We start from the raw sequence: 137,113 nt of genomic DNA, 5'->3' as shown, positions 1-137,113 counted from the left end.
TTTGCTCTCAGTTCTGTTGCTTTGTATGTTCGTACTAACTTTTTAAGGGCTATCTTTTTTATGCGACTCACAACTTGTTTATAACTGCGATCACACAGGGCTTGGATGCACTTGGATTAGCGACCTTGGACTCACTTAGGGGAAACCTACCCTTCAGGCCAAGTTCGACCTCCATGACTGATGAAGATATCAACAATCTGCAAACACTGAGACGCCTTACACTATTAATTTCAGAGCTTCAACAAACTGAAACTTCTGCAGTGGTTTGTCTCAAAGACTCCTTTTGCTTTCTCGGTCCAAGGATACTAGTTGTGGTTTAACTATGAATATAAAAAATACATAACTGGCAATAAATAAACTCTATGAATTGCTGAATTCTCATGGCAGGGAGTCAACATCCAGAAACAACCCTCAGATGGAGTCGCACTGCTCCCTTATGGATCGAAATCTGCTCAGGAAATGCTGCCAGTTCTTTTCTCTGCAATTTCTGAGGTAGGACTCATGCATCAAATATATTCTCAACTAGGTTTTAGCTAGGGGCCTTTCATATTTTTTTCTCACACAGATGATACTTTTTAACAGCAGATTAGAGAATTGGTGCTTTTGCATCTAGGCTGGATGGTTCTCCAATGTTTACTTTTTAACAGCATTCGAGTATTCTTTCTTGCTAATTTCGTCTCACTCTTCTTTATAAACTCTCCCACAAGATTCACAACAGCAATTGCTAAGACTGCCAGCAGATCTTGCTGGAAAACTAGTCTCGCGCATTGCTGCCAGGACGTTAAAACGTGCATTCCTATAAACTGAATGTCAAAGTTGTGGTGGGTTTTGTGTGTGTTTCACATCAGCTACTACCTGCCTTGTGATGAGATGGAGAGAAGCACACAACTCAACTGGAAAAACACACAATAGCAATTGGTCTTGATTCCCTTGTCTTGTGTGTAATTAATTGGCCACTTGTTATTCACTCAAATCTTTTTCTTTAATGGATTCATCCTGCTATGGTGCAAATGATATTTTGGGGAAGCGTAGATTTTCATAGTTCAAACAATTTAATGCAGAATTATTGATGTAAAGTGGGATATCTGTGGTGGTCTAAATATTTGTGTTAAGGTAGCATGCAAAAGTAGAAATTTGCAGTGTTCCAATCAAAATATCATATTACTAAAATTGTACTAACAATCATATTACTAACTATTTTCGTTTCCGAAGAATCCGGACCACGAATACAGTTGTTCCTCACGAAGAAAACAAAAGCATAAAAGGAATTGAAGAAGTAAAGTCTAAATTTGATGATTGATTTTTAAATTGCGAAATACCAAATTTCATTTGAATCTTCAAGAGACGTGTAGTGTATATGAAATATTTATTGTCCATGATCATATATCGAAGGAAAACAAACCATATACGTACTACATCAAAATTCATTTTGCTTCGTAGCTCTTGCCTCAGCGTTTATGTTTTCAGCCAATTCTATTAAAACACCTGACTCAACGTGCTCCTAAACTTATTAAAAAACACTTGACTTAATGAAGCTAAACCCTAACAAGTTATATTTTATTATAACGTAAAAATTATTACTCATACAAACTAAATTAGTAAAATGTGAAACCTATCAATGACTAGAGATATTAATCAAACTAGTCCATTAACTTTTTAGTCAACACTACTTCAACCGGGGCTAATTGAATTTAAATTTTATCAGCTCAGAAATTTTAAAACACCTTAACTTTCAAGTTTCGACCTAGCTCAATGAACTAATCTTGCTAACTATCAATGTATATACTTAATTTTTAATCTTAAGGATCTTATATTTTTCATATACAAATATATCCTGAAGTTAAAACATATAGTAAATGATATGACCAGCATAAACTTCAAACTAGACATTTAAAAAAAATCAAGATTACATAACATAAAACTAATAATGAATCATTCAACAATAAATTGGTCTTGAATCAAATTATCTCATACTGAATTTAATCACTTGAATAACATTTTTCTTCTACATCGACAATATTTGGAACTTCAACTTGATGCTTGTAGCTCGTATTCTTCAATAACATTCTTCTTCTACATCGATAACATTTGGAACGTCAACTTGATGCTTGTAGCTTGTATCCTTTAGATTCTTTACCATCTACAAAAATAGAATTAAACTTTAATATACTCATTTTGTCTCATTCTAATTAACACTATATATGTTTTAGTTCAAAACGTGTGCAACAATATTAAACGAAGATTCTAATATAGGAATGCTAAGCAGATCACACTCCTACCAAATTCTCCAAAATAATATGCATGATATCTCCAATGCTTGATAAAAAAAAAACTTACTTATATTTATAGAATGTCAAATATTTAATTGAAGAAATTTTAAAATATACATATTAAAAAACGATTAACTACTACTAGTATAATTGATATCAGATCAAAATAACACTTGACAAATTTGGAGTTGTTGTTGAATGATTTAGTTGATCTAGACATATTAAAAACCCTAATTTAAGTTTTATATAATTAAAACAAAATATAAACTCATTTTAATAAATTTAAAAGATATTATGAAATTCAAAATATTTCTTACAGTAAACTTAAATTTTCCAATTCATTTATCTATTATATTAGTAAAAAATTTAATACGTGCACATTACATATAAATTGAAGGATTCCAACCAATTGTCAAAAAATCAAAAGAATAGAATATAGATACGCCTCGGGGCAGCTCACCAGGTTTTTGGATCATCCCACGTTGGAATTCAAGTTAATCGAACTAAAATTTTATTGGGTTGGAAATTTTCTAAGTCTAACCCTTTTAATTTAGCGTATGCAAATTTTGAACCTAACTAATTCCCTATCAATAACTACTCACACTCATCCTCACAATAAGAGTTACATTTTATCATTTCAATCCGTCCCACCATAAGAATCACATTTCACTTTTACCATAAATGATAAGTAGGTCTCGCATTCCACTCACTCACTCCACTCACATTCTATTATAAACCAATGTAAAAAAAATAGACTCAACATTCCATCAACTTTTTCAACCAACTATTTTTTACATTTTTTAAAACACATGTCCACATTAAATGCGACTCCTATTGTGGGACATAGTGAGTACTGTAATTAAAATAATTAAAAAAAGAATTTAACTTATACAAAATTTCATACCAACGTAACAAAATAACCAATCTTGACTGAATACCATTATTATTAATTAAAAGGGAAATGGCAGGAAATTAACTCAAAATCTATGCGAGATGTGCAATATATCATTTAAATGTCTGTAAATGAACAAAAGATGCCAAAGATGAAATAACTACATTTATGTGTGCAACTTGAAAACTATCTCAAACTCTAAATGAAGTGCATTATATCATTAAAGATGCTCGATATCCAACTAAGCATTCCCATACACGAATATGAATGAAACTATAAATGTTTTGAGATCATAATTACTATGCGACACCAAATTTATAAAATGAAATCTGCCTGCCTCTCCCTCTATATGTTGATTTTAGATAGAGTAATTGCAAAGAATGCTATATTGGAACTCAAAACTGCCTTCATATTTCCAATGATGATCCGGCAAGGCACCGGACTAAAAACTCCCTATTAGTAACATATACACATAATAGTGTTATCCATCAATCAGTTAGGTTATAATCACCATCCATAGGATAGCACACATCAATCCTAACAAAGACAGAAAGACAGGACCAGTTCTAGATTTGCCAGATTTTGCCATGGCATTACCTGCAGCTACATTTAAGTTCCTGCCATTCATTCTTACTTTACTGAAGCTAGACATGCGTTCGAAGGCCTTATTTACCAAAGCACATTCAGAAGCTGAAGCAGGACTTGTTGGTATAGACTCCACAAAGGACCAGAGAGCAGAGGAGAACAATGAGTCTGTACCACCATCATCCTGTTTGCCTCTTCCATTTTGATCTGCTCCCGCAGAATGATTTACGGAACCATAATTTGGATTTTGATGTAAAACACCTAAACATGCCAAAATCCTTTACTATTAGTATACAATCTAAACACAAAAAGAGCTCTTGAAACTGGCTCAAACTCCCCCACTTTCCACTTGGGCATAATTTGGAGTTTTCACCATCTTGAAGATGACATGGTCTTCCCATACCATCCATCTGACCAAGAGCTCATTTTTAGATTAAGTAGAATAAAAGAGTGAACAATAGGAAGTAGTGACAAAATACACAAAGCCATAGATGTTTTTCAAGCAGCTTAATGAACATATAATTCCTCTGTAGCAGCACATAATGAATAGTAATAGATGCATTTAGAGAAGATAAAAATGTAGATGCATTTAGAGAAGATAAAAATGTATAGTCATAGACATTTCTGTAGCAGATCAAAATGTATAAAGCCATCGATGCTTCTGTAGCTGCTCAAAAATTGCTTCAGTAGGGATTCCACGAATATCATTACCTGAAGTCGACGGAGGAGCGAATCCCTGATTTGTGTGCGCCTCGGTTACAACACTGCAACTTTGGTCGTCAGCGCTCATCTGATAGCTGATTCCATCGTGATTGTTAAATTGTTGCTGCAGCATGCAGCTTGTAGTGTTCTCGACGTTGTTCACACAAGAGCTTGAGATTGGATCAATTGCTCCATTTCCAAAGTTATTATTCATGTCTGGTTGAGATGTCTGTCCCAACTCAACAGACCCCTCATAACAAAGGAACAGGGGTACATCTTGCAACAGTTCGAGCTCGAGCAGACAGTCAAAATCATCAATTGAAAGATTATCCGAATCATTAACAAGTTCACTAGGGTTATGTGCAGTTGTATCTGGGCCCAAATCATTCAATTCAAGAAAATCTCCGAGAAAGGACTCATCAATGAATTGAGAATTTGGCACATTAGCAACTGGGGCAGAAGAGGCCTCCGGTGCATCGGTAGTCAGGAACTGAGATGCACCCGACTGTGTGAGGTGAAAACTATTATCTACAATAGGTTGCTGAACAAATGGCTGGGGAGCTGCGAAAGAAATGTCCTCACTGGCAAACTGCTCCAGATTATACTGATGATCAACGACTGGTGGCTGAACAGGGAGGGGCTCATCTACAATTTGGTTCATGACTTCCTCGAGATAATCAAATGAGGATAGGCCTTGAAAATCAACTACTTTACTACTATTGATAGGTGTGATCTCGTTCACTGGCTTTTGTAGAATTTCCTTCTCAATTGCAGATGGTACTTCAACTTTGTCATCAGCCCAGTCCTCCTCCCTAAACGGTGCGCCATATTGCTCGCCATTTTTGGGACCAAGCCCACTTTTTTTGTAGACCTTGTACAGCACATAGTACTCCATAGCAGCCTGGCATCTTTTCAGCTCTTCTTCAGTCATGGTGTATTCATGCATCACCCAGTCGGTGCGCTCTCCTTTAGGCGCATGGCCTCTATAGAATACCAGAGTCCTCTTTAAACCAACAGCATGATCCCCACGTGAGATGACACGGACCTTCCCTGTTGCTTTCCAAAACCCATGCATTGTTGCCCTATTGGACCTTGCTCCATTTGGGTATTTCCTATCTCTTGGACTGAAGAAGAACCATTGCCGATCACCTGTTTTCAATTTTGAAAGCCCTGCATTACAGACATGTCAGAAGTCAGTAGGAAGCACAATAACGAATTTTCCGAAACAGAACTAAAAATCAGAAATTTACTACACCCTCCGTCCAAAAAAAATAGTCTCATGTTTCCATTTACTACTGCCCTAATTTACCAGCATTTTATCTTTTTCTCTTACTTTACCAATTTCACAATAAAACACACGTCATCCACTGGTGGGTGGGGGGAGATTATCTTTGGTGGGTGGGGGAGTATCACAGATTACAATCACACATAAAACATATATAGATTCCAATTCACAACCTTTTAGTAGTGATTACAACTTCCTACATACACAAAATGACCTTCACAAAATGCAATACGAAAACAAACTAATCCACATAGACCGTTGACTTGTCTCCAATCATAATAACAAGAAATCTAAACCCGCAACAAACAGAACATTCAAGAACAATTGATATAAATATCTGAGAAAATCAAACATAACAAGCCATGGTCAAAAGAAATGATAATCGAACGGTGAACGATGAAACATACCAGGCAACTCCTCGGGCTCCCACTTGTATACATCGGTCTCAGCGATGACGTCGAGAAGATGGCGCTGGCCGCAGATCTTCCGCTTGAGATAGTAAAGCACGAGCTCCTCATCAGTGGGGTGGAATCGGAATCCCGGTGGGAAAACATTCCCCTCGCCCGAAATATCCGAATTCACGATCATATTTCCACCGATTAATCCGGATTTTTCACTGTGTGTCGGAGATTGAGAAAGAGGAGTGGTGGAGAAGGAAACGAGATTAATCTACAGAGGGGAGAGAATTTTCTTGGAAACTTGTGCTAACGAATATTTGATATGCTGCGAGCGAAGTACACTGTCACTACTGTGGGGATTCAGTTGACAAGAGATTTCCTTTGGCACATTTCGTATTTGAATAGGATATTCCTCTGGTCAAATTGGACTGCTACGTTCTTAATTTAGACCCAACAAATATTTTTTATAAGAATACAATATTTAAAGTTATTTAATTAAAATTTAAAATTTAAAAATGGATCAACTTTTATTTATGAGTGAACTGCACCAAAGGGTCCTGACTTTTCGCCTTGTAACATAAGAGGCCCCTAACTTTTAAAAATACCACCACAGGGATCTGACAAAACATATAATCACAGATCGTGTTTTTTCGGACCATTAGACCCTCAGGGCCTGTAAGGGAAAAATCGGGCTTTTGCATGGCCGTCAGTGCTGTGTCAGCTGCAGCACTGTTGACGGGACATCGAATTGCAATTGGTGTGACAGGTTGCATTGCTTGTTGTCCCCTATTATTTTCACACGCATGAATTGCAATCGGACCTGCATTGAAATTTCACAAATTTTTGCCATTCCAAAACATTTCGCCAGACTTCTCTATATTTTTTCCCTCCAATTCCACCTTCACTTCATCAATTTGTCATTTCGCCAAAATAATTAGCCTCTGTCTATCGCCTCTGCCTTTCACGCCATTTTAATCCTTTTCATCAATGGCTCCAAAACGGAGACGAAGTGCTGCTGGAGCGTCCTCCGCTCGTAGTTCTTCTAGGCGAAAAAAGAAGCCGGCGACGCCATCGTCTTCGTCACAATCACCTCCGGCATCACCTAGACACAGTAGAAGGGGTGGGGACCGGAGATAATCGACGTAGACCCAGAAACGTGGAGCATTCGCGATCCTCTGCTTGATTTCTTCTATCCGGAAGAAGAATATAGTAAGTTCAAATTTAAAATTGGTTTCAAGGTTTTTGATTGTGATTTAGGGCTCCGAAAATTGGTTGATTTGTGAAACTGTTTTGATGTCCTCGTTTGGGAAATTGTTTGGACTGTGATTTAGGACTTTATATGTGAAAAAAGTTGGTTTAAATTTGGACGTTTGCTAACTCTGTACAAACCATAACAGGGGACCATCCCGGGATGTTTTCCGTCGGTTTTCATCACGGAGGGTCAATCTTCGAAATCAATGGAAAGAAGAAGTATGTTGGGGGGGCAATTGACATTCTTTGACTATTGCTGGATTCGTCAGTTCGATTTCGTAGATCTGGCAGGCATGGTAGTGCGGTTGGGTTACAATAGGAACCTCATATGTGAGTTCTATTACGTTCATCCAACGTACAGTGCTGGTTGTAGTGGCGTGGAAATAGGAGGCCCATTGCTGCCCATAATTGACGATGCACATCTGGGTCCTTTTCTCAAAGTCGCGGCTACTAGCACAAAGCTAGTTCACATATATGTTGTCGAGATAACACAGGAGGCCGCCTTGCTGAAGAAGCGAAAAGAAGAAACGGAGGAGTTGCTAAAATTTGTGAATGCTAGTAAAAAACCCACTGTGGTCATTGAAGAACTTGACGAACCGAACCCAATTGTGCCGAAGAGTAAACCGAAAAGGAAGAAACAACACCAGGAGGAGCAGAGGAAACCATCGGCACCATTACTGTTGCTTGAGTGGTACCCTAGGGATCTTGAGTTTGAAGAGTATTTGACCACGAGTTTAGAAGACAAACATCGCGAATGGAAGAGGCAAGAGGAGGCTGCCCGTAAGAATTTGATGGATGCATTTGCATCACGTAGTGCAGAGCAAGCAGAAGCTGTTGTGTTTGATGTTGAAGGGAATGAACCAGTGGTTGGTGTTGTTGGACAAGGCGAAGTCCATGAATGCGAATGTGGAGTTGAGGTTGAGATAGAAGACGTTAATGAACAAGTTAGCCATGGTGAACACGGTGTACAACATGAGGTTGAGGTTGAGGTTGAGGTTGAAGGCGTTAATGAACAGGTTAGCCATGGTGAACACGGTGTACAACATGAGGTTGAGGTTGAGGTTGAGGTTGAAGACGTTAATGAACAGGTTAGCCATGGTGAACACGGTATACAACCTGAGGCTGAGGTTGAAGACACTTGTGAACAGGTTAGCCATGCAGAGGTTAGTACACGACGGTGGTACATGTTTGTGATTTGTTGTTTATATTTGGTATTCATATGTGATTTCATAATTTGTTCAGATTGGGCATCATGAAACCGATGCAATTGTAGACCCTGTTGATAGAGTGGCTGAGGTTAGTGCATACCTAACCTATTGTAATTGAGTTGTGATTTATGATTGTATGCATGATGTTAATTTGTGAATTTATGTTAAAGCAGATGAGACAATCTTCTCATAGTGAAGATGTTCAACATGTTGACGATAATGTGTACAAACCGACCCTGGATTTTTCAGCCGAAGCTCAACATCAAGTGCAGTCGGAAGCACCCATTATCGAGGAGATTCCGAATGAATTGATAATGTCCGGACTTGAACCTCCATCCATGGAACACGATGGACAGGAAGTGCATGATGGTCCCGAAGTGCATGTTGTGCCTGAAGTGCATGGTGGACCGGAAGTACATGATGGTCTTGGAGTAGAACCTCAGGAGCCGCTGTTTGAGTACATTCCGGATGGCTGCCATCTACATAATGAGGGACCGCCGACTGATAATGAAGATGATGAGTTGGACCATTTTATCTCGTTGGCAAACATGTGCCGAGATGAGCAGCTTTTTACCTCATATTACGAATCAATTTTCCAACAACAAGAAGCGAGACAGAACCCAGAGAATGTACAGCAGTCGGGTGATGGCAAAGTCTATCCTGAAGGCGAAACCCAGCCGGGTGAGCATGGGTCAGGGGGGTCAGCGGGGTCAGGGAAAAAATGACGGAGGAAGTTTTCGCCTTATGTGGACAAGAGGACCATGACAAACAACCCACGTTTCGAGGAAGAACTTGCGGACGAGCTACAAGATGTTGATGACCTTCAGGATTTGGAGGGTTTGGAGGCATTGAAGAAGAATGGCATAAAGTTTACCCCGTTCAAGTTCGTCAGAAATGAGCTTCCCGTGTGGAAGCCTGGTGTTGTTTTTAAGCACAGAGATTTCTTTTATGACGTGTTGAGGCAGTACGCAATAATGTCAAGAAGGCGGGTGCACGTGAAAATAAGCGACGGCGACAAAATTCGTGCGATTTGTAAAGGGCAAGGATGTGATTGGTATGTGTACTTGAGGAAGCACGAAATACACAATGGTCATGATTATGTAGTGTTGAATATGCAACGCGATCACGCGCATACATGCTCTCAAGTATTGGATTCGAAGTGGCTGACGGCCAAGTGGCTAGGGGAGCGTTATATGGAGAAGATCAAAGCTAACCCTCATATTCCGCTTGCAGCTATACGGCAATGCGTCGATGAAGATTTTGGCCTGAAGATAGGTAGGATGAAGGCATATCGGGCCAGAGAGCACGCAGTGGACGGCATTTTCGGCTCTGCGGCGTCCCAATACAGACACTTGTTCTACTATAAAGCCAAATTGGAGCGGACGCACCCTGAATCCAGCATTCATATACATTATGAGAATATGAGGGAATCTGGTGCCGTTGGACCGAGATTCATGAGGTTTTACTGCTGTCTAGGGCAACTGAAAAAAGGATGGAAGGAGTTATGTCACCCGATTATCTTCTTCGACGCTTGTTTCTTGCGAGGGATGTACTAAGGCCAGCTAATGACAGCAATGGAGATTGATCCCAACAATGGCTGGTGGCCGATTGCTTGGGCGGTGACTGAGGCCGAGAGTTATGTCCAGTGGAAGTGGTTCGTGGAGTACTTGGCCGATGACCTAAACTTGCATGCAAATGGGCCACGTTATGTGTTTATGTCTGACCAACAAAAGGTAGGCCATCCGTTATTCCAATATTTTATCATGTACGTGATATGTGATTTACTTTTATTTGTAATTTGTTTAATAAATTATGTACTGAACTGTGATTTTGTGGTAATGTATTGTTGTGTTGCATCAGGGCTTTGCAAAGTTGCTTGCTGAGGAATTCCCACAAAGCGAGGATCGCTTTTGTGTTCAGCACATATACAACAATTTTAAGAAGAGATTTGTTGGTGAAGATTTCAAAGACCGGTTGTGGGAGATTGCCTCGAGTACCACCCTCGAACAGTATGTGGCTTTGATGGATGCTTTGCAAACCGAATATCCCAGTGCACACCAGTGGCTTTCTGGAGTAGCTCCTAAAGAAAAGTGGGTCAAAGCCTTTTTCTCTCCACACACCTGTTGTGATGTGATCCTGAACAACATCTGTGAGACATTCAATTCGAAGATTGCATTGGCTCGCGAGAAAGCAATTATCAGCATGTTGGAGGACATTCGAACAAGTCAAATGGAAAGAATTCAGATCAGAGGCCAATGGATCAAAAGCTACGATCACGCAGTCCTGCCTGTTATCAAGGAGCTTGTTGATAAGTGGTTCGCGAGGGCTTCATCGTGGAGGGCTACATGGAACGGACAGTCTTCGTACCAAGTGTCTGGGCCGTCTGGCCAATATGTTGTCAACATGCGCGATTTTACTTGTTCTTGCAGATTGTGGCAGCTAACCGGAATCCCGTGCACGCATGCTATCGCAACTATCAACAAGAATGGCGACGACGCGACGCGATTCGTTTCCCGATACTATTTGAAGTCAACAATGATCATGCTGTACGAGAATGTCCTCTACCCCATCAATGGGGTAGCCAGTTGGCCGAAGAGTACTGCGGATGGTTCAGTGGAAATGGCGCCCCCGAGGTCAAAGCGACAGATTGGTAGGCCGAAGAAACTAAGACGTGAGGAGCCCCAGATTCGTCTTCATGCAGATGGAGGTGAGTCATTGCGTCGCACCTTCGTGATGAAATGTCGTCGGTGCGGTCTAGAAGGTCATAATAGGAGGACATGCAGCAATGATCCTCGGACAGATGCCCGTTCTCAGGTTAGGGAGACTTCGCGTGAACATGGTGACAGTACTTTACCTGAATCGTCAAACAATCCCCAACGCCAAGAGGTACTATGCAGTAAGCATATGCAACTATATTATGTAATTGTACACAGTGCTTAAGCATGTATACTTACTACACTATTAATTGTTGCAGCCTAATGTTTCGAATCCGAGACCAAGCAGTCGGACAATGACTCATCCTCAGAGATGCGGCCGCCGCGGTGATCAAGATTGATGGCCTTTACTTATTAACGTTGGTTTGTTTCGGATGGGTTGAACAATTTGTGTCAGTGATGATATGAATAGTATGATTTGTATGGTACAGACTATTTTGTAACAGACTAGTATTTTGGTGGAAGTAAAGTTCTGTGGAAAAATTTTGGTGGTGGTATTTTTGTGGATAGCGTACGTCGCTTTGTGATTTCAATCATATTTGAGTAACTTCATTTGTGATTTCAGTGATAGTTTGGTAGTATTCATTTGTGTACATGGTTTGTGATTTCAATCATATTTGAGTAACTTCATTTGTGATTTCAGTTTGGTAGTATTCATTTGTGTACATGGTTTGTGATTTCAATCATATTTGAGTAACTTCATTTGTGATTTCAGTTTGGTAGTATTCATTTGTGTACATGGTTTGTGATTTCAGTCATAGTTGTGTAACCTCATTCGTGCTTTCAGACATAAATGAATAGCAACAAAGCAAAGCGTAGTCGATCATGATTTCAGTTTGTGATTTCAGAAATGAACCACGGAGTGAACACGACATAGCATTGTTATAACAGTAGAAAAATTACAATACATAAGAACAAGATTGTGATTTTTAAGCGTCGGAGAGTTGTTTCCATCTGACCAATTTTCACCGCCAATGCGTCACACTCTTCAGTTTTCATACCCAGTTGTAGCTTCAAGTCTTCAAACTCCACGGTTTTCAAGCGCAATTTCTCGTGCAGCACACCTTCGAGTAGAGATTTGCTTCGAAGTTCAGCTTCGAATTGGTCTCGCTCAAGTTTCACTCTCTGAAAATAACTGTCTTGACTTGGGGATAGACTCGCATCAAACCATCGAAAAAACTTGCAGTCATCGTCCTGCATAATAATTTCTCATTAATCTTCATGCCAACAAAATTAATGGACAACACGATCAAAATACATGGTTTTAACCTTCCATATAGGGCAGCGATAGTAACGTCTACCCGGGTTAGCAGCCGTCCTAGATGTAACGAGCTCGGCCTCAAGATCGTGATTACACTTCACAATTTCTGGACGATGCCAATTCCAATTGAAGCTTGAGCCGAACGATTGAGAAGAAGAAGAAGACATTGCGTAACGACCTGAATTCAGTTCGACAATACAAAAATCAAATCGACCAAGAATTGCAAAAATAATTTTCAAATGCCCGACAGTAACCATACAACCAAAAAAAATCAACCAATAATTGCAAAATAAAATTCCAACGGAAATCGCCTAAAACCCTCTTTGATACCCTAAATTCAGCAAAATCCAGATGAAATCCACTAAATTCGAGATCCCGAACGGCTGGCGAAGATATGAAATCCCCTAAATTGCCCGATGCCGAAGAAGGTAAAATCGCGTATACTGTTTTGAGAGGGAAATCAGAATTTGAGTAGAACTTGAAAGGGGTAGATGAAACGAAAATGGAGGGAAGAAATAATGAAACAGAATTGAAAAATATAAATGAAATTATGATTACACAGGTGCTTGACAAGACCGCACCTGCAAATGCAGTCATAGGGGTGTAGCCTAATTCAATCAAAAGGTCTAAACTGCCCTTCACCCCATTTGGGCATTTTCGTCCGAAAAATGGCAAACTATACACGATTTGTGATTATATGTTTTGTCAGATCCCTGTGGTAGTATTTTTAAAAGTTAGGGGCCTCTGATGTTACAAGGCGAAAAGTCAGGCCTTTTGGTGCAGTTCACTCTTTATTTATTTGATTTATTTGATCTTTCCCGGCCACATTTTTTCACACATTTGGTCTGCAGCTCTCACGCCAACGCAAATGGAGGGAAATCCCAACAACATCGAACTCGTCAATCCGCTTCAAGCTGAAATGGAGTCTCTCCGAGAAAGGATTAATGTAGTCAATTCAGTCGCAGCATTTCTCTCTTATCCAATTCGTAGCCTACTGAATTTCAATGTTACAAACAAATCCTCTAACTCATATTTTTCTTTGTTGATTTCTGGAATTACAGCAACTAGAGACCGAGAAGGCTAAGCTCTCTCAGCAGCTCTCGGTTTGCGTCTGCCAGAAGGTAACTTGCGTATGCTTACAGTCGTTTATCATTATCAATTTTTTATGTAATCGCGCATCACAGTGTAGAACGCAGTTGTTTGGAGTTTAGGTGTATTCCATAGGAATGGAAACATTGGTGCTGAATTTTTAGAGTTGTATATGTTTACTCTATTTGCGTTCGAAATAATCACTCAAACGATACTGAGATTTATAGCAGCGTTCAATAAATAAGAAAGTTTTGAAAATTATACACTCTCACTCCCTATTCACATGACTCTGGATTATTGAAGAATGGCTCAGGACATTTAGTTTCTAAGCCTGGAGGTCTTTTTTGGGCCAACAGCTAGAATGTGCCTCAACACGTAGTTTCCGGGTGCAGAATGCAGGGAGTGATAGAACTACGTCCGTAGAATGCACTAGCTCGATTGGGGAAATGGACATACTGAAATTGAATGAAATCGGTTTGCTGAACAGATCAAAATATAAAGAATCAGGTCATACTCTGATGTCTGGAGATAGGAACCGTATGCAACTTTATTTTAGTGTAGTCAAGTTGATTTGATTTTTTTATTCTATTGTGTCAACTACATGTGACCATACAATGGCCTTCCATCATTTACCGAAGCGACATGTTGCTTTAAAGGTTATGTATTTTGGCCAAAGGTACACATTTAGAAATGCTTTTTGATTCATTTATTTAGTTGTCTTTGATTTTCATTATGAGGTTCTTCTTCTTCCTCCAGTCTGGTGACCTATAGCAAATCTTTTGTCAGAAAGGTTAATCCATCATAAGTGTTACCTGAGTGAATAATCGCTTTTGTATGGTGATAAACTGTTGCATTATGCGTTACAGATTTTACGGTTTTGCTTCACAGGCACAGATGGATCCAACAGTAGAAGTGAGCTTTGCCCCTTCTTTCTCTTTTTTTTTCTTTCTGTTTGACATATATGCAAAAGTTGCCTTCCTTTTATCTACGATCTGTAATTGGCACTTGCAAGCTGAGATTGACTAATTTATCTAGGATTATCATTGGGAGCATATACCTTAGCTTGCTGCTTTACTGTTCAGTTAATAACTTGTCCAGTTAGTTACTTGATCACGTGTGCTTACTTAAAACCCGAACTATATATTGCTCTCATGTGTGACACCTGGCAGTCAGTTCCACATTTAGATTTCAAGGTACCTGAGTTCCTGATGATGCAACATCGTTGTAGTGCATTGACGATCTCGAATGCCATTTTTCTTATCAAGTATTCATTATTGAATGCCTGCTTAATGGCATGTAATCCGTGTGTTGTATTAATCACGCTAGCAGAAGTGCAGGACAACACAGATATTGGCTGTTATCTCTGATTAAGATCTTTGCTGAGAACCTATATCTAACTGTTATGGTGGAGAAGATATGAAATCTGCTTTCTTATAATAATGCAGTCGGAAATTTTTAAGGCCCTTTACAAGACAATGTTAGTGTCTGGTGATAAGAAGGAATTGCAATACTCAAGATGTGGCAGAACAGACAAGGGAGTCTCTTCTGTTGGCCAAGTAAGTCCATTCATCTGACATTAAAGAAGAGGTTCTTAACCTTCAATTTTTTACTGTTTTATCTGCTTGCAATTTCGACTTAGAGTATCTCGGTTCCACAAGCAATAATTGAGATGGAAAGCGACCTAATTTTTTTCATTCTTACTAAGAGGAGAGCATATTATAAATGGATACTAAAACCAGTTCTGGCAATAGTTTCATAATTAGCATTTGTTAATCTATTTTGTGCTATTCATTTACAGATATGGAGACCTATACTAATCATTACAACCTCATGATGCTTTACCAACCCCCCCCCCCTCTCTTTCTCCTCTCTCACACACACACACTTATGTTACTTCCTTCCTCTTGCATGTGTGTCTGCTAAAATTACCCTGTGTCCCTATGTGTTATAATTCGGTGCAAACCTGAACTGGTTGATGCAGGTAATCTCTCTAAATCTACGATCAAATCTTAAAGAAACATCAGCAAGCAACGGATATTCTGCGGAAATCTCTGCTGAGGAATCATGTGGTATGCCTAACAGTTTTTATATCATATTCCTTGGTGAACATCTTCAGGTGTAATAAGAACAAAAAAACTTTTTTTTTAAAACCAAAGGTTACCTGGGATCACAATGATGGATTAATGATATTCATTTGTCACATATGACATACCTTAATTAGGCTACTGAGTTCATCTCATGCATTAGCAAATTTGTCTTGTGTATATTTTAAAATTGTTGACTTGTCAGATAGCATCTTTTTGCTAGTAAACTTGATGATATATATTCTTTATTCTTGACAGATGGTGAACTAGATTATGTAAAGATACTAAATAGAGCTCTTCCTAATGATATTAGAATTATTGGATGGTCACCTGCTCCAACTGATTTCAGTGCAAAGTATTTGATTTCTTGCATAAGAACTTTGCTGATGGGATCCTTATAGTTTTTCTTGATTAAGAGGAAAATATGTTCCAGTTGGGATAATAATATGCTGTAAATGCAGGTTCAATTGTTTGAGCAGGGAATATAAGTACTTCTTTTGGAGAGAAAATTTAAATATCATGGTATGCATCTACTTGTATATGATTTAGCCCAGTTGTGCTTTTTTAACTGTTTCACTTCTTAAATACTTGCTGAGTCTGGAGATATTTCTTAAATGTGTCTATCAGGCAATGGAAAGTGCAGGAAAGAGATTCATCGGGGAACATGATTTCAGAAATTTTTGTAAGATGGATGCAGCTAATGTCCACAACTATAGGTGGTACATCGCATCATTTGAGATTTTCTCATGCAATGAAAGGTTTAAAAGTAATCCTGAACCTTCTAGTAAGTTCCATTCCAATTTATCGTGTTATATATCAGGCACCAATTTAGAGAAAATTTAGATTCTCTGTCCACAACCCAGAAGAAAATATGAACAGCTTAAAAAATGATAAATTAGGAGTAGTATGTTGTGACATAATAGAGTAATTGTGTAATCGAGGTAAACAGAAACGTAAAGAAGAAACAGATTTACGTGGTTCACCAACGTTGTTGGCTACGTCCACGGGCAGAGGAAACGGAGAACAAATTTTATTCAGAGTGTTTTCGGATTATGGCTACAGATTTCAGATTGGATCTCAAATCACAAAATTATGTGCCCTACTCCCATATAAATAGGCACACATGAGATCCTATCCTAATTCGGAAACATAATCCTATCCCAATTAGGAAACATAATCTATACAGATTCAAGACATACTAACATAATATATATTTAGTTGGTGTATTCTTTAAGATTATGGTATGGGGAGGATTCATCATGGTTATATATATGACTGTCAGCTTAGGTTCTACATTCTCTCTCATCTTTTTCAGGTATGGAGATGATGAGCTCTGGGCAATGAAAATCAAAGGTAGTGCTTTCCTGTGGCACCAGATCCGATGCATGGTTGTTGTGCTGTTTATGATTGGCCAAGGTCTTGAATCTTCTAATGTGCGTGGCCATTTTCAAGTCGTACTCATTTGGTGAAGCTACTTAAATATTTTGCAGTCCATTCTATGATAAGTTACATTATCGGGTTTCCTATTTAAATCCATGAAATTCTAGATTGTAATATGAGAGAGTGACACTATGCTACCAAAAGAATTTTTGAATCATACATGTGGGTTGTCAGTGATGGAGACAAAAAATTTTGATGTCCAAGATCCAATAGTTGAGCTTTTTGGCAGTTGGAAGTTTGGTCAATTTGGGTTTTCAGTTTGTTGCTCTTTTACTCAAAAGTTGTGCTCTAGGGTATTAAAGGAGCTGGGTCGGTTTAGGGTTTAGCCACATTTGGCTACTGATTTGGAAACTTCATTAGGAAAAGGGCTTAAGTTTTATTCAGGATTCCTTATTCCCTGGGCAATGGCATTATCTATATCCCCCCCCCCCCCCCCCCCGAAAAAATAGAGTTGAAACTGTTCCAAACTGGGTAATTATTTATAGGTCATAGAGGCAGGATAGTTTTCGAGCATTTGATTAGAGGGTAAGTGAAGTGAGCTGCTGAACTAAACCTCAGCAGCTAATGAAGTACACTTTATGTTTGTTTGGTTGTGTTGTGTGAACAATGACATTTTCCATTAATAATAAGCAGTATGCATGCCTGCTTTCTTAGCTATTTCAATGGTTTGTGCTTAAGAATTGTGGGAAGTTTCTCTTGTTTTAAGAGGTTATTGTTTTCAAAATTTAGGTGATAGACAAGTTACTGGATATTGAAAAAACAGCAAGGAAACCTCAATACAAAATGGCTCCAGAGATTCCCCTCGTTCTTCAGTCTTGTGAATTCGATGGTCTCAAATTTAAGTGTTCATCAGGTGCGTTACTACTTACCTAGACATCAGCTTCACTTGATGCATAAGTTTTTTATGTGGCCACTTAAATCTATCAGAAGAAAATTGTCTTCTCATCTTTCAGTACAAGATCAACCATGATGCCTTCCATTCTCATTCCATGATCTTGGCTTCTCCCTAGTGCAAACACCATAAAAATGTTATATATCTGCTCGTGAAATTTATACTTGAGTGTTGATGTGAGTCTGCTGCTTTATGGAGCGTTATAAGCGAATATGAAATTTGATGGAGTTAAGGAAACAGAAACAAAATGGATACAGACTTCAGTTGTTGTTTCCTCTTGAACTTCACCTGAAGTTGTTGTCTGACATCTCATGGGCTTGGCTGGTTACAGATGCTAAGCAAACTCTACGTGCTCACTTGGAGAAGGAATGTTGAAGTTATAAACTTGAAGCAGCAATCTTTCATGAGGCCTTGCTCAGCTGTTCAAGCACCTTCTCGAGTATGAAAGCCACTTCTTACATACTTCTTGAAATTCTCTTACAAAACTTGTTGGTTGCAGATTCCAGTCAGCTAAACAGTAGAACAAAGAAGAAGGGACCGACTCACATTCCACTGATGTCGCGACCAGCTGAGCGTAAGTTCCACCTATAATTTAATTTAGCTTTTACACTTCCAATTTTAAGGTTACTCTTATGAATCATTCAGCCTCTTATGAAGAACGACGCGCTAAACTGGCTGCTGGCCGATCAAACAAGTAGAACTTCGTGTCATTGACGCAACACTAAAGCCACAACAAAAGTTTCAAGTTACATATACTTTTAAGTTATTATAGTAGTACCTTCATTGTTTGCTTTGCGTGTTGTATACTCACTCCGTCCCATGATAATCGAGTTTCTTTTAAGCGTCCCAAGGTAGTTGAGTCATTTTATTTTTTGGCAAAAACTTTAATCTATCTCTATTTTTATTTTATTTTTCTTTGTCCTACTTTATTATCTCTTCACTTAACCTCTAGACACACATTTTTTAATCTTCGTGTGCAAAAGAATACTTCAACTAAGGTGGGACGGAGGGAGTATTTTTTTATTCATATTAAGCGATATTTTGAATAATTGTGCTCACAGAAGTAAGATTTATACTACTAGTAGTAGAATTCTATTCCCACAACCCCAAAAAAAAAACTCTAATTTATTTCTTAGAGGTGGCAGTGGCATGTATAATGTGTTTGAAGTTTTGTATAATGTGTTTGAAGTTTTAACATCTTTAATCAACCACGGTAAATGATTTGATTTCGCGTGACTCATTTATTTTACCAATGGGAGTGTAAATTGGCTTTCGATTACGCTAATACGGTCAATTTATGATATAGTCATAATCACTGATAATCTCTCCTTAAAAAACACTGATAATATAATTAAAAAAAACATCGGTCTGCCAAAAACATCCAATCTGAGTAACCGATTTTCCCGGGCTTTTGCCATCAGACAACAACCCTATTCCAATGGAATCGCCTTCCATCTAACAACCTTTTCCCATCCATGATTAACTGAAATTCTTAAAAAAATAAAGTAGTTAATCATTGATCATCAGACCTTCCTGTCGTTTTCTGGCTTCAACTAATTTTCACTGCGCTGAATCTACAGGTCGCCCCTTGGATTTTGCGGCGAACTGGGATTTCTTGTTTTCGCTTTTTGTGGTGAGACTGAATCACTATTCTTTCTAAGTTTTATTAATTCTTAAATGTGTTTGACCATAGAGAGAGGACAGTTTGTGTGTTTTATTATATGATTTTCCATATATTTTAAGATGTTTGTTCCACAAATGTGCTTGGTGCGCGTATGCAGTTCAATCGATGATGATAAATTCATATAATTACCTTTCCATTTACAAACGTGTATCCATCCTCTGCATTTTGTTCCACCACCATTTACTATTGATTTATGAAACCTAGTTTTTAACAAAGGATGGAGCAAGTACTGCTCGAGAAAATGAATTAGTTATTACTAAGCATGATATGATTGAGTTTGAAATCCCATCAACAATGGACTACACAGATAAGTTTATGTCAAGCAAGCATCAGGAACAATTTCGATCAGCTTTAGAGAGTGCAGATCCATCCTCTGCCTCCCCTTTGCTTATCTCAACATCACCTAAATCTCCGCGATCACCAAGACCTAGTAAGCACACCGGGAGTCCCCTCAAGATTCAAAAGCCCCATCCTGGGAAAGTTGGTGATCCCAAAAAAGGTGAATCATTTATCTAGAAAATGGAATGATTTAGATTCTTATGCAATGTTTAAGTTGCCTGGAATGATGTTAGTTTATTTGAATTTGGAGGATGATGAATTTGTAAAATGCATGCGTTATGTGAGTTATGTGATGACATGTTATGCTCTTTCTTGTTAAAACTGCGCAGGCGGTTCTGGTGGGAAAGGAACCTGGGGAGGACTGCTTGATATGGAAGGTGGCCACGTGGATGATCCAAACGATCCGAATTACATCAGTGATAAGGTGATCATCATCATTTGTAGTTGTTTATACATGGGCTGTATTTTGTCTGACTAATGAAATGTTGCAATTTCAGGATGACGCGAAGCTCTCCACCAGAACGGATGAGCAGTTTGAGGAGTTCAGGAAGAAGGCCACAATCATGGTGGAGGAATATTTTGACAATGATGATGTTACCTCGACTGCTAATGAACTGAGAGAAATCGATAGGCCAGGTTACTACTTCTATTTCGTGAAGAAGTTGGTCTCCATTGCCATGGATAGACGGGACAAAGAGAAAGAGATGGCTTCGATTCTGCTATCCTCTCTCTACGGTGATGTGATTGATCCCAAACAAGTCTACAAAGGCTTTCAGAAGCTGGTGCAGTCTGCAGACGACTTAGTGGTGGACATTCCTGACGCAGTTGATGTTCTTGCAATGTTCATTGCTAGAGCCATTGTTGATGACATACTCCCCCCCTCGTTCTTGACAAAGACGATGGCCTATTTGAGCAAGGACTCGAAGGGCGTGGATGTGATCAAACGAGCTGAGAAAGGGTATTTGTCAGCCCCTTTGCACGCAGAGATCATTGAGAGGTGTTGGGGAGGCAGCAAGAACAAGACGGTGGAGGATTTCAAGGCAAAGATAAATGACTTGTTGGTAGAGTATGTGGTGAGTGGGGATGTGAGGGAGGCACGCAGATGCATAAAGGATCTGCACGTCCCTCACTTCCATCACGAGATAGTGAAGAGGGCTATCTTGATGGCTATGGAGAAGAGGCAGGCAGAAGGGCGTCTGCTCGAATTGCTGAAGAGGACTTGTGAGGAAGGGTTGATCAATTCAAGCCAGATATCGAAAGGGTTCTCCAGAATCATCGACTCTGTAGACGATCTGTCTCTGGATATCCCAAATGCAAAGGTGCTACTGCAGTCATTGATCTCAAAGGCAGCATCGGAGGGGTGGTTGAGTGCTTCGTCTCTGAGGTCGTTGTCGCTCATCCCTGGGAGGCAGGTGGTCGAGGAAAGCATGCTCAAGGCATTCAAGAAGAAGGCTGAGTCGATAATCAGGGAGTATTTCCTAGCGGGTGACGTATCAGAGGTGATCTGCTGCTTGGAGTTTGAGAATGGTTCGGGCGTGGCTGAGCTGAACGCAGCGTTTGTGAAGAAACTGATCACTCTAGCCATGGAGAGAAAGAACAGAGAGAAGGAGATGGCTTCTGTGCTGCTATCATCTCTGTGTTTTCCATCTGATGATGTGGTGAGTGGTTTCATCATGCTGATAGAGTCAGCAGACGACATGGCCCTCGACATCCCCATCGTGGTGGAGGATCTAGCCATGTTCCTGGCACGGGCAGAGGTGGACGAGGTGCTTACACCACACGAGATGGAGGAGATAGGCCGACATTTCCCGGGACCAACCTCAGTAGGAAACAAGGTGACACAAATGTCAATGTCTCTATTAAAGGCCCGTCTATCCGGGGAGCGGATCCTGAGGTGCTGGGGAGGAGGGGGCAGCTGCAACAACGGGTGGACGGTGGAGGACGTGAAGGACAAGGTGGGGAAGCTGCTGGAGGAGTATGCAGCAGGCGGGGACACGAGGGAGGCGTGCCGGTGCATAAAGGAGCTAGGGATGCCATTCTTCCACCATGAGGTGGTGAAGAGGTGCTTGGTGATATTGATGGAGATGAAGAATGAGAGGATGTGGAGTTTGCTAAGTCATTGCTTTGATATGCAACTAATCACCATGACTCAAATGAGTAAAGGGTTTGTGAGAGTGTCTGATGGCCTTGATGATCTGGCTTTGGATGTGCCTGATGCTAAGAAACAGTTTGACAATCTGCTGCACAAAGCAGCCAACCAAGGATGGCTAGACACTTCTTTGCTACCTCTCAATGGCTTTACTTGAATTTAATCATGTCTTTTCCATTCTACTTATTTTTTTATTGCAAACTTGTTCGATATACTCTTATATTTCTCCTTGTTTGCTTCCACAATTTGCTTTGTGTTTCTGTCTATTTGATCTTAGTTTGCCCCTTGGTCACAACCACATATATCAATCACATAAAAACAATGCTACTTCACATTGAGTTTAGTTAGTATAGCACATGATGAAAACTAGATACAATATTTTTTCAAGCATGATAATAATGAGAATGATAGTCTCACTATTTGACCATTTTTAAAACTATGTGGTGACATTCGATAATCATTTATATTGATAATGCTTCATTTCAATGAAGTTCAAAAGTTCAGAGACAGATGATCACATTTTAAATTTAATCGAATTTATTTTTTCTAGGAAGAAAAATGTAACTTTTTGAATGAAAGAGGAAATATAATTCTCTTTAAATTTTATATTTGTAACATATAGATACATCCATATATGAGTGTTCTTGCACCTTGGCAGGTACATTCCAAAAAACATAAAAGCACATATTTTATGTCAAATAATGAGCATAATTTTCGAATATGAAATCTATCTACATTTTTACATGTGTTTAAGAAATAAAAATTTATTGTAGATAATTTTCAAAATTTTGATAACATAAAGTAATGATAATTGGAAATATTAATGAAAAGTGACATTTTCGTGTAAATCATATGAAGCTGATATTACTTAGGATTACGTACTATTCAATCAATATATACTAATTTAAAATGAGATTTTTCAAATCATAAGATCAAATTACCATAAATATTATTATGAAGTTTGGGTAACTTAAGATGAATTTCACAACTTTCAAAATAGACAATTATATCATAATTTTAATAATTTTCTTAATTGTTTTGTTGATTTAGATTTGAGAGAAATTATGCATAATTTGAAAGCCAAAATAATTTAGCATAATCTTAAATTCTATATTTTGAGTACTAAAATCATTGACTTTTGTAAGTAATACAATAAATTAGCAAAAAAATCGTTCGGTAAATTTCCTCGAAATACATATTAGTGGATTGGATCAATTAAAAAAATTAAAATTATAATACAATAATTGGCTATTTTTTATAACTGTTAAATTAACCAAAATTTAATCAAACTTAATGATTTTTTTTGGCAATATACCAAATCAAAAATCAACTCTAAAATTTATGATTAGGCAATCCATATTCTAAAATTTATGATTAATTGCCTAATCTAAATTGGGCCATTAGAGCATCCGCAATGGAGGCGAGCGCACCGGCTCGCCGATTTTTGGCGCTCGCCGGTCCGCTCGCCGAACTATTGCAGCCGGCGAGAATTTCGGCGAGCGCTCGCCGATCAGCTCGCCGCTATTGCAGCCTCCGATCGGCGAGCGACCGGCGAGCGCAATTTTTTTTTTAATTTTCGAAACTCTATATATACGCGATTTGAACTTTATTTTCATTCGCACCACTTGTTTTAACGAGTACTCTCTCTATCTTAATTTCTATACAAGATCAACAACGCGAAATGAGTAACGCGGGTGGTAGTAGTAGTGGTAGTGGTGGGGATGCTGAGGAGTACGAACGGCGTTTGAACGAACATTTGGATGCCTGTACGTCCCGAGAGATAGACCGGCTGCTACAACGGGCCTTGCAGCCGGCGGTACCTCGACCTCGACCCGTTGTCCACCGCCAATCATTGATTGAGCGGGATCACGTAGTTGCACATCAGCGGCTATATGCCGACTATTTCGCACCGGAGCCGCGGTTTAACGCCAACCTTTTCAGGCGGCGTTTTAGGATGAGCAGGGCCTTGTTTATGCGTATTGGTAACGATGCGTCTGGTAGACCCGACCACACACCTATTCAAAAGTGCACTGCGGCAATCAGGCGGCTGGCCTACGGAGGCACGGCAGACATGTGGGACGAGTACCTCCACATCGACGAGTCGACTGCCCTTGAATGTATGAAGTATTTTTGTCAGGGCGTGATTGAAATATTCGGTGAGCAGTACCTTCGAAGCCCTACCCCCAAGACTGTCAGGAGCTGATGCAGATGCACGGGGCGAAGCATGGGTTCCTAGGTATGTTAGGCAGCATAGATTGTATGCATTGGGAGTGGAAGAACTGCCCCGCTGCCTGGAAAGGGTTCTACACGACCCGCTACAAGGGAAAGAATCCCACGATGATCCTCGAGGCCATAGCTGATTACCGGTTGTGGATTTGGCATACATATTTTGGGGTAGCCGGGTCGAACAACTACCTCAACGTCCTCAACTCGCCGCCCCTTTTCAACGAGCAGTCCGGCCATCAGTTTTGTCGCCAACAGGAACCAGCATGATATGGGCTACTACTTGGCGGATGAGATATACCCTAGGTGGCCCGTCTTTGTGAAGACGATCAGATGCGCATCGGATGAGAGGAAGGCCTACTTTGCGGAATGCCAGGAGTCGGCGCGCAAGGACGTGGAGCGCGCATTTGGTGTGCTCCAGGCTCGATGGGCGGCAATTAGGGGTCCATCGCGTTTGTGGCATATCGACTGCATTGTTGATATAATGTACGCCTGTATTATCATGCATAACATGATTGTCGAAGATGAAGGTGTACAGCTGACTAGTTGGGCCAACGACGATAACGAAGCCGGTCCAAGGCACGGCGTGGCCACCCCAAACGTACGAAGTGGGGTACCTTACGATGAAGCCGGCCGCATCCAAGCACATGCCGACATGCGCCAAGTGGAAGCTCATATTCGACTCCAAAATGATTTAATTGAAGAGTTATGGACGCGGAGGACTGCATGACGTTAAGGTTTTTTTTTAATTATGTAATTTTTTTTAATGTACCTTTTTAATTTAAATGAAATTAATGCATTTTCCCGTATATGTGTCGTAAGTTGAATTCCGTATTTTGTGTGATTGTTAATTATTTGTTTTTAGTGCTGATGATGTGGCTAGACTATGGCTGAGCTATTGATTGTCCAGTTGCTTGTCCTGATGATGTGGCAGGAGGGATTTTAGTATTGATGATGTGACAGGGAAATTTGTGGCTGGACTATTGCTTGTCCAGCTGTTATGGTGGATGCTCTTATAAAGCCCGACCCGATAATGAGTCCAATCTCACTGTATCTGAATACCGAACCCTAGTTTAGTTTGCCTTCATTTCGGTGCTGAAGCAATCAATTTCTTTAAGAAACCTCTCTCTCTCCATCTCTAACTTATTCCCTCTATTCCAATTACGGACATACATAGACATTCATCACTCGTTTCTGGTTTCATCTCCTTCTCGCTCGTTAGCCGTGGTGAGTCTTCTTGAATTGGTGCCGCTTCTACGAATGAATCGATACGTGATTATTCATGATTGTTTGTGAAGTGTGTTTATGTCTTGATTTTTCAATCTGTTTTTTTGGATTCGGTTTCAAATGACGGCTGAATGTTGATGCTGATGATAGCTTTTTGGTTAGGGGTTTCAATTAAGGAAAAATTCGTTGTCTTTAGCTCGCGCGTTTCAGTGAGGAGTGATCACTGATCCTTTCTAGATGGGTTTTTGCAGGGAGTTGTGTTGATTTGGGGCGGACTTGATTTGTCGAAACTACAATTGAAGTAATCTGATGGGGAGGAAGAAACCTACAGCTCGCGATGAGGAGAGCCCTGCTGGGGCTGGTGGGGCTGGTAAATCAAAGAAGAAGGGATTTGTGATTGCTGACGATGAGTACTTTATGGGAATTGAATCTGAGGAAACTGTTGTTCCGGAAGAGAAGGTTGCTGCCCCTCTGGGCAACAAAAAGAAGGGCAAGAAAGGGGGTTCGAAGAATGCGGTGTTGAATGATGATGATGAAGAAGAGGGGGATGCTGTCATTGCAGATGAGGAAGAGGATGATGCTCCTGCAATCAAATTTGGTGGAAAAAAGAAGGCAAAGGCAAAAAAGAGTGGAAATAGCAGCAGTTTTAGTGCTTTTGGGTTGCTAGGAGAAGATCACGATGAAAATGATTTTGAAAGCAAGGAAAAAGATGATGACGATGATGATGAAATGCCTGAAATTTCTTTTTCTGGGAAGAAGAAAGCCTCCAAGAGTAAGAAGAGTGGTGGCAATGTCTCTTCTGCCTTTGAATTGCTTGACGAAGAGGAGGAGGGCGGAGATAAAGATGAGAGTTCCAAAGAGGAAGATGATGCTGTCAGCATTGCTTTTACTGGAAAAAAGAAGAAGTCATCAAAGGGCTCGAAGAAGGCATCATTCAGTTCCGCTATGCTTGAAGAAGAAAATGATGATGAGGAATCTGTTTCGAAGGTCGATGATGATTTGCAAGAAGGTAGTGTTGCTGATCAGGAGGAAGATATTTTTGCAGTTAAATTTTCAGGCAAAAAAAAGTCTTCGAAAAAGAGGAATATTAATGATGACACTGCCGCTGGAATTGGGATTGGTGATGCACCATCTGACCTTGTTGAGCCGGATCAACATGGTGGTGATTCTAAAGATAAAAAGCCAAACAGTGAAGATGTAACTTCGAAAAACAAAAAAAAGAAAAAGAAAGGTGGGAGAAATTTTCAAGAAGAAGAAGAGGACTTGGACAAGATCCTGGCTGAACTTGGTGCTGGACCTTCAGCTTCTAAACCTGTTCAAGATTCTGCTGCAGCTCCAGTTGCACCTCCTCCAGAGGAGAAGTTACAGAACCAACCTGCCGAACAAGAGGAGGCTGAAGAGGAGGGACCTGTGGAGACTGTAACGTCGAAGAAGAAGAAAAAGAAGAAGGACAAAGAGAAAGAGAAGAAGGCTTCTGCTCCTGCAGCAGAAGAAAAACCAGAAGAAACCAAAAATGAGACAAATAGTAAAGTAACTGGTAAGAAAGTACCAAAGCATGTCAGGGAGATGCAGGAGAGACTTGCGAAACTTAAGGAGGCTGAAGAGAGGAAAAAACGCGAAGAAGAAGAAAAGTTGAGAAAAGAAGAAGAGGAAAGGCTTAAACAAGAAGAACTAGAAAGATTAGCTGAAGAGAAAAAGCGCTTAAAGAAGGAGAGGGAGAAGGAGAAACTCCTTAAGAAAAAAGTAGAGGGAAAGCTTCTGACAGGGAAGCAGAAGGAAGAGGCTCGAAGGTTGGAGGCAATGAGGAAGCAAATACTAGCTAATGCAAAATTGGATATACCCACTGGAGAATCTTCCGGAGCACCTGCTAAGAGACCTCTGTACCAGAAGAAAAAATCGAAGCCCCAAAACCAATCCAATGGAGCAGCCATTTCAGAAAATGGGGGGACCACAGATGCAAACGAGTTGGATTCTGTTGAGGCAGAGAATGTCGAGGAAGTTGAGTCTCCGAATGCACAGGATAAAGCTGAGGTAACTGATGTTGTTGAAGACAATGGAGTTGATGAAGAAGAAGAGGAAGATGATGATGAAGAGTGGGATGCTAAAAGTTGGGATGATGCTGACTTGAAATTGCCAGGAGATAGTGTATTTGCTGACGAAGAAGTTGATTCAGAACCTGAACCATTGCCCAAGAAGGATATGAAGAACGCACGGACTGCTCCTCAAGATGCTGAGCTGAATGCCAGCAAGCCAGTAGTCTTGGCTGATAAACTAACTTCAGTGATGCCACCGAAATCAGTGGATGTTCAGAAGAAGTCTGTGCCGGAGGGCAATGAAAATGACAACAAAAAGAATTCTTCTAATACAGAAAAGAAGAGCCAAAAAGAAGTAACTGATGATCAGCCTGTTCAGAATGAACAAAACCTTCGGTCTCCTATATGTTGTATTATGGGTCACGTCGATACTGGAAAAACAAAGTTACTTGATTGTATTAGAGGTACAAACGTCCAAGAAGGCGAGGCAGGTGGGATTACACAGCAAATCGGAGCGACCTATTTCCCCGCTGAGAATATACGTGAGAGAACAAAGGAACTGAAAGCTGATGCAAAGCTCAATGTCCCTGGCTTGTTAGTGATTGATACCCCTGGACACGAATCGTTCACAAATTTGCGTTCTAGAGGATCAGGATTATGTGATCTTGCTATTTTGGTTGTTGATATAATGCATGGGTTGGAACCACAGACAATTGAATCACTCAATCTTTTGAAAATGAGAAATACTGACTTTCTTATTGCCTTGAACAAAGTGAGTCATCTTGTATCTTAGCATTGTTGAATTCTCCCTACCCATGCTGTTCCACTGTTTTCATTTGGTATTTTCTGTTTGGCAATACAGGTAGACAGACTTTATGGATGGAAGTCTTGCCGTAATGCACCAATAGGAAAGGCAATAAGGCAACAATCAAAAGATGTCATGATTGAATTCAACATGAGGCTAACTCAGGTCATATTTGTCTCTTACCTTATCTATTAGGTCTCACTTTCTCATCATCAATTTTGGTCTTATCTAATGTGGATTTTCTGTTACAGATTATCACTCAGTTTAAGGAGCAGGGCCTCAATACTGAGTTGTATTACAAGAACAAAGAAATGGGGGAAACATATAACATTGTACCAACAAGTGCCATAAGGTTATACTTATAAAGACTTTGTTGCTTTACGTTAGTATCTGGTTTCCTATGTCTTAATTTCATTCTCACAAGGCTACAAATTTCTGCAATTTCTGACTTGTTGGTGACTGGCAAACAGTGGTGAGGGGGTCCCAGATTTATTGTTACTGCTGGTCCAATGGGCTCAGAAGACAATGATAAAAAGGCTTACATACAGTGAGGAAGTGCAGGTTTGTTCCCTCACCTATTGCTGCTTGACAATGAGAAAGATACTCCAATGGAAATTCTCATCATTTATCCTCAAATTTTGCCACAGTGTACTGTTTTGGAGGTTAAAGTGGTTGAAGGACATGGGACCACAATTGATGTGGTATTAGTAAATGGTGTGCTTCATGAAGGAGATCAAATAGTCGTTTGTGGCATGCAGGCATGAATTGAATGTTTTATTTCTATTTTGGTTCTTTTCGGGAGAAGTTATTAACAAGCATTCTGTTGGCTTTTTTGTGCAGGGACCCGTTGTTACCTCAATCAGAGCCTTGCTTACACCTCACCCCATGAGGGAGCTCAGAGTCAAGGTGAAACTTCTTACTCTATCTGTCTATTGTTACTTGAAAAATTGGCATTGGTATGATGGACAAAATTATTGTTTCTATTGCTTGAGTAGTTGCTAATTTACCTACTGTGTATGGAGTATTCCTAGAGTTTGTATTGGTTTTCCTTGAAATAAATGTACTAAGCTATCAACTTGGTGTAGTATTTTGCTTTGCAATAAATAGATGGTATACTGTTATGGTGCTGTGATCAAAGCATACATCTGGAAGTTATAGTTTCATTAAATAACTTATGTATAACATTGGACCAGTCATTGAATTTAACAATTTGATTATATCTTTCCAGGGAACATATTTGCATCACAAAGAAATCAAGGCTGCCCAGGGCATCAAGATTGCTGCACAGGTAACTGTGTCTCATTCTCATAGCTCCCCTAGACTCATAAAGTTGAAAATTGAAGATAATTAATTTAGAAAAGGATGCTATTAGTTACTCTTAGGAAGTATGAACACAGAGGGGCATTAGCACACTTGCTTGCTTAATGAATTCATGTAAACATAAATTTGCTAAGATTTGGCAGTAGAAACATGGGTTTTCCATTTTAAAGTTCTCAATTGAACTGCAGTATAAACTGCTTACCATTATTGGGTTCTTGCATAGAGCACAAAGAGTCTTACATGTCTTCTATGTGTCACAACAATCCACTTTGTGGTTATTCAACATACAAAGTTTCACCAACAGAACTTCACATTACCGCTCAATCTATGTAGTTCTACTATCTACGCTAGCGTGTAGCTAAATATATGTTTGTTAATTGTTCAAATTAGTTTTATATTTGTTTCTCATCATTACACATTTCTTGGGCTGAGGGAATTTTTACATAGATACTCCCTCCTATTCTTGTATTTTGTTGTTCTTTAGGTTAAAGTAGTAAACTCAGGGAATTAGTATTGTTTATCATCAACTTGCTCCCACATGACACCACATGATTTGGGATTGGCAGATTAAACTCTATATGACACCTATCAGCCCAAAAAAGAAAAATTGTAGCACATGAATGATGTTTTATTTTGGTTTTCCCTACTCAATTCTCAAGCTTTAATTCAAAGCAACATTGTACTTTTCATTTATTGCAGAGTTATTTAGACACCAGAACTGCTCATGTGATGTGGTTTATTGATACTATCTGATATTTGCCTAATTAAACAGCTTCTTATCAAATATGCTTTTGTTTGTGCAGATGTTTTTTCTTGTATTCACGATAATCTATTTATATTATTATGCAGTATGTGCTGCTGGTAGTTCTCCCTAGTTCTGAAAATTGAACCCTTTCATGTGGTTATTCACGGTCAATGTATTTCCTCTGTTGTTTTAGTTGCCTTGGGATCTTGGCTAATACTTCTTCCTTCGTTCTTCCTTCAGGGCCTTGAGCATGCTATTGCAGGCACCAGTCTCTATGTTGTGGGGCCCAATGATGACATAGAGGACATCAAAGAATCTGCTATGGACGATGTAAATTCAGTGATGAGTAGGATTGACAAAAGTGGTGAAGGGGTTTATGTTCAGGCATCTACACTTGGGTCTTTAGAAGCATTGCTGGAGTTTTTGAAGACTCCGGCAGTTAACATACCTGTCAGTGCTATAAGTATTGGCCCAGTTCACAAGAAGGATGTGATGAAGGCAAGTGTCATGCTTGAGAAGAAGAAGGAATATGGGACTATACTGGCTTTTGATGTTAAAGTAACACCAGAGGCTCGGGAACTTGCTGATGAACTTGGTGTAAAAATATTCATTGCTGACATTATATACCACCTTTTTGACCAATTCAAGGCTTACATAGATAATCTTAAGGAGGAAAAGAAGAGAGAAGCTGCAGAGGAAGCAGTTTTTCCCTGTGTTCTGAAGATCATGCCAAACTGTGTTTTCAACAAGAAAGATCCAATTGTTTTGGGGGTTGATGTCGTTGAAGGCATTGCAAAGGTAATATTTTTTAGATAGCATTTCAAGTAAATTTTGTTCATTGATACACTATATTTTACTCTTGAAAATTGATCCCAGTCTGATATGTGTTAAATTCTAATAACTTGCAGTCCTCGACTCCTTGTAATTCACCTTAGTGTCACAAGCATTTCTGACATGTGTTAATTTGTTGACCGTCTTTCACTGAGTATCCAAAATGCTTTACGTTCAATTAGTGGCTAGTACCCTGGTTATTTTTTTCTTTCTGATATGGCATTGAAGTTGGAGAGGCTCTGAAATATAGAGAGAACGGAGTAACTGCGCTTTAATTTTCTGTTTGCTGTTATTCAGAAACGTCTTAAGGGCACCCGCAACGCGTCTCGCGGGTGTCCCTTATCTCGTCCCTCCGAGACGAGACGGGCGCGGGACGCGTTGCAGCGTCCCGTCTCGTCCCCAGCCCGCCGAGACGCCCGTCCCTCCGAGACGGCGCGCGAGCTGTCTCGCCACGCGCTCGCGCGACGTGGCGCGCTCCGGCGCCATGCTTGACGCCCACTCGCCGGCCCGCGAGTAGGCTTCGTCACGCTGACGCAATAAATCATTTTTTAAAAAAAATCAAATTTAATAAAAAAAAATTTAAAAATTAAAAACGGTTATATGACCGTTCAACGGTCATTTTCCTTTTTTGGGCAAAATTTGGCAACCGGTAGACGCACGTGATCTTTCTTCTGCTTCTTTGAGCTTTGAGATTTTGAATTCAGAGAGAGTGAGCAGGAGAAATTAAATTATGTATTTTTCATTTTTTTAGGATTTTTAATTATGTTTTTTTTAATTTTTTAAGAATTTTAAGTTGTAATTTTATTTTATTTAATGAAGTGTGTTTTTATTAATTGAATTTGTTGGAAATAAAAATAATAAATGAAATTGAATGAATAGTTAAGGGATGAGATGGTTAAGAGACGGATAAGAGATGGAGGGTTGCAGGTTCTGTCTCTTAGTTAAGAGATGGAGTTAAAAGTACTGTGGGGCCTATGAATAGTTAAGAGATGAGACGGTTAAGAGACGGATAAGAGACAGCGTTGCGGATGGCCTAACTATTATCGTATCAGAATTCGTTGTGTATGTTTGAGTTTCTTTCTAAAATAAAACCATGGCATTCACTTCAAAGGGAATTAAGTAGTTAGATTTTTCTCACGACTATGTATTTTGTACAGTTATTTGTTGACATCTTTCTTCTGCACAAGTTGATACACTTTTCTTCAGTTTTTGGACTACTATCGACAATATTGTGCTTCATGTGGTGAACTCATATTTCTACATTCTTTTCCATCTCACAGATCGGAACACCTATATGTGTTCCTGGAAGAGAATTTGTCGACATTGGTCGGATAGCTTCTATTGAAAATAATCATAGGCCTGTTGATTATGCCAAAAAAGGCCAAAAGGTGGCCATTAAGGTATGAAATTGGTAGCTTTTTGTCATCTTGTGAGAATTTTGAAATATTTGTCAGTATATACTAAATGTTATTTGATTATATGAGCATCTAAATAGTTTTATCATGAATTTCTAGTCTTTGTTATCAATCAATTTTATCTTTAGATATCCAATGTGCATCAAGAAATATAATAATATCTGCCTTCATATTTCATCCCATTCATAGCCTAGTGTGGCACAAAAGTGAGATAAATGTGTTCAAGGGGTGATTGTTGAATCAGTAGGTTGATGTGATCAAGTCTTTGATCTCCATATGTACTTCCACCTCGTGCTATGTCTCCTCTTGTAATATTAGATGCATTACTCCGGATAGTGTCTTTTTTCATATTTTATCTGCTCTTGTAATATGTTAAGGTTTATTCTTCACAGATAATCGGTAGCAATCCCGAGGAGCAACAGAAAATGGTTGGAAGACATTTTGAGGTGGAGGATGAGCTTGTAAGCAAGATCTCCAGAAAATCACTAGATGCACTCAAAGAAAACTATGCGGTTTGTACATTTGATATTACTCTACTACTTACTTTATGTAAAGTGATCCTCACTCCTTTCCATTGATGTGCAGGACGATCTGTCCACTGAAGAGAAGAGATTGCTTTTCAAATTGAAGAAGCTGTTCAAGATACTGTGATTTGAATATAATGGAGTTCAATACTGCTAGGGCTTGTTGCAATCAGGTGGCCGGAATAAGAGTTTGCAACAAGAGAAGACGGATTTAATTTGTGGAAGGCAGTAGTTGATCAGTATGCTTTGGGTGTTGATAGCAAATACAGTGGTTAATCAGCCTTTCCCTTTGCCTTTTTGTAAACAATTGAAATGAGAAGTACTCGTGGAGAGTTTGTGTGTCCATTCTCCCAAAATTGAGGCTTTCTGTTGTATTCTGCACATATTTTGGGGAAATATTAAAAAGAGTTTACATGATTACCATACAAATTTTCTTATAAATGTGGGAAATATGATAATGCCAGTAAAGTTTTTAGTTTTGGATTGGAATATTCAAATTTCAGGCTAATCAAAGTTTAAAAGAGTTTTGGATTGGAATTCCATTCTCAACGAATTTACTTGAGTCAGAAATTTAATAGTGTTGTAGTTTAAAGTTTGAGCAGTCTTCTCAGTTTCACGTAGGGGTGGGGATTCGGTCGGTTCCGACCGAACCGATTAGTCGGTTAACCGACTCCCATTTTTGGCGAAATCCAGAACCAAAATCGAACCCTTTGTCGGTTCGGTTCCTCAAGGAACCCATCGGTTCGGACCGATAGAGCGACTTGTCGGACAGAGCAGCTGCGGCAGCATGGAGAGGGCATCAGCCTCGTCGGAGAGAGCAGCAGCATCGCCGGCGTGGGGGAAGACTAGCGTGCGTGTGGAGAGATTGAGATTTGAAAAGGGTAATGCTGAAAGAGAATGTCTCCAAGTGTAGATTAAAATTAAATATGTCTGCAAGTTGCTAAAAGGATTTAATTCATAAGTTGGATTGATAGTTCTATGACATTGCATCCATTCACGCACAAATTAGGATACATATATAGATTAAAAGAACAACTGATCAAACAAAATTATTGAACTAGTAGTAGTACAACATATATTGGCAGTTTGAATGAAAGGTAGGAATTTTACTTTTTAGTTTTTATAATTTTATGAAATTAAAACGAATATATGGAAAATTAATATCAATCCTTAATTTAACCGGTTCTTCGGTTCTAACCTTTCGGTTCTCGATTAGAACTGAGAACTGCCTAAACCCTAAACCGAGAACCTTTTACCCACCCCTAGTTTCACATTGATAAAAGGACATCTAAATTGTTGATTTGTTATCTTATTTCTTTTTCATCTCATCTTAGACATTTGGAAATGAGTAACACTATAATTCTTTGTTTTTTTTTTGTTGATTTTAGGATTCATTCATTTTTTTCATTTTTTTCTTCTATCAGTGGTCCATCCATACCAATGTGGCATTATGAGGCGGTGTGCCCATCCAATTACTTTTTAACAAATGGTAAAATAAAGGGGTCCACCTCCAACTAGACCAAACATTTATTAGGAAACATTCATTATACCACTATTATGGAAAATTACACAATCTTAAATATGAAAATTACTACTATACATTATATTGCATATTTATATATGCACATAATCTTTTAAAATATCTTAATGTACCGAAAAAAATATATATGCAACACTTGTTAATATTTTTTTATAGATATGATTTTCGTTTTCTTTTTATTTATGTATACATAATATAGTATATTAAGTATGGGTCATAGTATATATATATAGGGTAGTGATCAAAGTATAACTAATATTAAGTATATAACTAGAGAACAAATCTCAGCCACACAAATAAAGACAACAAATATTATTTATTTTAATAATGTAAAATAGACCAAGGGCATTTTTGAAAATTACTTTATGAAATTCATAAGCTAGAATTGAGAAATTCATCCAATTTCACCGGATCTTCTTCCTCCTCTATCTGTGCCACCGCCACCTCCGCCACCGTAGTCTCCGATTTTGGTGGTGCGCGCACTGCTCCGAAGATTCGTCTAGAAATTTCTCCTGCGTGACCGACGACTGCGGATCCGGAAAGGTCGAATGCGCCGACGCCGTCTCGGCGGCGATTCCGGTCACTCTGGCTGAGTTCGCACTAGACAGCTTCAACGGGATAGACGTCTACGACGTGAGCCTCGTGAAAGGATAAAACTTGCCGATCCTGGTGGCGCCGGCACAAATTGCAGCAAGGCGGAGTGCGGTCACTATGCTGACAAATTTATATGAATTAATTATGTATGAGAAGTGGAGGAATATCAATGCCATCCTTATATATTACTAATAACTAACTTTGTCGGAAGTGGACCTTGGCATGCATTCTTAATTAATTATGCTATTTGTTTGGAATAAAACACCTTCTTCTGAATGGTATGAATTGCATTAGCGTAAAGAATGGTATTTAAAGAAGATATTTTTTAAATTTGTGAAAATAAAGAAAATGAATGGTGATTAAGTGGGTGGAAATTTAACATGGTGTCTATTTGCAGCGTGAAATGCGCACTATAAATTAATGTCTTTTTCTCGAAAATACTCTTCCATTCTCATCGTATATTTCACTTGATCATTTTACTTCACTCTTGTTTACAAAACACATCACTCTTATTCTGATTTTACTTCACTCCTGTTTACAAAACACATCACTCTTATTCTGATTTTACTTCACACCTGTTTATAAAACACATCACTCTTATTCTCATTTACTTCACTCTTGTTTACAAAACACATCACTCTTATTCTGATTTTACTTCACTCTTGTTTACAAAACACATCACTCTTATTCTGATTTTACTTCACTCTTGTTAACAAAACACATCACTCTTAGCATGATTTTACTTCACTCTTGTTTACAAAACACATCACTCTTATTCTGATTTTACTTCACTCTTGTTTACAAAACACATCACTCTTAGGATGATTTATTTCACTCTTGTTAACAAAACACATCACTCTTAGCATGATTTTTCTTCACTCTTGTTTACAAAACACATCACTCTTAGCATGATTTTACTTCACTCTTGTTTACAAAACACATCACTCTTAGCATGATTTTACTTCACTCTTGTTTACAAAACGCATCACTCTTAGCATGATTTTACTTCACTTTTGTTTACAAAACACAAATTGTTGTTACACTACTGCTCCTCTTCATGCGTTTTTTGCTCTCTATGAACTTAAATAAAAATGTTAAACATTTCTTCAATCATTATGTGAAAAACTGATATTGATAGCCTCGAAATTTTGTTTTCCTATTTCCAATTGATTTACTTCTGTGGTTTGTACAGATACCGAAGGTGACAATTTGCGCGATGATGTTCCTCAAGTATTTGATACTAATAGGTAACAAAATCCGTTCAGAAAATAGTGGAAATTTAATCTATATGAATCAAAAACTGAGTCTGGATGTGATGCATTGCAGGGATATGAAGATTCTTATATCAAAGGTCTTAAATGAGGAGGAATAATATACTTGTGTTCCAACCAACTGAATTTTCTCTTCTGTTAAATCATCTATGGTTCAGCCGCCAATCACGCAACAGACTGAAAATTAATAGCAACAGACTGATATGATTCAGCCGCCGATCTCGCCGCCCGCTCCTCCCTCACCCTCCTTGCCGTCCCCAACCCCCTCCTCCCCCAACCTCGCCGATGTCCTCCGCTACCACGTCCTCCTCGAATACCTCTCCCTCCCCGACCTCCGCTGCATCCCCCGCCGGCAAGCTCGTCGCCACTCTTCTCCAAACTTGATTTTGGCTATGCAATGACCATAATACCCCAGCTTTGTTATTATGGAGTAAATTTGTGATTGAAAGAATTAATTTCTCCTTAAATTCGAAAACTAATACTAATACTAGCCATTGATATATACTAGTATATATATAGACTATATATACTAGGAGAGTGATCAATTGCTAACTCACTCCCTAGTTGTTAACTACAACTAATTTAATACCATATGATTTTAGAAATCTAGTGGTCTAAAATTTGTCACGTGTAATTTTCGTTTTTATTAATTAAATCGAAAAAGATAAAAAAAACTACCAAATTAGGATTTTGGATGAAAATGTCAATATAGTGTTTTGAAAATATCAACACAATGCTTTGAGAATGTCAACACATTACTTATGTTAATGCACTGCGTTAAGAATTACATCCTATATGTATTATATTGACATATTTATATACTATGTTGACATTTGTTGTTGTACGAAAAAATTGAAAATTTTTGAATTTTTTTTTTCAAAATTTGACATCGGAACATATGCAAGTGAAATCTCGTTAGAATCCTTATAATATTATCTTTAATTTGATATATGTTGTGTGAAAAAATAATTTAAATCGAGAAACTTATATGCATTTTAAAGTTATGTGATATTTTCCAAAAGTTAGTTACAACTAATTTGTTGTAAATTGACTTGAATATCCTTATTGACGTTTTTTGTTGATCGTATTGACATTCCAGGGCTGATGATCCAGGCCCTTAATTTAAATATCTAAGGGCTATTATTTAATTGTAGTTAGCAATTAAGTATTGAGTTAACAATATAACACTTCTCATATATACTATTATTTAATTTTTATTTGCAAATTAAGCTGTTGAGTAAATATATAATCGTTTATATATAAAAAATTAAATTATGGTCATATTTTTTTAATTTATGTAAAATTAAGATTGTGTAATCGTCTATATATAAAAAAATTAATTTATGTGAAAAAGAAATCATACCCATAAAACAATTTTGACAAGTGTGATATGATTATATATATTTTTATTGATAGTTATATTTATATTAGCATGTAGAAATATGCAATACATATAAGAGGCGAAAATACATATTTAGATTATCCAATTTTTCATATTTTTTTATTGTCGGTACATATAAGATATTTTAAAAGATTATGTGCATATATAAATATGCAATATAATGTATAGTAGTAATTTTCATATTTAAGATTGTGTAATTTTCCATAATAGTGGTATAATGAATGTTTCCTAATAAATGTTTGTCATAGTTCGAGGTGGACCCTTTATTTTACCATTTGTCAAAAAGTAATTGAATCGAAACAATTTTTTCTCGATAGAGACACCTCCAAACTATATGCTAAGTGCAAGTGCAAGTGCAAGTGCAAGGGTCACTCAAGTAGAAAGATGAAATAAATCTGATTGAGTTGCATAGAAAATTAATTATTTTCTAGTGGTTGTCGTATTAGGCTTGGAAGATTTTAAAAAAAATTTAAATAGGATTTGACCACAATTCATTGGTGAAAATAAAAGTATATACGTACGTAACAAACTTCATCATTAAGAGCAATGGTCGGGATCGCAGAAATCGAAGAAACAGAGGCGACGGCGCCGCTCCTGCAGAAGGCTGCGGAGCCGGATCCAGTTCTGAAGAAGAACCGATCCGTCACAACTAGTGTGCCGGAGGCGGAGGTTCACATCTACAACAGAGGGAAAGGTCCCATCGATATCATCAAAGTGAGTTTGGGCGGGTGGGATCAGGACCAGCTCGAGATCCGAGAAATCCTCGACAAGTACGGCTTCAAATCGGTCTTTGCTTTCACGCCTGGATCGGGTCGGGGTGTTCCGATCCGGTTCAACCCCAGGAACGGCCGCTCGATGCTCACCTACAGAGATGGCGCTCGTGTTTACATCGACGGAGAGCCTAAGGTAACAATTCTGGACTTTTATTTATGCTTGAATTATTGTTATTTCTGTGGAATTACTGTTGTGTTTGGAATTTTAATCGATGTGGAAATTTCAATTTGAATATGAAGATGTGCTTATCCTAATTTATTGACCTGTGGAGTTACAGTTGTGTTTTGAATTTCGATCGATGTGGAAATATCAATTTGAATACGAGATATGCTTATCCTAATTTGATTGACCTTGACTTTGAGTATATGACTTTTTAGGGATTGGAAGAAGTTTTACGACAGATTAATGTGGTCATGTCTCATTGCAGCTGCAATTTCTATGCTTCTGGAATATGCTATCATGATAATGTTGGAAATTGGATAAAGAATGTTGATGTCTTGATTTTGTTAAATTCATTCGATTTGGAAAAAGGTTCGGTGTCGTCTGTGAATTATGATGCATACATTGTTTGGTTACTGCTGGTGATATTATGGTCTGCGTTTCCTGATCTATAAAATTATTTTCTTGAAGCTAGTTAGAAGATAGAGTAATCACTAACTTTAGTGGCGGGTTTATGGGTGGTGGGTGCCTGATTCGGCTATTTTGTTATTACCCTCTTTAGTGTTGTTTGTTACTCCTGATTCCTGATTATGTATTATGTTTGGTTCATGAGATTGAATCTCACAACTTAATTCTAGATGAATAATGATATGATAATGAATTATAGTCACCCCTTCCAACTAAAATAATATAACAACTTAATCCTAAATGGATAATAAATCAGAGCAATCGAACGACACCTAAATGGACAAAAGTTTACATTTAGTTTTTATGTCTGTTTCCAGTTTTCCAAAAGTTCGAATCAGTTTGGGCCATAATTTGATATAAAATGCCAGAATTGCCACTTGTTGGTGTCGGTTGGACTTTTCACCGTTTTCATGGGTATGTGTGTGCGTGTTAGATTTCTGAGGTATAGCTATAGTTCTATGTGATCATATGGTTTCATAAGCTTGTTTCTTACTATTAAGTGTTACCTTTTAGGTACCTTTTGAATTGTTTAACTAGTGGAAATGAATTAAAAATGGAAGTAGAAGTGAAGTAAGCATGGCTCCTTGATGTGTATTTTTAGAGCTTTAAAGTCAATAGAAATTTGACACTCAAGTTTAAAATAATAACTCTAAAACTACAACTTAATTGCAAGAATACAACTGTTGTTGTAATACTTAGGGTGTCGAACCACAGGAAGGCGTACAGTTATTTAATTAGGAAGCAAGTAATTTTTGGAATTTTTAGATGGAGAAACGAAATTGAAACAAAAAAACAAGTGAAGAAATAAAACGACAACACAAAAGATAACCAAGAGATTGAGAACATTGCTCCTAATATGCTCCAGATGTGAATTAACTTAATGGACCAATTAACCTATGGATTAAAGATTAATCTAATGAAAGTTGTAATAATCTCGTTCATTCTACTCACACTGAACATGTTCATAGATGCTTGAATTTAACCTTGCTGAACATTAAGATCAAATTTGTACTCATCAAATTATCACTCCTACGAAATCATAGTAAGCTCTAACCCAACTTCTAAGTTCCAACGTACATGATTCATTTACAAAATCAATTGAACATTTCTACGGAAGCACAGTAAATGTCCAACAATTTTTGTAATGACATGTGAATTAACTTATCCAAGATTCGTATGTTGAACATGATACAAATCTCAAACTCTTTATCTATGTTTCCACCTTTTAACCAAGTTAAAGAGACATTGGCTAAAAGACATGATTGAATAATAAATCAGGCCGGAATTATCATTTAATGTAAAAAGCAATGTAGAAAAAGATCATAAATTAATATTAATCCATAAAATCCAAAAGTAATTCACATCTTTCACTTAGGAGCAATGTGAGTTTAGTTACACATCCACAACCAATAAAGAACCATAGAACTCATGAAATTGATGTGTAAATGGTAGCAAATCTCCTTTGGGATGATGGAAGTTGAATGATTACACCTCCAATCTTCCTCTCTTCCTTTCTCCTCTCTTTTCCCCTCCTTTCTCGTCTGGAATATCTGAATAACCCCCCAGAAACTGCTCCAGAAACCAATTTGAAGACTAAATTCGGCAGTTTCTGAGAAAAACGCCCGGCCAAACCAGGCGTTTCTACTGGACCCGGGCATTTTCGCCGGGTTCGCACTGCTCCGCGCAGCCTTCGTCAAATGCCATAACTTCTTCATCCGAGCTCCGATTGAGGCGTACAAGGTACCCACGCGAAGCTATTTCAAAGACGAATCTAACAGTGATAAGATAAAAGCATTTTGACATTGTCTTAATAGGCAACGAACACTTTGAATCAGACCCCACCGCTTTGGCTCATTGTAGTCTCTCCACATGTACATCTATCAACTAATATATAATAATCAAACTTTAATGATTAATTGATAGATGATTTTAATATAAAAAATAGGAGAAATCTTGGAGTAGAATTAGCATGTACATAAATATTTACAATTTCATCCGTGTCAACACTGCCTGCGGGGGGGGGGGGGGGGGGGGGGGGTTAAGATTCTTTGGACCTTGAAGAACATGTCTTAGTCTTATTTTGTCTTTCTTAACATGCATCCTAGCTCATAATAGATATCTGAAAGTAGAACTCATTCTTTATCTACATCAATGACAAAGGCATCACACTCTCTGAGTTTTTCAAACTTAAAATCTTGAAGTGCCTTTGATGATTCATACATGATTTTGTAGTATTGACTGATGTTTTACACCCTTGTCATCTGCAGCCTCAAATCTGTAAAATTTATTCCAATTGGGATATCACTGTACATTTACCAAATTACACCTATCAGCAACTCATACCTACCCTACTTATAATTGCTGGACGTATGTGAGAAACATCCTCTTACTGATGTGCCCTATCCAAGAGCTTTTATAATGGTTTTTTACTTGTTGAAATTTTAAGCTCGTTTCATGCCATATGTCATATGTCGAATACCTGCACATAGCCGATCATAAAAGACTCTTGCTTCAACTCCGAGCTTTAGCCTGTTGTGATTTATCCATTTTGGCTCATTTTATGCTTGTGAATGCAGGACTCATTGCTCAAGCCCATCACCAGAATAATATTAAGTGTAGCAATGATAACCGTCATCATAGTCTTTGCTATGAAGGAGACTCCAGCATGGGCAAAGAATCTGCTGTCCTCAGTCGGTCCAATTCCACCGTGGGTTTTAGCTTGTGTAGTTATCGTCTTCACCCGGATGCAGAAGAGAACCAAGAATTTCTTTCAAAAACACCTGTAGTCAGGCCTTCAGGCTCATCACTCGTATTTGATAGAGACAATCTTACTTCCTGTATTATTTTGACTTGCATATCTCATGTAAGGTTACACCATGGCTTTGCTCTCAGCTAGGTTTTTATAACTTTACGGGCTACATAAATTTTGTGATGTAGATTATTTCCACCCAACTTATATGTTAAGCAACCACTATTTGATTATGCTGTGCTTTTGTGTAAAAGATGAAGCTGAGAAACATTGTATACCACAAACAATAATTACAGGTTTCATTGAACGAGGCATTTACATTTATTGAAATCAAATGGGTCCATTCTCTGATTCTACGTAGATTTATTGATGTGCTTGATCCTAATACTCTGCCTACTGCTGTTGCTGCCATGACACGATGATTGGATGAAGTTGGTGAAGTGATGCCGGAGAGCTCACGATCCCCAGTGATGGAGAATGGCTATCCAGCAAGCTTTGTTTCTTTAGCTCTTTTTTCCTAAAAAAAATAGATTCTCCCGATATCCAATTTATTAGGTAACAAGATAGGGAAAGGAAGTATTAGAATTATCGGGTTACTCGATCGGGTACCAGGTAGTACCTGATTAGGTAACCATAATTTTTTTAAAAGAGTTAATAGTCATTTAAATCATCAAGTTTGGTCAAATTATGTTATGTCCCATGAACTTTAAAATTGGAATATTAAATCACGAAAAAATTTGTGTACAAACCATTGAGAAATTAACATTTGAAATAGAGTAGTGCTTAAATTCGCATTACCAATCAAAAAAAGTCAATAGTGTGATTGAGATCGAAATTGGCGCCCCTTTTTCCTGTCCATTTTCATCTCAGCACAAAAATTTCCCTTTCCTCTAAAATTGGCATTGTTGAAAAAGGACCTTTTTGTTGTTGTTGGATTTTAAATCAGTATCCAATGTCATTGCGTAGGCGAACATTACTCAAAGTGATCGTCCTCGGCGACAGCGGGTATTCTTTTCCCTGTGCGATCTGATTTATTGTTTTCGAGCTTAGGGTTAAGTATTGGAAATTTGGAATTGACGTGTGTGACGTTGTTGATTTTTTTTTTCAGGGTTGGTAAAACGTCGTTGATGAACCAGTATCCTTTCTTTCTCTCTCTCATTCATTTGGATTGTATTTTTACTTCAATTTTTTTAGTTTTAGTGAAGCTCGAGGATTGCTGATGTTTGACGAATTGCTCGATTACAATGTGTGATGCTTCTTTAACTGGTGATATAGATATGTGCATAAGAAATTTAGTCAGCAGTATAAAGCTACTATTGGGGCGGATTTTGTCACGAAGGAGCTTCAAATAGATGATCGTCTTGTCACTCTTCAAGTGTGTTTTCAGTTTGCTTTGTATACATTTGACTTCTCTTTTGATGAATTTATGTAGAAAAAGCTACAGAGTGAATGAACTTGTATTTGCTATTGGTAGATTTGGGACACTGCCGGCCAAGAGAGATTTCAAAGTCTTGGAGTTGCATTCTATCGAGGGGCGGATTGCTGTGTTTTGGTCTATGATGTAAATGTAATGAGGTCTTTTGATACCCTTGACAATTGGCATGAAGAGTTTCTCAAGCAGGTTAGTGTCTTCTGTTTTCATAGATAGCTTGTCTGCTCAAAAAAATTTCATGTATTTTGGATAATTTTAACATTAAATTTAAATATTGGGCCATAGCGGATTTGAATCTGAGACCTTTGGCCTCATGGATTGACCACTCCACCGCTAGGCCATCACACACACATAATTGTTGTTCTTGTTTTGTTGCTGTGAGGGTTCTTGTTTTCCATTTGTTGGCACTTTCTAAAGTTTATCTTGTAAAGCCAACTTGTATGAGCAATGAATGTTGACTATCTAATAAGGAACATATTAAGCTAAAAATTTGTATCTTAGGCTAGTTGGCTTTAGAAAGGAAGGTGCACTTGCTGTGGTAGTTTCAGGGGAAAGGGAAAATGTTAAATTTTTACTTACGTGTTGAAATTAAATGCTATATTTACATGAATCCTTCCTTTTTAATTGATGACAATGGGGTGATGCCTTAATGGAATAGGTTTTCCGTATATATAGATTTATGACTGAGAATTTTATTGTTTGTGATATTTTACTATGTATTTGACCTGGGCTGTTCTTTCAATATTTTTCCATCAACTGCTGAACCTTTTTTTACATATTCATTGTCATTTCGGGCTCATACTTTAGTCTAAAATAAGAGATTAAAGACTGAATTAAGGACAGAGAATGTGAATCATTAGTCCAGAAGGAGAGACTTATATTGTTAGATTGATCAAAGTATACCAACATGTACTACATGTGTCCAAAACATATTTCTCTTGGCCTATGCTGATTAATTTCCACTTTTCATTCACTTTCAGATAGGTCATTGCCTTATAGCCATATACTTCACTCTGAAGTACTATTTAATAGTAACCACATGAAGTTAATTCATGCATTGTAGATTGAAGAGCTTCACCTTTAATAAGGATTAGCATTAGCATGCACAATCTAGAATTGATGGTAAATGTGTAGATAAGAAGGGTTGTAGATGTCTATCTATCTTGTTAATGTAGTCGTAGGAAGCTCACATGATGCAAAATTTGCGAACTGAACATGTTACATTGGTAATGATGCTGATTGTCACAGAGTTTTATTCCTTGACTACAGAATGATAGCTTTAATACACAATAACTGGTAAAGAAAGTTTAAGGTGTCTGTCATGCCTTGTGTTCAGAGCTAAGATATTGACTGCTCATTATGGCCATTAACTAAAAAAATGATGGCCCTCTGATTATATGATACTAGTGAGAAGCAACAAGACCCTGCACTTTGGTGATTATGTGTAATAATTAAGTTAATGAGCAGCAATAGTTTTACCTCTCATCTTCAGTAGATCCACGGTCCACCACTTATATTTTAGGAATGGGCTTCATTGGCCAATTCATATTTTGATTACAATTCTCACCCTCAGATTTATTTTTATAGTTGGATATATAGAAAAAGTTACATGTTTGCCTGTTATGTCTAAGAAGTAGTACGACTTTAGGATCTTCATGTTAGTTAGATAGGAAAATATGGTCACTTCCTCCGTACTCATGTTTTCCCATTGATAACTAGCTCAGTGTATTTGACAAGTTTAACTTTAGTTCGATCCTGGACTAAATGAGGCTATGCAAATTGATAGCAATAGCAATGTGCTTCTGTTACTGCTGAATAATTATCATTAGCTTAAAGCTCTTATACTAATTCAGAACCATCTAGATATTTCTATTTTTTTTAATTTCTTTTGATGTCATCAATATGATCAGTTTTGGTGGCTATATGGGAAATTGATGGTATTGGCTATAATACAGGCAAATCCACCTGATCCAAAGTCATTCCCATTTATATTACTAGGAAACAAGATTGATATAGATGGTGGCAATAGCAGAGTGGTAAGTTGATTTGTCAAGCTGGTTATATCTTAGTTTCTTCATACTTATTCTAATTAAAATGATACCAGGTTTCTGAGAAAAAAGCAAAGGAATGGTGTGCATCAAAAGGGAACATCCCTTACTTTGAGACATCAGCCAAAGAAGATTACAATGTTGATCCAGCATTCTTTTGTATTGCGAAGGCCGCTTTAGCTAATGAGCATGACCAGGACATGTGAGTGGGATTTACATAGTTTAATTGACACATTTTGTTACAAGTAGTGATCAGCACTTTCCCGTCTCTCCAATTCCATTGTCAGGCTTATTCACCTTAATATGCACAAGCTACATATTCACCTTAATAAGAGATAGTAACCTGTAGCATCTCGTTTTCTCTAATTCGATTGGAATTTGTACCTCAGATACTTCCAGGGCATTGCGGAGACTCTTCCAGAAGCTGAGCAACAAGGTGGCTGTGCTTGCTGATCCGAACTTTGAACCCGATGTTAAATGGATGGGTTAACTTTGTTCGTAGTGATTCTTTTGTTTGAGAGTGTTGTTTGTAGCCGCACTTTTGCAAACACTGTATACTAGTATGTTTCTTAAGACTGAGTTTGGGATTGTGTCCCTTTCCATCTATTTATTCTGGGTTTTTGATCCTCCTTTGTGATTTTGAGAGGCTTGTGATTTGCTTCTTCAATGTTCATTATGCTATAAAACATTATTTGTGCAAGGTTTTTTACTGCGTTTTGTCAGTGCTGTGCAATATCAAACGTTAAATGCATACCTAAGACCAGATGTGGTCCACTAGATAAAAAAATGGATGATGTTGATTTTAGTGATTACGTTTGCATTATATAACACGAACATGGCATCACATGAGTAAAATATCGAGTGACAGTTTTATATTATATATACATATACAATTTGAAAAACACATTTACATGAATAATACATTTTTTCAATATTATATACATCGCACTTGGATTATTATATCATTGGAATAGAATAGACTTCATTATATGCAAATGGTTGGAATATGAGTTTTTCTATCATTGCAAATTTCGACAATATACTTACATATTACTATCCTCGTCTTACTATAACTAATTGATGCTCTCTCCATCCATAATTAAATTTCTCATATTTGGCATGAATTTTAATAAATTATTTGACTTTGTATACGAAAACGAACAGAAAAAGTTAGTGTAAGTCCTACTTTTATATATAAATTTTATAATAAATGTGAGTGAAATGAATTAGTGGAATATAATAAAAGTGAAATGAGATATTTAATGGTGGACGGACGAAAAAGGATATGGGACATCTTATGATGGACGGAGGGTTTATTTTTTAAGTTGTACAAGTAATCATTTTTTTTAGCAAAAAGCAACATCATTGCTCTGTACTACTTTATTATTTGTCATATTTTATTTTCTCTATATTTCTCTTGCTTTATTTTCTATTATGCGCCGAAAAGAAGTTGGCCACTTGAACCTTGAGGGGGGAGGGAGTACAATTTTTTCGACATTGTTTACATTAGATTAAGTCATTATATTTATATACAATTTGGAGAGCTATACTGTAAATCTATATTAATAGATACAAATTCTACTTTTTTCCATGATATTTGTTTCGTGTGAACATATTCAATTGAGATTTCCTTAGTTACCTCATACAATTACGTTAAATTTGATATATAGTTTGTGACGCAAATATTTAAGTCGGTAGAATTATAGTATAAAATTTAAGTTCATTATATGCATTGCATCAACGATATTATAAAATTGTACTAAAAATATTGTCGATTATTATATAACTACAAAAATACAATAAAATATTCTCTTCGTTCTATAGTAGTGGAGACGTTTCTTTTTTGCACGCGATTTAAGAAAAATTATGTAAAGTGTGTTAAATAAAATGAGAATAAAATAGGAAATGATAGAGGTGCCAAGCTGAAGAGAGAATAAAGTAAGAGAAAGTAGATTAAGTAAGAAGAAATATGTTGATTTTTACTAAAAAAACAAATGACTCCACTATTATGGAACATACTAAAATGACAAAATGATTTCACTACTATGGAGCGGAGTGAGTAAAAAAAGATTATGCTAAATAAACATATTCAGGACTAAGGAATGAGTGAATATGAGTACTCCCTCCGTCTTTTATAATTTGTCATCATTTGACTTGGCATGAGTTTTAAGAAATGTAATAGAGAGTGAGTTGAAAAAGTTAGTTGAATATGTGATCTACTTTTATATATTAATTTTATAATAAAATGTAAATGTGAATGAGTTAGTGGAACGTGAGTCCACTGCCAAAAAAGAGTAAAGTTAAAGGTGACAAATTTTTAGGGATACAAAAATGGAAATACGCGATAAATTTTGAGGAGGGTATAATCGAAAGTGTATTAAAAAAAAGAAATTGGGGTGTTATATTGAAAGCCCATAAAATTAGGGGCCAAGCTAGTGAAACGACGGCGTTTCCCGATCCCATTACTGTCCTTTCCGACATGTGCATATCTACCTAGGTCAGTTTCAATTGAAGCTTTCTCCAACTCCAAATCCCAAAATGGCTTTCGCCGCTCGATTCCTCTCGAGATCCACGCGCCAGGTATTTCCCCACTCGTATTTTTAACTCTGCATTTTGTTCTATTGACCGGATCTGTGTGCGGAATGCTAGGCTTATTCTAGTATGCTCGCAGCTCAAATCGTTGATTATGTTGTGGTCTTATAATTTTGATGATTTGCCCTTCGATGAAATACGGATGATTGAATTTCGATGTCCTTTTTTTTGTGTTTTGCTGCAGTTGTATGCTGGGCAAAGTGCTCTTCGATCGGAGTATGCTATTCCTGCGCGTTCCTTTGCCAAAGGAGCTGGCAGCGCTCCCTCCTCCTTGAAGGGTGATGGTGAGTTCTTAATTGTGTCCTTCACTCTCTAGTGGGTTGGATGCTGATGATGACGATAAAAGTCTCCTGGTATTTAGGGAGATAACCATGGGGTAGAGAAAGGTATCACACCCTGAAATGATTCGTGGGAAAACACATTTCTACAATTTAGCGTTATCGGGTGGTGTTTTGAAATTGTGTACTACTTAACTATCCGGGGTTTTATTATGTTAAATTTGACGAATTCGTTTTTACCAAGGGGATTATGATTATAAATGTGTGATCATGTGGCTCGGAAAGCCACCAAGTGACCTCATTAGAGTAAATTGGGGCAGATTGTTTGGAATAATATGAAATTACTGTCCTAATACACCAGTTGTATGAAAAATTTATTAGTAAATCACTGATGTGGATGCCGGGTAGAGTAGAACTACTAATAATTTTCCTATTGTGCCTGTATTGGGCTAGTTGTGAGCATGTAGCTAAACTATCTTCTTTTGGTTATCTTTATCAAACATTGCGACTTTGAAGTAGTCTTGTGATCTCAGATGTACTTACAGATTTTTACATCTGCATGTTTTTATTCACATGTTACTACATCTGTTGTGTTAGGTAAATTTTCAAAAGGTTTCCTATCTCATTGTGGATTCATCTGGCAGCATTCCCAAATTCAAATGATGACTGTATGTGCATTTGATTTATTGATTATATCGGGAATCAACATTTACCAAACTATTTCAAATGAAAATTATAGCAATTACTTTATAAATGAATCTCATGATATGTGTTGCTAGCACAAAATGCTGGAATCATGATCTGTATCTTTAACATGTTCTTTTTTTTGCGTTATTTGGTGCTGTTTTCAATGATTTCTTAGCTCTTGATTCCACATATTATCCTGAAATTTAAGAACCCTTTTAAAAATATTATCTTGTGGGCTTCCTCAACTTTTTAACAGCTTGATGCTGGCGTATTGCCTATTTATTGTGTTTCAGTCACTAGCCCTTGATAGGCAGTACCATATTGTTCTCTATGCCTGCACTTTCAGGTGCATATGATATTTAGACTTGTCGGGTTACTGAATACTTGATGTGCCTTATATATCTGTGTTTCTGACTGTTGCATATTTTTGTACAAAGAGATGTTGAAGGGTATATTTCTCGAGGTTAAGAAGAAATTTGAGACAGCCATGGGGATCTTAAGGAAAGAGAAGATCACCATTGCTCCTGAAGATCCTGCTGCTGTGGAACAGTATGCCAAAGTCATGCAGACTGTAAGAGAAAAGTGAGATCTTCTTACAGTTACTCTTTGTTTACTTGGTCTGTATCAAATTACTTTAATGCCCTTATGTTTAATAGTAGTATTTGTTTTCTCTGAAATAAGAGACTACTTAAATAATTAATTTTACCATGGAACACATGTCATTGTGATGGAGTCCCAGTGTTTGCTAGTATAATTTAGTATTTTTTTTAGTTTTTAAGTTTTAATTGGATGGGAGTCTCAACAAGTGTTTATCCGTCAAAGTTAGCACATCCTTCATTGGAGGGTTTTATAATGTGAAGAACATATATTAGAGCTTAGAAGTTCCACCAGCTAGCCAGTCATAAAATTTTTTATTTTGAATCGTATAAAAATATGAAAACTATTCACTTTTTTATTTATTTCATCATTTAATGGAAACACACTATCGTATCACAAACTACACATCTTCATATGTCCTCCCTTACTTTTGTTTATGTATTTCCTTTTTTCATTCAAGCTTCTGAAAATCATTTAGATATGTAAAACATCTTTGTTCCATGTCTATCTGTTCATAGGATATTGTTCTTTTATTTATTGCTGTGCACTCTACCTGCAGGGCTGATCTTTTTTCTGAGTCACAGAGGATCAAGTACACAATTGATACACGAACACAAGACATTCCTGATGTTCGTTCCTACTTGCTAGCCGTGAAGGAAATAAGGGTGAAGTATGTTTATGCATTAATTCCCTGTTTATATATCCTTTCAATTATGTATGCTTCCTTTTGAATTTCTGGATATTTTTTTCAACAATTCTTTTTGTTTCATTTTTCCCAGCATTGTTATTCATGTGACATTTAGGATACATTCTAAGAGTATATTTTTTACTTCTTTAATTTTTCAATCTTTACTTTTATGCGCTTAACTTGCTTGGTTGAGTCATGGAATTCTTTTATTTGGAATTTTATTTTCTTACAAGGCAATTTTGGTCAAGGAAAATGTCATGTGAATGTTGTTTTAGGCTTGTAGCATACCAATCAACTGCTTCGGTTGCTCATTTTCTCAATTACTTTTGGCAGGAGAGGCCTTACTGATGAACTAGGTGCAGAGACTATGATGATAGATGCACTGAACAAAGTTGAGAAGGAATTGAATAAACCTCTCTTGAGAAACGATAAAAAGGGGATGGACCTGCTGAAGGCAGAGTTTGATAAGGTCAACCAAAAGTAAGCTCCACGAAGTAAAATTAGCATTCATAAAGAAGCAATATCTTCTATCTATTTTTCATTGGTAAAACCTTGTTATTTGAAACAAGTTTTTTTTATAAATTACAGCATTGCACTTTGATAAGCACATGATAAATGTTGCAAGTATCACAATACTGGGCTTTTCCTTGGTGTGCACTTATTATTAACTCATCATCATGTAGGCTCGGCATTCGTAGAGAAGATCTGCCGAAGCTTGAGCAGCAGTTGGAACTTAAACTTGCAAAAGCCCAACTTGAAGAGCTGAAGAAAGATGCTCTTGAAGCCATGGAAACTCAGAAGAAACGGTATGCCTTTTAGCCGTCCTTGCGACATCCTCCCCCTTGTGCATTCTGTATGTGTTTGTTTAATTGCATGCAACATGCCATTGATGTTGAGACATGTAGAATTTGAGCAAAATCTCCCCCTTCCAACTTATTGCAGGGAAGAGTTTAAGGATGAAGAGATGCCTGATGTGAAGTCACTAGACATCCGAAACTTCCTTTAGACTGAAATTCACCCCTATCTTGTGTACTTTTTTTTTTGCATTATTCTCTCTTGGGCAATTCCCGAGTGGGAGATATTTTGCTGCTGACTGATTGAAGAGGAACACACATAAGAGTCCTGCCTTTGTTTAATAATAATACTATGTCAGGAATTTTCTAAGACATACACTCGAAAGATTGATATCCGATGCTCATGTTTCTTAAATGATGCATTTTCTTGAAACAAACAATAGTTGTGCTGCATTCTTAGCTCAATATTTCTTTGTACTCACTCACTATTTGCAATCCCCTTTCAGTAGAAGGTCAAAATCTGGGTATTTTCTTCTCTCCTGTTTTGAGTGTTTATTGTATTGTCTAAGTAATCAAATAAATGTTTGGTTTGAGCATATACTCCTATTAGTTACTCCATATCTGTGTCTAATGTCAATTCAACCCGAAACCCGTGGGACGGTCCGGGCAGAGCCAGCATCAAATATTTATTAAGTAATGTAGTATCGAGATTAATATTTCAAAAAGCAGTATAAAAATCGATGGGGTACATTTTGTGTACTTTCTTTACTTAGATTTACATTTTGTAGTACTATATTACTATTCTGTTTTCTATCTTGTATTATTCTGTTTACTATATTACTATAGTTCGTAGATTACTAAATATTCCGTTTACTTATATATAGTTATTAAGTACGATGTTTTTTTTGTGTTAGTTGATATATGGAGTATAATTTATTTTATCATGTTTATATTTTAATATGTTGTTTGTTTATTTATCATAAAATTCGTACCCCCAATTTAAAAAGTCTGGATCCGCCACTGTCGACCCGAATAGCCCGGTAGAATTAGTGGGTTAGGGCCGTAATTTGTAACCTGAATACAAAACGGGCTAAGCAGGTTGGCCCGAATGGGTTGCTGGTCGGCCCGACGGGTTGCAACTTTTAATTAAAAATATTAAGTTTTAGGGGTTTTTTGTATTTTTTAAAAATCAAGTGACACAGTCATTAGTCTTCTTCAATCTTCATTCCACACTTTTTCCACTCTATCACACACTATCAACTTTCAAGTTTCACCTCGTCTCATTATTCCATCGTCCCAACATCTACCATTACTGTCTTACCATCACCAAAGTCAATCAAGACTAAATTAAGAACTAACTTATCAAAATTTCAATATATTTATCATTTTAATAATGATTCATGTAAGATAAGATTTTAAACTTTATAAAGAATTAATTATAAACAATACCAAAATAATGACACGAACACAAGCTTTAATTCAAACTAGTATTACACCCGTGCTATGCACGGACTAAGATATTTCCAAAACATTGATTGTTAGTTTCTATATGATTGAAACAAAATTATAAACAATATTATTATTAAAAAATTATAAACAAAAGATTATAGCATATAATAACAATGAACAAAATGAGTAATAAAATTTTAAGTTATATGAAGGTAAAAATATTTACAAATCAATATTGGAACATAATATTCAAACATTAAATTATAGATAGAACTTTCAACCTCATCCTTGAAAACTAAAATCCTTATCAATTCTAAAACATTTTTTATGACAACCAAGAATGCTGCAAAACCACCACAGGCAGCATATGTTGTTTTTCGGCCCACCTAATTGTTGCATATAATAACCGTGAGACTAAAAAATAAAGTAAATTTACATCACACAAAACAAAAAAATAATAAAGAATGTATAATTACCACTTCCCCTAATGAGATTTAAGATATTGTTTATCAAAAGTTATAATTTAAGATTGCACTGGTGAGACACTTCCTAGTCGAGCTTCATTTCATTGCAATATAGTGACCTTATACACTAAAAACCCAAACCTTGAAACCTAAACCCTAAACCCTCAACTTTAAAATATACTCATCATGACCAACAAATGAGCCAAATATCAATAAAATTCTCACTCCGTCCCAGTTCAATTTTACTTTGTTGATCACTTATTCAATTTTGGGGGTTTTAGATCTGTATTCGATATCTTATATTGGGTCGGCCTGCGTGATAATTCTTATTGATAGTAGATGTTTGTTTACCTGAATCATGGCTATAAATCTGTTTATGTTCTCATATCAAGAAAATGCTTTACAATAGGGCTATGTGAACGGTAAACAAAGAAAATCTTGCTTGCATTCATCAAAGCATCAATTCACCTAATGATATTATTTATTGGAGTCGAAGTAGTGTTTTGTTGAAGCTAGACTTGTATTCTATCTAATCAAATAATTGTGTTTCACAGGTGCAAGGAATATAATAGAAGGAATGGAATACTATACGAAGGCTCAAATAATTTATTATATTAGATGTTTTATTACTTTTGAATTATACATAATCTAACATTAGTATAGTTGTTATTTATAATATTAAACCAAACAAATAATTAATTTAAATAATAATTTTTACTAATTTTTAAGTGAATCACAACTAATTTATAAATAATAAAAAAATTATCAAACATGAATAATAGTGTATTGTTTAAAAAATAAAAAACTAAAACAAATTTGAATTTCTTAACTATAGTGTTTTGTTATAACTAATTTGTTTTATATTTAACATTAAATGTAACTAAAGAAACTTAAGAGTACAAATCTCTATGTTGAAATCTCTAATTACAAAACTACAGCCAATCCTCTAATTATTATATTGATCAAGATTAATATTGACCATTCAAAAAGTGTACGAAATCTCCATTAACATTAATGATGGAGAATTGTTGGTTGATTAGCAATTTAACATCGATTATGATCAAATAATACATGTCCCTTGTATCTAGGCCTAAAAATTGCTTCCAATATTGCATATATAAATTGTTATTTTTAGAAAATAAAATATCCCTATAATATAGCCTCAAAAGACGACTCTACCATTACATATATTTCCAAGAAGGAATCTATTCATATAATCAGCCACTAATTATACAATTATACACGTTTATAATTCTAACGCATTTGTGCATATGTGAACATTAGATAACTTTATCAACCGATATAACCTATGTGGCTTTTTTTCTAGACAACAAACATCTTTCTACATAAGCTTTGCTCGTCGGCCAGCTAAATTAGGTACTTGTCTCCATTTCAATCTCAACAATTAGTTGAAGTATTGTTGAAGTTGCCCTAGCAAGAATGAATTTCCCTCAATTCTTCAAGTTTCTTTGCTGGGTAGAACTCAATTATTTTGTAGAACAAAGTCGAATCAATCGAAATTAAACACATCACTGCATCCATTTCACAAATTAAATAGACCATGACAGCGTAATTATGAAACACGAGAATTTCAAATCACAATAATTAAAATAGATCTTGTCAACCATGTCACTACAAAGAAACTGTTTTAATACTATAAAAAATAGAAACCAAAATACCATATGCTTAAAATGCATGCTGCCAAGTGCCAAGGCGACATCCATTTCACAAATGAAATCTATCAATCGTGAAATCTATCAATATTCATTACCTTTGACAATAAGAAAATAACAGGAAGCACAACAATGAAATTCACAGAATAAATACATTATTTATTTCACTACTCGAATCAATTTTGAGTAACTCAACGGCAACAACCCTACTGTGACTTAATATAGCAATTGTGTAATCGAGATAAATAGCGAGACCCACTTTCGGCTAGCGGCAAACTATACAGATTCAAGACATACTAACAGACCAACTGAAATGAGGAGTCAAAGACATTGTTGGAAGGGGTTTAATTTCGGCTGTGGCCAAGCCGTGGAGACAGCCGATTCGAACATTCGATTATAATTGTAAGGAGTAAGCAAAAATGTGTGGATAGTAATCAAGCTTCCAAATGTTATATCTATATTAGGCCAATAAATTAACCATGACGCTACATATTCTAAAAACCATTCATATTATCCACTGAGACTAAATTAATTGTGATTAACGGTTGTTTGCATTTTTTTCATATTAACCGTTTCTACTTTTAAAAATTAATTTGATCATATGTTGAAATCATTAATTGCCTTGGGATGAAACCTTTCCTATTCCACGCTTCGGATAAACTTAAGTGTGAATAACGGTTAATTGCCTTATAATTAGGGAATATGTAGTGTCATGTTTGCCTGATAAAATGAGGTAGTATAATTTTATGCATGGCATGTAAACTGTACCTTTAAATATTGTAAACGTTTGGATGAGATGTGTTCATTTAATACACAATAACTATGGAAGTTATTTTTTTTGTTAATTAATATACAATTATGCATGAAATGTACGTGTTGACAAACATTAAGGAAGAAAATTGTACGCCCTATTTGTCTTCAAGTTTGCTTTAATTATTTTGCAATATTCACTACATTTAATGGAAGTTTTAGTAACAACCAAAAATCAATCTTAATTAAATAATAATTATATTTAGCAATATTCATTACATTTATTGGAAGTCTAATTAATTTCCATGAAACTGCAGTTAACCCTAAACAAATTCACAAACAAAAGTTAGTTTTAATTAAATTATAATTTTAATATAAAATGGCAATCTTGTAAATATCTCCAAAACTCCCCTTTTATATATGTATAGATTAATTAATTTAATTTTGATTTTATTTATGTTGTAGTTGATTGAGATGAAATGCTTCTCTCCAACTATTTTTAAAGAAAACTATGAAAATTTGAAGATTTTATATTATTCTAAAACTAAGAATAAAAAATTATCTAAAATTTAAAAACATTTTATAGAGTAAAATTTTGATACAATAAATTATTTTTGAGAGTTTTTAGGCTCGAATAGCCCGATGGATTAGCCTGAAACCCGATGAATTACACTTAGGGTTGAAATTTTGTGACTCGAAAAATTCATAATCCTAATAGCCCGAACCCAAATAGCCCGGCAACCCGAGTGGGTTGGCCCGAACCCGAACGGGTTAGCCCGATTGACACCCCTATCCGCGTCCCATATTAGTAGAATAGGTTATAACATGTAATGAGTGAACTAGAAAAATAGTACTAAGAAAATGGAGTTCGCATCTTCTTGATATCCAATATAGGGAAAATCACATTTAGGCACCTGGACGACGGATAATCACATTTTATGTGTAATTTTTAAAGCCATTTTGACCCTGAGGGCTGAGGCCATTAAGGACATGTCAATATTTTACTTGATCAGGTAAGACACCTAATTTGTGATTTTACTTAAATTATTAGTATAACCCAATTTTACTTACTAACTAACAAAAAATGGATTTCTTCGGATTCCAAACACCAGGTGATTGTCAATTGTTGCTTCGTCTTCACGAAGCGGTGCATGGCTTCCTCAGGATCAGTGGCAGATCCGGAATTTTGGTACTGGGAGGTCTAAATTAATTTTAACAAAGGTTATACTCCCTCCGTCCCGCACTACTCGCACTTATTTTCTTTTTGGGCGTCCCAAGTTACTTGCACTCTTTCCATTTCTAGTAAAAAATTTCACATACAGCCGTCATTTTTGACTTTCCTATACACTCATTCCTTAATCTCCGAGCCGAAAAGGAAATGAGCGAGTAGCCCGGGACGGAGGGAGTATAATTTTAGTGTAAAAGATAGAAACAACCCAAACATGGACCTAATAGAACTATGATATAGAAATGGATTATGAAACAGAAATAATTTAAAATGACCAATATAAGTTATAGATACATATACATTAAAAGTGTCAGCATCGAAATAACTGAATAACAGTTTTTTAAAAATAAAGAGTAGTCAAAATAATTGAAGAATATTTTTTTAAACAAAGAGCATAATCTTAAATTTAAATTACCAATATTATATTCTCCGTACTTATGGAGCTAAAGAATTAAATATTGTTTTTATTCTTAGATTATAAAGATCATTATTTTATGATCTTACAATAATAATATTTACACCAATAAAAAATAAAAACTACTAGTTTGAGAAAATACAAATAAACTACTCCAATGGATTAACTAGAAACTAAAAAAACATGCATAAACTTAATATATATCACCCATAGAAAAAAATTACTACTAGTTTGAAAAAATATTTAAAAAAAATGCACCAATGGATTAAATGAATTAGCTAAAGAGTGAACTACGTAAATAGTACCCGATCTTTCACTTTTGCACAAAAATAATACATAATCTTTATTTTATATCGTTTTTTTGTACCTAGTGATAATTTTCGCTCCAAAAAGTCCTCCAAAAAACACATTTTCACATTTTTGTCATGGAGGACATTTTTGGACATACATGATAAAATAACCTAAAATGATATTATAAAAATCTTGTCACTTTTCTTCTCTTCTTCCTTAATTAATTTTTCCGCTTTTCTCTAATTCTTTATTTATTTATTTAATTGGCGTGCCCAATTTGTAGGCAAAGTTTTTAAATTTTTTAAAATAAAAGTAAAGTATTATTCAATGTATCACAATTTTATTTTTATAAAAAGGGTATTAGTTCGACATTATTAGATATAACAGTTTATTCAGTTATTTTTCAATCCCTAAATTTACGCCATTTATTTTTTATCATATGGCAAGTTTCATATATCCTATTTTTATGATGCATACAATATATTTCCGTTAAAATATCCGATTGCTTCCATATCATATTTCATTAATTATTTTTTTGTCCAATAATTTTTTATATGCATTATATTATTTCTTTAATTAATATTATTGTTGTATTATATTATTTCGTTCACAATAACATTTGGAACGCAACAATTTATATTATGCACTATACATAAGCTCGTTTTGCATTTTACTTTTTTCCTTAGTTGCGAAAGCTACGAACAAAAATTAATTTTCGGTAATCTCTAAATTAGCCTATCGACTTTGCCTAGTTGTGTATAGATATTACATTGTTTCCTATTAATACTATGGTATTCTTTTCATTATTTTTTGCATGTTCCATTTGTTGTCTACATAGTATAAGAAAAAAATAAAGAAGAAAATGGAGAAAAAAATTCACATGCTTTGTACCATTTAGTTTAATTTTCCAAAAATATCCTCTGTGACCCAAAAATTGCATGTTTGGTACATACAGTTATTTTTGTAATAGAGGTAAAAAAAATGATATAAAACGAATACATTTTATTGAGAAGTGAGAAAATATTTGTTTTTATTAAATCTGAAATTTTCAGATTTTTTCAATTTCTTTTTTTAAAAAAAAGATAAACCAACTGTCAACCATAGCATGTCACGTCAGCTGCTCATGCTCTTGCCGTCAGCACGACGGTTCACTTCGGCAAGAGCACGTCCGTGCCGAAGGCAAGAGCGCAGCGACGAGTACGGCGACTGCTCTTGCGGAAGAGCATAGGTACTAAAATGTTGATGATTTGTGTAAAAAAAGGGAAAAGTAAAATAAAACGACGAAAACTGAAATACTCATATAATGAAAAATTATCAAACGCTTCAATCAATCAACGATCAAGAGAAAGCTGATCAGATCTACGCCCTTTCCTTTCTTTCCCTTTCAATACGCCTCTCTCTAGCTTGCTACATTATTACTCAGCTTCTGTGGATCTTCGCGCTCTTTGCTCTCTCCTTGCAGCCGAACTCAGAGAGATGCGGATACTTCTTCTTCTTTTTCCAGGTAATTGCATTTGTTCAGTTGCTCTTTATCCTTGTTTTCTTCCTCATTTTCCGTCTGTAATATTTTGAGCTGTTTTGCTTGCTAGGTTTTCGTGTTTTCTAATTGGTGGAATAATATAGTTTAGATTATTTTGTGTGAGTGGCGCTGAGTTATTTGTTAAACTTCCTTGTTTCATTCTCCGCCTTATGATGTGATGTGGGTGAGAATTTTTTAGGGGTTGTTGAACATATTTTATGCTGTTAGAGCACAGCAGCTGGTCAGCATTTCCCTGGAAAGGAGTATGGTCAACTTTCTTGTTTGTTAGTAACAGCCAACAGGGTTTTCTTTTTACTATCAGGTGAATTGGAATGTTATTATTATGATCAAGAGCTGGCAATGAAGCAGCATTAGGAATTTCAAATTGTGGTGGGCAAATTTCTGAGCTCAATGACTTCTGTGAAATAAATTCTGTTCAGAATATATTACCTAATTGTGCTTTCTTCTTGTATGTTGTTACGGATTTTTCAGGTGCATGCCACTGGATAGGATTGAGAAGCATATTTAGCTTCTTTTAATTGGTCTATGCTTGAAGGTAATTTCATAGAATTTCTTAAGCCTGTCATAGAGCATTTGTCGCTGCTGGTTTACGTGAATTGTAGCCACTTCAACCCCAGTTAGACAGAGTGACAGACTCGTCACGAGGAAAAGTGTACAAAGAGTTTAGTGTGGGGTCCTCTAGTGAATAACTTGTTATGGCATCGGTGCAGAATCGGTTTCTGCAGCCACAGCAATCTCCAGCACCTCGGGTATGCTGATAATTAATACATGCATTGTCTTTTGCTATTTACACATTTGCTTCTTGCGCCCATATATGCCATTTTAGGTATAGAATTCGAGTGTTATTAGTGGAGGTAGATCTTCCATGTCACATAGACTTCATCCTTCTTGATGATGTTAGCAGCATCCCAGCACTTTATAATTTCAGAATACTGAAAAAACCTTTTGTTGTGATTCAAAGATATAAATGGGATAGAGGCACAGAATGTAAGTTTAAAAGTCTCTTTGTTAGTTCAAATGCAAAATTTCAAAATCCATTCAGAAGCTTGGTGAGTTACAGCATATTTTTGCTATGTATGATTCAGAATATTATTTATCCCACGGTAAGATTATAGATTCTGTAGTAGTTTACACTGTATGCAACCTTCCCTCTATGTTTTGGGGATATTTCCTTTGATGTGTCTTTCCCTGATATCCCACCCTTCCAAGGCAGGCTTTCTTTACTTTTTTGGAATTTGAGCTTAAACTTTGAAAGAACTAAATTAACGTGTTCATAACTATGGTTAGATTAATATTCCTTAAACTGATAGCTGTCTCGGAAGTCGGAGCAAAGAATCATCACGTGCACCATTTACTATTTAGAGATATATCTCATAATAGCTTCTTTTTGCACCTGCTTATGTGCTAACTTGTCATTTCAAATTAAGTGAAACAATAGTTCAGTAATGCATTCAGGTAGTCTCAGCTATTCTTGAAGTAAAAGTACCCAACAGGACCTATTGTTGTAGCTTATTTCTCTTATTGTCTTCCGTATTTCAGTTGATTTATGTGAAAAAAACTTGTTTGAATGTACATGTGATGATATGTTAATTATATTGGCAGCGGAAAAGGTGGGCAGTTTGTTTGGGTGGACTGTCTTGTTTCTGGACACAAAAAGGTGGAAAGCGTATTGTTCCTGCATCACGCATCCCGGATGCCAATGCTATATCAAATCAGCCAATTGGGCCTCAAGGTGGTGGATTGACTAATCAGGCTACTGGCATTGCTTTGTCTCTTTTAGCTCCACCATCCTCACCTGCTTCATTCTCGAATTCTGGACTCCCTTCAACAGCTCAGTCACCCAACTGCTTCTTGTCTGCCAATTCACCTGGAGGTCCTTCATCTACTATGTTCGTCACTGGTCCATATGCTCACGAGACTCAGCTGGTCTCACCTCCTGTATTCTCGACTTTCACAACTGAGCCATCTACAGCTCCTTTAACTCCTCCACCAGAGCTGGCACATTTGACAACTCCATCTTCACCAGATGTGCCTTATGCACGTTTCCTTTCATCGTCGGTGAAATTCAAAACCACTGATAAGATCAACTACCCTGCTGCAAATGATCTTCAATCAACTTATTTACTTTATCCGGGTAGCCCTGCAAGTTCGCTTAGATCACCCGTTTCGAGGACGTCCGGTGATTGCTTATCGTCATCCTTCAATGGAAGGGAATTCCCTTCTCAGTGGGATCCCTCTATCCCTTCAGAAGGGTCTCCATATACAAAGTCCGAGTCAGGCATGTTTCTTGATGCCCAGGCAGCTGGAGCCTCCAAGTCACGTCAAGATTCCAATTTCTTCTGCCCAGAGACATTTGCTCAATTCTACCTTGACCATTCATCCTTTTCTAATTCTGGTGGTAGGCTAAGTATTTCCAAGGAATCAGATGCTTCTTCAAATGGTGGAAATGGATACCAGAACCATCAGAACAAAACTTGCAAACCAGATGCTGAGGAACTCAAAGCTTACAGAGCATCTTTTGGTTTTAGTGCAGATGAAATCATCACCACAACTAATTATGTTGAGATCTCTGATGTGTTAGGTGACTCCTTTAGCATAACACCTTTTGCTTCCAGTAAGCATACCGAGGAGGAACGTATTTCAACTCCACCCAGGAAAGATGTAATTGAAACCGAGAAGAGGGAAGAATATTTTCCTTGCCCACAGCTCAGTAAAGTACGACTGAATCGTTCAAGTAGCGTGCATATTGGAGGTTCATATAATCACATTGAAGGTGAAGTATTAGTTTCCTGTTTACATAATCTTCTTACCTTGAGTAAAACTTATTAGAAATTCTTTTACATGTCTTCTCTGATCAAAGAGCGAGTGATCTTCATTTTTTTTATTTGTCAATATTCATCGGTTGATGAGAAAATTGGTTTCTTATAGCTCAACACCTTCCTATCATTTAAATTTAACCTACTCGTATTAAAAATAAAAATATTGACCGTTTATGCAAATGATTGAATCTACTCACAGATTCTTGTCATCGCCGTCTTCCTTGTACCTCTTTTCTTGACAATAACAATGGTTTTACTCGTGTCTCAGATCAAATTCCACAGAGGCGGTTAGGAGATACTGGACGAAGCCTCCACAGTAACAACACTTTGAGCGACGGTGGCAGCATATTCTCTAAGATGGGTGCTTCTGGGGTCGGGCGTAAGTATAAGTTTGGTGCGTCAAATTCCGATGCAGAGATTGAATTCAAGAGAGTGTCAAGTTTGAGAGAAGGGCGCTACCGCAGAGTACACTAAGGTTAGGTTACTCTGCCTTTCCCGGCACAGGAGCCATGAGGAACTTTAGTTGGGTGTTGGGTGTTCCTTAGCCGCATGATCTATCCAACACCTGCGTCTCGTCTGTCATATAATGTGCCTCCCAGTGATGGTATATCTCTCATGAAAATGCTGGGATGGATCACCCGGGGATGATTTGGAGCAAAGAGGAAGATGAGACTGTTTATGTTACATGGTCCTAAAATGGCAGTAGTGGCTTTAAATATAATTGTGTAGTATGTAGTGCCCACTCAACATTTTGGGATCATGTCTGATTAGCTTCTCTTTATTGTACAAATGTTTATTCAGTGATGTACAGTTTAGTACTCGAGATTTCTAGTGATTTCAGTTTAGTATTTTTATACATTTAAATGCAGTAAATAACATCTTATACATGTATAAATATAACACACTGTGACAAAATATTCCTTCGAATTAATTGGAAAATAAACTAAGAGTTTTGACAATATACAAAACTCTAACAATGAGTTGGGGATCTATTTGCCAAGCTACAGTCTTTTTCCTTCTGGTGCTAGTTCAAAAGAAAGATGGAACTTTCCTTCTCCATTGGTGCTAGTTCAAAAGAAAAATGGAACTTGGTGCATGTGTATATATTGCATGACTCTTAATAAACACACCTAATTCCCAATACCTAATTCCCCTGATAGATTAACGCTTGGAAGAACTCCATAGAGTTGTAGTGTTTCCAAAAATCGACCTCACGGCAACGATATACCTAAGACCTCATTTAAAACCCATAATGAACATTATGAATTTAGAATTATTAGAGCATCCGCAACGCGGGCTGCCGGCGTTCCGCGTGCCGTTCCGCCGGAACGACTTTGCAGCGGAACGCGTTGCGGAGCATGGTTTCGTCGAGGTTCCGTTCCCATGCTGTGTCGGGTGCCGACGGCACGACTCGCGGCACGGTCTGTGCCGCCACGCGCTTCGGCGACGTGGCTCTCCCCCGCGTCGTGCGTGACGCCCGCTCGCCGGCCCGCGAGTGGGCGACGTCACGTGCTGACGCAATAATTATTTTTAAAAAAAAATTTGATTTTATAAAAAAAAAATTTAACGTTACTATTACCGTTTTTTAATTTTTTAAATTTTTTTATTTTCTTATTCTATAAATACTCCTAATTCATCCTCATTTCACACACAACTACACATCTATTCTTCCTAAATCAACTTCATTTCCTCTCCAATTTTCATATTCAATCTCTTCACAAAATGTCCGGCGACGGCAACTACGGCGGTGGCGGCTCCGGTGGGTGGGATCTCAACGCGTTCGACAATTGGGAGACCATGTACAACACACTTGGTGGTTCCAGTTCGTCGACGCCGGGCACCCAGGGGTCGGCGACGCCGGGTGGGTACCAACCACCCACTTTTGATGTGGATGCATACGCTCGACCCTCCGCCTCGCGGCCTTCTCAGGGATTGTCCCAGATTCGGGAGGATATCCCCGTTGAACCCACCCAGGGAGGAGGCCGAGGCGGTGGAAGCTCCAGGGCTGCGTCTGAGGCGGCCGAGGAGGAACAGGAGGAGGAACCGGAGGATCTGGGCCGACATCCGTACAGCAACGAAGAAACAAAGGCGGTGTACAACGCCTGGCTCACCGTCTCGTTCGATCCCATCGTCGGGAATCAACAAGCCGCCAAGTGCTTCTGGGAAAAGGTCCGTGATGTCTACCACCAGACTAAGCCGAAAGGGGCCTGGAAGCACAAATATACAATGCTTCGTGCTCACTTTGGCCGATTCGACTTACAGGTCAAAAAATTCTGCCGCATCTACTCGGCCGAAGCTGCGCACTACCAAAGCGGAGCTTCGGGAGCCAACATTCTGAGGGCGGCTTTGCGCGCCTTCCACCAGGACATCGGTCTACAGTTCAAATTTGTTGATATTTGGCAGCTCGTCAAGGACGAGGAAAGGTGGGTCGGCAGTGTCCGCTCCAACTCTGGCTAAACCTCAAAGCGCACGAAGCACACGGCGAGCAGCAACTACTCGTCTGGTGACACCGGGGAGGGCAGCGAGGGTGAACCGCAGGTGTTTGCGGGTACGGCCAGCGAATACGGGGGATCCAGCCGTGGGCGCCGTCGGCCGCAAGGGACGAAGGCGGCGAAGGCGGCTAGAGCGAGGAAGGGCCGAGGCGAATCAAGCCAGCCGGCCTCGGGATGGGGCTTGTGGGGAGGCTCGGACACACTTATGGTGGCGTACATGACCGCCACAATGGCGGACACTTCCCGCTTCTCGTACGCCCAATTCGCGGCCTGGTGGAACGGAATTGTGCATGTGGCAGCACAACTTGGCCTTCCGACTCCCCCTCAACCTCGACCGCCTCCGGAGGATGATTAGCCGGCGGAGTAGTTTTTTTATTTTCCCACGTTTAATTGTGTGTTTTTTATTGTGTGTTTTTTTATTTTTTTAGGATTTTAATTGTGTGTTTTTTATTTTTTTTAAGTTTAAGTTGTAATTTTTTTTAATGTTGTGTGTTTTTTAATAAAGTGTGTTTGTTTTAATTGAATTGGGTTGGAAATAAAAATAAGAAATGAAATTGAATGAATAGTAATTTAAGGAACGACTAAGGAACGGAGGGTTGCAGGTTCTGTTCATTAGTTAAGGAATAGAGTAAAAAAGTACAGTGGGACTCGCAAATAGTAGTTTAAGGAACGGTTTAGGAACGGTACAGGAACAGTGTTGTGGATGACCTTATGCCCTTATACCTAACTAATGCACCTTCAACATTTCAATCATTGCACTTACTCATTTGGAGCACATGCAGTTGGTCTTTGGGAAACTCAAGACATACTCCCTATTTTCTAGGAGAAGCAAATATGAGTTTGCTCAACAAAAATAGAATACTTAGGACATATCATATTTGGAGATAGAGTAGCTACAAATACAAAGAAGATAAGAGTTGGGTTTTGTGTTACTAAACTAAGAGAGCTTCTAGGATTAACAGGTTACTATAGGAAGTTCATCAAGAATTAAATGATGGATTTAACCAAAATTATGGACAACTATTTCGATTCATAAATTTGATGGCTTTCAATTTTGATTCATAGAATGCACGTGAAAATTCACAAAGATTCATAGTATTGTTGTATACCACATTGCTATCTTATTTCTGTGATTCAAATCTCTTTTCGATTCACATGTGATTAATTATTTTAGAGACATTACTACTATAAAAAAAACGGACAACAAAATCTGGCTTGTAAAGATATAGCTACTTTTCCCAATTATCACTATAACACTCCTGTTAATTTCTCCAAAAAATTAGTAGATATTTATTTTTAATTGATGTGTAATTTTCAGGTCTTTCACAACAATATAATTTTGCACTCAAGTTCAATTAATTAACCCAAATATTACCACTTCACTGCAAGATTACAGCTTCGTGTGTAGTAATTTAAGGTGTCGATCCACAGGGAAGGAAAGATTATTTAACTCTAAAACATAAAAAATACATACTTAAGAGGTATTTTGATTTGAAGGCTTTTGATTTCAAGATTAAGCTAAAACAAATTCAAAAGATTAAACGAGCAAGACGAATCACGAGAGGAACGTGTTACTCCAAACATTCACGGATAAAACGCTGATTTATTCTAATACCCAACTCTATCTTATGAATTACGGCACTTCAAAATCATTTCACGATGTTAACACTAAACATGCTCGACATCCAATAGCTTAAGAATAGTTGAACACATATTCTATAAACTAATCTTCGTTAATCTAAGAATCCTACGGATGCGCGAGAATCAGAGATCAACTACTATTAGCACATGAAATCCATTATCAAATTATCATTTGAACAAATCTAATTGATAAATCATTACCACAAAGATTCATCTTATTCAAAGTTAAAGAGACATTTGAATAAGATTATGGAACTACTACTAATGATGCACCAAAAGTAATAGAATCAAGCAATAAAATTGTGATAACGGCGATCATAAGATAAAGAAGAACATAGAATAAACCACACGAACAATTTATCCGTTTACATGTTTGGAGCAACACTAAGATCTTTAGCCCAACATAATCAAACTAGGAGCAATTGACAAAGAAAGAAAAACCCTCAGATTCATGGAGTAAGCTTGAAGAATATTGTTGATGAATTATTTTAATAATTCTCCAACACCAATCGGCACTTCTCCTTTTTCTCCCTTCAAATCTCCCCAAGTCAACTTCTAATTCTCTCAATTTTGTTGAATGAATCCTACTCTCCAGATTCGTCACCTCTGCAAAAGTCGTCAACCCCCCTATTTCTGTCTCCTTCTCCCCTTTTAATTCTTCAAACCGCTGAGAAAACTGTCACGTTGCAGTTGAGAATGAACTACCCGGCCGGGTGTAATTTTAAAACTGATAAATCACCCGGTCGGGTGATTGTATTCTGGACTCCTCATGCATTGCGGAACCCACCCGGACGGGTGGAATATTGGAACTGAAATATCACCCGGTCGGGTGAAACGTTCTGGACTCTCCATGCACTAAAAATTGTACCCGACCGGGTAGAATTAGTAGGCATAAAAATCCACCCGACCGGGTGGAATTAGTAGGCATAAAAATCCACCCGACCGGGTGCCTCCTTTTGAGAGCTCTCTAGGCAGTCCATCCGGGCTTCATTCCTACACCAAAAAACATACTTTTACAAGCATCAAACTATATAAATCATGTAAAGTTAGATGAATAAAAATGTACAATTTGATTCGCATCATTAATCTAACAAATTAGGGTGTGACATAACGACATCCAATTGTTGCAATGTACGTTTCTCATCTCATCTCATCTCATCTCATCTCATCTCATCTCATCTCATCTCATCTCATCCCATCCCTAAAGGCTAAACCCAAGAGTAGTAAAACCCCACAAACTCAAAAGATTTGATCTTTGCAACCAGAAATGGCCATAACAGCAAAAGCTCTCTCCACCTCTCTACCAAGATGCCTCTATTTCCACCGCCACTTTCGCTTCTCCCTCCCATTACACCTTCACCGCCCTCTTCTCCACAAATTCCGCCCCCTTTGCACCGCCTACGTTGAAGAGGCCGAATCACTGCAGCCATTGAAGCATTCCATTCTCCTTGAAAGACTCAGGCAGCGCCACCTCAAGGACTCCCCCCAACCTCCTAAACCCGCGCCTCAGAAACTGAGGCATGCTGTTGCTGAAATTGAGGGTTCGAGGAGGAAGAAGGGCGCTGCGCCAGAGACGGCATCGACTTTTCAGGAGCTCGGTTTGAGCGAGGAAGTGATGGGGGCGTTGGGGGAAATGGGGATTACGGACCCTACAGAGATTCAGCGTATTGGGATTCCGGCTGTCCTCCATGAGAAGAGCGTGGTTTTGGGGTCTCATACTGGTTCTGGCAAGACTCTGGCTTACCTTCTCCCTCTTATTCAGGTTTAATCATCCTTTGATTTTTGTTGACCATTGTTTCAATTTGTATGTTTCTTCACAAGATTATCGTGTTTGGTGTGTTTTGTTGCAGATTGATTTAGTCTGTCTTGCTCCTTTGCTCATTTATGCCTAGTTTGTGGGGTGCCTTTGATATCTGGATATAATGATGTGTGTACAATGCTAATTTATGCCTTTATGATACACTTGAAGATGACTAATTTACTTTAGAAGTCTTGAAGTTTTGTACTGAAACACCTTAGCTTCGTGTTAAAACTCCAGTTGCTGAGAAGGGATGAGGATTTGCACGGTATGCTGATGAAGCCCAGACGCCCACGGGCTGTTGTTCTGTGCCCAACAAGGGAGCTGTGTGAGCAGGTTAGTTGTCCTGTTTCGTGTTCTGTTTATCCCTTTAGTGGCTTGAAGATATGACACATTGTTCAATCAATGAAGTTCAAATGCACGTATAGGTGTTCCGTGTTTCCAAGTCCATTAGCCACCATGCACGATTCAGATCAACCATGGTAAGTGGTGGTGGGCGTTTAAAGCCTCAAGAAGATTCCTTGAACAGCCCCATTGACATGGTTGTGGGGACCCCTGGCCGGGTTCTGCAACATATAGAGGAAGGCAATTTGGTTTATGGGGGCATCAGATATGTGGTAATTAGCCTGATATCTCACTTTAATTTTCTTATAAAACTTTTATTGCCAATTCTTTTATATCCACAACTTGTTGAAGGTTTCAATCTCTTGATAGGTGTTGGATGAAGCTGACACCATGTTTGATCGTGGATTTGGCCCTGACATCCGGAAATTTCTTGCTCCACTGAGGAGTCGTGCATCTAAGCTGGATGGTCTAGGTTTTCAAACAGTATTAGTAACTGCCACAATGACAACGGTATGCTTAGCAGGCTTGTGACAAAATAAATGCAAACCTAATCCAGACATGAACTTTAATCCTCCAAATTTTCAAAGTCCTTTTATTTTTAGTTTTCCTTCTCAATGTGATTGAACTGGTATCTTTAGTAACCTTGGTATATTTTGTAATGATTTTGCAAACTGTCGCTTGTAAACAAATTCTATTTTTTGTTAAGAAAATAAATTTACAACCCTTTGTGTTCCTGATATCACCAAGATGCTTTCAGGCCCTTCAGCTGATGTTTCTTGTACTTCCCCATGATTCTTCTTCACTGTTCCTGGATAATTAACAAAACGTTTAATTTATGAAGGCAGTACAAAAGCTGGTTGATGAGGAATTTCAGGGAATTGCTCATCTACGTACTTCTTCACTCCATAAAAAGATTGCTTCTGCTCGTCATGATTTCATCAAACTCTCAGGTTCTGAGAATAAACTGGAAGCCTTATTACAGGTGTAGTACTTTCTTCACGCTTTAAGATGATATGCACCACTATTCTCAATTATTTCAATTTAGTTAATGTGGTCATGGGATCACATCGCAGGTTCTTGAGCCAAGTTTAGCAAAAGGAAACAGAGTGATGGTTTTCTGCAATACATTGAGCTCCAGTCGAGCTGTGGATCACTTTTTATCTGAAAATCAAATCTCTACGGTCAATTACCATGGAGAAATTCCTGCTGAACAAAGGTAAAATGAGATGTTATTATCATTATTGGTCTGTGCCTGTCCCTGTCTACTGGCTGCTCATGATCACACTGACAAATGGACTGATGTGGAAGTGTAAATTTACAGCTGCTCATGTCTACTCAATGTTGTCAAATAGCGGCTATAGCGGGGATATTGCGCTATAGCATATCAGTTTTTAATGAAAACGCTATCGCCACACCGATACGTAGCATTTTTCTGTGGCGGCCGCCATACCCGTGGCGGTCGTGGCGCCATAGCGCTACCATATCCCGCAATAGCGGTATTTTAGCCCAATTTTGACTTTTTGGTGCTAATTTTGACTTTTATTGGGCTTTTTATTTTTTAATTTAATTTTGCATAGGCCCAATCAGCCCACCCCAATAATTCTAACCCCAATAATTCTAAACCCTAATTCCACAACCCCAATCTGCCGCTTTTCATCTCTACTCCTTCAGTCCTTCCACAATCTGCCACCCACCGTCGCGCCGCCCCGCCGCCGCCTGTTGTAGCCTAGCCAACACCCGCCAGCACCCTCCAGCCCCACTCAGTGACTCAGCCACCGCCTAGCCATACAGCCCCTCCTATTCACAATCTGCACCCTACAGCCCCTCCTATTCACAATCACCCCTACTCAGTGACTCAGCCACCGCCCAGCCACTTGATGCCGCCACCCCCGCGCCGCCGCCGCCGCCGCCGCCGCCGCCACCTATAGCAGCCGAGCACCTTCCAGCAACAGTCCAGCGACCAGCAGTGGCTCGAGCATAAGAGGATGCAAGATTTGGTTTATGTGAAATATAACCAAAAATTGCATGATAGGAACAAGCTTAGTGCAACCGATGAATTTGATCCTATTATTCTCGATGATATTGATGAGTGCAATGAGTGGCTAGTTGGGGAGTTGGATGATGATGATGATGATATTGATGGTGGTAATCATTTGGTTCATGATGACGATGATACACTTGATTGGAACATGGTGTATAAGGCTTCGGGTGTTGGAGAGCCTAGGACATATACTAGGTCAAAGAAGAGGAAAGAATCTTCTACATCTAATTCAAGTTGTTTTAGAGTTTCTAAGAAAAAAGAACCTATCATACCTAGAAAAGGGAAAGGGAAAAGGAAAAGGCTTGCGCTTGTAGATGAAGAATCGGAAGAGGAAGAATTTGAAGATAGTGTAAGTGGAGATCAAGAGGATGAAGCAATGGAGGATAAAGATGAAATGGATGCCGATGATAGTGATGATGATGAGCTAGAAGACTATGTTGAGCTTGATGATTGATGTCTATTGAGCTTATCATGGTTTTATGTTTTGTTGAACACTTGAACTTAAGACTTTAATTGCTAGACATTATATAATTGTTTTCTATTTTATGCTTTATTACATGTTTTTAGAGTTTTTAATGTTATATTTTTATTATTTTCTAATTTTTTGAATTATATATGAATATATAAATATTATTTTATATATTTAATTAATGACCGCTATATCCCGCCATACCGATACGCTATATCCCTGTGGCATTTTTCGGGCGAACCGCCATGAACCGCTATACTGCTTTGACAACATTGTGTCTACTTGAACTTCTTTTTTTTTGTTATCTGTTTCAGAGAGCTTCTGCTTTGGAAATTGTCTTGTTAGATTTTAACTTCTTTTCACAATTTCACCTGTCGTGTTCTATGCAACTAACGCAGGGTTGAGAATCTGGAAAAGTTTAAGAGCAATGATGGAGATTGCCCCACTTTAGTCTGTACAGATCTGGCTGCTAGGGGTTTGGACTTGGATGTCGACCATGTTATTATGTTTGACTTTCCCTCGAATTCTGTAAGCAAAGAGTCTCTTACTGTCCATGTTAGTGCAGTGTTTCCATAATCTAATTCTTCTTGTTTTTTTACCTTTTAGATCGATTATCTTCATCGTACTGGACGAACTGCTCGTATGGGGGCAAAAGGTGAGTACTTTATAAAGCTTTACAATGTTCAAACTTAAAAACTTTGCTGTTATGTGCTGGAGCCCTTGTTTCAATACGGTGATACTCCTTATCACTTCAGAAACTTAGCCTTATGAAAACTGGTCTTACATACTCGTCGGCTAAATATATCCATTGCTCTTGATTTGCTTTATCTTTCTTGCATTCCTTTGCATGCAACTTTGGTCAGACCCTTACCGGCGTCCTTGTGTTGACAGGGAAGGTGACAAGTTTGATCGCTAGAAAGAATTTGATTTTGGCCACCCGCATTGAGGAAGCAATAATGAAAAACGAGAGCTTGGAATCCCTATCCGTTGATAGAATCAAAAGGGATCTTGCCAGATCGCACATAAATCAGCAGAAGGGACAAAATGAGAAAAGGGAAATGACCTCCAGTTTGAAAAGGAAGGCACAAGCCACCTCAACAAAACCATCTGATGCTCGTGGAAAAGCAGCAGTCGCCAAGAAAAGCTCTTTTTCTAAATCTACAAAAGCTCCCATGATTTCCAAGCCTAAGAAGAAGGTGGTTAAGGTTCTCAAAACATCAAATTCTTCAGGATCTAGCAACTCGAAAGGTACGTCTTCTGGTGGGAGGAAACATTCAGAAGGAAGAAACGAAGGAGGGGCTGGATCTACATCAAAACTAAACGTTGTTGGATTTAGAGGCCGGAGCAGTGTGAAGGCTGCTTGATATCTAATCTAGCTCTATCAAAGGCAGAGTATGGTGCTTTTATCTTGATGTATTACAAGTTTCCTTTCAATTTGTTTTTACCTACGAAATTAGCGAGCTAGGTTAGGTTTATTTTCACTCAAACAATGTATTGTCCACTTTTCTGTGGAAAGGCGATATGTATAAATACACAGTCAAGCCCTTAGGATAATGGAACATTGGCCTTGAGATAGATTTTTTTGAATTAAATGAAAAGATCTTGATTTTGAAGAACAAGGTGTCAGCTTCCAGCCTCTTGGCTCTTCTCAGTCCTCTGTACAAGAGCATCAGAAAAAGAAGTATGAATCTCTGTCATTTCCATGTAAGAGCTCTCTGGTTTGTGGCAGGGGTGACAACAGTCCCTGTGGAGTCGTCTCCAATCATTATATTCTTCTTCCAGAGTGCCTTGACCGCTTGGCTCGACATCTCCTAACTGGTAATCCGTAATCTCTTTGTGGTTGAGTTGGATGATGGGATCTTAGTTTCCATAGACGTAGCAATTTTTAAGTGAAAAAAGCTTCTTACCGTCATATATTGATACCTTCAACACCTTATTTATATATACATGTAAGAGTTCTTAATAAAAGAACAAGACATACACATACATTAATACTAGTAGTATAGTAGTAGTAATGTTGGTACTCTGCACATACACAGGCCACTGCAGAAGCCATCTCCAGACTCCATACACAGCAACAAAAATCAGAGCAAGAGACAGACATCACCCAATCAAGGGTGACTTGTAGCCTCTTTAACCATGGCTTCAACGCTCCCAATATGAAGTGTCCTGCATATATAAACCAACAAGAATTTACAGAGCGGCAATTCCAACAATGCCGCATAATGCTGCAATATCAAATCACAAACCATCTTCACTTGAGTAACCAACCACTGACCTCTTCTAGCATTGGCAGGTTAAATTCAGTATTAACTCCCACATCCGTCACAATTATCCTCTTCTTTAACTTCGGCATCAGTGAAAGTGAGTGCTCGTTGCAACTTCTTCTGAGAAAATACTTCGACTTCCACCATGTACGTGGCTGTCACTGGGCGGTGGTCAGATACTTTGATCTCGGATCTTCTGTAGTTGACCAACCTCATTCCCTTCCCAAAGGAGAGGATGCGATCGCACCTGCACAGTACACGCAAGAGACTGCTATAGCTTCTATATAATTACCGCATGAGATGCTACATACAAGAGAGAGACTTGTTAAAAACAAGAATAAAAGTTTAAAGAGAGAAGAAAAGAGAAAAATGTATACCATGCAGGTGTTCTTCTACCAGCTTTTGGGTCCTCACCGATGTAAGTGTTGGAATTTAACTCGTATTTGTACGTTGGAGCGAAGCTCAGAGAACCTTCCGACCTCCCATCAAATGCTCGGCCTTTCTTGAGCTCCCTCACCAGCTGCAGAAGAATAAAGAATCAGCTTCTTAGGTGTATCAACGAAACTGAGTAAAGTTTGTGTTTACATGTTCAAATCAGTACTATTAGATGTTGCCTCTTCGGTATTTCTATAAATTTCTGAACTTGCATCACGTTCACCGTCGCTATATTGTGTACACAATGCCTCGAGATTCTGCTAAAAACTATATTTAAATTAATTTAGATGAACAAAGACAAACCAAATGTTACGGACCTGGTCCTGCTCAAGTAACTTGGACCAGTCCTTGGATATCAGCTCTGTTGTTTGATCATAAGGCAAGTTGATTCGATAGTTAAGGTCACCGAGCCAGATAATTCTCCTGCAACAAAACGACGGTTGCCTTCATCACTTCATGTTGGCATTTGAAGAAACACACTCAACACACACACAACTAAAAACACTGTAGTTTAACTATGGATTTTCAACAGTAGAAACTAGTGAAAACGAGAATAAGATATAATGATCGGAGCGTATGCTTACTCATGGTCATATATCCTATAAGGAAGCTCCATAGCAGAGCAAAAGTTGTAACGGTTTCGTTTCTCCTGCTGTTAGATGAGTACAAACGAAACATAAGACTGTCTGATGTACCGACATACTAACTGATACCGCTCCCTGACAGATAGAAGGAGAGAGTCAAACTAAAGATAAAAAAGCAATCCGAGCATAACCTAAGTGAGAAGAAGTTAATATAAAAAAATCCATATGACTAAACTGTAATGAAAAAATGAAGTAAAATACGGAGTACTTTATATCACATCTGCAGACAATTCCTTTAGCTTTTTTCTACTGTAAAATTATGGTAATGCTTGGAAGTTTGGAAGAGAGAGAACCTTGTTGCCAATATAGCCCATGGCACCAACACCAACACCAACACCAACACCAACAGCAGACACGTTCACATTTTGTATATATCTTCGCAAGCTCCTCCGCACCCATACTGTAATAAAAAGTCCAACCATTAGCTTGCTCACTATTCTAACATAGGCCGGCCTTCTTTTCCGGTTTATCAGGGAGTCAAGGTCGATTGATGCTAGTGCTTTCAAGTCGGACTTCAGTGTACTTTCATTTGTTGAACTAGATTTGAAAGAGCTGTTTGTCTGGAGAGATTTCAGAGTCTTGAAGGATTTAGCAGAACCGAAGGAATTAGGCTTCTCCAAAATATGCTGACCTAAAAGATCAAGTGGTGGTTCCGGCCACAGCTTAAGCCTATCTTTTCTGTACCACTAAGTGTTTTGGATAATATCTAAGTGTACTGAATTTTAGACTCTTCGAAGTTTTCCTCATCATCATCGATCTTTAAGCACTGCGATCAGTCTAATCTTCTGGAGGAAGACGACTGCAGCGACTCCTTTTCCAGTGGCCTGTCGTAGTGAGCAGAGTCCGCGGGGAAAGATGAATCATCAAAAACAAAATCAGTTCCCCCATCATAAAAACCAGATGAAACCAATGTTGCATATCAGTTTTATATGTAAAGCTACATACATTCGCTCATTTCACATAAATATTTTGGAGCACACGTAAAATAATACTCCATTAAATATAATAGTATATTTTAAATTTTTGTTCAATTAATTTAAAATTCTAGTTTGAGTAGAAGAAGAACTACTAGAGAGTTTATCAAACCATTGAATTAGAGTAGTAGACTAGCTCCCGGGTGGGGTCACATTTCAAATTGCAAAATAATAGTAGTACTTGTTTTATAATACAACTAAATAGAAATCGTGTTACATAAAAATGACTATATTATAGCCACAAATCAAAACAAGCAAACCACCTAATATCAAAAAAAAAACAAGGGCGTCAAGATATTTTCAGATCTCTACCAAAGCATTTAGACAACCTATTGAAATTTTAAATTCATAGGATAACATTTTGAATAAATAATTGAGATAAAGAAATAATCATTATACTTTTGCTATAGAAAAATAAATTGCACTAGAGGGGATTCTATTATTAGCAATATAATTGTATGACTAATTTATCCTTAGGGTCCATTCGTATATGAAATTGGAATTCAATTTGAAAAAACTGAAATTGAATGAATTGAATTATAATCTAATTCTAAATAATTTGTTTGGTAAAAATGATGTAATTGAGTCTAAAACTGAATTTAAAGAAATTATATAATGTGTGTAGTGTGTGTATTATACCTATTTGAAATTCTAATTATCTACTTTTGATATGGAATTCAAATTGTGGAATTGAAATTAAAATTCAATTCCAAATCCAAATTTTTTGTGGTGCCGAATATTGAGTTTAGTATTGAACGCACCAATTACAATTCTACATGCTCAATTCCATGATATCAAATACTCTCTCCATCCCCAATTAATTGACACAAATTTCTTTTTTTGTCCATCCCCCATTAATTGGAAGTCTTACTTTTTACTATTTTTTGTAATGAATCTCATGTTCCACTAACTCATTTCACTCATATTTTATTATAAAATTGATATATAAAATAGAACTCATATTACATTAACTTTTTCCACCCACTTTCTACTATATTTTTTAAAATCCGTATTAATTCAATCGGTGCCAATTAATAGGGGACGGATGGAGTAGTTCTTTATAATTTAAAATATAATTTTAACATGATCACTACCAAAAAGAAAACAAAATGGAAAGGGAAAATGATAGTCTAGCTAGTCAGGCTCTTATGGCGAATAGACTAAAAGGCGTGAAGATTATGCTAATTGAATGGAATTGTTTTAAACTTAGGATTGGTGGCTATAATAGGTTGAAATAGAAGAAAGTAGGTCACTAGATTCTATTTAATTCAATTAATTAATCTGAACATTGTCAAATGTAATGAGAAAGTTGGGCGCCTTTGGAATGTGTGTTAATTTAATGGAAATAATGTTTTGTTAGGATAGACATTACCTCAATTAATTCTTTTTGTTAGGATAGACATTACCTCAATTAATGCTACATTCCGTGGATGTAATTTAGGTCAGGAGATTTTCTTTTGGAACATAGTGTATGGTTTTATTATTTTGTTTTTTGTTTTTTGTTTTTATATAGGTATAAGTTAATCAAATCAACAAAGAACATGGAGTGAGATCCCCTACGTGCCATTAAACACAGTTTCTTGGATCGAAGATAATTCTTAGCATCCAATATAGTGTAACCAATCTCATCTCTCCTTAGCTTGTCTAGTCATCTAATTAAAAGTTGATTTCTGCAAAATTCCAACATCATATGCCAAATCAATCTCATATGCTTGAACGCCTATAATGTTACATTGAGAAGATAACATGTGCACTGTCTCAAGAAGATGGAGAGGATGGTTATGCTCTTCCATAAACTCATTTACTTTATATACACCCTTCACATAAGTGACCTCCAATCGTACTTTACAATTTGTTCGAGTCTCATGTCGGGAATTGAGCACCAAGCAATATCTTTTGTCTTCTTTACGCACACCTTTCTTACTACAAACATATTTATAGGATGTTGTTTGCCCGGTTTTTTTATTTTTGTTAAAATAATGCTTCCTTACTCCGAATCCAACTTTCCGTCCATATTGAACCCAATACATCCAAGCGTTGTCTAAGCTGTTAAATTCCATACCAATTCTAGGCTTGTATTTAGAATCCGAACTCAAATCCATTGGAGTATATCAAATGCAAAATTGAAAAACAGACAAACACAATATGATTTTAAAACTAACAGCAAACTTGTTTAAAACACATTATACATACATTAAAGAAACATAAGCAAATCCAAATTCACATACTTAAATTGATGAATTGATAGATCTTCAAGTAAGGATTCAGATTCATACACATGAACCATTTTTCACAAAATTTCAGCGAATAATTATCTAGAAATTAGTTCTTTTGTCCTCAACTTGCTCAAGTAATAAAGTTATAAATCAAATTGCACAAGCAAAAGCAGAAAGCAACATAAAATTCATTGTATTTAGAAACTATATTAACACAAAATTTTTGGCCGTTGATACCTTGGGAGTTCTCGAAATATCAAGGAGTTCTTGAAGAGTGCAAACTTGGAGGTTAAAATTGAGCTTTATTGAATTCTAGTAACACCATATGTTGATCAAGGAGAAAAAGAGATAGAAGTGGAACATGGAAGAAAGAAATACAGAAAAAGAATATGGAACGTTTTGGAGGGAGTGAGAATGTAGGGAAAGGAAAATGGAGTTTAGAAATGAATGCACATTTTTAGGAACCACTTTTCTATTCATCTTAATTTGTTTTTAATTAAGCTAAAATAGGGGAAGGAAAAATGAGTGAAACGACGTAGTTTCAGTGGAGAGCAGCTGGTGCTGTGTTTAATGGCGATGTCACATACAGTACAAGGTTGGACACTTAAGCCACTATTGTTTGTTCAAATTGTCGAAAATTACTTTCATCCCTCACCTGCCTGAAGATAGAATTGTCAAAGGTTAAGGACGAGGAAGGATAATTCAAACCTAAAATTCGGTCTCACCTGTTTCAACGGAATTGATTTGATTAATTTTTTTTAAATTTATATGAAAATTTAAAACCACGAATTCTTAATTGTTACTGAAAGAAAAAGGTTGAATAATTTTGTGGGAAGGCCGTGTTTGGCAAAAGGCTAAAGTTAAGGTGGGATAGCAGTCTTCTCATACCAAAAATATATGTCTCCAGACTCCTTAGAGCATCTCCAGTGGGCGGACATCCCACTAGGACATCCACTAGGACATCCCAAAAACATCTCCTGCCACGTCACTAGGACTTCCCATCCCACTGCCACGTCACTAGGACATCCCCTCCTATGTCCGCCCTTCCCACTAGGACATCCCGCAATAAAAAAAATCACAATAATTTAATTACGTAAAAACAAAAATATAATTTTGACACGGAATACGGGAAAGCAAAATACGGGCAAAAATACATATTCATAAAACATAAAAAAAACATAGTTAGAAAAAAAAGCAAAATACATAGTCATTCAAAAAAAGAAAAATACATAATCCAATGGGCCCGGCTCACTCCGCGCTGTCCTCGTCGCCCGTGCCGCCCCCGTCACCCGTGCCGTCACCCGTGCCGTCACCGTCGCCCGTGCCGCCCCCGTCGTCCCCTCCGCTAAGCTCGGCGCCATCATCTCCAATGGGGGGCATCCCCAAATCGCGCCGACATCCATCGATGACATCCTTCAGCATCCTCTTGTACAGCGGATCGGTCGTGCTATGCCACCTATGCATGGTCCGGACCAAGCTTGTCGTTAACTGCGCGCGGGCGAGGCGGTCGATATCTTCTTGGGGAGCAGGGGCCTCCGATTCAACCTCGAACGACCCGCTACCGCTGCTGGTTCCCCTAGCCCTCCGTTGCGCAGCCTTTTGCCCAACCGGGCGACGACGACGGCGAGAGTCTGATTGCGGTAGCGGGGACACTTCATCGGCTTCCGGGAGCTCGTGCGAACCAGCACTGCTGCTGTATTCACCGGAAGCGTTGATCTTCGTCCGCTTCGCCCAGCCCGATTCGACTCCCCCACAAAACTTTGGGGAATCCTTCACCACGAGAAAGGCCTCCCACTGGTCGAATTGTTTGAATTTCAAGGCTCTGTCAGGGTACTGAGAAAAGGCACGGTTCCGGACATCCTCCTCGGACATACCGCTGCTTGCCTGGCGGAGGTTGTTTTGGTAGAGGCCAGCAAATCGACTAAGCTTAGGCCTCAACCGCTCCCACTGTTTCCGGCACTGTTCGGGAAGGCGACGCTTCGCACTAGCCGGTTTGTGTGTGTGGTAGGCTTCAGCGATCCGATGCCATAGTCTGTCAATATGCTGGTTGGCACCGACATAGGGATCCTCGACAATTGCAATCCAAGCCTTCGCAAGCGCGACGTTTTCCCACTGGCTCCAGATCGTCCTCTTTCCCGTCTCCTCATCCCCCTCCTCTGCCACCGTTCGTGAGGAAGACCCTGGGGCTTTCCCCTTGCCCTTGCCACGTCCCTTCCCCCTGCCCCCGCTCATATCATCGGGCGTCTGCCTGACTGGAGATATCCCCAACTCCTCAAAAGAGAAAGTGTCTATGCCGGTGAACTGAGTATCCGGAACATAAGTGGAAGGGGTATCAGTAGACTGCATATCCACAACCGGCCGATAGACATCGTCCGCTAGTGGTTCAGGGCCCCTGCCACCACCTCCCACATGCATCATCCCCGGCATCATCCCCGGCATCATCCCCGCCATCATCCCCGGCATCATCCCCGCCATCATCCCACCCATCTGTCCCATCATATTTGGGGTCATGCCCCCCATCCCCATCCCCGACATCATCATATTTGGGGTCATGCCCCCCATCCCGGCTGCCCTGGGCATCATACCACCCATACCGCCCATCTGTCCCATCCAATTGTACATATAAGGGGACATCATCCCACCCATCTGTCCCATTCCCGGTACTGTTGTCGCATTTCCGCTGGCGTTTCCCTCCAGGTCGATGGGAAACGCCGGAGTCTGCGACTCGCTCGTGGCCGGGGAGTTCCTATCGTTCTCCATTAAAAGTAGAAATGAAATTTGTAGTAAAAGAAGAGAGAAACTTGTTAACAACAAGTGGTGCAAATGAAATGAAGTTCAACGAGCCGTATATATAGGGTTTAAAAAAAATAAAAAAATTTCGGACGTCCGAGCGGGACGTCCGACTCTGGCCACAGTGGCGGACGTCCGACTCTGGCCACAGTGGCGGACGTCCGCCCGCCCGTCGCAGGGACGTCCGAGGACACCCGACGTCCTCACGGGACGTCCGTATCCGACCCTAAACGCCACAATGGCGGACGTCCGGGTCGCCCGTCGCGACGTCCGACCGGATGTCCGACCGGACGTCCGCCACTGGAGATGCTCTTATATATGAAATTTCAATTGTGGAAATTTTGCGCAAAAGGATATCAATTGCATTCAAATTAATAATTAGGTATATATTGCATAAAATATCTGTATATAGATTAATTGATTGATTTACTATGTTATAGATAGTGACGATTCAAGTATTTTTACGCTGAGTTCAAACCACTATTAATAGTCGTGGTGTATTTTTCAGTTTCGATGTTATCAAGAACTATCGTTAAAAGCAGCGTTAAAAGAGCCAAATCTAACTCTTTATTAACTTTAATTATTTTCATTAATATCACTTTCTAGTTTTCATACCTCCTCACACTTTTATTATTGATAGAATTGTTTCTTATCGAAGCAGAAAATTACTAATAATTAACAAAAATTATCCTTATTCGAGAACTAAATTCAAGTAAAACGGATGTAATTAGTTAAGATGTTATCAAATGTGTTTGTGACTATTAAAAATGAAAATATAGTACAGCAATTTACGGAAAAAGAAAATTCAAACATAATATGTGATATTTCGTTTTTCAAGCAGGCCATTAAATTTATTTAATTTGAATTTTTTCACTTTCAACTGTCTGATACTATAGTAAGCATCCCCTTATTCAAGGATACTATCTATTATTATCAATATATAAATAATGAGTTACAACTAACAAAATAATAATTTCTCAGACCATTGCTGCTCGTCTGGGCACAGATGTCTGTTTTTCGTTCCTTCTTGCTCTCCTCTTCTTTAGGAAGCAAAGAAATCCTACCATTACAAATAACAGTAGACAAAATTCCAACTGCGTCGCAGGCAATAAATCGGCTGCCTGAAGACCAGTCTTGCTGTCTGGATAGCAACCTGAATCCTCCAAAACTCGACCATCCTTGTAGATGCTACTCGACTCTGAATCAAGAACAAAATCTACTGTCTGTGCTGCTTCACCAAGTATAACACAAGCCCTCTTCGATCTGTACCCGGGCATGCTAGCAATAACTGCAAACATAGTCCAACATTAGATGCTTCATTCACATATTGGATGAAAACTGGGCTGCTATAACTGATATATAACAGAACAACTTTTTCTATCATTCATTTTCGCTGCTAAGCAGGGATTTTGAAGCTTTTCATATCAGATGTTCAACATGAGGATCGTAAACTAACTAAATAAAAGCAGATGTAAACTGGTCTACTGTAAAAGGAGTATGAGGTAAGCCAAGAGTATTTGCAGGAAAACATTTGGATAAAATCAGATATCAAATCCAGCTCCAAACATAGAAGAAATTAAAATAACTAATGTAAGTTGTGTAGCAACGAGGAAAAGCTAATATTTAACTCAGGTACCTTCATATTTTTCTCCAGGTGCCAGCAATCGGTAGTACTCACCAAACTTCTTGCCAGCAAATATCTGCGGGTGGTGACAGATCAGAAAGCTCTATTGCAAGAGCATAAGAAACAACAACACTACACATAGCATTGTCAGAAATCAGAGCACAAGGAATGGACTTTATTTTATATAGGTGTCCAATGTGATCAGTAAGTATGGGCTTCTCACTGAAAACAGAAATTGGAGAACAGAAACAAGAGAGAATAGGATCAGATGCCCAATCTCTTTTACTATAATTCAAAGAAATAAACACTAATTAGAGCCTCTTTTTTTCTAATTGGTAGTTTATTTGCTTTCACTTTAATTTAGTTGGCCAGAGTGTATGGACATGTCATCACTCTGGTCATATCAAGTATGCAATTTAATTGAACTCTATACACAGTTATGCATCGTTTAGGAATTTGATTTCATGTTAAAATGTCAGACCAAGGTCATCCTTGGCTCGTCTACAAGGGGGGGGGGGTCGAAAGCTGGTGAACTTTGGAGGACCCAAAGTGGAGAATGTGGTCTTCAATGCGGGAAGAGTAGTAATGATGGAGTACTTTGTGTGAGCAGCAACTTTGGCCGAGGCCTTCGTTTGTGAAGAAGTTTATCCACTTTATGTTTCTTACTCCCTTGCTTATTCGATATATACAAACAAACACATATATTCTCGCTTTCATTCTCTAACAGTAGGGAGGTACAGCAAATGTTGATACTGACAGATATATTGTAGATAGCATATAACAGCGATAATATGAGCTCATACAGTGTAGTTTATTCCCTGGATAGCTATTGATGCAGGCAAAGGTTTTCCATCTGATGAAAAAACTTGTCCATGTATTCCAGTCTGCATGTTTAAGATTTATAAATCAGTATAATAAGGAGAATCCCACATGTAAAAATATGAAATATCCCACATGTAAAAATATGAAATATCCCACATGTAAAAAATATGAGATCACATAAGATTTATAAACTGTATTCTCTATCTCAGTCAAGAATTACTGGGACTGCAACAATATACTTATAAGCTATAAAACAGTAGGTCAACGTTGATAGAGATCATAGTTACATATTATTATTAGCTATTATTTTTTCTCTATTAGTTATTTGTTTCATAAAGGAGTCTGTTTCTTTAAGAAGTCAAGTTTGTTATTAGAGTCAGCTTATCAGATTAGGAGTTCTTTTCATCAGGATTCAGACAGTTCATTTTATAGCGCTATGTATCCAACATTTCAGTCATTCAGAAATATAAATAGGGATAAAAAAATATGTTATGGCTTCAGAATGAGTGGCCCATTTGATAGACCGTTTTGTTTATGCTCCACTAACGGCCTCTGCGAAGGCAACCTTAGTTTCAATTACCATTCATATCCCCGTTCCTAGCTTCCCGTCCCGACAGCATGTACTGGCAGCTCCTGTCGCACAACAAGGCCTGCTTAATGGACCGTGGATGCCACGTTTCTCTTCTATTTCCCACTTGATGAAAAAATCCAGGATGATATTGACGTTGAGCTGTAGCAGATTTGGGACGTTTTCTGAACTTGTTTCCAGGCCTTGAGGACAATGTTGTTTCGAGTGTCAGAGAAATCGATAGAGATCACAGGTTGCAGATTATTTGGTTATCAGTACTTATTAATTAGCTTGATTAGTTATTTGTTTCATTAAAAAGTCAGTTTATTTAAGGAGTCAAGTTTGTTATTAGAATCTTCTTTTATCCATTAGAGTTGAAATCAGATTAAGAGTTCATTTCAATAAGGTTCAGCCAGTTCAGTATTTATAGGGCTATGCGTCCTACGTTTCATTCATTCAGAAATATAATTAAGGTTCAAAATATACGATGTGGCCTATTCGGAGGAGTGGTCCCTTAGAGGAGAGTTTCGTTTCTATTTTTCGTTTGCTTCTTTCTTTCTGTCCTTTTCCAGAGGCATCCGCCTTTACTCTACCAAACTTTTTAAGGTAAAACAACAATCATGAAGAAAGGTTGTGGGGTATATAAAAAGTTTAAGGCATCTACTGATTGTACCTTAATTATACTCCCAACAATTTTTAGCATGCTCATTCTGTTATGATCCCATATTGTTGGAAGCTGAAACAATAGATAAGAAATAAGACCTAGATAAGAAAATACTGAGCTATATATACTCCCTCCGTCCATAGAAATAGGCTCAATTTCCTTCTCCGTCCCTTCCATAGAAATAGTCCTCCTCCTCCTCTCTTTATCATTTATGGGCCCCACCCATCCACTAAATTATTCAACTACTTTTTCTCCTCTCTTACTTACCAACTACGCATTAAAACTCGTGTCATCCCCAAATGGCCTATTTCTATGGAATGGAGGGAGTATATATGTGTGTGAAGGAGCTCAGATCTAACCTCACTAGCATCAGGCCATTTATCATCACTAATCTCGAGTGTGAGTTCAAAGCAGCCAGAATGAATATAATTCCAATCTTGCATGCCACCATATAATGGATACCTGCAAAACAATGCCGGAAATGGGATTTTAGCAACAAAAAGTTGCCTTGAGTGTATAACATCTTAAAGATCCTTACAGAATATAAATCATGTTGTCTATACTTTACTAGCATACCAAAATGCACCATTTGTAATTCCACCAGGGAACTCCTTGCTCCGAGACATTTTGTAGTGGGACCTACTGTATAAACTGGCCAAAAATCTGAAAGTCTTGTCATCTGGGCACCCAAAGTAATCTCTCCTGTAGATATCATTTCAAAATAATTATGTTGAAAACAATCTGAATGAGATAATGAAATTACTCAATCATGATAAGTTAACATATATAGAAAACGTTCATGCAGTTTATTTTATCTCTTAAGTTTATTGATTGTCCTTTTTAGGAGTGTGTGTATTTGCCTAGCAGTAGAGTGGTTAATGCATGCAGTTACAAAAATAAAATAAACTTAAGAGATAAAATTAAAAAGCAAAATTTAAAAAGCAACAGAGGCAATCAATAAAAATTGATATTGGCCCAAATTCTTATACCAGAAAATACACCGAGGTGATATAATAAGAGATTAATCAAATATACAGATGCAACGTTTGAAGCCTTTTTTATAAGAATTGGTAGATAACTCACCTTTTATCTTCAGTTCCATCCCATGGATAGTTTGCAACCAACGCTCCCTGTGAAAGGACAAACTGTTAGGTGCTTGTACATCATTCACTTTTCGTCCAAATTAAACCAGGCTCAGAATGTTGACGTGGACAATTCCATCGTTGAGAAGAACAATGTTACACATAGAATCTTTAACTGTCGACATATGATTAGGATTTACAAACTAAAATAAAAGGTTCTTCATTAGGATTTAATTTGTAAATCTTAATGATACGACAACGTTTTAAATTTCTATGTATTGCATCTTTCTTCTCAACATCCAATTTGTCCATGTCAACATTTTATTTGCCACATTGGGTTTAATTTGGGTGGAAATTGTGGGAAAATTGCTTCAATTTAGTTTGTGTAATTTTACTTGACTCCTTTCAAAGTTCATGCGAAAAAACTAGAATACACCCCAAGTTGGTGTATTTAGGCGACTATAAGCCTTTTTAAAAAATCAACTGCAACATTAAATTTGACAAGGATTCCAATTTTTCAAGCGAGTGGAGAGAACATTACCCCATGCAGAGTGGCAGATGCTGTAAAGTGTATATCTGTCATCCATTTCACCATGGCTTTTGTTTCAGGTTGCCGCAAGTCCGTATCATCATTCATATGAAAGAACTATGTCAATCATGTCATTCATATGAAGTAAGCCAAAGCAGCATTGTTCCTCAGATAAATGAAAAAAGGAAAACTAGTTGCTAATAGCAAACTAAAAGTGCTTGAAGGTTCATCTTGGAAGGTATGTCTCATCCAACTCCATTGCACTAGTTTGAGAACTAACGAATACTATATTTTAAGAATAACATAACGCAGCAGAATACCTGGTCTGGAAAATCACGATTCAAATCAATGTGATTTGCATTTCCGCGCCTCCTCAGAGCATAACCATCAGGGTTCATGGACGGAAGTATATGAAGGTGGACATCATCTACAATTGTGGTTGCCTGTCAATTGGACCGCCTAATATTAAACTTACCAACAACACAATAAGCAGAGTAGGACACATTCAAATGAGAAACCTTGAGTAAACATAAAAATAGTATTTGAAAAATGCGTCTACTGTGAGAATAAACTTAGACAATACACCTAAGAAATGATACATCTCAAACACAGCACATCATGCTGGTGATCTGATGAGCAGACAAGTTTTTCACTGACATGCCCAAGAATCGCTAAAATCTTATTTCAACAAGGTACAAGATTGATACTGGGGAAAGAGGAAAGGGCTGCTACACATAAACTGTTAGGAAAGAGAAACACTAAACACCGGAAGCAATCAAGTGAACATGATTTCTACACATAATGAAACCATTTGTTAATAGTCTCCCCAATTCCATTGTGAAAAGTGCCAAGTGATGCAATTAATAGAAATAATAGACAAATGTGAAAATAAAGCTTTACCAATGAGTCCTTCAAATAATTATCACACAGCCAATTTGCTAGAAGTAACAGAAGTTCACGGCCTACAGGTTCATTACCGTGCACATTTCCAACAAACTGCAATACGAGACAAATGAGACATCAATATTGTGATTCTACATGCATGGTAAACATGTTATGTACAACCTCTAATGGTTATACCTATTACCTAAACTAGTCAGCCCAACATATTTAATGAGATGAATTAATCTAGGTCCCCTCTATTCTTTCATCTCACCTTCCTTCTCTACAACTAGATTTCGCACAATGTAGCCAAACGTTTTATTCTACCAAAAGCTCCTACATAGAGCAATTTTAAAGTGAATAAGTGAGCATAAAAGAATTCAATATAGATCATAGTTATTGAAAACTGAACTATATTATTACGAGGTTCACCTAGAACTGAGTCAACTGACAAACAAAATCATCCCTCCTCAAATATATTTTATACTATAATAAAAAACCATGAGATGTTTTACAGGAACAACTATCTACTTGACCTGTGTGATAATAAGCAAAGGCCTCGTAGTTATGACAACTAGAAACAAAATTTATGCTACAAATTCTTCTGTAATATAATTATGAGGTTATTTGGAAACCTAATATTGTATAATATGAGCTACTCTGATATTGAATTAGGCTCAGCTCCATCAAAATCAGGACCCTTCATTCCCCACCAGGTAAATCAACAAGTGATATGAGTATCAGTACCCCAGCATCATCAGTTAGACTTATGATATTCATTTCTTCTTTCATGAGTTTCATCTACAAAGGCAAATACTGAACCATCGCATAATCACTTCTCATTTATATCAAATTATCACTTATCTTATTGCAAATCTGGAAGCATAGATCCATGAATATAGTTCTTGACACATAATTAACAACCTGTCATTTCCCAAATTATTACTAAAGTTTTGCTAATCTGTAAGTTTAGGGTTCATCATGATTTGCAGAAGCATTTCCAAGCAAAACAATAATTTAAACCACATTAAAGCATTCACATTTACAATAATTTAAACCACATTAAAGCATTCACATTCCAAGCAAAACAATAATTTAAACCACAAGTGAAATGATGGCAAAATAAACTACCTTAAAAGAAGGCTCAGCATCAATAGTCCCAGGTGTGTCAGAAATTTCCATAGCCAACTAAGTTCAGAAAAAAAACAGTAATGCATTCACATTTACAACCTACAAGTTCTACAGCTGTCCAGAGAAAATTGATAAATGCAGGTTCTGAAAAAGCAGCAGTACCAGAGGAACTCCGAATACACTCTTTCCGATGCTGATTGTCAGTTCCGTCAAGCCCACAAAGTGAGAATCAGAGCACATCAGATAATAGTAGAGCTCTTGAAACAATATACAGCAATGAAGTAACAACCTTATAGAGGGTGTTGAAGGCTAATTTTCGAACGGGGTTGATATATTGCTTCTTCCAACTATAAGAAAATAACTAGTACTAGGCTACTAGCTTCCCCCTAGCACAAGTTCTATTAACAGGGTAACTGACCCCTGAAACTCTTCTCTTACCAATAGTTCCTGGCATGATGGCCATTTAATCAATAAACAGGCCAAAAGTGTAACCGGGTTACTTTATATACAAAATCTTAATACTGGTACATATTACTAAGGTCAAACTGGTTTAAATTTCTATGAAATCCCAGGAAGAAATTCTCTGATAACGAACTCAGTATCAGTTCCAATCTACTAAGTATATGAAGGTGGATGGAAGTTCATGGTAGTTGCAACACCAAGAAATATCTTAAAAAATTTTGTTGCCATCCATTCATTTAATTTACAATAGAAAAAGAAACAGGAAGAACACACAACAACACCAACAATAACAAAATGCTGTGATTTAGTTACCTTTTGATAACAAATAAAGATTTGTCATTAAAAATAGCACTAGGACACTCTTTTCATACTTTATTGATTGATATTGATGGTGGATCGTAACATAAAGTTAAGCATGTCTAAAGAGTTACCTGTAAATTCTGGAGATGTTGGGACAACGGCTATTAAATTCCTGCATTGCCTCCTGAAGATCAGAATTACTCATGTAGCCTTGTGCTAACTTTTCACTGAGAAAAAACAACATTATCCAAACTTAGCTCAAAGATGGTAATCCAACTCTAACTTAAGCATAGAGAAAAAAGGCAAGCAAAACCAGAGAACTTACAGCCTCGCATTGTAATCTTCCTCAGTCATTTGAAAGTCGTTCATCGAATACATCCGCCTCCCGGAAACCCCATAACTTCTGTCATCATAACCTGACAACATATATTTATAAAAATCGAAAATTTCCTTAGTGAGGATTGAACGAGTAAATGTTCAGTACTTTCCCAGGCTGGAAGGTGAAAAGGTGATATTATTTCGAAAATTAATACCAAAGCCAAGTAACAATCCATATAAGGCTAATACATAAACCGTCGTTCAAAAATTGAGCGCAATGGAATCATCAACATCAATGAAGTCACCACAGATCAAATTTTGGCCGGTACACCAATCCGAAACCAGTAATTGATGATTGAAAATAAGTTGATGCCTAAAAATTGAAAATTGAAAATTCGCAATAATACCTGATTGATTGTAACTGTGGAGTTGGGCGAATCTGGCAGAGGAGAAACGGAAGAGAGAAGAGAGGTTTAGACAGAGAAAGAGGAGAGGGAATATCATTGGAGGTTTCTTTTTTCATGGAATGGAGATTAAATCTGGAAAAAAAACGTGAGAGATGATCAGATGAGTGGGAAGCTGCCAGAATTTGATGATATTGAAGTCGATTTAAATTTAATTTTCCTTAATACCAAAATTATGAATATTAAATATTTAATGCAACTTTTTATTGCAACACTTCACGAGAGATATCCAGATTTCAGATAACATCATGGTCGTCATAATAGCATATTGTCAGAAATTAGTGTACAATACATAGTCTTCATTTCTATAAGTTTTATAATAATTTCAAAATTTTAATCCTAGAGGTTAACTTCTAATCCTAGTCATTCATTAATAAAATTAAAAAATTAGAAGTACATTCTAAACATTCAATTGTAAAAAATATCATTCATTAAAAAAGAAAAATATAATCATGCTTTCAATCTTAACCGCTCATTGTAAAAACATAAATAAATCTTAATCAACCATTAAAAATGATTAAAAGGAAAAAAAAACATAGTTCATTTATCAATCTTGGTCACTTATCGTAAAAGCAAAAATAAAAGATATAAAGCATAATCAGTGTGCTTTCAATATTAGCAACTCATCGTAAAAGTAGAAGTAAATCCTAGTCATCGATTCAAAAAATAGAATAATCATTACATATCAATAAACACAAGCGAACACATCATCACAATCATCTCATCTTCATCTCTATCGTCATCTTTATCTTTCCTCACAAAATGTCAATTTGTAAAGAAAGTTATGCAAAGAAAGAGTGAAGACATTCTTTATGTCAAGTTTATATGCAAATTTCACAAGGTCCAATAATAGAGGCATCTCAATCAACACAACAATTATAACAGTGTGCTCTTCTTATTTTAGAAAGCCCAAAATTATGCAAGGAGCTCTAGACAATAAGCATCACATTAATTTCATTCTTCTTATTTAAAAAGTCAGGCTCATACTTTGGTGGCTCTTCTTTATCAAGGCAATAAGCATCACATTAATTTCATTCTTCTTATTTAAAAAGTCAGGCTCATACTTTGGTGGCTCTTCTTTATCAAGGCCCATCGGAACAAAAAAAACTAAACTCAAGAAAAAACAGTGTGAAAAATCAATATCACTTATTAATGCCCTAATATAACAAAATGAGCAAATAAATGAGGGCATGAAACAAACAAACGGCCATATGGCTAAGTTTTTGAAACATCAAAAGATCGGCCATGAATTCAAAACTATGAGGGAAGAAAATAAAATAATGACTATAGACTTCATAGTCGATCCTAATAGTTGCGCGTATTTTCAAGCTGAAGGAAGATGCATCGGAAAAAAAAAGAACTCAACCAAACGCATATCCTTTAGTCTATTGGAGGATTCAGTTTTGCTTTACTGAATTATAAGGTTTTTCATTTTGTTATTGTACTTTGGCGTTCGTCTTTTATTTTATTTTATATCACTATATGTATAATTTTCACTTGTAGGACCACTTTATGCCATATTATTTATCTTTTATCATTTACCTTATTACTTATACTATTAAATACTCATGTTATACTATAATATCACAATTTATACAAATTTTATTTTAATAATAATCTATGTAAACCGTATTGTAAAATGAATTTCAATTGATTACAAATATGCGCTCACTTATTAATTACTTAAACTCATTTAAATTTAACAAATTTTATCAGTAAGCGAAATTACAGTATAATAATTCATTTAATAGTAGATGAAAACCTATTAATTCATTTAGGCATGGTAGATTTAATAAAATTATTAGCCCACTAATTAAAGCCCATTTTTACACTCAATTAAATTCTACACCAATGAATACCTAATATTTTCCCCTTCCGCTTCAGACAAATTCTTTTGCAACCTATCAGGTACACATCTTCTTGCTCTATTCAAAATTATAGTGGAGTAATTTAATTGCAATTTTCAGAAACTGAAAAAGTAGATTGGCGATAATTTTTGCTTGATTTCTCATAATGTGTGATAAATTTTGGTGGTTTGAAGAGTGAGATTGTGATAGCAAGATGAAAAAAGTTGGGCAGTTGAAGAAGCCCCCAAAAGTAGAAGACGTTGCACAACAGGAGAAGAAGGTCTCTAACCAGAAAAGGAAAAGGAAGGGAAGTGAGATTGATGAAATTTTTGCTGCTAATAAACGCAAGAGACTGGAATTGGAAAAGAAGGCTGAGGCCGAAACCAAAGCCAAAGCCAAATCCAAAGTAGCCGCTGCCAATTTAAAAAAGAAGGAAAAGAGTATGAAGAGCCGCTCCTTCGAATTTTCAGCCGGAACTTCTGGACCGAGGAAGAAAACTGCCGACGGGCTGGCTGTGTTTTCAGAAGAAGAGCTGGGTATAGGGAAGCCAGATGCAGGAGGAACTGCTCTGTGCCCTTTTGATTGTGACTGTTGTTTTTGATGGATTCAAACCTAAATTTTTGTTAGCTGCTTAAGTATTTGCATCTTGTTCTTGTAACTTTGAATGTTAAAAGATAGATTGTTGTTGTTATACATGATTTCCAAATTGAGTCATCATTTATGTGTTTTAATCTATGAAAGTGGTGGACTATGTTTTCTCCAATGTTGATTCGTTAACGTTGATTGCCTTACCGAAACTGAAGGTGCTCGCTTGTATTGCATTACCGGCACTAGTGAGAGCGTCTGTAGTCTAACTCTAATTCAATCGATCTTTCTTGCTTATGCAGCGACATTCCCATGGCCCAGTTCATCATTAACATGAATGCAGGTATGCCTCGGTCGCAGAAGTTTATATTACATGTATTGGATAACACTCATCTTTTTGAAGGATGAGTGTTAATGATGCCTATTGGAAAACCTAGAGTGCCTTACAGAAACCCTGTTGAAGGAACGTGGCAGTGGGTTGGTTTGCTTGAAAGTATGTGGCTACACATGTCCAGTAAATTTGTATGAATTACTTGTTTTTTGAATAACTTGATAAAATACAGTATGAGAGTTCATCATAGCTCTACCATATTTCCTATGTTTTAATCAAAGATTAGTGCTATGCTATCAAGCATGTCATCTGTTGCCCCTTAGTTATTCCTGAAACAATTGATTATTTGATGTGCAAAGAAGATGAGTTATTTCTTGTCCGCTCCCTGCATTATAAAAATATTAGCTAAGTTTGTTTTTGTTGTTAAATGGTTCCTTCTTCGAAACGCGTCTGACAGAAGTTAATAGTTACAGTACTGTGAGCATGTTAATTTTATTGGGGAAAAACATAGACAAATAGTTGAGCAATCAGATACTTGCTACAATCTTGTACCTTGGCTGTATTGAGGATTCAAAGAGGCTCTATATGTACATTAATGGAGATGTGAGTTCTTCATTCACAACTTGGTACATACATATTTGCTTTTATTTATGTACGTAGTAATTTATTTTTTTTCCTCCTTTTATATTTTTAAAATCTTTTGATAACTATACATCTCTGTTGCAGCTCACTCTTAGCATGGCTATCTATGATATGATGCAGAGTTTGAAAAGTCGTGTTGGAACTCGCTGTGTGGGATAAGCTTATAATTTGGCAGGTTTTCTCTACATCTTATTTTATGTATAGTTAGATATAATAACAATATTAAATTCCTCTATCCAATATCCATACAAATATGGAATTATAAAATAGGCTCATAAAGCTAGGTCTGAAAACGTGTATATGTTGAGTAGAACTTGGTGATTTGATCGTATCACTTATTTGTCTTTCTGTAAAAGTGACAGAAAGGGCCTTTTATAAATTTGAATATAATGTATTGTCTTTGAACAGCTTCTCTCTATCATGTGACAATTGATAGAGATGCATGCAGTGATCTCATTTACAATTTTGCCATGCCGCTGTCAAGATTTTCATAACAATGGAGCTGTCAAGTGTGCAAAGATCACGTTTTAAGGCATTGGTGCCCCTATTGATATATGTGCACTGAATGTTCGACAGGACCTAAGTCCTTCAACACTCAGGACCTCTTCAATATGGTCTCACTGATCGGATAGTTTGGTCACCAAAGTCGACTCTTTCTGTGTATGTTAATTGTGAGCTTATTTTATTGATTTTTTTCCATAATTACATAGCAATATCATATGTTAGAACTTTGAACGGATCCTTTAATTTGAGAGTCAATTTTATTATTTATTTTTGTAATATCAACGTGCGAATATGAACCCAATACAAATGCTGATAACACAATGCATGAAACTACAATCCACACAGCGATTTAACGTGGTTCGATCGAAATGATCTACGTCCACGGGAGAACTCTAGTAAGCCTTTATTGATGAAGAAGATCGAAGTTACAAAGATCGCACATACACAAGTTTCAATACAAGAACACTTAACCACGCAATCGCAATCTGATGTTGATCTAGCAGAAACACAGCAGCTAACCAACCAATTGATGTGAACAACCAGAGCTCGAACGACTCCAATCGATACTCTCAAGATCGATGCTCCTCTAATCCTTCTCTGATTGAGGATCTTCACTCGCTCTTTCTCTCTCTGGCTTTTCTTGTGTGTTGAATGAATGCAACTGTCATACTCATACTCAGTTATCCGATATCAACTTATATATCTGACATATCTAACTGAATCCCTCGAGCCTTGATCTTATGCGAAGAATTCCACATGCACCCTCATGCAATAACCGAATTAACCAACTCTTTTATTCCATGTTGTGAGACGCATGCACATAACAAATCTCCACCTCGTCTCCAACATCAACACTCAATGTCCTAGTTCTCCAACACCCACTCACTTCATTTCTTCAGAACGTTCACCAACTCCAAACAATAGGCAAATTTTGAAGCAGGAATCACCTTAGTCAGAGCAACTGCAGGATTGTGCTCAGTTCTTATCTTCTTGATCTCTACCACACCTTTCTTCACTTCATCTCGTATAAAATGCAACCGCACATCTATGTGCTTGCTTCTATCACGAAAAGTTTGGTGCTTGGATAGACAAATTGCACTACTACTATCACAGTTCACCACAACCCTCTCCTGCTCTTCTCCTAAGTCCTTCAGCATTCCTCTAACCCAAAAAACTCTCCTTCACAGCATCAGTAAGAGCTATGTATTCAACTTCCGTGGTTGATAAAGCCACCACTAATTGCAGGTTCGATTTCCATGACACAGCAGATCCAAACATATTGAAGACATACCCTGTCTGTGATTTTCTGTTGTCCTTGTTGGAGGCATAATCCGAATCACAAAACCCTTCAATAATGTCCTTAGTTCGATCTCCAAAACCCCTGTACATGATCCCATAGTCAGAGCTTCCTCTCAAGTATCTCAACATCCATTTAATGGCCCGCCAGTGAGCCTTCCCAGGATTGCTCATATATCTACTTGTAATGCTCACAGCATGGGCTATGTCCGGCCTGGTGCAGATCATTACATACATAACACTTCCAATAATGTTTGCAAATGGAATGTTCCCCATTTCCTTCTGTTCCTCCTCAGACTTTGGCCCTTGACTTGCAGATAACTGAAACTGCTGCCCTAAAGGAGTTGAAACTGTTCTGGATTCATTCATTTGGTATTTGCTGATCAATTTCTCTATGTAGTGCTGCTGACTCAGCCATAACACCCTTCTCTTTCTGTCTCTTATGATATCAATGCCCAGAATTCTTTTAGCTTCCCCCAAATCCTTCATTTCAAATCTGCATTTGAGGTCATTTTTCACTTTCTGAATTTCATTGATGTCTGATCCAGTGACTAACATGTCATCCACGTACAAGAGCAAGAAAGCTACTGATCTTCCATCCCTTTTCTTAATGTACACGCAGCTATCATACTTGGAGCTTTCAAAACCAATCTGCTTCATGTGTTGATCAAACTGCAGATTCCACTGTCTACTTGACTGCTCGAGGCCATATAAGCTTCTCTTGAGCAAACATACATTATCTTCATCCCCTGGCTTCACAAACCCCTCTGGTTGTTCCATGAATATACTCTCCTCAAGCTCACCATGTAAGAAGGCCGTCTTTACATCCACTTGATGTAATTCCCAGTCATTTTTGGCCACCAAAGCCATGAGCATTCTTATTGAACTATGCTTCACAACTGGACTGAATACTTCATTGTAGTCCAGTCCTTCTCTCTGGTTGTATCCTTTAGCCACTAACCTGGCTTTATACCTTATTTTATCCCCATTAGATGCTTCAATCTTTTTCTTAAAGGTCCACTTGCATCCAATCAGTTTCTGCAGCCTTTTTCTTGTCACAAGGATCCATGTCTTGTTCTTGAGTAAGGATTCAATTTCTTCATTCATTGCTCTTATCCACTTATCTCTTTCTTTGGATTTCACAGCCTCCTTGTAAGTTCCTGGTTCAGTAGACTCAATGTCCTCTGCTGCACAGAATGCATAGTACACCAGACTTGCATTGCTATATCTTGCTGGTTTCCTGATATTTGTTCTTCTTTCTCTATCTCTGGCCAGCATGTAGCCTTGGAGATTATCATCAGTAGAGACTCCACCTTCATTCGTGACTTCATTCTCATCATCACTAATCTCATGCAATGTTGTCAAAGCAGTATAGCGGTTCATGGCGGTTCGCCCGAAAAATACCACAGGGATATAGCGTATCGGTATGGCGGGATATAGCGGTCATTAATTAAATATATAAAATAATATTTATATATTCATATATAATTCAAAAAATTAGAAAATAATAAAAATATAACATTAAAAACTCTAAAAACATGTAATAAAGCATAAAATAGAAAACAATTATATAAAAGTCTAGCAATTAAAGTCTTTAGTTCAAGTGTTCAACAAAACATAAAACCATGATAAGCTCAATAGACATCAATCATCAAGCTCAACATAGTCTTCTAGCTCATCATCATCACTATCATCGGCATCCATTTCATCTTCATCCTCCATTGCTTCATCCTCTTGATCTCCACTTACACTATCCTCAAATTCTTCCTCTTCCGATTCTTCATCTACAAGCGCAAGCCTTTTCCTTTTCCCTTTCCCTTTTCTAGGTATGATAGGTTCTTTTTTCTTAGAAACTCTAAGACAACTTGAACTAAATGTAGAAGATTCTTTCCTCTTCTTTGACCTAGTATATGTCCTAGGCTCTCCAACACCCGAAGCCTTATACACCATGTTCCAATCAAGTGTATCATCATCATCATGAACCAAATGATTACCACCATCAATATCATCATCATCATCATCCAACTCCCCAACTAGCCACTCATTGCACTCATCAATATCATCGAGAATAATATGATCAAATTCATCGGTTGCACTAAGCTTGTTCCTATCATGCAATTTTTGGTTATATTTCACATAAACCAAATCTTGCATCCTCTTATGCTCGAGCCTATTTCTCTTTTTTGTATGAATCTACAAAATAAATATAATTAATCACATAATTGTTATTTATAAATATTATTAGAAACTAAATCACTATAAGTACAGTAAGTAATCTTTAAAAAAAAGTACATTAAGTAGTAAAGTACTAACTTGCCCAAAGACACTCCAATTGCGCTCACAACCGGAAGCGCTACATGTCAAAGTTAAGATTTTGATTGCAAACTTTTGCAAAAGCCTAGTGTCTTTCCCAAACATAGACCACCAAGTAGCTACACAATCATATATGTTTCCAAATTAGAAAATAGAATTCAAAAATTTTTAAGGACTAAGTTTAAAGTTTCTCACCGGGATGTACAATCTTCCTTTGCCGTTGCGCAACCTCGGTACCAAAGAAGTCGCCTGCGGCATTTGTGTACACATTCAACTGTTGAAGCACCCTATCTTCCTCTGCTTTTGATGTCGCCAATCGATTAATACATGCATATAACCCTTTAGTCACCACACTATCAAAGTTCAACTCCCTGTTATCATAGAAGATGCTTGGATTCAGAAAGTATCCAGCTGCATGCAATGGCCTATGGAGTTGACAACTCCATCTTTTATCAATTATCTTGAAAACATCTTCATATTTTTTTTTCAATCCCATTGAAAGACTTCTTGATCTCCTCTTTCGCCTTCTCTATTGCCTCATAGATGTAGCCCATCGCTGCCTTCTTCTCACCATCCACCATTCTAAGCACTCTTACAAGGGGACCCATTATTTTGAGAATGTAGACGACATTATTCCAAAAGGAAGTCTTCATGACGGTCTTTGTTGCTTCGATCCCCTTCGCCTCCTTTGATAACTTGTTTTGCATCCACTCATCACAAGTAAACATTTTCCTAAGGTTCTCCCTTTCCTCTTGAAGCCTTTGCAATGATAAATAGGACGTAGCAAATCGAGTGATGGCCGGCCTCACTAACTCCTTCTTGTTTGTGGTAGTCCTTAACAAGTTTAAGGTAAAACCATGACTATAAATATAGCCAACAAGACTAATACTCCTCTTAATTGTATTCTTAATCACGACAATCTTACCAATATCTTCGAGCATTAGGTCTATACAGTGTGCCGCACATGGAGTCCAATAAAGATGCTCTCTCTTTGCCATCAACAACTTCCCGGCTGCAACATAATTACTCCCGTTGTCTGTTACTACTTGGACAACATTTTCTTCACCAATTTCATCAACCATAGAATCAAGCATCTCAAATATTTTTTCTCATGTCTTCACAATGCCAGATGCATCAATAGATCTAATAAATACCGATCCACTAGGAGAATTAACTAAAAAGTTAATAATACTCCTCTGTTTCCGATCAGACCATCCATCTGACATAATCGAGCAACCAACCTCCGTCCATACCTTCTTTTTTTTCTCCAATAATGCTTCAGTATGTTCCATCTCTTTGTGCAAAAGAGGAACTCTGATGTCATGATAGCTCGAAACTGGCAAATTCTTGCCAAATTCTCCAATTGATTTAACCATCCGATCAAAGTACGGCAACCGAATCGCGTTGAACGACAAGCCTGCATGATACCAAAACCGAGCAATATCCTGGTGGACTAGTGCTACAGCTTTTTTATCAAGAGATTCTTTCACATTCTGTTGCCTCATATTCTCTTTGCTTAGTTTTCCAGCACTTGCAGCTGCACCCCTTTTCATAAACGCATCCATCGGCCCTCTCACTACTGTAGCATCTTCATCTGCATTGCCAATGCCACTCGTACTATCAGTACCACCTAGATCGACAAACTCTGTATACTTCGCAAAATCTGAGCTTCCAAAATTTTTTTTGGATTGGAAGTGATCCCAAAGCTCATCTCGCACCTGTTTCGGACAACTAGGACATGGGGCAACCTTTCCTTTCTTTCCCATCAGATGCTCTTTTGCTCTTGTAATGCCCCCGTTCATCTCTTTGTTGCCAAAGTTGCATTTGACTTTACTAGTCAACTTTTCATCAACGGGAGAACAATACTTCCAGCCCGGATCAGTTCTATTCGAACATTTTCCACTAGTGGCAGCTGTTGAAGCTTCTCCATGAGACATTCTTGCAAATAAAAGAAAACAATAAAACATAATAAGTTAACAAAATCCAGAATATTTGCATGCTCTTGTTATCACACAACCTAGCTGATGATATCATTACTTTTTAAGTTTTTATACATTATAGAATGGGTAAAGCATGTAATAGAACCACAAAATAGAAAAATACCTTGTCGGAAAGCTGACTGCTGGTCGCTGGACTGTTGCTGGAAGGTGCTCGGCTGCTGTAGGTGGCGGCGGCGGCGGCGCGAGGGTGGCGGCGTCAAGTGGCTGGGCGGTGGCTGAGTCACTGAGTGGGGCTGGAGGGTGCTGGCGGGTGCTGGCTAGGCTGCAACAGGCGGCGCGACGGTGGGTGGCAGATTGTGGAAGGACTGAAGGAGTAGAGATGAAAAGCTGCAGATTGGGGTTGTGGAATTAAGGTTTAGAATTATTGGGGTTAGAATTATTGCGGTGGGTTGATTGGGCCTATGCAAAATTAAATTAAAAAATAAAAAGCCCAATAAAAGTCAAAATTAGCACCAAAAAGTCAAAATTGGGCTACAATACCGCTATTCCGGGATATGGTAGCGCTATGGCGCCACGACCGCCACGGGTATGGCGGCCGCCACAGAAAAATGCTACGTATCGGTGTGGCGATAGCGTTTTCATTAAAAACTGATATGCTATAGCGCAATATCCCCACTATAGCCGCTATTTGACGACATTGATCTCATGAACTTGATCTTCTTTCTCTGAAGAATCTGAACTATCATCAAGTTTCTGGGCTTCAGTTCTGTCCAGAAACTCCACCTCAACTTGAGCATCTGGTGTCTTTGTTTTTGCATCTTCACTCTGCTCCTTGTAAGGCATTTCCAGTTCTCTGAATATGACATCCCTGCTTATTATTACCTTCTGACTCCCAGGCTCCAGAGACCACAGCCTATATCCTTTTACACCTTTTTGATATCCAAGAAGTACACACTTCAGTGCGCTTGGTTGTAGCTTTCCTTGCTTGATGTGAGAATATGCTCTACAACCAAAAGGTCTCAGCATAGCATAGTTTCCATGATGACCATACCATCTATAATCTGGAGTCTGATTTTTAGCAGCAGCGGTTGGACACTTGTTGATCAATGCAACCGCAGTGGAGGCAGCCTCTCCCCAGAATTTATGAGGCATTCCTGATGAAATTAACATGAACCTCACTCTCTCAAGGATCGTTCTATTAGCCCTTTCAGCCACACCATTTTGTTGTGGGTTATTGGGAACAATTCTATGCCTCTTGATCCCCCTTTCTCTGCAGAAATCTCCAAACTGATGTGAGAGGAACTCTAGACCATTATCAGTCCTTAAACACTTCAATGATGACCCTTTCTCTACCTCAACTTATCTGCACCATTCCCTAAACTTGTTGAAAGCCTCGGATTTGTCTTTCATTGTGTACAACCAGATCTTCCTTGAGTAATCATCCACCACAGTCAGGAAATATCTGCATCCTCCCACTGATATGACTTGTGCTGGTCCCCACACATCACTATGTGCATAATCAAGAACTGATGTTGAAGTGTGTTTTCCAGTTGGGTATACTTGCTTCTTGCTTTTACCAAGTACACAGGCCTCACATTCTATGGACTCCAATTTCTTGTCAGCTTCTATCACCCCATTCTTGATAAGTTGATTGACACCATCTATGGACACATGACCCAATCTGAGATGCCAGATATTTGCATCCATCTTGCTTGTGGTGTTAAGCTGATCAATTACCACCTCTGCCTGCAGATAATAAAGGCTGTTGAATCTTCTTGCTGTCATTATCACCTCTGATCCCTTCAACACTCTCAATTCTCCATCTGAAGAGCAGAATGAGTATCCTTTTGATTCAAGTGCTCCCAATGAGATCAGATTCCTCTTAATATCAGGGATATATCTGACTTCTGTGAGAATCCTTGTTGACCCATTCTTCATTCTGAGCTTCACATTTCCCATTCCCTTAATCTTACAAATCTGGTTATTTCCAAGCAACACAGAACCATTTGAATGCTCTATGCTCTGAAACCAATCCAGTTTGGGACGCATGTGAAAACTACATGCACTATCCATTATCCATTGCTCACCTATATCTGCATCAGCAATATTCAATGCGTGTGCAGTTTCAACCTCTTGAGCAATATCAGCTATGTTCTGCCCTTCAGCCTCCTCATCCTTCTTTCTTTTCCAAGAATAACAGTTCTTCTTGAGGTGTCCCGGCTTCTTACAGTAGTGACATGATCTGGTCTCTTTCTCTTCTTTCTTTTCATTCTTGCCCTTTTTATTCCACTTCTTCTTGAAGCCCTTTTTGTCAGCAAACTTAGTAACCATGGCCTCACCAGCTTGATCCACAGTTCTTGAAGTGGAGGATTTCTGAAAATCTTTAGCCTTCAATGTAGTGAGAACTTCCTCATATGTGAGTGAGGAATCCCTCCCGTACAGAATTGCATCCTTGAGCTGATCAAAGCTCTTTGGAAGAGCATTCAACAACATGATCGCTTTATCCTCATCCTTTAGATCTCCATCCACAGACTCGAGATCATCCACAGCCTTTACAAACTCATCTAGCTAGTCCATGATCGGTTTTCCCTCAAAAAACTTAATAGAGTACAATCTCTGCTTCAAGAACAGTCTATTAGCGAGGGACTTTGTCATATAGATCGACTCCAATTTGTTCCAGACATCAGACGGAGTTTTTTCTTTGCAAACCTCCCTCAACACTCGATCTCCCAAACTCAGCATGATAGCGCTATGGGCTCTTTCCATCCGATCAAGTTTCTTGATCTCTTCTTTGTCGTCTGTGTCTGCTTCCTTGTCTGGAGCTTTGTACTTCATCGCTTCCCATAGGCCTTGCTGTATAAGCATGGCCTTCATCTTCACCTTCCATAATCCAAAATCATTTTTACCAGAGAATTTCTCGAAATCAAACCTCGCTGCAGCCATAGTTGTCAACTTCGCACCTCTAGTTCCCACAGACGGCGCCAATTTGTAATATCAACGTGCGAATATGAACCCAACACAAATGCTGATAACACAACGCAAGAAACTACAATCCACACAGCGATTTAACGTGGTTCGATCGAAATGATCTACGTCCACGGGAGAACTCTAGTAAGCCTTTATTGATGAAGAAGATCGAAGTTACAAAGATCGCAGATACATAAGATTCAATACAAGAACACTTAACCTCGCAATCGCAATCTGATGTTGATCTAGCAGAAACACAGCAGCTAACCAACCAATTGATGCGAACAACCAGAGCTCGAACGACTCCAATCGATACTCTCAAGATCGATGCTCCTCTAATCCTTCTCTGATTGAGGATCTTCACTCGCTCTTTCTCTCCCTGGCTTTTCTTGTGTGTTGAATGAATGCAGCTGTCATACTCATACTCAGTTATCCGATATCAACTTATATATCTGACATATCTAACTGAATCCCTCGAGCCTTGATCTTATGCGAAGAATTCCACATGCACCCTCATGCAATAACCGAATTAACGAACTCTTTTATTCCATGTTGTGAGACTCATGCACATAACAATTTTTATATAATTACACAAAATTATGTGTGAGATCGCAATTTCACGAGACGAGCCTATCTTCGCTTGACGGTATTCATATATTTAAAGTGTATTTTCCAAACAAGCCCGCCCAACATTCAAATAAAAATCGAAAGAAATTAGTTTCTTATTTATTCAATTTGTGGGGATGTAATCGGCGATTTGCAGGCTATTAATATTCAAATTTCGAAATTGCATTCCCACCTTTTGAAATTCCACCCAAAGTTCTCAAATCACAGTTACGTTAACGATGGCAGAGGAGGGACAAGATCCGTTTGGTAGGATCCTGGAATGCTGCAAGCTCACAGAGTCGCAGCAGGCGAAGCTCCTCATTTGCGCGGGATTCCGAGAATGTTACGGTCACGGACTCGATTCCCCTAAGCCAGTTTTCCTCCATGACGCAGTCTGAAGACGATCACATCGTCGTAGTTACGGCGCCCGAAAGCCAGATCTCAGCCGGCGAATCGATTTTAGAAGTGAATTCAGTCTTCCACACCCCGCCGGAACATCACTCCCGCTCTCACCTCTCCTCCTCCGAGGACCAAAACCCTAATGTGGATGATAGAAGGAGGCAGGTATTGGATGATGAACCGGAGAGCAAGAGAATTAGAGCGGTTTCTGGAGATAGCAAAACCGAGATCGAGGATGATGATGGTGTTCATACCACTGAGGTTATTGATTTAAGTGATTCTGAAATTGGAGGTGAGAATTGTGATTCAAGTGGGAGATTGAAGGGGAAAGCTGTTGAAGAATGTGCAGAGATGCCTAAAGATGGAGGTGAAGGAATAGAGGAGGATAACGATGTTGTTGAGGTGGTTGGACTGTTTGGGATGGTGGATAAACTCACGGCCATTTTTGGATTTCCAGGTGCTGGTGAGCATGTAGACTTTCTTGAGACAGCCAAGGAGAATGGTATGGTGTTTCCCAACCCAATCCTAAATTTCTAATCCTTTTATCTTAACTTTTGCAGCCACCTTCTGATTATGTATTTTGATGATGATATGTACAAAGTCAGTGTCTGTTTTGGCGGCAAAATCTTGGCTTCCATCCATCATTGTATAACCTTAACCTGGTTTGAGATGGATGAGTTGATTAGTTGTAATCAAGTTTGACATGCAGCGACTTTAATGTGATGTGTACGGCTAAGGAGTTCTGGAGTTGTTCCGTTGGAGATGGGAGCAGCGAAATGAGGTTGTCCAAATATGTTTTGACACAAGTTCGAGTGGATTTGTAGAAAATGAGGTGATGAAGTTGGGGTTGATTTTTAAATCGGATACGCTGTCACATGTCTGAGGTTGTTCAAGTTCTTGAATCTATAAGGAATAGCTCTGGTTCATGATCAGAAGCTTTGCTTTGGTAAAGATATTCTTTTAAATTCACTGATCAATTCAGTTGTACTACCATTATTCATAAATAAATAATGGGGGTTTTACACTAAGATATTCATATTACATTCTTTAGATTTTAGAGTGATGGATATTCATAAGCGCATAAACATAAACTAACTATACAGACAACAATGAACAATCACATATATATATATATATCCATCCTTCAATGAAATGTATAAGTAACCCTCACATTATGTAGAAGCAACAACCAATATCAATCAATTTGAAGCTATTAACCATGAATATTAAATGGCTACCATCACCAAGAACTTGATGGAGAAAAACAAGAAAAATATTAAATTTTGTAGACAAACAGATAATTTCTGCATCATCGTATTTTGTATATATTCCCTTTCTGTATCATCATTCTGCATCTTGGAGAAACACAGCAGCCTCCATTTTAGCAGCATAGCCATATTTAGAAGTCGAGTACTTCTTGAACACACTGGTAAGCTTCCCCTTCCCTGCATTCTGATGGAGAGCCACCATCAGTCTTGCACATTCCCTGCGAAAAAACAAAAAAACAGTGTGATTCATCAACAATGTGTCGTGTTTGCTCAATTTCGACTTATGTATACGCCAACTAACATGAGTTTGTCTTTGTTGTAGCTAGTATGCCTCTCGCACGTCCTGCTCCACATTTCACATCCAGTGAGAGTGCATTGGGCTGTGAAGACTGCAGCAGCCGCAAGCAGGGATAGTGGGAATCGGAGCATCTCATACTCAACGAGTGAGAGCTCGAGTATGAAGAAGGATAAGAGCTCCAACTGGGGAAACAAACAATCTCATCATCACTCAAACATCAATGCTTCCTGCATTTGTGTGTTTTGTTTGCAAGAAGGTAGATGATTGACAAACCTTTTTGTCGGATTGAGCCGCTTTTAGGAAGCGCCTCATGAACACGTATGGAGTTGGAAGCGACAGATTGAACTGCAAGGTATTGACCATCAACTTCTCCTGTAAAAGAAACAACACAAACAGTTGAAATCAACAACGACTTCAGTAATCATCAATCAGTCAACATTAGAAGCATTTTGTGGACTACCATTTCGAGCACTTCTTTTCTAGAGTAGGCTCTGTCGGATATCGACACAAGGTCTTCCACAACAGGAACAGACACTTCCTCGTACTTACAGGCTAGGAGCATAGCAGTTACTCCAACAAGCTGCAATCTTTTCCTCTCGACCGGCTGGACTGCCAAGAATCTATCGATGAGATTCACAGTTAGAAACAACGTCTCATCCATTAGCTCGAAGTTGTAATGCACCTGCATAACATACAATGTCAGCAGCCGCTCGTTTTTTTGATATTCTGATGCATTTATTCAGTTACCTCGATCAGCCAGTCAATGAGAATGGCCCTCATTCTGTCGTTGATATCAACCTGTCGAGCCATGTAATCAGATGGGACGCAGCTTGAGCTCTGCAACGAGATATAAAGTTCAAACAAGTATTAGTAGTATTTAATTTAGCATCTAATTAAACACTAATGGCTGATTATCATCAAAGGTTTTAACCTCAGTCATTTTGTAATATGCATATAGGTCATCAATATACTCAGTAACCGCAAGTGGATTCTTCTCATCACACGCGTCTATATCCACGATCGGCTCATCCAAGTCGAGGTCTTCCATCTCAACTTTGGCATCCTAGGAAATTTCACAGCACAAATTTGCATTCTACAGATGGATATATGCAACCATTTTAGCAAATAGCAAAGCAACAAGAAACGAATAATACCATGCGATCAATTTCCACCAGCATAGCTTCTGTATGTTGCACAAACATTGGCACATCATGGTCCTCGGAGGCTTCTGCATCGACGAAAATGCAGTCTGATGACTGATGCTGGACTGATGGTTTCACTTCCTGCATCAAGATAGCCATTTCTTGAGTGAAATAAACACTAAATTATGCCTAAATTGTGACAACTTCTCCAATGAGATACACACCTGCTCCTCTTTGACAGCTAATTGTGCAGCAAACTTCCTACAAGTATCAAGATTCAGTAAAATTCCGACCTTTTCCCAAACCAGGAAAATGCTTAGATTTTTCAGACAAAACAAAAAGCATAGAGATGAGTCATGACTATGCAAACCTAGTAAGTGGACGATGAAGGGGAGCCACGCGGTTCTTCTGGATGGCGGTATTTTTCCTAAACAAGATCAAGAAATACGAAGAAATAAGCACATAGAGCTTCATATTAACAACATGAAAACTAAATTTTTATGGTTTATGGTTTTATACACTGTCAAGACGCCCCTTTTGTGAGCTTGTACAACATTGCTGTCGATTTTGCTCAACGCCTTCCTTCTGTGCCCAGTCAACTTCATCCCCCCTAAGATAGAGAAATAGACATGCAATATCTTAGTTAGATATTCAAGAAACGCCACAGAATTCTATTTCTCTCATCGAAAGTGAAAATTGAAACCTTTTTCAAATTTCAGATTACCATGAATGTTTGAATGTCTGATCATGCCATGGAAATGGTCACTTGCTCCGTCCATCTTCTTCTCTTCTGTCTAAATAACGAAGCAGAAAAATATGAGTATATTTGAGAGTGATGAAGGATAATCACATTCAACTCTCTCTCTGATACAGAGAGAAAAATCTTTGAATTCGTGAAGGGTTTTTTATAAAAGAAGGTAATTAGATATATTTGAAAACAACGGCTAGTGAACGAAATTGGTTGCACGATGAAAGTTGTTCCATCTTAGGACTAACGCTGATTTTCTTAATTTCTTAACTAACCACCAATTATGGCATCTGATTTTTTTCAAAAAACCCTCATTAATTAATTTTCTTACTTTATTTCTCATTAAAATGCCTAATTCCCGGATGGTTTTTTGTACCTCTATTAGTAATTAACTTACTTGACTTACCCTTTGTTTGTTCAATCCACAGTTCGTTTTTGGTTATTTCTAGTAATTGTAGTTATTTTTGTTGTATGAATAAACAATTTTGATAAAATTTTAAAAATTATTTAAATAATTTTTTTTGTTTTTATTTTTTCAATCTCATCATTTTTTGTACTGTCAAATTAAAATCATAACTTTACCGTGATTCGCAATTGTTCCATAAGACTTGGTTTTTCAGTGAAATCAGTGTTGGCATGGAAGCCGAAGTTTCCAATGTGGACAAAATGTTGGTTCTTCAAAACTTTGTTATATAGTTAGAATATTGTTTTAATCTATTTTTGTGCTTATTTTTAAAAATTTGCACCAGTGACGTCTGAATTTTAGGGCTTCGCTATTTGAGGTTCACAGTTATGATTCACGACTAAGGTTCACAATTCAATGCTACATGGAAGCAGGATTGAGGGCTACAACTCCTAAGCCACAATTCAGACATTCAAATAATTGAGTGTTCGCGATTTAGACTTTCTCTTGTACAATTGCAAATTGTAAGTAAAATAATGGTGTAATTCACATGGTTTGAAAGTTATGAGATTAACTAAAAATTATCAAAAACTATGATTTTCTAAAATAAATACTCCATCCATCCGTCAAGGAATACTACATAAAGGAATGAAGAAAAAAAAATTAGTGGAACATAGATCTCATTTTTGTTGATATTACTTTTTATAATCAAATATTTAAATATGAGTGAAATGAGTTAGTATAATGTGTCTATTTACCAATATAATAAAATGTGAAATAAGGCATCCAATAATGAATTTTTCAAAATAGCAAAATGGGGCATGTACGGACAGTTGAAGGGAGTATAGTACACATATCAAAATATTCGAGTATAATTAATCGCATTTTATACGATTTAACAGGTATCTGGATATTGATTTTTCCGTTATTAATTTGCACTTAGTAAGATCATATATGATCAAATATTTAAAATCCAGAGTTAAAGTTAAAAGAATGTATTTAAATAATATCTTATCTATTTTATTAAATGAACAATTTATTAATTAAGTAAAATATGAACACAAGCACTTGGTATAGTTGGCAAACACGTCGATGGTCAATGAGTAAGTGTCCAAAACAAGCCAGTAAAATTTGAAAATCCCATTGTGATATGGAACGATTAATACTCCTAATCCAACATAAAAAAAAAGAAAAAAAAAGACCATCACCCAAGTTGAGATCTTCAAGTAATCAACTATAATAAAAGTAGGTTGTCACAACTCACAAACTAATAAATATGAGAGACGAGTTTCAATTTTATGTCTATTTAAAGACACATATAATAAATATGTATCGCTTAAAATCTATGTAGTTCGATTGTTGAAATGACAAAGGTGGCCGACTCAAGTTCTTATAAACTATGCTGGCTTGAATTTGAATTTTTGATTTTCAAGTTAATTATTTTTTAAATGTACGTCAAATAACAAAAAAAATAAATTAGTAATTGAGAATCCAACTTAGGCCAATTGATTCCAATTCCAACCAATAGAATTTAATTCTTGAATTCACCTATTTTAATAATAAAAAAAAAGGGCCTACAAAGTTATAGTACTACCGTCTATTACAATTTGTGTAATGCATCAGGCGTCAGCGTTGGATATGGAGTAACGTTTTTGTTCTTATAGATTGGTGTCATAAAATCATAAATTACTACTATAAGAAACAGTAAATTTTCAAATATCCATTTCCACCGCGAAAAAAATGTGATACCATCACGCCTTCAATCCCGGAGAATTACACACAAAATTTCACTACATTCTGTAATAAGGATTTCTCCTCGCCTCTCAATCATCCCCTAAATTCATCCTCTCGAATCACCAAAACCAAAAAAAGGAACGAAGAAGAAATTTCAGATGTTTGATTAAAAGTGATGAGGAATCATTGGCAGTGATGAATTAGGATATGGAGAAAGGGAGGTCAACGTCGGACGAGAATTTGGTAGAGGATTCGATCGCCGTCATCGAATCTGTTAAGAAAATCGGCGAGTTCCGGCGTACTCAGAGGAAGGAGGGCGCTAATCTGGTGCGGCGCCTGAAGCTGTTCCTGCATTTTCTCGAAGATATCAGAGAAGTCGACAACGCCGACATCCCCTTGCCCGCCATCTCCTGCTTCAAGAAGCTCAACAAGGCCTTCCGATCTGCCAGGAAGCTCTTGCGGTTTTGCCACGACGGCAGCAAGATTTATCTCGTCCGTTTTTATGCATTTATATATTGCTTATCTTACACATTTTCTAATTCTCCGATGTGGAATGGTTTGAACTCCGTATTTAAAAGCTTTTATCTTAATTCTCAGGCATTGGAGAGTGAGAGTATGATGGGGCGATTTCACACTGTTTATGAGAGTATAAGCGCTGCCATGGAAGGAATGCCTTGTGAGGAGCTTGGGATATCTCAAGAAGATAAAGAACATGTAGGAGTTGGTTGACACACACATTCATCATTCATGCTTCTTTCTTTCCAAATAAGAAATCAATGTCATGTGAATGAATTGCAGATGGAGTTGCAGCGCGCTCAACTTAGACGAGCGAAGAAGAGGACAGACACGCAGGACATGGAGCTGACGATGGACTTGATGGTGGCTCTGTCTTCAAACGACAGAAACGCGGAGATAGCCAGCGTTGAGAGGCTGGCGGTCAAGCTCTCCTTGTTCACGGCCGAGGAGCTCCACGAAGAGACTCTAAGCATTCAGAAACTCTCCAATGAAAGATGGGGCATAAGCAGTGAGTGCCAGCAGCAAGTCCTCAGTCTTGTACAAAAGTTGAAGCATTTTGCAGGCGTCGAGGAAAAGGAAGTTGTGGCAGTGGTCGATGAGCCCAAACGCCTCAACGTAGCCCCCTCCTCCTTCTCCATCCCTAACGAGTTCTTGTGCCCGATCACACTCGAGATCATGACAGATCCTGTTATCGTTGCTACAGGGCAGGTGTGTATACACATGTTTGTTTCACTCTACCTATTTGTTAAAACTGTCAACTGCACATATCTGTTTTGGATCAAGTCTGCATACTCCCAAAAGCCTCAAACTAATTGAGGTTGAACCTGTTATATATATTGTTTCCAACTTCCCTCATTCTCTGATGTTGACTCATTTTGGTGCAGACGTACGAGAGAAGAAGCATACAGAAGTGGCTAGACTCGAACCACCGGACCTGTCCCAAGACGGGGCAAACTCTGGAGCACTTGCTTCTCGCGCCAAATTTCGCCCTCAAGAACTTGATCCTGCAGTGGTGCGAGAAAAACAACTATCAGCCATCCAAGGAGGCGCCCAAGAGCGCAGAGACGACAAATGAAGAAAAGATCTTGTCCCTCGTGAAGAGCCTCTCCTCGAGCAAGCTAGAGGAGCAGAGAGACGCGGTGGAGCAGATCCGGTTCGTATCAAAGGAGAGCTCCGACAACAGAAGCTTGATTGCCAACGCAGGAGGGATCCAGCGCCTCGTGCAGCTCCTATCCTATCCGGATTCACGAATCCAAGAGCACACCGTCACAGCCCTCTTCAATCTCTCCATCGACGAATCAAACAAGCAGCTCATATCCGCAGAGGATCCCATCCCCGCCATAATAGAGATCCTCGAGAATGGAACGATCGATGCCAAAGAAAACTCAGCCGCCGCGCTGTTCAGCCTGTCGATGCTGGACGAGAACAGGGCGAAGATAGGATCCTTAAACGGGATCCCACCGTTGGTGAAGCTGCTAAGAGTCGGAACGATGAGAGGGAAAAAGGATGCGGTGACGGCGCTGTTCAACCTCTGCCTCAACCCGGCAAACAGAGGGATAGCGGTGGAGGCGAGCATCGTGCAGCCGCTGCTGAGGATACTGGAGGACGAGAAGCTGGAGATGATGAACGAGACGCTGTCGATGCTGCTGGTGCTGGCGGCGAGCGCGGAGGGGAGGAGGGAGCTCGGGCAGCTCCCGTTTATAGAGACGCTGGTGAAGCTGCTGCGGGATGGGAGCCCGAAGAATAAGGAGTGCGCGCTGGCGGTGCTGCTGGAGCTGGGATCGAATAATAGTAATATGATACTTGCGGCGTTGCAGTATGGTATGTATGAGTATGTGATTGATGTTTCGAATAACGGGACGGAGAGGGGGCGGAGGAAGGCCAACACCATGCTCCGCCTCGCCAGCAAGGCTCAAGAAATTCCGTAGATACCTCACTTTTTATGTTGTTCTAACAATACAAGTATACAAGTGCACTTTGTTTCTGTTTTTGTATATTCAAGATTAACTGAAACTGGGAATTCGTTTTTTTGCCGCTCTATCTTTTTTGTTTTTTGGGGCCAACTTATACAAGCAAAATGAGACTCGAGATACATACATCACTTTAAGAGTCATAAATATTGTCTTGACTATTAATTAACTATTTAATTAACACTAATTTTGGATTAAATCGATTGAATTTATTTGTGTAGGGATTTCATTAATAAGTGTGTTTCTAGTTTGGTTAAATCTTTTAAACTTTCGTGCGATTAAATCAGGCAAGGCCCATAACTGCTAAATTTTTAAAATCCCCCAATAAAAAGTGAATGTGTGTCAGAGTGTGTGATTATAAATAGCTCAATCTTAATCTGTATGGGCATAAATAACCCTTCCCCATTTCCGGCCCCAAGTCCCCTCCACGTCATCATTCCTCTACAGTTGCGGCCCAGACCCCAATTGCTCTAACCCTGCAGGCCACAACCCGGGCCGCAACTAATAAATGACATTATTCACAACTTCAACCTATTTTACATCTAAAATAAAAAAACACCGGAAATTTATAACACGGAAAATTTCATTTATAACACGAGAATTTCATTTTTAATACAAAAATAATAAATTATAACCTAAAAAATATAAAAAATTTAGAATATTAAAAAAAATTCAAAAAAAAAATTGCAAATCTGCATCAGGTCGCCCCTCTCCTTCTTCTTCCTCCCTCTTCTTCCTCTCCTCCTCCCTCTTCTTCCTCTTCCAAAATGTAAAAATTCAGAAAAATAATTGCAAATCTGCAGCACGTCGCCGCCCCTCTTCATCATCTTCCTCCCTCTTCTTCCTCTTCCAATTTTTGGCAAAAATTCCTTCTTCTGTCACGGCCACTCTCCGATTAACGCGCGCTGGGCCGGGCCGCGGGACGGTCACTAGGCCGGGAACGCGGCCCCGGGACCGGCCCAGGCCGTGCCGCTCTTCCGTGTAACGCGTGGGACGGGCCGGGACTCGCGATTTGCGGCCCGGCTCGTAGCGTTAAAGATGCTCTAAAGACTTGACAATTGAACATAAGAGCACCCACCTCTTGCCAACGAGCACGGTTGTGGGTCCGGCGCCACTATTTCTGCCTGCTCTTAGGCAATAGCGCAACACTCACAGCTCTGCTCTTCCGCAAGGACGAGCACAATTCAATTTAAATAAAAACATTCACATAACATTAAAATTCATTAAAAAACCGAAATAATATTACAAATTACAAATAAATTAAAAAAGACATAATTAAAATCCTAAAAAAAATTATATAATTAAAATCCTTAAAATTAAAAATTACATAATTAAAATACTAAAAATTAAAAATTACATAATTAAATTAAAAATTACATAATTAAATTCGTAAAATTAAATTCGGCAAAATAGTCGGCAACGGGCCTTTCGTGGGCTCCCTCCCGGTCACGATGGATGTAACGGCGAGTTGATCTAGTTCGTTGAGGATGAGGAGGAGCGGGGGGTATTCGCCGCGACATATGCTTCATAAGCGGCATGATGTTGTTCGTAGTATTCTTGTTTTTCGAGTTCCGCTTCTTCCATAAGATGGGTGAAATCTATTTGAGGTTTTGAGTGAGAGATGAAGGTGAAGATAGATTGTATGAAAATTATGAATGAGAGATGATTTGATGTGATAAATGGATGATGAATGTGTGTATTTATAGATGATTTTGGGCGGAAAAAATAAAAACAAAAAAGACAGAAAAACGGCAAAAAAAGGCCATATTTTTTGGATTTGGAAAATATTTTTTTATCAGTTTTTATAATTAAATATTGAATTTTTTTATAAAAAATAAAAATATTCATAGCTGTTGCCCAATCGTAGCACGCCACGTCAGCTGCTCGCTGGCACGGCGTTGCTCGATGCATCGAGCACGTCCGTGCCAGCGGCGGACGACCTCCTCCGTGCCGCTGGCACAAACGGACGGACGCCGTCTGTCCACCGTTGCAGATGCTCCAATAAGATAGTAGAGCTAGGTGCGACACCAAATAATTAGACTCGTTTTCGTTTCACAATTTTAAAAAAATACAAATAATTAGAATTATTTGAGGTGAAATTCGTTTTAGAATCATAACTAAGTGCAAATAATTAGACTCTTTTCAAGTTACATGTATCTTTCAAAAAATATTTTTTCAAAATTATAACTAATGTTAAGATGGCTCGAACTCAGCACCTCATAAAATAATATCTAAACTCCTTGCCGCTAGAACAAATGCTCTGGACTAATCATCTTATAAATTGTGTAGAGCGTGTGGTGCTATTCGAGTACACAAGATTTTGTCTATTCATTTTTCACTACAATTTTTAGTACTGTATTAACATTACTATCAATTTATAACAACTAGCCACAAAAACCATCGAATCAAATGTTGGTTGCAATTAGCCATATTCTAATTAATAATTACACTTAGATTTCAAAATTAAACGGAGCAAGGAATTATTTAACACGTAATATAGATGCAGGTGAGCGCTCTCTTATTTGAAAACCTCCTCTGCTCTGGCGCCGTCTCCCCCACCCCACCCACCCACCCACTCAAATCCGCTCTTGCCGATCTGCAAAACCCACTCCTCCGGTTAGTCTCCCTCCGGTTCCCTACTATCACTACCTCCTCCTTTTCTCTTCATCTCTTTTATTTTCTAGCTCAGCCGCTAAACTCCACAATTCAAATGATTATTTCTCATTTTCTGCATCTACTCTTTGTATTATCAGTATTTTAATCTGATTGTGCAATTCATGTAGGGTTTTGTGGGGATATTCATTTTCTTCGGGGCAATTGCGGTTTAACATAGTCAGATAAGGTTCGTCTTTTGAATTGGAGTGTTTTGCGCATGTCCTTGTCTATTCTATTTTGAAATAAATTACTATAAATTTTAGAAAGTTTTGTGTACTAGCTGGTTCATTTTTAGGTCTTGGTTTGTCAATTGGTTGGTCCGAGTCAAGTCATAAATTTTTATGTTTTTAGTTGTTGAAGGGGAACGGAATTATTAATTTATCTCAATTTAGCTGCTTTTCTGCATTTCCGATCTTTATAATACAGAGTGGAATTTTTAAGGTTGTATAACTATTGAGTGTTTTTTGGGGGAATCTTTAAATTGTTTATGAAAATAGTTGTACCAATTCTGTATTTAGTTCATGTAGTCTGGTTCTGGCAGTGGTACATACACTTGTGATTGTCATTACTAAACGAATAGCTTTTGCAAATTTTTAAAAATCACTTGATGTGGGGACTTGAGTGGTTGAAATATACGAATTTATGTACTCTAAGCAATGTATTACGAGCAATATCTTACGTTTGAAGCATTGATACAAGCATCATTTTGCTGCAGATCACTGCTTTGGCTGGGATATTTTGTGGGAACTACTTCCAAGCTGGATTGGCTTCCAATGATGATAAACACTGAGCGTAACACAAATGTAATGGCTGGTGGTGGGACTCCCACTCCCGCTCCTGCTCAGGATAAGCAGTTCCCTGGTTCTGTGAAAAAGACAGCCCTCAGAGATTTGCAGAATGAAAATGTGGGATCAATTCATAAGCAGCCAGAGAATATTCATCCTGGAGGTGGGAAATCATGTGGTGACACGGTTAAGGTTTGTGGAAATAAAAGACTTACGCCAGAGCGCCCCTCAAGTTCCCAAGGTCTCCCGTACTCAGCCTCAGCCTACAATGGTACAAATGAGAATGTCATGAACGCACGCAGGAGATTTGAGCTAGAACTTGGAGTCGGAAGACCCCATAACAATGTCGAGAAAAAAATTACAAGCTGTTCAGAACCGAAGAATGCAGTAGGTCAATCGCGGCAAGATGTTACTCAGAAGACAGTGAAGAATGGAAATCTTCATCAAAGTCCAGTAGCTACACCAAACAAGCTAACAGCAATCATGGCCTTTTCAAGTAGTGGCCAATCGGTTCCTAATTCTTTGGGGAAGCATAGCAATAGCACTCCAGTGGCTAAGGTTTCTCATGAGCTTCCTCGTACCGTTGATTATAAGACCACTAATGATCTGCTAAGAATGGAAACCGAGCGCTTCATCCACCTCCAGAATTCTCTTAAACAATATGATGAAGCTAACCAAATAGACTACACCCAGAGTGAGTCTTTGTCTTCTGTGTGTTTGGTGGATATTTAATCTATGCACTATATTATCTTACAGACACTGTTTTTTTGGCGTGACTTGCTTCAGCACTTATGCATCTACTCCCCTCAGAGCTGAGTAAGCATGCTGTGGAGTTGGAGAAAAGAGCAATCCAGTTGACAATAGAGGAAGGTAGACAACGTGGATTTTTTTTTTGGTTTCATACATGGAACATGAGCTATATGTTGTATTTGTCCAAGAAGGTTTTGATCACTGAAATTTAAATAAGGAGCTCCGTTGTGATTTGTTGGTCTTTATGGGAAATATAATGATGCCAAAGACGGTATGATTTGGTTGAGAAAAATCTTCTAAATAATCTACATTGGTTGACATCTGATATATATGAATTTCTAAGGATTGGTGCTTTGAAGCCCTACAAAAAAAACTGTTAATGGTTAAAATTGGATCAACAGCCCATCACTAACAGAGAACAGCCTATACTGCCCTCTTCAATGTTATGGGAAGGACACATCTCTCTCTGAATATATATGCTTTGAGATATTTCTTGAGCTGTGATTTTTAGTCCCCCTTTTGGAAATTGGTGTGTATTATTGGCATTGTCTGCGCTGTTAGCATTCTATTTGGTTCTGAAGATAATCTTGAGCAGTTTCTGGTCGTCTATTAGATACTCAGATGCTCTCTCCACATTGTATTTGTTGCAGGCAACGAGATGCAGAGGATGAAGGCGATGAATATTTTTATCAAATCTTCACCGGGTAACACTGTAACAGGTCAGCTATTGCAAGCAAACACACGCTAACTGGTGAGGCTTGTGGGAAATCTATATGCTTCTTGCCATATCTATATATTTAGATTAAATCCTTTTCCTTATTAGGTCCTTGTATAACTAAGTTCAGCAAGTTACCTTCAGCCATATTATGGCATTCTCAATCATTTGATGCTCTTTAGGAAATAAGCATTATCAGAATGTAACTTCTGTTTCTTACTCTCGCATCATTAAACTTTTCCAACTTTTACTGTTCGAGCTTTTATTTTGGTCTTTGTCAGTCCTCTTTTGCTGATAAGTGATTTATGTGATGAACTTCCAACAGCATTGAACTCTAGCTGCTTGCATGATTTCGACAAGGACTTAATTGGTATAAGTAGTCCATTTTTGGGTCATCTAACATAGTACTCCCTCCGTCCCAGTGTAGTAGAGGCGTTTCGTTTTGGACAATTATCTACTATAGTGGGACAGAGGGAGTAAATATTTTTGGACAATTATCTACTTATAGGGTTAGTGGTTTATGAGCAAAGATAGTATGCATTGAATTTGATCGCTGTGATTGGCATATAACTGGTTCTACCAATTGAGGCAAAATGTATAGTTTTAAAGGGGTTCCAATAATAATCTCTGAATTTTTGGAATAAAAAGTTCATATTTTTATCTTTAACTAAATATCTTAGCTCTCAGGTTGATATTAAGCAGTTTTACGATAACGTTTTTGGGGATCGCATGTTGAAGAAACAATGATAACATAGTTTAAAATAGAAGCTACAAAAGGTAAAAACCTTCTAAGACAGCTTGAATCCAAGAAAAAGCTAATCTTAGTATCAATGATGCTAATTCGCTTTGGGGCTGGTTCATCTACACAAGTAGACACATAGATATCTAGCTAAGACATGGAATGGTGATGTTACTTAGAGCTGCCTCGATGTCGCTTTCTTCTTTTCAGAGCCTTGCAAGTACTCGAGTGCGCTCACTATGTCCACGATGCTGGGCCGGTTGTTCGCCTGTTCTTGAAGACACATTGCGGTCACAACAATTGCGTGTTGCACGCTCTTAGCCGAGTATCGTCCTTCCAACAGAGGATCCACCATCTCTATAAACCTTTTCGGGTCCTTGAGATAAGGCCGTGACTGCACAATGCCAAATCATCACAAAAACTAGACTTTTTTACAAACCCTATATATGGGGATGGACGCGTGAAAACTTACCCATACGACAAGATTTTGCTCTCCTGGTTTCTTGCTGAAGTCCATGGCCTTGCGGCCAGTGACAAGCTCGAGCAGAACGACTCCAAAGCTGTAGATGTCGGATTTTAAGGTTAGCTTACCGCTCATGGCATATTCGGGAGCGCAGTAGCCGTATGTTCCCATGACTCGCGTGGAGACGTGGGTGTTGTCTCCCACTGGTCCAAGTTTGGCGAGGCCAAAATCGGACAGCTTGACGTTGAAGGCATTGTCCAATAACATGTTTGATGACTTCAGATCACGGTATATGACGGGTGGATTTGCTTGGCAGTGGAGGTATTCGAGGCCGCGAGCTGCACCAACTGCGATCTTCAATCTCGTCTCCCAGCTCAGTGGCCCCTGATCCGGCTCTAAATCTGATAGATTAGATTAAAAACCAGGAGGATTATGCATGATGATTAAATGTGATTAGCTTAGCTTAGCTAGATTAATTACCAAAGAGATGATTCTCGAGGCTGCCTCTGGGCATGAACTCATAAACCAAGAGCCTTTGTTGAGCGTGGGTGCAGTAACCAATGAGATTTACAAGGTTGGGATGGTGCAGCAAACTCAGCATCAGCACCTCCACCACAAATTCTTGGTGCCCTTGAAGCCCCTCAAGATTCAGCTGCTTCACAGCTACAACCTACATATATCATCACCATTAATTCACATCTCGATGCGTTTACTCGTTCCAGCATGAAACCTACGTACCGTGCCACACTCCAGCCGGCCCTTGTACACATTGCCAAAGCCGCCTTCCCCAATCATGTTGGCATCCTTGAAATTCTGGGTAGCTGCTGTGAGTTCCTTGAGTGTGAAGCTGCGCGCCATGTTTCCCTTCTTGGAAACGCGTTGATCTCTCCCTCGCCCATCCTCCTCTGCAATTCAAGTTTAGAGGTGAGATCACAAATGAATCTTACCTTCTTCAACCCTGTAGCTTCCCTTTCCCTTTGCTTCAAGATCAAACATCAACCATATATCACCATCTTCAAACAAAGCAAGGAATATATATATATATATATATATATATATATATATATATATATATATATATATATATATATATATATTTACCTAATCTTCCCATGGATCTTAGCTTCAACTCTTCGTCATAGTCCAGTATATCTTCGCGTCTGAAGCTTATGCAAGGAAAGCAACTCATCTCCTTGTAGAGAAGATGGATCCAAAGAATTTTACAGAGACTAACACCACCAGCTTAGCCTCCCAAAGCGAATTCCATTTTCGTTAAACACGAAATTCTAGCGAATCATGAAGATTGAAGGCACATCTGGAATTGAGAAAGAGAATGAACAACTAGTGTTTTCGAGAGAGAACTTTATATTCTCTCTCGTCTTTCAGAACTCCGGACAACCTTTTTCCTAAGTAATGAAAAGCACCACATTGCTCATATCTCATAAGCAAAACACAACCAGACAATTCACATACTAAAATTAGTGTTCCATGCAAAAATATTGAGATTTTTCACATCTCAAATCGTAATACAACAAACTTTCTAACATAACCCCATAATTTTAGGACCCTTCTTTTTCTTTTTTCTCGATCCTACGTTTAGCTTGAAATTCCCTATAATACCGCCAATTTCAACGGTATTTATTACCTGCCCATTCAAATGCTTTGGAATTCCCTTATTGCATGATTTTCCATCTACAAGATTGGTAAATCAAGTCTAGATATGAGTAATTGTATCGGAAAGAGAACCGGATATGAAATATGGCCCGTTTGAGCTCTATTAATAAGATATCACAGTTACTAGACAAAAAATCCAGACCTGTCAAAGTATTTGGACCTAATAAATGAGCTCATGTAAATATTGTTACACTTAATGTTGATTCATATCCAAATGGAGAAACCTATCTATGTAATCCAACCTACTCAGACAACCTAAACCCTTGCTATCCCCTGGTGTCGCTCCTATTAACTCCCCTTGCCCGGTCGGTCATTGTCCAAGTCATAAATGTTAAAACATTCTTCAACTCTGCCTAAAGAATTAGATACACGATTGATCTATACAAGCTTTCTGATGAACTCTGTCGTCGACCTGCAGGCCTTCATTGTAAGCCAGAGTTTATTTTTTTCACTGACAACACCAAAGAGCTGCAGCCTAAAAATGGATGAATAATATTCAGAGTTGTAATGCCAGATCCGGCTGTTGTGGTGAACTAATTTGCAGGCTTGAACCAGGTGAGCCGGCTGGGACTCTAACATTCAGGTCTGGTGGAACTGCAAGGTTATATCTTTGCTGCTGCACTGGCCACGAAGATTTGACAGAGCTCCACATATCAGCTTCTCCAACGGAAGTAGAGGACTTAACCTGTGCTGTTTGAAATCCAGGGGGTACACCGTTATTGCCTTCTGGCAACTTAGCTTGCTCAATAACTGAAGAATGACTTGATGAACGACTTCTTGGGGATACTGTTTCCACCTTTGGAGATGGAGCAGAGACCCCTTCCGAAACTGAAGGTTGTGGCCCTGCTGCTCTAGCAGAACCTGCTGCAGATGACCCAAACATTCCGCTAAAACCATTTCTATGGGAGTTGTGCATGTGATTTTGCTGGGGTGGGAATTGTGTTCTCCAAGAAGAGACGTCACCTTGTCCCGCCACCTCAATTTGGCTGTTCAGTTTCTTAACAGCTTCGACCATGGCTTCACAGGGCCCACCCCCGACAGGAGGATTTAAGCCGGAAGTTGGGGGTGTAACAAGTTTCCTTGCATTAAAATCACCAGCAAATGATCTCTGATTTGCAATTGAGGTAGGCAATGGCTGGGGAGGTGCTCCATTCTCACCCACCCAGCCAGGACCATATTGTACCCCTGCAGGTAAGATGGCCTCTATCTTCTTCGATGCCATCTTCCAGGCTGTGGGGCCAAGCTTTGCAGCATACCTGGCCAGGCTTCGAGCATAAGCAAGGGCTTCATGAAGACCCACCTACAAGCAGGGAATGGGATGGGTAAGTTAGGTACTTGAAATGAAGCGTACATACAACTTAACAAATTTCCCAGCTTTGCTGAAGAAATATACCGGGACAAGTCGCTTCATGTTTCCATTTGAATGATATAAAACGGGTGAATTGTCGCCTAAAGATATCGGATCAAATTGTCTATAGGTCTCGCGCTTGTTCTCATCCACTATAAACTGTTTTTTTCCATATTTATTGTCAGCCCTTAAAATTGATGCTGCAAGTTGGAAAAGGGGTTAACTCATTGCATGAAATTAACTACTGATGAGGACTTTGACAAAGCATCCGGACAAATACCTGGAAATTCATTATTCCAATCCGTCGAATACTCAGAGTAGTTTTCACCATTTCTTGAGGTGTAAGGTGACAAAAATGAGTCAGAGGACCTGTACCTAAGTAATGGTGATGCCTTTCTTAGATTGTACGAATTAGATCCTGTTGCCTTATCTTCTCCATTAGCAAGAGTTGCACCCGAAGAAAGGTCAGTACCAACACGATCTACTGGGGATGTCTCAATAGCTTTCTTTTGATTCTTACTACTTGGTGGCCTGCCTCTCCGCACTATCTTGGGCTGGGGTACACCATCAGCACCTTCATGCTTCAGATTTTTAAAGTCTCGCTTTGCAAGCTCTTGTATAGCCCGTCCCTAATGTTACCCATTGTTCAGATAGAAGGATTAACTAGGAAACAAGGCATAAATTGGTAAGAAGGCAAACCTGCCGAAAATAGACCGTATCCGAAGCATTATATTGCATGGCATTCGAGCATATCAAATCTACATCAGCCTGATATAAAAAATTGAGTGAAATTCAGTTGCAATCGCATCGCTTTTTGCCTCAATTACATGATAGAAGAAACCAAAACTGCATTGACAAGAATATAATGAACCAAGCTCTAGTACAGAAAACAGAAAAATGTGAGCGATAATATAATTAATAATCAATCCATGAAGGTATGAAACCTTGCCTTTACCGGCACAATCCCTAGAGTACGTGTAAATAATTCCCTAAACCATATAATACTACAATAAAATACCTAATGAATAAAAAGAAGCTCAACAAAGTCAAGTCAATGGCATAATGTGCATATCCTGATAAATTCTTGGCGCTTGTATTGGTTCTGGAAGCATCTAATGATCATTATGCCCAAAAACTACTGTTTTAGCAAGTTCATGGTCAAGGCACCGGAAGTCGCATAACATTCAAGTAGCAGTAAATCTACTCTTAGCACAAAGCTTTCAACTTCCATTTTGATATTTTTCTTAAATAAGTTATCTCCAAAAACCACGGAATTTAGGATCTTGGTGAAAAATAAGACCGATTAATAAAAAAACTGAGTTCATTAAGATAACCATTCTGGAAACCTAATTGACCTAACCCTACCACACTATCCAACCATTTCAACCACCAAAAAAGAAATGAAACAAAGACAATGAGTACAGCATTATATTATAAGCTTGAAAGTTCAGTTTCTCATCATCTAACCAACCTCCAACTCATCCAAGTTTTTGTAAGCCCTACTCTCAAGTTTCTTCCTAACAGTTCCAAAATCCATTGGATGCTTTATTATGTCAAAATAATCAGGCAGCTGCAGGAAAAATTGTCTAGGTCAGCAGCAGAAAAAGAGAACGGTATGATATAATAAACAATCTGGCATGGTGTCATCACCTCGTCAGGATCCACTGGCTCAGAAAATACCCCATATGTGTCCTTCCTGCATCAAGATAAATCCAAGAAACTATTGCTGAAAACTAGTGATGGAGGACCAAAATAAAAGAGTCCAAGAAAGGTAAAAAAAGATAAGCATCAACCGAAACTAAAAGAAGTACAAAAGTAAGTACATACTTTTGAAGCCTGTCAAGAATGAAGACCAACAACTTTTTTTCAGGTAAAGGAGCTGTGGGACCAGACTCCATGGGTGATACTGCCCACAAAAATTAAATGAGAGTCCACAGTCAAATGGCAACATGAACGCAATCCCCTACATAATTTCTCAACTAAAAGAAATTTTATTTATCTTTAAATTTGTGTCCTAACTCCTAAAATCATGAGTTAAACCTTGTAGAGGAGTGTCTGTCGCTTTCAAGACCTCTTTATCCTGCAAAGATCAATGCAACCATCATGATTCAAAACCCCCACAATACTCACTCAAAATAAGCAATTACTACATAAAATCGGTTAATTAAAAAATAGCATCAGAAGTCCCAAAGAGAAAATTATACCCCAATAATCAATTCAAGTAAAGCCAAAATTGAATTTTCATGCAAACACAATGTTATTATACTGTAAAAAATGACAAAAATAGAAGTTGTAGGCTCTAACGTTGTGATAAATATATGGATATATTGACAAACTTCTGTACTTGGAAAAGGAATGGTTTTCATAAATAGACTCGAAGTAGATTATATACAAGATTGTTTATAAATGTATGTTTTACTTAAGAAAATACAGAAACGTAAAGAAATCATGTAAAAATCACAGATTCACAAGGAAACAAAATCATTAATCTGTTTTATTGTAGCGACTTAAACTTGACTGAGTCAAAACACAACATTCACTTCAGATCGTCAGAAGCTACAGCATAAAAAAAAAGAAAAAAAGTAAAACAATAATGTTTTGAGCGGGAAATTCCAGAAGCCCTTCAGATCAAAACCCACATTTTAAACCCCCCAGATATTCCGGGGCCAAAATATTCCCAAGATAGAAACTTTAGCTTCGCATTATTCACATAAAAAATAAATTTATTAGCAAGCAAATGCAAATCAAATATTTTCAGCAAAGACTCTAGATGAACCACGCGAAATCCCGTGCAATTTCAAAAAAAATCTAAACCTGATCCAAACCCCCATCGTCAGATCCGCCATCGTCGTCAATTATCTTGCGTTTCTTCGCGGAACCCTCCCGATCCTCATCCTCAGGGTCAGAATCATAGCCCGACCCGGACTCAGAACCAGAATTGGAATCGTGGGAATGCCGGCCGCTGTGCTGGAGCTGGTGCTGATTCTTCTCATCGGCAACAGTCTTGTCATCCGATTGAGGCAGGCGAACGACGAGCTTGACCTTCTTCTCCTTGCGCTCGTCTTCGTCGTCGTCGAATTCCGGCCGCGGCGGAGAATCATGATTGTTAGGGTTCCGGCGCGTGGATCGTCGGCTTGTGGAATTGGAAAGAGGGGTTTTTGGTGGGGTGGAGAGAGGAGGGGGGTTCTTCAAAGGACGGCCTTTCTTCTTTCTCTTCATCTCGGTTGTTGCTGCTGCCGCAGTTGGTACCTTACCCATTGTCTTTGGGTTTTGGAGTGAGAGAAGAGAGAGAAAGAGAGAGAGCCTTTTTATTTTTTCTCTTTTCACTGCATACAATTGGAAACTTAACTATTTCCAAACGACGCCGTTTTTGTTCTTTTTGAATTGGATAGAGAAATTACTCTGTTTTTGGACATGCAAAATAATGTTAGTTATGTTTACTAAATTGGACAGCTAACTATATTTATGTATGAATTGGTATTCATTTTAAATTCAAATTATCATGGATTCAGTTTCCAATTTCCAAAATTATGTCATGTGAGAAAATTAGGGTCCACAGAAACTTATTATTTATTACTCTTACTATATCATTCCCCAATGCAAAACTTGCGTAATATGGAGTTGGAAGGAAAATAAAAATGAAACAAATTAATACTACTACAAAATTAAGATTTTTCTTTGCCAGTATTAATAAATAAAAAGTGTATTATATTAATATGGACCAGACCACTAATTAATTACCAACCAAATATCAATACAAATCAAATTATGTCATTTTTATATCTTCTTCTCCTAGCCGCTTCGCTTCCGGTAAGTTTTCTCTTTCTTTGTATTTTTACTTCTCTTCCTTCCCTTTTCCTATTTCGATTAACATAAAATGATTTGGACTTGAATGTAATAAATCAAAATTTTAAAAGTTTTTTGGTATAGTTTTAGTGCAAACCTAAATAAGCTGCGACGAAGAAGAAATCGCGGCTATGGCGGGAGAAGAAGCTGATGGAGGCGCCGGCGCCTCCGCTGAGGGTTCTAACGGTGAGTTCTGATAAACTTTTTTGCCTTAGTAGAAATCTAGAGTTATATACACGAAGGTGCGTGTAATTTTTTTTTGCCTAAGATTCAATGCTTATGTTTGATTTTGTTCCTTTTTTTATGTTTCTGATTCATAGCCAAGTTGATTTGGATCGTTATATAGTAGCTGGAATTTCGTATGTTATTCTACCTTAATGTATTTCGCTTTAAATGTGGAGTTTGTGTGAGAATTGCGAGTGAATTCTGTGATTTGTTCCATAGTTAGGGTTTCGGTACTGCAATTGTCAAAGGGGGATGGCACTGTATAAATATTTCCTCAAATTTATGCACTGTTTCACTGAGTTCTATTTTGAAGTTTCTAATTCTCAGAGTATTTGATTTTGATGCATAATGGAGTAGATGTTTTTTTTGTTTTACACTAAAGTCAGCTGTATTCATGTGAGAAATCCGAAAAGATTTGACAATTTCTTCCCAAATTAGAGTTATTCATATGCTGAAATGATCTTATTTCCAGTGTGTAATTTCTTTAGGAAGCCATCAAAGGGGAAGAACATTAGGAAACGAACCGCCGTTGAAGAGGCGGAAGGTGAAGAAGATTCTAACTCTGGGAGCTCAGTGGTGTATAATAAGAAGAAACTGGCTGCAGCTGACAACAAGCTGCTATTTTCTAGTGGTCCGTTGAAAACTTCGAAAGGGTCTGAGCCTGAAAAACAGAAAGAATCTGTCTTTGAGTATGAGTCGTCCAGAGAAATTCAGGTCCAAAATGATAGTAGGGCGACTGCCACTTTAGAGACAGAGACCGACTTCTCAAGGGATGCCCGGGCGATTAGAGAGCGTGTTCTGAAGCAAGCTGAAGCGGCATTGAAGGGCAAGAACAAGAGTGCTGGAGACGAGAAGTTGTATAAAGGTTTACATGGGTATACAGATTATAAGGCTGGATTCCGGAGAGAGCATACTGTTTCCAGTGAAAAAGCTGGTGGAGCTCACGGACCTCTGAGGGCATCTGCCCACATAAGAGTGTCGGCAAGGTTTGACTATCAGCCTGACATTTGTAAAGACTATAAAGAAACTGGCTACTGTGGTTATGGAGATTCGTGCAAGTTTATGCATGATAGAGGCGATTACAAGTCAGGTTGGCAGCTTGAGCAGGAGTGGGACGAAAAGGAGAAGGTGAGGGCTAGAAAAATGGCTATGAGAAATAAGGGTGGTGATGATGATGATGACAGTCCTGCAACAAGTGATGAGGAAGATGAGAACGCGCTGCCATTCGCTTGCTTCATTTGTAGGGAGCCTTTTGTGGATGCTGTCGTGACCAAGTGCAAGCATTATTTCTGCGAGCATTGTGCGTTGAAGGTACTATAATTTGATCTTTCCTTACTCATTTATGCTTTTATCTTATTTGTACAAAATATCAGAGAATCAAAATGAATCTGCTTTTTTGCTTATGATGGTGTTTTTTTTCTCACAGCATCATGCAAAAAATAAGAAGTGCTTTGTTTGCAATGAGCCTACTTATGGGATATTCAATACTGCCTTTGAGATACGCAAGAGAAAGGCCGCTGAAGGAAAATGACATCGCAAATAATGTTTTGGCAAAATTCTGTTTGTTATTCTCTTCTCATTGTAAGATCAATTTTATTACTTGTATCGACTTTTCCTTTTTTGAGGATACTGTTGTATATTGAACAATTAGTCATGTATTCTTAGAGAAGAGCCTTCACAATTTATTGCCCTGTTTAATGTTTTCTTCAGTTTTCTCTCTTTCTCTCACCTCGATTCAGCACGGATGCTCTTGCTATTACTCTGTTCTTAATTATTCATAAAATCACCCCAAACTTTTTGTAATTTGATACAACTCTGGTTTTTCCATTTTCGTTTTTCTGTTTTTACATGGCACTGAGCTTGCTTAAAAGCACTGGAAATGGGAACAATATCATCATCTCAAAAATGATACAAAGAATTTGTATATTCAATGCTGTAATCTCCACCTCTTGGTATGTACAGAGACGAGTGTCATGCTCGTTTAAGTCAACAATTTACATGGTTTCATCGCAACAACTCTCTGCATGAACACTTGCCTTCTTTAAAATGGTGAAACCGTATTCCATCTTTGAGGATGATTTCGCGCTTTCTTGCCAGGGAAGTGTATTCGGCAAAGGTGTGGCAGTCTGCACAAATTGTTGTATTCTTGATGACCCTGACTGGTGTATTGGTCCTTGTTTGGATCAGGCCGAATGTGATTGCTCTTTTCTCTGTATGAGAGAGCAGTGCCTTCTCCTTCTCCTTCCCCCTCTCGTCGTCAGTGTTTACATGCTCTTGATTTCAGATGCTAGATGATACAGTTCAAAGTAGACTTCTCCATCTTTTTGATGTGGCTTCCCTGATGCTGAAAAATCATGGACTGTGTTGTTGATTTCTATCCAGCTCCAGACATTTCCTATATTCAGCGAACGACGTTCCATCAAATCCCGGACCCTGTCTACGTCATCCCATCTTTCTGAAGCTGTATACATGTTCATTAGCATCACATAGTTAGCAGGATTCTCTGGTTCTAACTTGAAGAGTTGTTTTGCAGCAATCTCTCCCAGCTGGAGGCTGCCATGAGTTCGACAAGATCCAAGAATCGCCCCCCAGACTGTTGAATCGGGCTCTACTGGCATCTGACTGATGAAATCCCATGCTTCGTCAAGATATCCTGCCCTTGCAAGAAGATCCACCATGCAGGAGTAGTGTTGAATGGTTGGAGTTATCCCGTATTCTGTCTCCATGCTGTCGAAGAGTCTCCATCCTTCATCAATCAAACCAGAATGCTTGCATCCTGTGAGGAGAGCTGTCATGGTTATGGGATCTGGCTGGAGTTTCTTTTCTTCCCGCATTCCGTGGAACAGAGAGATCGCTTCCTTCCCATGGCCATACGAAGAAAATCCCATTATCATGGAGTTCCAGGAAGCTAATGTTTTGATCTCGGCTGGCTGAAAAACACGGTAAGCAGTCTCCAAACTGCCACACTTGCTATACATGTCGATGAAGGACGTACACACAAACGTGTCTTCTACGTATTCATTTCTTATACTAATGCAGTGCGCCTCTTTCCCCCTTTGCAGAAGAGAGAAGCCTGCACAAGCTCTACATAAGCTTGCAATAGTAGCCGAGTTTGGCTTCACACCTTCTGCTTGCATCTGATAAAAGAAGTCTAGCGCTTGTCTGTGGTATCTGTTTTGGCAACTGCCTGATATAAGAGCAGTCCATGACACCACATTTGGGAGCTAACCCTGAATCCTTGATTTGCTTTATCATGTTTAGGGCTTCATCAATTCGCCCTGCCACTGAGTAGCCAGACACCAAGCTGTTATATGTGACTAGATCTGGCTCGACTCCCTCTTCATTCATAAGCTTCATGAGTTTGTCAGCTTTCTCAAAATCCCCCTTGAATGAATATCCAGAAATCATCGCGTTCCAAGCAAAGACGTTTCTACGCACCATGCCATCAAAAACAGCTCGAGCACTAATTAAGTCACCATTCTTCACATACATGTCTAGCAATGAAGTCATTACATGAAGATCAGAATCAATCCCATTTCTTATAACATAGCAATGAACTTCCTGTCCAATGGGGAGGCAATGGAGCTCACTCACAGCTTGAAGAACCGTGGTAACGGACCTGTTGTTTGGCTTAAAACCCCCCATTCTGCATATGCTGTACGATGTTATGCACTTCTTGGCATGATCCATGATGAAGATGCCCAGACAGAAGGCTGTTCCAAGTGACGATATCCGGCTTAGTATTGTAAGTTTCCATTTCATTCAATAGCTCCCATGCATCTTCAAGATGACCATGTGCTGCATAACCAAAGATGATTGCATTCCACGTAGATAGGTTTCGATTTTTTGCATAAGATCAAATACAGCTCGTGCTTGTTCCACATTGCCATTTTTCGAGTACATAAAGATGAGTGAGTTGCATTTGGATAAATTCGATTCGATTGCTTTTCTCAGGATGTATCCATGTATCTGCTTCCCCTCATCAAGAGCTCCCATCTTCCCACAAGCTTGAAGAACTCTTGTAATGGTGAAAGCATTGCTGTCAACCTTGGTGGATGAAAACTGCTTAAACCATTCCTCATTCCTCAAAGCTACCAAAACAGCCTCATTCCACAACAGAGATGTGTGATCCGATGTTTCATGGAACACCTTTTTTGCTGAATCCGAACCCCAACAGCTCCCATAGAAGTTCATCAATGCAGCCTTTGTATGCATATCTTGATCAAAGCCTCTCTGGATTAGGCAGGCATGAATCTCCAGACCTAGCCATGAATCTCTCAGGTTTGCACACATTTTGAGAAGCATGGCTAGATTTTCACTCCCAAAAACCACTCCCATATTGTGTAAGGGTCTCCACCTTTAGTCTTAAAATCCTCCAAGAAAGTGTTCCAGTGCAAGTAGTTGTGCTCCAAATCAAGGAAGAACACCATGGCTGCAGAGTGGAAGTCTCGGAGCTCCAAATATGATGTGATCAAACTCATCAAAGACTGCACCTTGATGTCTGAATCTTCCTCATTTGGCATTTTTATGATCTGGGCATGTCTTGCTTTGGCTGTACTGAGTGAAGAAAGGTTGGCCAATGTCTCGGAAAGTGAAGCACTGCCGCAGATTTTAGGTGGCTGAATTTGGTGGTGAAATTTCTATGTGGTAAGTGAAGAAATGTATTTATGGCTTCCATTTAAGCTCAGAATCTATACTTTTTGGCAAGGAGTCATCTGCAGCTCAAGACATGGCGGTTGGTAAAGAAATTTGGAGGGAGTTAGATTTTGTGTTTCTGTTTGTGGATAAGGTTATCCCAACTGAAGATAAAGAATCACTCTCAGATCTTTGTTATTCTCTTTTTATGATTTGTTTGATAGTTTGTGAACAAATCAAAATTATAGTACGGATAAAAATTCGATGAAACTTTATACTACTACTATAATTTCTTTTAACAATTTACCCTATTATATAAAGATCCATGTGTGGGTGTGGCAACAGTCGGTTCTTGAAAACAGGTAGTGGTAAGTATTTTATTTCCCAATAAAATAACCTGTGGCAACGGCTAATAAGAATATAAGATTCATCAACTGGAGTACTACTTGCGTAGATGTGTAGAACAAATGGGAAATTTCCTTTGCAGGGATATTTAGACGTCACCACGGTTCGTGAACCGCCGGTTCACGGTTCGGAACCGGCGGTTCTGGTTCAAGATTTGTTAGAACCGGAACCGGCCCGTCGAAGACCGCACGGTTCCGGTTTATGAACCGTGAACCGCCGGTTCACTTGAACCGGCCTAACCGTCGGTTGTTACCCGGTTCCGGGCCGGTTCGGCGGTTCGGCGGTTTATCCGATTTTTTTTTTTTTTTTTATTTTTTTTTTGCATTTTGTAAATTGTAATTCAAGTTTAAAATGTAAAAAAACTTGCGTAAATAACATTAGAATGAAGCGATGTACAAATGTAATTTTATTGATACAAATTACAACTTCAAAATTACAAATTACAACTTTAAAATTACAAATTACAAGTTAAAATTTACAAATTACAACATAAAAATTAGAAATTACAACTTCAAAATTATAAATTACAAAAGACTTAAAGTCTTCATTACAATTTACAAAATTACATATTCGAAATAAAGGGGAGAAAAAAGAAATAAAGGAAAAGGACTTGAGCTCAACTTAAATTTAAACTTAAATTTAAAATTTAAGTTGAAATATAAGTTGAGATGCATACGTATCCTCAATGCTCAATTGCATTTTGGAATCAAAGTCCACGTAGTTCTCTTACCTTGCTTACCTATTTGGCTTGATCGGAAGTATTGGCGCCTACTCTTCTTCGTCGGGGAAGTAGTCTTGGTCGGGTTGTACTACTAGTTTGTCCCAATCCGGTTCTTGGTCTCTAATTTCGGCGGAGCACCAATCATCAAGTAACATGGTGGCTTCCATGTTTTGTCCGGTGAGCCTACTTCTTCGGTCGTCCAAGACGTTGCCTCCAACACTAAAGGCGGACTCGACGGCGACAGTGGAAGCCGGAACCGAAAAGATCTCCTTGGCCATTGATGCAAGGATGGGAAAATCTTTCTCGTGTGAAGACCACCAATCTAGGACGTCGATTTGTTGGGGAACGGGACCTCCTTCTTCCTCATTGAATGAAAAGTGTGAGTCTAAATATAAATCTAACTCACTTACCGAATGTGCCGTCCTTCCTCCGCTGCTGAAGGCGTATAGGTCCGCCAATTGGGATTGGGTGTCGGGGTCATCAACTTGGAAGAAGCCAAAGTTCTGTGTTTGACGGGGGGGTCTAGGTCGAACTTGGTGGGTAGTATTGTACTTGACTTCGTAATCGTGAAAGAGAGCCCGCAAGTCGAACTCAAAATTTCTTTGGAGGCTTGGGAGGTGGGGGAGGTTTATTTGGAATGTTTGGGCAAGGTTTATGTAGTTGTCGTCGTCGTCAGTTTGCAAAGCTCGGAGTGGTTCAAGATCAATAGAAGATCAATAGAAGCTAAACATATTAAAACATATTAAAACATATTAACATATTAAAACTTACTAAAACATATTAAAACATACTAACATATTAAAACTTACTAAAACATATTAAAACATATAAAACTTACTAAAACATATTAAAACATACTAACATATTATAACATATTAAAACATACTAACATATTAAAACATACTAACATATTATAACATATTAAAACATATTAAAACTTACTAAAACATATAAAACTTACTAAAACATATTAAAACATATTAACATATTAAAACGTACTAAAACATATTAAAACATACTAACATATAAATCAAAGGAAGGACCACGCTGAGGCATTCCACAATAGGCCATCTTGCACAAGCATATAAGAAAAGGCGGTAGTCCGCACATAATCTTTTTCCGAGCAAGTATACCAAATGGTGCTCTCAAATTAAAGACTTATCATATAACATATTAAAACATACTAACATATAAATCAAAAGAAGGACCACGCTGAGGCATTCCACAATAGGCCATCTTGCACAAGGATATAAGAAAAGGCGGTAGTCCGCACATAATCTTTTTCCGAGCAAGTATACCAAATGGTGCTCTCAAATTAAAGACTTATCATATAACATATTAAAACATATTAAAACTTACTAACATATTAAAACTTATATCATATAACATAATAAAACATATTAAAAAACTACTAACATATTAAAACTTATTATAACATATTAACATAGTAAAACATTTAATTTAGAAGTTTAGAACTTACTTGTAATCGAAGAGCGGCTCGCCTTCCCACCTCCTCCGCAACTTGTGCTCTAGAAGGGGCACGACGACGCCGAGAGTCACTTTGATCTTGAGCAATGCCCTTGCCCCGATCACCACCACGACGAGATAAAGACATGATATTATGGAAATTGGAAGTAGAGAATAGATAGTAGTGTTTATGTGAATATGACTATATGATAACGTGAACAAGAACAACGTGAGTAAATTATGAGCGCAAACAACGTACACAACTTGAGAGAATGAGGATGAAGAATAGAGAAATTGAGATTGAGAGAGAAATTCTTATTAACACAAGAATGAGGTGAGTAGAAATGGAAGAGGAGGGGGAGGGGGTATTTATAGGGGAAAATTGTGATTAAAAATTTAAAAAAAAAATCAAATTTTGAAAAATAACGCCGAAACCGCCGGTTCGCCGCCGAAACCGCCGGTTTTCGGTGGAACCGGCGGTTTACGGACCGTTTGAATTTTCAAATTTTGAAAATTGCGGTGGGAAACCGCCGGTTTAGGTCCGGAACCGCCGGTTTAACCCTGAAATTGTGAAAAGGCTAGGGAGTAGGCCTGAAATTGTGTCGGAAACCGCCGAACCGCCGGTTCGGAACCGCCGGTTACGGTTTGCATAAAATGAGGAACCGGAACCGGCCCGGCGGTTCCGGTGCCGGTTCGAACCGCCGGTGACGGTTCCGGTTCCGGTTCCGGTTCGGAACCGCCGGCGACGGTTCCGGGCCGGTTCGGTTTGGAGACGTCAACAAATCTTCAAAAGCTACAAGATTCCGAGTTCCAACTTCTAATTCACCTTTCTGCATTGAAAGAAAATCAAGAATAGAAGAATCAACACAGACTACGGTAGGCCAGTTCTTAATTCTAAGAAACAAACTTCCAGACATTCTCCACCTTTGAACATCCATGAACAAATCCACCACTTTGTCCGACAACGTTTCCTACAAACAACTGTTAGTTCTTGAAAAAACAATGGTTCATAAACATCCAGCAGAAAAACGGGCATGCACGCAACACACAAACACAAATACAACTTGATCGTCTAGGCTGCAGAGAACCACAGAAAGATTCTGTTGTCTCCAACCCTCAAGGGTCTGGGCGTAATTTCATTACGACTACACCAGAAACCCTCGAGGGAGAGAGACAACAAAAGCTCCAGTGGTGGAAAACGAGCGAAAGCAAAGCTGCAAAAAACCATGGATTGCTACTTCTCCCCCAATGCCTCCTGGCCAAGTTTCATCACTGGTCACTACCATTCTTTTAGAAACCGTTTCTTGAAGAAACTAAGCATGCAAAGGGTCAGAAGCCCTTGAGGGAGAATAGCAATCGTAGCTTTCGAACGATATACCTAATGCATTGTAAGTAAGCTATGGATGAGGGTATAAGCATTATGCAACAACGTAGAAGCCTATTTATAGCCACAAAGTCAAGAGAAATTGCGAAGGCTCGGATAAAAAGTATGGTGGGACCTAAATATCTTAGGTACTAGACATGAATGGCCAAACCAGATTCGTTTGATTCATGATATATTGTTCCTAATCTAAGCAGAAAAAAGATATGGCCCTCAGACACAGAAGTCAACCCTCCAAAGCCAAGAATGAAGCATCGCAGGCATCTATCTCAATTATTAATCATGTTCGATTCCTTTTGACCCCTTGATCTTGCATGAGTGGATGGATGCAGTTGAAAGAATTTGGGTTGAAGCATTCATGTCAATGAGTCATTATATGAATAGAAAACTCTCATGTTTTTGGATAGGTGTACATATATAATTTGCTTTTACTTACATATGAGAAACTTCTGAGGTGCCGCGTCTCATACAGATAAGTAGAGTATGGGAATATTAAACAGATCTAAGATCTGAAATCCCATCATAAAAAGATTCAATAATAGTGTGAAATATAGAAAGACAAGCTGTTTTAATTGGTAAATCTGTGTTCTGTCGAATAAATACGTGTAAATTTGTAATACCTCGTCTGCATGGCACTCACATTCACTCTGGAAAAACTTTTCCTGAACAAACATAACCAACATTGTTAGCACTATAAAGAAAAAAAGGAAAGATAAAGTAGGTTATTTTATTTACCTGGTACTCTCCCTTTTACCAAAATTTTCAGCTCCCCACACTTTCACAAACAAAAAAGATTTATAGTGTTCCTAACAGAGATATCAATAGTAAACTAGTAACACATGAAACACATGGTATTGAGGAATCCATGGAAGTATGTTTGATCTCCATTCAACTAAAGAAGATATATACAGAGCCAAAATAAGCTTTGCTCATCAATTTATGATTTACTATGATTTTTGTACAACAGAATAGCAAATAGGAAAGAAGGATTATTTGGGAAATTATAAGATGAATAATCACAGTAAATTTTGTTAGGTACTGACAAAAAAACCATGTTATCAAATTCTGAGGTTCCCACCCCCACCCCCCACCCCCCACCCCCCCATTTGAATTTACTAACACACACACATAGATCATGTGCATTATTGGTGCCAGATGTACCATATAAACAGAGAAACATTTCATATCTTATTCTGAATGGATGTTACTGTCTACTTTTGAAAATAAAGCATATAAAGTAGGGCAACAGAACAAGCAAGTAGAGCAGCCAATGTAGAATTATCTTTTTTTTTATTGCAACATCGTATCCATTTTGTGAAGAGCAAATAAAAAAGGAAACAGCAATATACATGACATAAGAACCATAATCAGCAATATACTCATCAAGCTAGAGCATCAGACACTGTAGGTTTTACTCTAGAGGAATATATGTTTGTTAGCAACTTAGCGTGGTGATCTGAGTTAGCATGAAATCTCTCAGAAACTTCCATATCAAGTACTCCATCAAACATCAACCGGGATGATAGCTTGCCTTTTCAAATGCGACTAAAGCATTTATCGAACCATATCCTCAATAAATGAAATTGCACTGGTGATATACTTTCTGCTTCTTTTTAACAGAAGTGCAAATCATATATCCATGTTGTAGTACGACTTTGGCCCATTATAGCATATGGAGAACAATGAGGTGGACATTTACTTTAGAATAAGAATAGTTATATGAACAAGGAAATGTAGCATGCTGCAAAATGTGAAAATGCAACAATGCAAAGTAAAAGCATATAGAGTTTCAAAAAGAAGGTAGACTGAAATTTTAAGATCATATGTTTATGTTTAAGAAAAGTAAGATGCATTTTCACATGGATAAGAAGTTCTACATAATACATCTCATAAATAAACTAATTGAAAGAAAGATACAACAAGATCAAAACAAGCAGTGACCGTGTATTAATTCCTTGTATTCTTGAGAAGTACCTTGAGATGGACCTATTGATCTGTAGACATAATAAACCTCATATTTACCAGCGTTCTCTTGGTGTGCCATCTGGGAAAACAGGAGAAAGAACTTTATCATCACTCTTCTTCGTTGCGCCATTAACTCTACCAGCTGGTTTGCTCCTTTCTAAACTAGGCAATGGCTCATCTTGTCCATCATTGAAGTCTGGAGGCACATCGTCTTCATCATCATTGCTCCATTCATCATCACAATCTTCTCCATCACCATCTTCATCGCTTCCCACATTGTCAATGTCAGACCACTCATCCCCATCCTCTTCATCTGACATGTCTTCTTGCCCTGTTCCTTCAGCTTCACCTGAGTCAGTCCTACGAACATTTCTCTTGGGGAATCTTGGAGCATTAACTAGTGCGCGAAGCTTCTCCTTGATAAGCAGCATCTTGTCTTTATCTAACAACACAGAATCACGATAAGCTTCACGGAGGAAAACTGAGTCTCTATCCCCCTTGAGTGATATATAGAACATATCCGGATGCCTAATCACCATGCCTCTTAGCTGTTGGGAGAATCTAAATTCCTCCCAAAAATGGGTTAAATGATCCACAAGTGTTCTCTTCTCAAGAGTGAGGCTCAAGATCTCATGAACAACACCACAAGCATGTTTCTCCTTTTCGGGGCTACCAGGCCTCAAATTCGAAAAATCAGAATAAGGCGAAATGTAAGGCATATCTCTAAACAGAGAAATCCTTCTCATCTCACCTTTCGAAAGATGAAGCCCTTTTGGTAGCTTAACTCTATTGAACATAGGCACACGATCAATAATCAAATCTCTCTCTTCCGCTTCTCACAGCCTATTCTCGTCTTCAGCAAGCTCAGGATCCCAATGAGTCAACTCCAGCGCAGGCCAACGTCCCGTTGCAACAAACTTGAAATACTGTGGGTATCGTTGACATATAGTATCCCTAAACTCCAACGGAAGCCCCAAATCAGTCTTCAAATGAGCAATCTTCTCCAACAGAATCCGCTTATCAATCGACATCATCAACAGTTTCCTCAACTTAATAACCAACAAATCCTCCATTTCATTCCTAATCTTCATCTCCTCGAGGTAAAGTTTCTCGGCCTCAGGAGTCAACTTGAACCGAAGGGAATAAACACCTTCCACAATCTCAAACACAGCCGGAAATTTATTCAACAACACCAGTTCTGATAACCGGAAAATATTTCCTCGAGTTTGTCCGAGATTCATTATTTCCCGTCAAGACTAAATTCTGGCCCATAAATGAAGTCTTGCTCAAATTTCCACAAGTAGTTGATAAACCGAAATTCGCATACGGTTTACATTTCAGAAGCGGGGGTGAAGTACATGACAAAAAAATGGGACAGCACAAGCTGATGGTGGCAATTTGGGCGAGGAAAGTAAGAATTTAGGCTCCATAATCAATTTGAAACTATCGAGCAGGGAACATATATCAATATATCGCAACAATTAACAGAAGAAATTAGCCCAATAGCATCTATGTGTGATGTGTTCACGAATCAGTCGAGAAGAGATTTGAATTCGTGGAATGACTGACCTGGGTGGTTTAGCTAGGGTTTATCACAAAACCCCTCTTTGAAGATATATTTATCATTTTCCATTTTATCTTCATCCGGCAATTGATTGATGGATATGCATGTTTCCAACTTTACCTATATTTTTAGGAAAACAAAAAATCTTATGTAAACATAATCCTTCAATAATCTAGAATAAATGATAGAAAATGAATCATAGGTATAGCTTTAATGTACCAAAGCTAAGTACTTTTGATCTACCACAGCTAAGTACATTTGCATAATTTGTTCTTAAGGCTATTAGCAATGGGGCGCCCTAAGGCGCGCTCTATGGCGCGCCACGTCATCAGTTTTATCCTCCTACCCTCCACCTGCAATGAAGCGTCCTAAGGTGCGCCCTATATGTTATTAATTTAAATGTTATATTATTGTTTTGTTAATTAATGTAAATATTTTAAAAAATGTAATGCAAACTAAATTAAAAAACACAACGATTAACTAAAAACCGGCGAAGATTGCATTCATTAAACAAAAGTTACACGTTTTGAGTTAGCTAAAATCTACGCAATTCCCAACTTCCGGCGCAGCTCATCGATCAACCCCCGGAGATATTCGGCTTCGGCGGGGTCCGTACACTTCTTGAGCATTTTGTGCGTCTGCAACAACGTCCTCACCATCGAGGCTGTTGCCAACTTCTCGTACGTGGCGGTCGACGGGTGCGGGGTCGGGAGCGGGACCTCGATCGGCGATCGGTCGGCGGAGGTCGAGGATGATGTCGCCACCGCCTTCCCCTTGGCCTTCGCAGCCTTGACGCCTATGGGACGCAGGGAGGACATCGGTGTGCCGGAACTCTCAATGTCCTCGTACGGCCGGTTGAGGTCCACCGGACGAGTTCCGCTTTCACCGCTCGTATAACCATCAGCTTCGGTGTTCTTCGTCCTCTTTGACGCCTCGGTGTGCAGAATCTCGCCTTGGAACTTCTGCTTGTCCCTCAAGAGCGCTCAGATGGCCTCGTGCCTGAACTCGCCGTACAGGAACTGGTACGACAACAGAGTTTTGGAGCGCACGTCGCTCAAGCTCTCGCCGCTCCCCTGGGCCCTCGCGCACTTCTCGTACTCCGACGAGAACAGATTGATTTGCTTCTTCAACTAGTCCTAGTGCTTGTGTAGCTGCTCTCGTTGCCGCTTGTACGCGCTCGGCGGCTTCGCCGCATTGTAGCGCTCGACGATGCGCTCCCAATACGCCTGCTGCCTCTGAT

General features: G+C 38.3%; 20 protein-coding genes, 1 long non-coding RNA gene and 4 pseudogenes across 26 annotated transcripts in view; 16 read left to right on the top strand and 9 right to left on the bottom strand.

The window, feature by feature from the left end:
- The window catches only part of LOC121757775 (uncharacterized aarF domain-containing protein kinase At1g71810, chloroplastic-like), a 12,869-nt gene extending 11,858 nt beyond the window's left edge, over positions 1-1,011 (top strand). The window contains exons 20-22 of the mRNA XM_042153265.1: positions 99-263; positions 388-492; positions 583-1,011. Of these exons, the coding sequence (XP_042009199.1) occupies positions 99-263; positions 388-492; positions 583-807 (495 nt within the window). The 3' untranslated portion in view covers positions 808-1,011. The remainder of the gene's footprint in view (positions 1-98; positions 264-387; positions 493-582) is intronic.
- A 2,539-nt stretch (positions 1,012-3,550) lies between these two features.
- LOC121759197 (NAC domain-containing protein 17-like) lies at positions 3,551-6,497 on the bottom strand. The gene is made up of 3 exons (XM_042154696.1): positions 6,142-6,497; positions 4,459-5,619; positions 3,551-4,008 (listed from the first exon to the last, which is right to left on the bottom strand). Exons 1-3 carry the CDS (start codon positions 6,320-6,322, stop codon positions 3,659-3,661), a joined length of 1,692 nt encoding a protein of 563 aa, XP_042010630.1. The 5' UTR covers positions 6,323-6,497; the 3' UTR covers positions 3,551-3,658.
- A 3,668-nt stretch (positions 6,498-10,165) lies between these two features.
- On the top strand, positions 10,166-11,646 carry LOC121757774. The gene is made up of 3 exons (XM_042153264.1): positions 10,166-10,324; positions 10,452-11,477; positions 11,566-11,646. Exons 1-3 carry the CDS (start codon positions 10,166-10,168, stop codon positions 11,644-11,646), a joined length of 1,266 nt encoding a protein of 421 aa, XP_042009198.1.
- A 1,746-nt stretch (positions 11,647-13,392) lies between these two features.
- Positions 13,393-19,642, top strand: LOC121759025 (annotated as a pseudogene).
- A 407-nt stretch (positions 19,643-20,049) lies between these two features.
- On the top strand, positions 20,050-22,509 carry LOC121759023 (MA3 DOMAIN-CONTAINING TRANSLATION REGULATORY FACTOR 2-like). Its single transcript, XM_042154513.1, has 3 exons — positions 20,050-20,254; positions 20,424-20,518; positions 20,592-22,509. The coding sequence occupies exons 1-3, from the start codon at positions 20,050-20,052 to the stop codon at positions 22,398-22,400; spliced, it is 2,109 nt and encodes a 702-aa protein (XP_042010447.1). The 3' UTR covers positions 22,401-22,509.
- Positions 22,510-25,532: 3,023 nt separating this feature from the next.
- Positions 25,533-33,791, top strand: LOC121757203 (eukaryotic translation initiation factor 5B-like). The gene is made up of 12 exons (XM_042152719.1): positions 25,533-25,693; positions 25,945-28,498; positions 28,589-28,696; positions 28,783-28,883; positions 29,002-29,092; positions 29,179-29,289; positions 29,372-29,437; positions 29,760-29,819; positions 30,837-31,394; positions 32,708-32,827; positions 33,235-33,354; positions 33,428-33,791. The coding sequence occupies exons 2-12, from the start codon at positions 26,003-26,005 to the stop codon at positions 33,491-33,493; spliced, it is 3,897 nt and encodes a 1,298-aa protein (XP_042008653.1). The 5' UTR covers positions 25,533-25,693; positions 25,945-26,002; the 3' UTR covers positions 33,494-33,791.
- Positions 33,792-38,640: 4,849 nt separating this feature from the next.
- LOC121758227 lies at positions 38,641-42,653 on the top strand. Its single transcript, XM_042153644.1, has 2 exons — positions 38,641-39,079; positions 42,151-42,653. The coding sequence occupies exons 1-2, from the start codon at positions 38,720-38,722 to the stop codon at positions 42,358-42,360; spliced, it is 570 nt and encodes a 189-aa protein (XP_042009578.1). The 5' UTR covers positions 38,641-38,719; the 3' UTR covers positions 42,361-42,653.
- A 467-nt stretch (positions 42,654-43,120) lies between these two features.
- Positions 43,121-46,440, top strand: LOC121759744 (ras-related protein Rab7). The gene is made up of 7 exons (XM_042155427.1): positions 43,121-43,328; positions 43,432-43,458; positions 43,599-43,698; positions 43,798-43,944; positions 45,711-45,791; positions 45,860-46,005; positions 46,193-46,440. Exons 1-7 carry the CDS (start codon positions 43,276-43,278, stop codon positions 46,254-46,256), a joined length of 618 nt encoding a protein of 205 aa, XP_042011361.1. The 5' UTR covers positions 43,121-43,275; the 3' UTR covers positions 46,257-46,440.
- Positions 46,441-48,226: 1,786 nt separating this feature from the next.
- Positions 48,227-51,854, top strand: LOC121758363 (probable ATP synthase 24 kDa subunit, mitochondrial). Its single transcript, XM_042153773.1, has 7 exons — positions 48,227-48,383; positions 48,580-48,679; positions 49,798-49,942; positions 50,517-50,627; positions 50,979-51,125; positions 51,329-51,451; positions 51,588-51,854. Exons 1-7 carry the CDS (start codon positions 48,342-48,344, stop codon positions 51,649-51,651), a joined length of 732 nt encoding a protein of 243 aa, XP_042009707.1. The 5' UTR covers positions 48,227-48,341; the 3' UTR covers positions 51,652-51,854.
- A 7,142-nt stretch (positions 51,855-58,996) lies between these two features.
- LOC121758056 (uncharacterized protein At1g76660-like) lies at positions 58,997-62,908 on the top strand. 3 transcript variants are annotated; one of them, XM_042153496.1, is made up of 6 exons: positions 58,997-59,213; positions 59,551-59,618; positions 59,721-59,784; positions 59,867-59,998; positions 60,852-62,022; positions 62,337-62,908. In XM_042153496.1, exons 4-6 carry the CDS (start codon positions 59,945-59,947, stop codon positions 62,540-62,542), a joined length of 1,431 nt encoding a protein of 476 aa, XP_042009430.1. In that variant the 5' UTR covers positions 58,997-59,213; positions 59,551-59,618; positions 59,721-59,784; positions 59,867-59,944; the 3' UTR covers positions 62,543-62,908. The 3 variants fall into 3 exon arrangements, with proteins under 3 accessions (XP_042009430.1, XP_042009428.1, XP_042009429.1); XM_042153494.1 differs by having other exon boundaries at positions 59,721-59,998; XM_042153495.1 differs by lacking the exon at positions 59,551-59,618 and having other exon boundaries at positions 59,721-59,998.
- A 4,541-nt stretch (positions 62,909-67,449) lies between these two features.
- LOC121758743 (DEAD-box ATP-dependent RNA helicase 39-like) lies at positions 67,450-72,408 on the top strand. Its single transcript, XM_042154134.1, has 9 exons — positions 67,450-67,963; positions 68,240-68,335; positions 68,428-68,616; positions 68,714-68,854; positions 69,186-69,326; positions 69,418-69,560; positions 71,253-71,382; positions 71,461-71,509; positions 71,746-72,408. Exons 1-9 carry the CDS (start codon positions 67,469-67,471, stop codon positions 72,216-72,218), a joined length of 1,857 nt encoding a protein of 618 aa, XP_042010068.1. The 5' UTR covers positions 67,450-67,468; the 3' UTR covers positions 72,219-72,408.
- Positions 72,409-72,619: 211 nt separating this feature from the next.
- Positions 72,620-77,276, bottom strand: LOC121757773 (annotated as a pseudogene).
- Positions 77,277-80,967: 3,691 nt separating this feature from the next.
- On the bottom strand, positions 80,968-89,180 carry LOC121758850 (carboxypeptidase SOL1-like). 3 transcript variants are annotated; one of them, XM_042154260.1, is made up of 15 exons: positions 88,970-89,179; positions 88,570-88,660; positions 88,376-88,471; positions 87,645-87,675; positions 87,483-87,539; positions 86,370-86,465; positions 85,790-85,912; positions 85,482-85,586; positions 84,942-84,988; positions 84,435-84,560; positions 84,218-84,320; positions 83,868-83,930; positions 82,608-82,688; positions 81,817-81,880; positions 80,968-81,468 (listed from the first exon to the last, which is right to left on the bottom strand). In XM_042154260.1, the coding sequence occupies exons 1-15, from the start codon at positions 89,064-89,066 to the stop codon at positions 81,158-81,160; spliced, it is 1,491 nt and encodes a 496-aa protein (XP_042010194.1). In that variant the 5' UTR covers positions 89,067-89,179; the 3' UTR covers positions 80,968-81,157. The 3 variants fall into 3 exon arrangements, with proteins under 3 accessions (XP_042010194.1, XP_042010195.1, XP_042010196.1); XM_042154261.1 differs by lacking the exon at positions 83,868-83,930 and having other exon boundaries at positions 88,970-89,180; XM_042154262.1 differs by lacking the exon at positions 86,370-86,465.
- Positions 89,181-91,087: 1,907 nt separating this feature from the next.
- On the top strand, positions 91,088-91,474 carry LOC121757772 (uncharacterized protein C6G9.01c-like). The gene has a single exon (XM_042153263.1). It carries the CDS (start codon positions 91,088-91,090, stop codon positions 91,472-91,474), a length of 387 nt encoding a protein of 128 aa, XP_042009197.1.
- Position 91,475: 1 nt separating this feature from the next.
- Positions 91,476-93,198, top strand: LOC121758294. The gene is made up of 2 exons (XR_006041403.1): positions 91,476-92,606; positions 92,840-93,198. It is a non-coding gene; the product is annotated as an uncharacterized LOC121758294 (long non-coding RNA).
- A 2,677-nt stretch (positions 93,199-95,875) lies between these two features.
- Positions 95,876-97,638, bottom strand: LOC121757771. The gene is made up of 4 exons (XM_042153262.1): positions 97,049-97,638; positions 96,782-96,915; positions 96,545-96,663; positions 95,876-96,424 (listed from the first exon to the last, which is right to left on the bottom strand). The coding sequence occupies exons 1-4, from the start codon at positions 97,636-97,638 to the stop codon at positions 95,876-95,878; spliced, it is 1,392 nt and encodes a 463-aa protein (XP_042009196.1).
- A 4,633-nt stretch (positions 97,639-102,271) lies between these two features.
- Positions 102,272-104,114, top strand: LOC121757979. The gene is made up of 2 exons (XM_042153422.1): positions 102,272-103,402; positions 104,047-104,114. Exon 1 carries the CDS (start codon positions 102,442-102,444, stop codon positions 102,991-102,993), a length of 552 nt encoding a protein of 183 aa, XP_042009356.1. The 5' UTR covers positions 102,272-102,441; the 3' UTR covers positions 102,994-103,402; positions 104,047-104,114.
- Positions 103,629-106,006, bottom strand: LOC121757978 (G2/mitotic-specific cyclin-2-like). Its single transcript, XM_042153421.1, has 11 exons — positions 105,889-106,006; positions 105,684-105,774; positions 105,535-105,591; positions 105,389-105,425; positions 105,177-105,305; positions 104,954-105,085; positions 104,770-104,859; positions 104,483-104,704; positions 104,296-104,394; positions 104,026-104,204; positions 103,629-103,942 (listed from the first exon to the last, which is right to left on the bottom strand). Exons 1-11 carry the CDS (start codon positions 105,941-105,943, stop codon positions 103,801-103,803), a joined length of 1,233 nt encoding a protein of 410 aa, XP_042009355.1. The 5' UTR covers positions 105,944-106,006; the 3' UTR covers positions 103,629-103,800.
- A 2,180-nt stretch (positions 106,007-108,186) lies between these two features.
- Positions 108,187-110,493, top strand: LOC121758479 (U-box domain-containing protein 15-like). Its single transcript, XM_042153872.1, has 4 exons — positions 108,187-108,541; positions 108,647-108,763; positions 108,848-109,273; positions 109,450-110,493. Exons 1-4 carry the CDS (start codon positions 108,257-108,259, stop codon positions 110,491-110,493), a joined length of 1,872 nt encoding a protein of 623 aa, XP_042009806.1. The 5' UTR covers positions 108,187-108,256.
- A 2,583-nt stretch (positions 110,494-113,076) lies between these two features.
- LOC121758468 lies at positions 113,077-115,705 on the top strand. The gene is made up of 4 exons (XM_042153865.1): positions 113,077-113,151; positions 113,906-114,669; positions 114,762-114,845; positions 115,376-115,705. Exons 2-4 carry the CDS (start codon positions 113,964-113,966, stop codon positions 115,471-115,473), a joined length of 888 nt encoding a protein of 295 aa, XP_042009799.1. The 5' UTR covers positions 113,077-113,151; positions 113,906-113,963; the 3' UTR covers positions 115,474-115,705.
- A 467-nt stretch (positions 115,706-116,172) lies between these two features.
- LOC121758467 (probable serine/threonine-protein kinase PBL21) lies at positions 116,173-118,296 on the bottom strand. The gene is made up of 5 exons (XM_042153864.1): positions 117,744-118,296; positions 117,381-117,547; positions 117,123-117,312; positions 116,652-117,043; positions 116,173-116,573 (listed from the first exon to the last, which is right to left on the bottom strand). The coding sequence occupies exons 1-5, from the start codon at positions 117,829-117,831 to the stop codon at positions 116,355-116,357; spliced, it is 1,056 nt and encodes a 351-aa protein (XP_042009798.1). The 5' UTR covers positions 117,832-118,296; the 3' UTR covers positions 116,173-116,354.
- Positions 118,297-118,436: 140 nt separating this feature from the next.
- On the bottom strand, positions 118,437-122,982 carry LOC121758466. The gene is made up of 9 exons (XM_042153863.1): positions 122,479-122,982; positions 121,705-121,744; positions 121,492-121,570; positions 121,315-121,360; positions 121,136-121,234; positions 120,364-120,432; positions 119,945-120,293; positions 119,710-119,864; positions 118,437-119,616 (listed from the first exon to the last, which is right to left on the bottom strand). Exons 1-9 carry the CDS (start codon positions 122,920-122,922, stop codon positions 118,813-118,815), a joined length of 2,085 nt encoding a protein of 694 aa, XP_042009797.1. The 5' UTR covers positions 122,923-122,982; the 3' UTR covers positions 118,437-118,812.
- A 434-nt stretch (positions 122,983-123,416) lies between these two features.
- LOC121759531 (zinc finger CCCH domain-containing protein 1-like) lies at positions 123,417-125,438 on the top strand. Of its 2 annotated transcripts, none has more exons than XM_042155149.1 (4): positions 123,417-123,474; positions 123,595-123,696; positions 124,208-125,046; positions 125,162-125,438. In XM_042155149.1, the coding sequence occupies exons 2-4, from the start codon at positions 123,642-123,644 to the stop codon at positions 125,264-125,266; spliced, it is 999 nt and encodes a 332-aa protein (XP_042011083.1). In that variant the 5' UTR covers positions 123,417-123,474; positions 123,595-123,641; the 3' UTR covers positions 125,267-125,438. The 2 variants fall into 2 exon arrangements, with proteins under 2 accessions (XP_042011083.1, XP_042011084.1); XM_042155150.1 differs by having other exon boundaries at positions 123,446-123,474; positions 123,582-123,696.
- Positions 125,439-125,609: 171 nt separating this feature from the next.
- Positions 125,610-128,542, bottom strand: LOC121759530 (annotated as a pseudogene).
- A 5,603-nt stretch (positions 128,543-134,145) lies between these two features.
- LOC121759608 lies at positions 134,146-136,068 on the bottom strand (annotated as a pseudogene).
- Between the last annotated feature and the right edge of the window lie 1,045 nt (positions 136,069-137,113).

Source organism: Salvia splendens, chromosome 12 (assembly GCF_004379255.2).
Source record: "Salvia splendens isolate huo1 chromosome 12, SspV2, whole genome shotgun sequence".
In the NCBI taxonomy this organism is placed as follows: Eukaryota; Viridiplantae; Streptophyta; class Magnoliopsida; order Lamiales; family Lamiaceae; genus Salvia; species Salvia splendens.
Note: the sequence above shows the minus strand (reverse complement) of the source record. Positions and strands in the feature narration are given on the sequence as shown.

What these genes read in the sequence shown, in the direction of transcription:
- LOC121758363 (XM_042153773.1), top strand. Translation starts at nt 48,342, where the DNA reads ATGGCTTTCGCCGCTCGATTCCTCTCGAGATCCACGCGCCAG. An exon ending in TTTGATAAGGTCAACCAAAA is followed by an intron (nt 51,126 to 51,328) that starts GTAAGCTCCACG and finishes ATCATCATGTAG; the next exon opens with GCTCGGCATTCGTAGAGAAG. An exon ending in ATGGAAACTCAGAAGAAACG is followed by an intron (nt 51,452 to 51,587) that starts GTATGCCTTTTA and finishes AACTTATTGCAG; the next exon opens with GGAAGAGTTTAAGGATGAAG.
- LOC121758056 (XM_042153495.1), top strand. Translation starts at nt 59,945, where the DNA reads ATGGCATCGGTGCAGAATCGGTTTCTGCAGCCACAGCAATCTCCAGCA. An exon ending in AGCAATCTCCAGCACCTCGG is followed by an intron (nt 59,999 to 60,851) that starts GTATGCTGATAA and finishes TTATATTGGCAG; the next exon opens with CGGAAAAGGTGGGCAGTTTG. An exon ending in TTCATATAATCACATTGAAG is followed by an intron (nt 62,023 to 62,336) that starts GTGAAGTATTAG and finishes CTCGTGTCTCAG; the next exon opens with ATCAAATTCCACAGAGGCGG.
- LOC121757771 (XM_042153262.1), bottom strand. Translation starts at nt 97,638, where the DNA reads ATGCTTGATTCTATGGTTGATGAAATTGGTGAAGAAAATGTTGTCCAA. An exon ending in GCGAAAGAGGAGATCAAGAA is followed by an intron (nt 96,916 to 97,048) that starts GTCTTTCAATGG and finishes CTATGATAACAG; the next exon opens with GGAGTTGAACTTTGATAGTG. An exon ending in ATTGGAGTGTCTTTGGGCAA is followed by an intron (nt 96,425 to 96,544) that starts GTTAGTACTTTA and finishes TTTATTTTGTAG; the next exon opens with ATTCATACAAAAAAGAGAAA.
- LOC121757772 (XM_042153263.1), top strand. Translation starts at nt 91,088, where the DNA reads ATGAAAAAAGTTGGGCAGTTGAAGAAGCCCCCAAAAGTAGAAGACGTT.
- LOC121757203 (XM_042152719.1), top strand. Translation starts at nt 26,003, where the DNA reads ATGGGGAGGAAGAAACCTACAGCTCGCGATGAGGAGAGCCCTGCTGGG. An exon ending in CATACAGTGAGGAAGTGCAG is followed by an intron (nt 29,093 to 29,178) that starts GTTTGTTCCCTC and finishes ATTTTGCCACAG; the next exon opens with TGTACTGTTTTGGAGGTTAA. An exon ending in GCATCAAGATTGCTGCACAG is followed by an intron (nt 29,820 to 30,836) that starts GTAACTGTGTCT and finishes TTCTTCCTTCAG; the next exon opens with GGCCTTGAGCATGCTATTGC.
- LOC121757978 (XM_042153421.1), bottom strand. Translation starts at nt 105,943, where the DNA reads ATGGACGGAGCAAGTGACCATTTCCATGGCATGATCAGACATTCAAAC. An exon ending in AAAAGGGGCGTCTTGACAGT is followed by an intron (nt 105,592 to 105,683) that starts GTATAAAACCAT and finishes GATCTTGTTTAG; the next exon opens with GAAAAATACCGCCATCCAGA. An exon ending in CGGCTCAATCCGACAAAAAG is followed by an intron (nt 104,205 to 104,295) that starts GTTTGTCAATCA and finishes TTGTTTCCCCAG; the next exon opens with TTGGAGCTCTTATCCTTCTT.
- LOC121759531 (XM_042155149.1), top strand. Translation starts at nt 123,642, where the DNA reads ATGGCGGGAGAAGAAGCTGATGGAGGCGCCGGCGCCTCCGCTGAGGGT. An exon ending in CTCCGCTGAGGGTTCTAACG is followed by an intron (nt 123,697 to 124,207) that starts GTGAGTTCTGAT and finishes TCTTATTTCCAG; the next exon opens with TGTGTAATTTCTTTAGGAAG. An exon ending in GCGAGCATTGTGCGTTGAAG is followed by an intron (nt 125,047 to 125,161) that starts GTACTATAATTT and finishes TTTTTCTCACAG; the next exon opens with CATCATGCAAAAAATAAGAA.
- LOC121758850 (XM_042154260.1), bottom strand. Translation starts at nt 89,066, where the DNA reads ATGATATTCCCTCTCCTCTTTCTCTGTCTAAACCTCTCTTCTCTCTTC. An exon ending in GAAGATTACAATGCGAGGCT is followed by an intron (nt 88,472 to 88,569) that starts GTAAGTTCTCTG and finishes GTTTTTTCTCAG; the next exon opens with TGAAAAGTTAGCACAAGGCT. An exon ending in TCCAGGGAATAAACTACACT is followed by an intron (nt 81,881 to 82,607) that starts GTATGAGCTCAT and finishes CACCACCCGCAG; the next exon opens with ATATTTGCTGGCAAGAAGTT.
- LOC121759197 (XM_042154696.1), bottom strand. Translation starts at nt 6,322, where the DNA reads ATGATCGTGAATTCGGATATTTCGGGCGAGGGGAATGTTTTCCCACCG. An exon ending in GGAGCCCGAGGAGTTGCCTG is followed by an intron (nt 5,620 to 6,141) that starts GTATGTTTCATC and finishes TCTGTAATGCAG; the next exon opens with GGCTTTCAAAATTGAAAACA. An exon ending in CGCTCCTCCGTCGACTTCAG is followed by an intron (nt 4,009 to 4,458) that starts GTAATGATATTC and finishes TGGCATGTTTAG; the next exon opens with GTGTTTTACATCAAAATCCA.
- LOC121758468 (XM_042153865.1), top strand. Translation starts at nt 113,964, where the DNA reads ATGATGATAAACACTGAGCGTAACACAAATGTAATGGCTGGTGGTGGG. An exon ending in CCAAATAGACTACACCCAGA is followed by an intron (nt 114,670 to 114,761) that starts GTGAGTCTTTGT and finishes GACTTGCTTCAG; the next exon opens with CACTTATGCATCTACTCCCC. An exon ending in CCAGTTGACAATAGAGGAAG is followed by an intron (nt 114,846 to 115,375) that starts GTAGACAACGTG and finishes TATTTGTTGCAG; the next exon opens with GCAACGAGATGCAGAGGATG.
- LOC121758467 (XM_042153864.1), bottom strand. Translation starts at nt 117,831, where the DNA reads ATGAGTTGCTTTCCTTGCATAAGCTTCAGACGCGAAGATATACTGGAC. An exon ending in AAGATCCATGGGAAGATTAG is followed by an intron (nt 117,548 to 117,743) that starts GTAAATATATAT and finishes CTTGAATTGCAG; the next exon opens with AGGAGGATGGGCGAGGGAGA. An exon ending in AGCAAAATCTTGTCGTATGG is followed by an intron (nt 116,574 to 116,651) that starts GTAAGTTTTCAC and finishes GGCATTGTGCAG; the next exon opens with TCACGGCCTTATCTCAAGGA.
- LOC121758227 (XM_042153644.1), top strand. Translation starts at nt 38,720, where the DNA reads ATGGTCGGGATCGCAGAAATCGAAGAAACAGAGGCGACGGCGCCGCTC. An exon ending in ACATCGACGGAGAGCCTAAG is followed by an intron (nt 39,080 to 42,150) that starts GTAACAATTCTG and finishes TTGTGAATGCAG; the next exon opens with GACTCATTGCTCAAGCCCAT.
- LOC121759744 (XM_042155427.1), top strand. Translation starts at nt 43,276, where the DNA reads ATGTCATTGCGTAGGCGAACATTACTCAAAGTGATCGTCCTCGGCGAC. An exon ending in AAAACGTCGTTGATGAACCA is followed by an intron (nt 43,459 to 43,598) that starts GTATCCTTTCTT and finishes CTGGTGATATAG; the next exon opens with ATATGTGCATAAGAAATTTA. An exon ending in ATCGTCTTGTCACTCTTCAA is followed by an intron (nt 43,699 to 43,797) that starts GTGTGTTTTCAG and finishes TGCTATTGGTAG; the next exon opens with ATTTGGGACACTGCCGGCCA.
- LOC121758466 (XM_042153863.1), bottom strand. Translation starts at nt 122,922, where the DNA reads ATGGGTAAGGTACCAACTGCGGCAGCAGCAACAACCGAGATGAAGAGA. An exon ending in ATTCTTGACAGGCTTCAAAA is followed by an intron (nt 121,361 to 121,491) that starts GTATGTACTTAC and finishes ATCTTGATGCAG; the next exon opens with GAAGGACACATATGGGGTAT. An exon ending in AAAACTTGGATGAGTTGGAG is followed by an intron (nt 120,433 to 121,135) that starts GTTGGTTAGATG and finishes TTTTTATATCAG; the next exon opens with GCTGATGTAGATTTGATATG.
- LOC121757774 (XM_042153264.1), top strand. Translation starts at nt 10,166, where the DNA reads ATGGAGATTGATCCCAACAATGGCTGGTGGCCGATTGCTTGGGCGGTG. An exon ending in TTATGTCTGACCAACAAAAG is followed by an intron (nt 10,325 to 10,451) that starts GTAGGCCATCCG and finishes GTGTTGCATCAG; the next exon opens with GGCTTTGCAAAGTTGCTTGC. An exon ending in ACAATCCCCAACGCCAAGAG is followed by an intron (nt 11,478 to 11,565) that starts GTACTATGCAGT and finishes TAATTGTTGCAG; the next exon opens with CCTAATGTTTCGAATCCGAG.
- LOC121757979 (XM_042153422.1), top strand. Translation starts at nt 102,442, where the DNA reads ATGACGCAGTCTGAAGACGATCACATCGTCGTAGTTACGGCGCCCGAA.
- LOC121759023 (XM_042154513.1), top strand. Translation starts at nt 20,050, where the DNA reads ATGGACTACACAGATAAGTTTATGTCAAGCAAGCATCAGGAACAATTT. An exon ending in AGTTGGTGATCCCAAAAAAG is followed by an intron (nt 20,255 to 20,423) that starts GTGAATCATTTA and finishes AAAACTGCGCAG; the next exon opens with GCGGTTCTGGTGGGAAAGGA. An exon ending in CGAATTACATCAGTGATAAG is followed by an intron (nt 20,519 to 20,591) that starts GTGATCATCATC and finishes TTGCAATTTCAG; the next exon opens with GATGACGCGAAGCTCTCCAC.
- LOC121758743 (XM_042154134.1), top strand. Translation starts at nt 67,469, where the DNA reads ATGGCCATAACAGCAAAAGCTCTCTCCACCTCTCTACCAAGATGCCTC. An exon ending in ATGGGGGCATCAGATATGTG is followed by an intron (nt 68,617 to 68,713) that starts GTAATTAGCCTG and finishes ATCTCTTGATAG; the next exon opens with GTGTTGGATGAAGCTGACAC. An exon ending in TAACTGCCACAATGACAACG is followed by an intron (nt 68,855 to 69,185) that starts GTATGCTTAGCA and finishes TAATTTATGAAG; the next exon opens with GCAGTACAAAAGCTGGTTGA.
- LOC121758479 (XM_042153872.1), top strand. Translation starts at nt 108,257, where the DNA reads ATGGAGAAAGGGAGGTCAACGTCGGACGAGAATTTGGTAGAGGATTCG. An exon ending in ACGGCAGCAAGATTTATCTC is followed by an intron (nt 108,542 to 108,646) that starts GTCCGTTTTTAT and finishes CTTAATTCTCAG; the next exon opens with GCATTGGAGAGTGAGAGTAT. An exon ending in CTCAAGAAGATAAAGAACAT is followed by an intron (nt 108,764 to 108,847) that starts GTAGGAGTTGGT and finishes AATGAATTGCAG; the next exon opens with ATGGAGTTGCAGCGCGCTCA.